We start from the raw sequence: 141,684 nt of genomic DNA on the forward strand, positions 1-141,684 counted from the left end.
CCGTGTTATAGTCCTCCTTCACAAACTCAACCACCACTTTTTGCCAATGAACCTTGCTCTGTTTCATTCAACAGGACTTCTTGTGAACGTCTTTCCACCACTTTTTTTTTTTTTTTGCTTTCAACAGCGGCGACATCACGTTTTGCCATATTCTGGTTTAAAGCCAGATCTTCTCTTTTTGGCCGAGCACTGAACATATTATCATACGCATCCTGGTTCCATGAACAAAACATGATTTTCATGTGCTTGACAGTGTCGTGAACTCCTCCGTGGACACTTCCTCTGTTTTTTCAATCGCACCCCTTCGGATGACCGTGTAGGATTGCGTCGGTTTGTTCGGAACACTGTCTTCACCACTGGCTACAATTATCTCGTGATTAAGATGGCCTTCATCATAATCCACACCCGATATCATCGTTTCTCCATCAAACATAAGAATCTATTGTTGAATGATGTTGCCGTGATCTTTGTTTTTGATTGAACTTTTTGCAGGCTTTGTTACGCTTCTCTTTGTGCTTTCCACTGGCCCTTGAATCAATAAAGCTCTGATACCATGTTGAAGTTTTGCTCTTGTATTATACCAGAAGCCATTGCTTCAAATACAAGCATGGTAGAGAATAAAACAGAGAATGAAAAAGTGGAAAACTTCTCAATTATTCTCAACGATTTGGCCGTACAACATTACACACAATTATATAGAGTGCTACGGTCGTAACCGTTCGTTTAGTAACCGAACAAACGCAACTATCTAACATGCACCCTTTAATATGCATACACATATCTAAGTATATCTTGAACATGTAGCATATGACCGAACTCAATTATCACTAACAATCCTCATCTTTGTCTTTGGACACCTCTGCTGATCCAGTTTTGTATCTCTCTTCATCATCACCTTCGTCTTCTTTGTCTGATGATTCGGATTCATGTGTATCCAAGAGGTAACTTCCGTCATCTTCATCTCCAGATCCCTCAATGTTGTTTCTCTCTGGTTCCTCCGTCAAGATCTGGACACCACATTCAATAATGTCGAAATCTTGGTCGATGCTGCTGAATTCGAGCACTATCTCTCTGCTAGATGGGTTAAAAAATGGTAACGGATAGATGTCCAATATATGAAATACAAACAGATGTTCCATTCGATATTTGTAGACATCGGTAAGGACGAACTTCATGTCAGTGGAGTTTACTGAGTTGCCGACAGTGCAACGACATAGTAGTCCTGAAACTATAGTAGAGTCTCTGGTTTTATGATCAAACTCTGTTGAAATGACAATGTAAACCTTGAACCTGTAGAAAGCTGAATGTGGAATTGTTAACTTATTTCCTCTGGCTCGATGATGGAACTCTGTAGGTACTTTCTTTCCTGGTATGAGAGCCCGGCCGCTAACAAACCCTTCTTGAGTAATCGCTCGTCGTGCTTGTCGACTTAGTTTGAAGCAGTTGCTAAAATCAAGTTCTGCATTTGGAGTGTTTAAAGGTGCACTTACTCTCTCCAATGATTTACAATGGTTTGCCCGTAGCCATTCGAGCGAAATGACGTGAGTTTCTTGCAGTATGTAAGAGCAAGGACACGTAGATTATGAAGACCTTTGATGCAGTCTGCAATACTCTCAATACCACAATGATCTAGGTGTAGCTCTGTTACAGTCGTGGGGAGATGCGTTGAAAAAGTCTTGAGATTGACGCTGCCACTTATATCAAAAGACTTAAGATGGAATAAATCCCTAAGTGATGCGGGACATTCTTTAGCCGCTGTCTCCATTACCGAGAGCTTACCGATGTTGGTAGGAACATCTGGAAAGCTTCTCAAACGAGTGCATCCCATCATCTTGATTTCTTTTAGAAATGCCAAGTTGACGAGAGTTGGAATGATTTCTAGACTTCTGCAATTATTCGTCTCTAAGTAGTATAGTTTACGAAGATTTGAAAGTTGAGGATGGAAGCTCTACCAAAGCAATGCATTCATACAGATCCAGTCTCTCTAGATTTGTAGCATTTGTAAGATCTGGAAGTTTCTTCAAACTATATGACCTAGCCAGATTCATCTTCTTGAGATTTGCAAGCGGCTGAAAGTCAAAAATCAGAACATAATGAGAAACCACATTGTCAGTTCTGTCTTTTCATATGAACACACATAACTAACTAACCTGAGTTCCATCCCATAGCTCCTCGAGTTTGCTAGACGCCATGTCGAGTTCGACGAGATTTGCTGGGCAAAATCTATGAGGAAGAGTCTTTCTCGGGTATGCATCCCAACGTAGTAACCTTAAGCGAGGAAGATAATCCATCTCCTCTGGAATGTGCAGTTGGTTTTATCCGGTAGGCCACGGATCGTAAACATTTAGGAAGAAAAGGTTGTGCATTCTTTCAAAAGCCCGAGTGCTCATTGTTAATTTGTTGACCTTTCCTACGTCAAAAGATATTCCTACAATTGATCCATTCCCCTAAACAAAGAATTTCGACAGCAAAACTTGTTAGTGCTTAATTAAACAGCAGTGAATAAACATGGTAATGCGAAACTGCAGAACGCTTACCTCTCCATTTTCCAAAACATAAAAAATCTCTTGAGTATCTACAAGAATCTGGCGTTTCCAAGGCTCTTGTTTGGAAATGACTTGTCTAGCCATTACTTGAAGCAAACGGTGCACTACCACTATACTTTTAGTTTTAGCTCCATGACGTATGTGTACGAGATGTCTGTTGGCTAGTATTTTCAACCCAAGTCTAACATCCATGTTAGTTTTTGCCAGCATGGATTTCACATAATCAACATGTTTATGATTGAAGAAAACTGCAATATAAAGAAAGAGAGCTTGATCTTTCTCATGCAAACTGTCGTAGCCCACTTTTAATACACTCTCAATTCTTCCATCAAGACAAGTTTGCAATCTTGGTAGTTCATCTATCCAGTCAGCATAGTTCTTTCCCCGCAATGATGACCCCAAAACATGCAGAGCCAATGGAAGGTTACCACAAATATTTGTAACTCCGACCGCGAGATTCCTAAACCCATGAGGTGGAGAGATTTGTCTAAATGCAGATTGACAAAAGATCATTAAAGCTTCTTCACTTGATGGAAAACCCACATGGTATATATCACTGTCAGTGATACCATTTTGCTGCAAAACCTCTTTGTTTTCAGTGGTCACTATGACTCTACTTCCAGGACCAAACCACATGGTATTAGCTAAAGCCTCAAGTTGATCTACACTCTCAACATCATCAAGAATGATAAGAACCTTCTGTTCATGTAGCCTCTCATGTATCACACCTGAATGGGATATCCTAATGCCATTTAAGTTCAAAAGCTCTGAAAGAAGCTTCTCTTGTAAACGCAACCTCATACCATAATCAACAAGGCCAATCTTATAATTCTCACGAAGGTTATCCATAAAACAAGTATGCTGAAACCTGTTAGACAGCATACTATGTAAAGCTCTAGCAATGGTACTCTTACCAATCCCTGCAGGACCAGAGATCCCAACGATCTTAGCTTCATCGTGATCTAAATCAAGCAAAGACACCATTTTACTCAAATGATCATCTAGTCCAACCATGCCATCAAAATCCCTAGACGGTGTCACATAATTGAGTTTATCCGAAACATCACTTGCAATCTTCTCAATCATTTTTGCTTCATTGTTCCTAATAATAAAATTAAAAAAAAAAAAAAACATCACAAAGAGAGCACTCCTCTGTTACTGACACCTAATCAAAAAGAGAATAAATAGATTTATCTTTAATAAACAATTAAACACACTCCAAAACAGAAGTAGTAACAAATATATTATTAAGATTATTATTATATATCAAATACAATTATAACTATACGAACCAGTTTTGGAAGTGTTCTCCAGCGATGTTGCCCACATAGGTCAAAGCTTGGCTCCATTTTTGCCTCTTCTCCTCTGTACTACGAGCACAAGTTCCATCGAAAACACCCCCGAAATCTCCGGTTTGTTTCCGGACATGAGAAGGATCTACTTCGTAGAAGACAGTCATCACTATTTGACCTACCTCTTCTTTGCAGTTCAAGATCTCCAACAGTTCATCCAAACACCAGCTGGACGAGGCGTAGTTCTTCGAGAGCAATACGATCGCGATCCTCGAATCTCTAATCGCTTGTGTGAGAGCTGGGGCGATGATTTGGCTTCTCTCGATCCCATTGTCATCGAACATCGTGATCCCATTGTAAGTGAACTGTTTGCGTAGATGACTGAGAAATGTTTTGCGGACGTCTGGTCCGTGGAAGCTTGTGAAGACCCTGTATCTCCAAGTGCGAGCTGAAGAAGAAGAAGAAGAAGAAGAAGAAGAAGCCATGAGAGAGTCGTTCAGAATCATCAATGATTGTTTTCAGAAATAATTGTTTTCTTTTTCTTTCGTTCTTTAAAGCTGTGAAAGGAATTTTTTTTTTTGACTTCGCTATACTAAAAGCTAAAAAAAACAAAAGAAAAAGATAAAATATTATTACACTTCTACGCCCTACGAAGAAGATTATTACACTTTCTATTGATTCTGTTGGCCTAATTTAAACCAATATATTATTAATATTTTTACGTTATACTAAATTTATAAGATTCTTGGAAAAATAAATACTTACAAATTTTCTCTAATTTTCATAAAATTTTCTACCTAATTTAAACATAAATTTGTCCTATAATTTAATTCGTCATATCTTCGGACACAGACCTTATCCGGGCTGGCTAATAATGACTAAATCTTCCCTCATGACTAATAAGTTTGACAGTAAGAAGATAGAAGAACAGTTCAAATTTTAAAATAAACAAAGAGAGAAACAATAGAGTTTAAATCTGAGAGTTCAGAAATTAAAACAACATAAAAACACTGAATTTCAAATACATCAAAAGAGCTATTATAGTTGATATGCTTCGGCAGAACTTGACTTTAAACTTCTGTAACTTTAATCGCTGGAAATTTGCTTGTAATGAAATTGATCCTTGCATTGTCTGGTTGGTGAACTTTGGTTTTTGAATTTTTAGGCATCTCCAGGTCAACCTTGACTAGAGCTGGTGCATTCTTGACAAAGAACTCTATAATATCAAGCTCATGCCAGTGATTTTTATAGCCGATGATCTTGACTTCATTGAGAAACATGAAAAGGTAGTTGTTGTTCTCAATCTCTTCCTTCAGATGAATCTCCCAAAATTCCAATCGGTCTGCATATTCGAAGTTTTGAATCTGTACATAACAAGAAAACTGTATTAATGAACTTATGAAGCCCATTGGTGTAGAGAGAGAGAGAGAGAGAGAGAGAGAGAGAGAGAGAGAGAGAGAGAGAGAGAGAGAGAGAGAGAGAGAGAGAGAGAGAGAGAGAGAGAGAGAGAGAGAGAGAGAGAGAGAGAGAGAGAGAGAGAGAGAGAGAGAGAGAGAGAGAGAGAGAGAGAGAGAGAGAAAAGAGAGAGAGAGAGAGAGAGAGGTACGTCGATCACAAGCCGTTCCACTTTAGGACAGTCATTGAGGAATTCAGCAATTTCGAAAAGAGTACAAATTGATCGAGCGTTAAAGGAAATCTTGAAATCTGTTAAGTTCTCAAACTTGAAAGTACCCTTTCTTTCCAGTCTTCCTCCTCCTACATGTCTTTTTATGAGAGCCTAAAAATTATATGTGTAAAAGGTTATGAACAAAAGATAATGAAGACATTTATAAGAAAACAATTGTGAAAATTACATTAAGAATAATGCATGTAAGAAAACATCCAACTAATTTAAGAATAAGGGCTGCATGTAACAAAAAACTATCTAAAGGTTTAAGGAATAAGATCATATTTAGTGAAACTTCTCCATCTAGTACTTAAAAATATTTAAATTCAGAATAGAAAATTACCTCAAGAAAGATGTTTGTCGTTGCAAGGACATAAACTTTTGTAAAGTCTTTCATGTTAGAAATCACCATGTCAGAAGGATCATAAATATGTCGATTCCTCTTGTAGTGGATATTTGCCTCTTTTAGTGCATCTGTTGTCGAAAATGTTATATTCGTGACATATCCTTCATACTTGAAGTATTCGAGAGTGGGTGCATGCACAACGATGTCGGTGATATTTGACATAGTAGACAAGACCAACGACTTGAACTTCTTATGATTAAGAGCGGGTATGGTCAATATCCCATAAATGAAACATTCATTTAGTTCAAGTAACTCAAGGTGGATGCAGTTTCTTAAAATTGCATCTACCATCTCTTTCGTCGTCATAGTTCGCGTAAGCGAGAGTTTCTTCAGGAGCTTCAAACCTTCGGGAGAATTGTTTGGTATTTCATCAAATTTACACCATCCTAGATTCAATACTGTTAGTGTCTTAATAGCTGAGAAATCGATCGGGATCTCCACAACTTCCCTAGATTTTGAGAAATCTAACACTATCTCTTGGATATTTTTACCAATACATGTATTGATCCACGAGGTTACCGACTCCTCCCAATCGATACCATTGGGACACAAAACAAATCGTTTTATCTCCATTCCTTCGTGTTTGTTAAAAACATTCTGGATGATATTAATAACCTCTAACTGACTTCGTTCTACAGAAAATATTCCGCTATAATCAAGATCGAGAGACCTTATCTCTGTGTGCCTGAATAGTTTGGACACAACACGAGTTTGTAAAAGTGATTGGATGGGAAGAAACGACAAGGAACGCACCATAAGTTCATCAGGAAGATTTTGAAGGACTTTGAATTGTTTGTTTGAGGATTCTGACATTTTGATTTTTTTTTTTTTTTTTCTGGACTTTGGTAGCAAATCAAATTAGCTCAGGAAGATTATGGAGTTCCAAATGTTTGCTATGGGGCCATATATATAATTTGAAGTTCAACACACTGTAGAGCACACCTGTCGGTTTTATTAATTACTCTAAATAAATATATATTGTTTTTGACTATATTTGACAAAAGTAATTAAATCTTATAACATATGAGCAAAAGTTTTCTAAATTTAATGGATGTGGCCTTGAAAGAAATTATTAAAATTATATAGAAAGTTAGCATTTCCAAGACACATATTTATTGGTAAAAATAAACTTTAGTTATTAACTTTTTTTAATCATTAGTTTCAACTTTTAAAATTTCTGTTTCTTTTCTTTACATTTTTCCAAACTTGATAAAATAGTAGATTTATTTCTCTCTTTTAATTCATTATTGTTTGTGGCTAAATATGACATATTATTTGCATTCCTAACTAATAAAATTATATTTAAAATTTTCTATAATTTAATTTTGTTTTGTGGCCCAATCCATAACAGGTCATACTGTTTACAATTATTTACCACTAAAATTACTTATTTTATAGCAATTTTTTAATGTGTTCATATCATATCTTTTAGAGTTTAACACATTAGAGAGCAACACATGTCAGTTGTTACATACTCTACTTCAGTAAGCTTTTATGATTTAAGATTTTGTTTTCTACATGTACTTGAGTGAAACTTGGAAGAAATTAAAAAAAAAATGTAAAGAAAAGAACATTTCAAAAACATATGTTTATTGGTAAAATGAAGTTTAAGCTTACAAATTTTTTGATCATATCCTCGGACACAGAGATAATTCGGACTGGCTAATGACTATATCTTCCCTCATGACAAATAAGTTTGACGACAAAATGATAAAAAAATATGAATTCAAAATTTTAAAATAAACAAAGATATAATTAACAAGGGAGTTTAAATCGGTATGTGCAATTGTCTTTGTTTGTGACGCCCATCGTTAATCTTTAGGATGAGAAGATTGTACATTCTTTTAAATCCCTCTTGTTTATTTTTAATTTTTTGTTCTCTGCGACGTCCACTGATAAACCTAAAAGCCGATCCATTACCCTAACAAATATTGAAAACTTTAACTTGTTAGTGGCCAGAGAGATGTTCTGCTTAAACCATAACATGGTAAGCAATGCAAAACCCCTTAACTTATTGAGATTACTTACTTTTGCCTTTTCTAGAACATAACAAGTATCATGTGGATCTTCTAGAATCTTGCGTTTAGAAAGTTTTAGTTTGGAAATAACTTCTTGTGCTATTACTTGTAGCAAACAGTGCATTGCTACTCTAATTTTGTGATTGTGGTCGATATCTATAAGTAAATATGAGATATTTATTAGCTAGGTTTTTCAACCCAAATCCAAAACATGTAACGCCAATGCTAGAAAAGTTTGATTTCCTTGATTGCCATGACTACTTATAACTTCATCCGCAAGAGCTATAAACCCAATAGGTGGAAAGGTTTGCCTAATAGCATATACACAAAAGATCTTTAGAGCTTCTTTTTTCTGATGGAAACTCCACTTGTTATATATCACGGATACCATGTTGCTGCAAAATCTTTATGTTTTCTGTTGTAAATATGACCCTACTTCCAAGACCAAAGCAGCTGATATTAGACAAAGCCTCTAGTTGAAGTAGACTCTCCACATCATCATGAATAATAAGAACCCTCTCGTCATGGATCCTTTATTTCATCACACTTAAATTGAATACCCTAATATCATCTTGGTTTAAAATATCTGCACGAAGTTGCTTTTGTAAGCGCACTTCAAACAATACTCGATCGTCAAGACCAATCGTATAGGTTTCTCTAAGATTGTCCACAAAACAAGTACGCTGAAACCTGTTAGAGAGTCGACTATGTACAGCTCTGGCAGAGGTACTCTTACCAATGCAGACCAGATATTCACTCCCACATTTTCTAAATCTAACAAAGACTCCACTTCCCGAAAATGATCTTACCATGCCTTCCAAATCACTACATAGTGTGGCATTAAGTTTATTTAAAACATCTTTTTCAATCTTCTCGATGATTTATGCTTCATTGTCCCTAACAAAAAGAAACACGAAATTCATGAGGAAAAAAATCATAAACAGAACACTTTATGTTCGCTTATGCAGAAACAACTTAACTAGGGCTCCCATCAACAATTAAACACGCACCAAAATATATTTGACCAAACTAAAAAATGAAAGACATTCCAAAACACACAATAATTTTTGATCTAAAGAATTGATATTCATAACTATACTCAGATTCCAATTCATCACAACCATAACATACCATAGCAAAATGTATATCAAATATTCTTTACAACCAATAAAACACAAACCAGTTTAGTTTGGAAGTGCTCTCCGGCTATGTTACCACATTGGTCAAAGCTCGACTCCATTTTCGCCTTTCCTCCTCTGTTTTATGAGCACATGTTGATGTTTCATTGAAAACACTCCCGAATTCTCCTTATGTTTCCGTACATCAGAAGGATGTACTCCGTAGAAGCAGAGCCGGCGTGGAGATAAACTAGGCTACAAGGGAGGGAGAAAAATGGGCCTTATAATTTTTATTTTTGGTATAATTTTCTTCTAAAAATATGAAAAACAATTGATTAAGACCTTAACAAGAATCAAACCTAGGAACTACAAACTCAACATTGACTGTTTAAACCACTAGACCACAAGATATTTCTAGAAAAATCGGCTAAAAAATACCTAATATTATTAGCGGCCGCAAGCATGTGCTTTGCTTGCTTGGCCTTATGGCCGGCTCTGCGTAGAAGACAATCATCACTATTTTCCCTAATACTTCTTTGCACTTTGTAATCTCTAACAGATCATCTAAACACCAACTGGAAGAAGCATAGTTCTTCAAGAGTAATACGATTGCGACCCTTGATTATCTAATCGCTCCTGTGAGAGTTGGGGTGATGGTTTGGCTTCTCTCGATCCCTTGATCATTAAACATCGTAATCTCATTGTTGCTAAACTGTTTGTGTAAATTACTCAATAAGGTTTACGTACATCTGGTCCACTGAGAAACCACCCTTGACGGTCAACATGACAAGGCCATAGCCAGCTACGAGAGATCGCACCTGCAGCTTCCACATGAGGTAGTTGGTGTCTGTCAATTTTGCGGCATTCGTCATGTTGACATGAAGGAGATTTTGGCTGTTGATTGGGACTGCGTCTGTCATTTGTGGTGGATTAGGATTGTCGTTAACTGCAGATGACGGCTAGAGAAAAATATTAAAAATAGAATTTTTGTATTTATGGTAAAATTTTTGTATTTATAGTATCGAAGCTCTGATACCATATATGATGTGAATGTTAATTATATTGATAGAGTGATTACAATTATATATAGTGAGATAAAAGGAAGTTAGCTAGGGATTACTAAAACCCTTAATACTATTGTGATACATTCTCTACAGTTTTATATATAGAAACATTCCATAAGTTGCTTGTTACCCAAGAACGTGGAGAGACAGCTCAAGGATTGCGGGGACAACTACATTGTTTTCCTTTGCAATTTGTAGTCACCGAAGTGTGTGGGACCGAAAACTAAAAAGAACAGGACCAATACTCTCTACAAAGTTCAAGATTCTCTTTTTGTATAGTGCAGTTATTAGACTTGGTTAAGTTTGATTATTCGTTTTTTATATTTTTTTGGACATCAAGCTTAATTATTCGCTATTTGATTACGGTTAAGTTTGATTATAGTGTGCATTTTGTATTGAAGGAACATTTGTTAGCTTATTTCAATCTAACAAATGAATAGTAAATTTTCCCCAAAACTATTTCTCTCGCTCTCAATCCCTCTCATGTTTTTTGGGAGAATTTAATACGGGAAGATCCTGCTAATTGAGCCTTAATTAGTGTAGAATATATTGAAAATTAGTGATGTTGTAGTAGTTTTTATTAGGATTGTCATTTTTTTTTTTTTTATGATTTGACTTTATGTGCACGTGTGAATGATGGTTAGATTCGTGATATGAGCTGATTGATCATTTCCTCATTTAATAACTCCACAATATGCAAAATTAAACCAAATACAATCTCTGATATTATAAGTACTAGGAAAGCGACCCGTGCGTTGCCACACGGGGAGGTGAAATCCTAAATTGAAATTTAACACTTGTAATTTATCTTAAATTCTTTCTTTTCTCAATCAATTTGATCATTTTCACTTCTTGCTATTGCTTTCTGCTGATTAAAAAGTCAAAGATTCGTTTCAATGTTATTATATTTTATGTTGTCACACACAAAAGTGAGCCTTTTTTAGAGTTTGATTTACAATGAACATTACTTTTAACCATATATAAAATTTTACTTATGTTTGTCTCCGACCATATGGTGCTGTATATTGGTATCCTTTCTTAATTCGCTATTATTGTTTTTGATCATTATCAATCAAAATACATATGAGGCTGCTTCTCTCTTGGTTTATTTACTATATCGAGAAAATACTAAATGCCACTTGTCGAAGGAAAGTCGAAGATTGAGATCAGAGTAGATGGCTGGATTGAGTTTCGTTTCCCCTTCACTTTGATACGCGATTTCTCTTTCCATAAATTACTGATTCACAAATCACAATCAATATTCCGATGCTGTAAGCAAGTGGAGTTTGTATACAAATGATTTACTATGAACATTACTTTTAACTATATATAAAATTTCACTTATGCATGTGGATGTTTTTTTCTCTCACTTTTAAATATGTACAAAACCGAGTTTTATATGACGGACCAATCAAACCTAATTAGTTAGTATAGAGTATAACTCACATTCTTCAGCTACAACTTTTAGAGATATATATTTGGCTATAATGCTTTCCACAGTTACATGCATATTGGTCTCACGTTTTCCCTCAAAAGACCCCCTTCTTTCCTCCCTTTTAATGGGTTAATCTTGATTGCCTTATTTCCTACTAACACATTTGATACATGGATTTGTAATATTTGCTTCAAATCACATATTCCTCTTTGGAAAAGAAAAAAAATCAAGACGTAACAGACTAACAATGCATATAGACAAAAACTTGTACACTCATCAGCTATTCAATCAAAGCAATTCAATTAAACTAAAAAAGTTCAGAAAATTAATAAAATATAGAACATAGGATTTTATGTTGGTCTCTCCCAATCCATCCCATTCCACCGTGTCGACTGCTCTCCATCCAGGCTGCATCCCCCTCTATTTGATTTCCCACTTATGTCTATGAATCGGTACCATCATGTTCTTCAATAAACGACAGCGAAAACAAAGTCGATGTGGTGAAACAGGTGATAATAATATCTCACCTTTTGATGTTCTCTTCTTTAGGTTAAACACTAATTTTATAAATTTCTTGCATTTTCTTTTTTTTGGCAGATTCCAGATCACTCTAAAAGTGACTGTTATACATTATGTTTTTTAAAAGTTGTATATACAGATTAGAAAGTCATCAAAGGCTAAATAAGTTACCTTTAGTAGATCTTTTCTTTCTAACTTGACTTGTCATTTGGTCGTGCTTACACTTTATAGAATTTGATTTTGTGTTGTCACAAGCTCTCTATTTCCATGCTCATTTGTAATATTTCAATATATTATCAAAATGTTTGATACCCAGAAAGTATAAGAAATTATAATTCAACTACAATTTTTAAAAACTTTATTTACAAAAAATGCAAACTAACCTGGATCATGAACATCTAATGGAAAAAAAAATTAACATTTATACCATGTTTGTTAGAAAAAATAGGTTAAAATAAGAACATATATAAAATTATAATTATACCATGTTTGTTAAAAAAAATTGGTTTATCCGTAGCTCCAGCATCACTGCATATTATCATGCCTCTCGTATCTTGGTATTGGTTTTTCCAAAAAGTCAAAAAATAAATTCTGCACATTGAGAATCAAAAACATTAGCCATGCAAAAAATATGGCACACGTACTTAATAACATTAGCCATGCAAAAACATAAAAACCGGATAGGCTAAAAATTTTGAAGAGACTAAAAGTTAACAAAACTAAGATTAATGTATGAACTTAATAGTGTCGACTAACAGTAATAATAATCTAACCGAGAAACACTACATGTCATTCGCAGCAAAAATATTAAATTACCTTGAATTAGAGATTGATGCTTGAAAGTTAAAAAAATACTTCAATAATACAATTCTTTAGTACTCAGAATTTTTTTTTTCGAAACTTGTTTATGTAGTCAAGAAAAGAGGTGTAAGACATAGAGGTGTGAAATGTAAAGGTGTAAAAATTAATAGATGTGAAATATGGAGGTACAACAAAGAGGTGTAACATATAGATGTGTGAAATTAAAAGGTGTAAAAATTAATGGATGTGATTTTTGAAACTAGGAGGTACAACAAAGAGATGCAAAGACTAAGGATGTGTGATTTAAAAGGTGTAAAATTTAATGGATGTGATTTTTGAAACCAGGAGGTATAACAAAGAGATGCAAAGACTAAAAGGTGTGATTTAAAAGGTGTAAAAATTAATGGATGTGATTTTTGAAACCAGGAGGTACAACAAAGAGATGCAAAGACTAAGATGTGTGATTTAAAAGGTGTAAAATTAATGGATGTGATTTTTGAAACCAGGAGGTACAACAAAGAGATGCAAAGACTAAGAGGTGTGATTTAAAAGGTGTAAAAAATAATGGATGTGATTTTTGAAACCAGGAGGTACAACAAAGAGATGCAAAGACTAAGAGGTGTGACTTTTGAAAGATGGGGGTGCGACGAAAAGACACGATTAATAATTTTAAACCATTGGATTAAAACTGTAACTAATCTCATCCGTTGGATTAAAAGTTGACACAAAAATGTGGGTTTGCTATTATATATAGATACTAGGTTTTCACCCGCGGTACACTGCGTGACTAAATTATCAATTAATCTAATTTAAATAATAATTTTAATGTATTTAGTTTTTAAATTCTCAATTAATTAAATTTTATCTAATTAATTTATAATTTTGTTTAGAATATTTTTTCTTCTTCTTACGTTTTATACAGTTTAGAACATAATTACATTAAATTTGTTATTAGATAGAATATAAAATTTTAAACACTTAGTTTTGTTTTCTATAATTAAACAGAGGTATATGTCTATATGGTATGTTAGTGTATATTTTTATGTGTATACACTTTTTTTTTTATTTTTTGAATATTAAGAATTTGTTGTAGTATGTGTAATATTTTGTAGTTCATATACTAAATAATTTATAAGTTAGTTTTTCAAACTATGACTACAAATCTATAGTATATGAAATAAACTAATAATTTTAGTGTTGGTTCTATAGTCCAAACTCGTCATGCTAAGCAGATCACGCAACATGTTCAAAGATTTTTAATTCGCAAAAACTCATCATACGAAAACCGTGAAAATAAAATATAGTATGTGAGGCTAAAAGTCACTTTTTCTCAAATCAATTTTTCAAATTTTTAAAGAACAACAATACCTCTTCACTCACCTCCTTATAAAATAAGGAAATAGAATCAGTATACATTTACAATTATGTTTGTTACCTTTTAAAACACTTAATTTCTATAAAAAAATCAAATATAAAGTAAAGTTAATTTGTTTATTAAATTGGTTATTTAATGTCAATAGCATGTCTGTAAATAAGTACTAACTTGAGGATTTATTTTATAAATGTCTCAAAAAATGTATATATAGATTCCACATGAACCAATTCAAAATTTGATGTCCCAAATTCGAGAGTAGCATGAACAAGTTCCTCCTCCACTTTGAAGAAACTTGAAACTATGTATTATGAACAAGTTAATTTGTTTATTAAATTGGGCCTGCGCGCCTGTTGCAAACCGTTTCCCATACTTTGAAGAAACTTGAAACTATGTATTATGAATCTATCATCGGATGTATTTTGGCTGTGTCTTTTGAAACTAGGAACTTTGTTTTTTGAATGTATAATTATGATTATCATCGGATGTATTTTGGCGGCTCTAACTTTTAAGGTTATGAATATATATAATTATGATTATGGTTTTATTTTGAAATAATTAATTTAATTATGCAAATATATTTTTGTAATAATTCTTTTTTTTTTTTTTTGCCTCTGTTTAGTTGTGGCTCTATGTCAACAAGTAACGGGCTTTTTGTATATGTGGCCACGACACAAATAATTAGTGTCTATGTGTGGCACTTAGTCACAAATACTTTGTGGCTGTTTATAGATATTAGCCACGAATACTTTGTGTCTATCTGTGTATATTAACTAGGGACACATAGTAACTAAATTGTGGCTAAATGATACACGACTCATGTCGACACAATTTGTGGCTACTATCTATGAAATCATTTGTGGCTAATCGTGGCCAATAGTAACAATGCCTGTAGTGGTTAATTGTAGCTATGAGAGACACAAATATTAACGTGGCGATTTTGTAGCTGATTTGCCACAAAATTGTTTGTGGTAAATTTGTGGTTAGCTGTCCACGTATAGCCACGAAACACAAATAGCTACAACCCTATAGCCACAAAAATATCTTATGACTTTCCCTTGCTATGGACTGAATAACCACAAAATATAGACTGTAGTTGCAAAATTATTTCTGGCTAAAGACAGATTTTCTTGTAGCGCGTCTTCTTCATCTATCCGCATATGGAACCCATTACTCGGTTCTTCTTCATCTATCCGCATATGAAACCCATAAGTCGGTGGAGGAGTAGCATGAGCTATGGGTGTAGAGGTTATCCTCAGACGCTTCCTTGATACAGATTTGTTGTTACCATGATCACCGATACCCTTATCTTTTTCTTGAGACGCTTCTCCAGATTCATATTTGTAACTCTCGTCATCATCTTCTTTGTCAGATGTTTCACCGAATACAGAATCCGATCTCCCGTTAGCTACACTGTCATTGTCTTCTTTAGCGGACGCTTCACATGATTCAGATTCAAATATCCTGTTAACGACACTATCATTGTCTTCTTCTTCTCCCTTGTCTAAGGCTTCATCGGATTCATTTTTGCTTCCATCGATTACGTCCACGTCCGTCAAGATCTTGACACCACATTCAATAATGTCCAAAACTTGGTTTGCGCTTCTGAATTCGAGCACTATCTTTCTGCTCACTTCGGATGGGTCTATAGATGTCAAGCTAGACTGAAATATCAATAGATGTTTCGTTCGGTACTCAAAGACTTTGGAAAGGTAGAATTTCATGTCAGTGGAGTTCACTGAGTTCCCGATGACTTTGAAATGACACAATAGCTCTAATTCCATAAATTTTACGAATTGATGGTTAGGTGAAATCACGACGCAAACCTTTATTCTGTTGAAAGCAGGATCATGAATTGTTATGGAATTTCCTCTGACTCGGTGATCAAAATCTGCAGGTACTTCTCCTCCGGGTAAAAGAACCCATCTGTAAACAAACGATCCTTTGATAATCGCTTGTCGTGCTTGTCCACCCAGTTTGATGCAATTAGTGAATCTAAGCACTCTCTCCAGTGATTCACAATCTTCTGCGCTTAGCAACTCGAGCGAGCTAGGGAGCTCTGGCAATGCCTCAAGTCCTTTGCAGCCTGTTAAAACAAGGAACAGTAGATTATGAAGACCTTTGATGCAACTTGTAATCCTCTCAATACCACTATTACTCAGGCTTATACGCGATATACTCATGGGGAGATGTGTTGAGATTCTTACTGAGAATCCTAATGTTAAGAGAGGTGAGAACAAATGGGTAGATAAGATTTATGAACTGATGGATTCTGTTGATTTGGTGGGGTTGAGAGAGACTAGGAACTATACGGTTACGGGGGTCGAAATGTTTCAGAAAATTATTGATGAAGCAATGGCTGGTGATAATGTAGGTTTGTTGCTTAGAGGTATACAAAAGGCTGATATACAAAGAGGTATGGTTTTGGCTAAGCTGGGGTCGATTACTCCGCATACTAAGTTTGAAGCGATTGTGTATGTTTTGAAGAAGGAAGAAGGAGGAAGACATTCGCCGTTTTTCGCGGGGTATAGACCTCAGTTTTACATGAGGACGACTGATGTTACTGGTAAAGTGATAAAGATTATGAATGATAAGGATGAGGAGTCGAAGATGGTTATGCCTGGTGATAGGGTTAAGATTGTTGTTGAGCTTATTGTGCATGTTGCTTGTTAACAAGGGATGAGGTTTGCTATTAGAGAAGGAGGTAAGACTGTTGGTGCTGGAGTGATTCAGTCCATTATCGAATGAGAGTTGCGAGCTCTTGCTTCTTGCTTTTTTTGTTTGGTTTGATTCATAAAACTCTTGAAAATTTGATTTGAAATTAAGTAGTGTTATTTTTCTTATTTTTTCGCTATTTTGTATGAAAACTCAGGATAAAAAATGTCATATATTCTCTGGTTTCAATCTGAATTCAAAGCTCACATTTATATGTTTAGACAGTGTTGGTTGTTAAAAATTTTATGTAACTGTCTTCTATAAACAATATTTTTAAAAGTAAAAGATCCAAAATAAGAACCTACCAATAAATGAGAAAATTTTATCTAAGAGATCATGAATTCTTATATTCCAAACAGTACACAATTAATTCATAAAAAATTTATGAACTCCCCTTACTCAAATCCACCGATAAACATGCTCTGAGTTCCTTCCCATAGCTTTTCGAGCTCGCTATATGCCATATTGAGTTCGACAAGATTCTCTAGACAAAGTTTATGAGGAAGACTCTTTCTCGGGTATGCCTCCCAATGTAGTAACCTTAAGCAACGTGGAAGCTTCATCTCCTTTGGAATGTGCAGTTGTATTTTTTCATTATGCATCCCATTGTACACTTTCAGGAATGCAAGATTGCACATTTTTTCAAAAGCTGTCGCACGTATCCTTAATTCACTGATCTTAGATACATCAAATGATACACCTAAAATTGATCCATTGCCCTAATAAATATAAAAAAAAAACAGAGATTATTAATTACCATGGATTTTGCATAACAACAAAGAGTTTAAATACAAAAAAAAAAAAAAAGTTTTGGAAATAAAATACTTACTTTTGCCATTTCTAGAACATAAGATATGTCATTGGCATTGACTAAAATATGACGTTTGGAACGTTCTTGTTTGGAAATGACTTGCCTAGCCATTACTTGTAGCAAATGGTGCATTACCACTATATTACTTTTGCGTTGTATGAGATATCTTTTTGCTAGGATTTTCAACCCAAGACTAACATCCAAGTCAGTTTTTGCAAGCATGGTTATCACATGATCAACATGTGCGTAATTCAAAAAGACTGCAATGAGGAGAAATAGAACTTGGTCTTTCTCATGTAAACTCTCATAGCCCAGTTTTAATACACTCTCAATTCTTCCATCAAGACAGTTTTTCAACCTTGGTAGTTCATCTACCCAATCAGCCTTACTCTTTCCCCGTAATGAAGACCCCAAAACATGTAGACCCAATGGAAGATTACCACAAATTTTAACAACTTCATTGGTAAGCTGCATAAATTCATCCGATGGAGACGTTTGCGTAAAAGTAGACAGACAAAAGATGCATAGAGCTTCGCTTTTTGATGGAAAACCCACTTGGTATATATCATTGATACCATGTTGTTGCAAAATCTCTTTGTTTTCAGTGGTAACGATGACCCTACTTCCAGGACCAAACCAATCGATATTAGCCAAAGCTTCTAGTTGCACTAGACTGCCCACATCATCAAGAATGATAAGAATCCTCTTGTCGTGTAGCCTTTCTTGTATCACACTTAAATGGCATATCTTAATACCATTTAGGTTCAAAACCTTAGAAAGAAGCTGTTCTTGTAAGTGCAACTTCAAACCAATGTCATCAACTCCAATCTTACAGTTTTCCTTAAAGTTGTCCATAAAACAAGTAAGTTGAAACCTGTTAGAGAATCGATTGTGTAAAGCTCTGGCAATTGTACTCTTACCAATGCCTGCAGGACCAGATATTCCAACAATCCTAACTCCAACATAACTAAAATTTAGCAAAGACTCCATTTTCGTCAGATGACCATCTAGTCCAACCATTCCATCAAAATCCCTAGACGGTGTGAAGTGCAGTTTATCTGAAACATCTCTTGCAATCTTCGCAATCATTTTAGCTTCGTTATCCCTAAAAAAACAAAAACAAAAAGAGAAAATTCAATGAAGAATATTCCAAAAGATATTTGACAAAAATAAACAATTAAATACTACACTCCGAAACTGATTTGGCCAAAACAAACAATTATAAACTCTCCAAAGTGGAAGCGATAACGATCATATCATTATGATTAAATACCACGAAACATAATAGGGATATAACCACAACAAATATAGCGAGAACTTGTTCATCTCTAATTTTGTATATATGTTTCTCTTATGGATCAGTGCTGTCTTTGAGAACCTTAAGTGAGGAAATGGTCAAACAATGATATTTCATTTCAAACCATATGTCAATTGGGACTAACCATTGCTCATTGGACAGAAAAAAAGATATAAAATAATCGTCGGATGTACTAATATTAGCGTAAAGAATAGAACTCGCCCAAGTTCAGACAGCATAAATAAGTCTTTGTTGACCCTTAACCTGTCTTTTGGACATTTATATAGTCACCACCTATACGGCAAAACCCAACTACAACTAGTAATATGTAACTCATTAAGTACTCATTGACTTTGTGCTAATATATGAACTCATTTTGTTAACTTTTTGACAAAATCCAACTGCCATCAGCTTATTCATTTGTGTCATCAATAAAACACAAACAGTGAATAATGAGATCATCAAAAAGTATTAAACATGAACGGATGAACCACGACTAATCTTCTCTAATTTAAATATTTCTTAGTAGAAACAATTTACAAATCAATCCATCTAAGTTCTCAAAAAAAAATAAACAAAAATCAAGCCTAGCTAGGCAAAACACCAAATTATTTACGCCTTGAAAATTAAAAAAAATAATAATAATAATAAAAAAAAAAAATAACGATGATCAAACTCAATTTTTCACAACCCATATCATCCCTCAGAAAATCATAAATCACCATTATATTCATCATAAGAAAAATAGCACGAACCAGTTGTGTTCTCCGGCTATGTTGCCCACATAGGTCAAAGCTTCGCTCCATTTTTTTCCATGCTCCTTCGTTTTTCGAGCACAAGTTTTCTCGAAAGCGATCCCAAAATCTCCGGTTTGTTTCCGCACATCAGATGGATCAACTCCATAGAAGACAGTCATCACTATTCGACCTACCTCTTCTTTGCACTTCAAAATCTCCAATAGCTCATCCAAGCACCACCTCGAAGAAGCATATTTCTTCGAGAGCACTACGATCGAGATCCTCGATTCTCGAATTGCTTGTGTGAGAGCAGAGGGGATGTTCTGACTTCTTTCGATCCCATTGTCATCGAACATCGTGATACCATTGTGGTCAAACTGGTTCCGTAAATGGCTGAGAAAAGTTTTACGGACGTCTGGTCCATGGAAGCTCGTGAAGACATTGTAACTCCAAGTGCGAGGAGAAGAAGAAAAACAAGAAATAGCCATAGGAGAGGATTCGAGTGCTTGAAATCACAGATTTAGATAGATGTGTTATGGAGTAGAAAATGGCAAACCGGTGCAGAGTAAACGAAAGGGGAAAACGAGTGAATTCATTAAACAAACATATATGTAAGAGAAAACGAAAAAAAAAAGTCAAAGATTCCCCACAATGTGTTTCCGGAAGTGCGCAAAAACAAAGACTTGAAAATGAGAGAAGAAAGTCTTAAAAGACTTGAATATGAATAACAAACTTATTTACTTGATAGATGTTTTTTTGTTTGTTTGTTTAGGGTCTTTTCATCATTATTAGAAATATTTGATATAATCTTACTATAATGGACAAGTTTCTTTTACATGGCCTATAAAAAAACTAAATTAAAAAACTCCAGTGTACACGGGTCCTAATATAGTTTTGTGACAATGAATCTAATAGGATTTAATCATAAATTAGATTAAAATTAAAAATATTTTAAAAACAGAAATTTCCAAAACAAAATGAATAATTTAAATAAATAAAAAAATTAAGTTTTTAGAAATATATGTGGTACATTGTGATTGTGTTTGAAACTTTACTTTTCAAACTCCTCTAAGTTATTAGTAAATGTGATGATAGAAATAACACAAAATATGTTTTGTTTCCAAATTTAGCACACTATCATTAAAATTTCTAAAATAGCTTCATGTTTGAAATTAATCTTTTAAATTAATTTTTAAACTCTAGATACTAAACTTTACCCCTTCAAAAACTTACCCTAAATGTAAAATAGAAAACTCAAACCTAAAAAAAGTTTTAAAAATTAATTTAAAACATTTTTGAAAATTTGTGGAGTGTGTGTTATAATTGCTATCCATGGTGTGTCACTTGTTTTATTGCTATTCAAGAGATTTTTTTTTTTTTTTTTTTGCAACCACGATAATTTCTCTATATAAAAAAAAGGTTTCTAATGACACACCATGTAGTTAATCCTAATATTGTCACAAAACTATATTAGGACCCGTGTACACTGGATTTTTTTAATTTAGTTTTTTTTATAGCCCATGTAAAACATTTCGCTCGATTTACCTTCATCTTCGTCCCTAGAGCTCCCACTGTTGCTATCGTCGGATTCCTCTGTCAAGATTTGGATACCACATTCAATAACGTTGAAAACATTGTCTCTGGTTTTGAACTGGACCATTATGTCTCTGCTCACTTCAGTGGGATCGATAAATGACAAGCTGGAGTGAAATATAAACAGATGTGTCTTTTGAAATCTTGAGACATGGGATAAGTTGAACGTCATCTCAGCGGAGTTCACTGAGCTGTCGATGACTGTGCAACGATACAATAGTTCTGAAGCTATAAATTCTGTTGCTTGGTGATGATTAGGCGAAATCACAACGCAAACCTTAAATCTGTTGAAAGCAGAATGAAGGAATTAATGTCAAAGAATTTCTTCTGGCTCGATGATCAAACTCCGCAGGTACTTCTCTTCCCGGTAAGAGTGCCCACCCGAGAACAAATGATTCTTGCAGTTGGTGAAATCAAGCTCTGCATCTGGAAATTTTAAATGGCTAGGTACTCTCTCCAGTGCATCACAATCAATTGCCACTAGACGTTTGAGTGAACCGGGGAGCTTTGGCAGTGACATGAGTCTTTTGCAGCCTGATAAATCAAGGACTTGTAGATTATGAAGACCTTTAATGCAATCTGTAATCATCTCAATACCGCTATTACTTAGCTTTATATGTGTTACACTTGCGGGGAGATGTGTGAAGCTCTTGAGATTTCTACTGCTACTTATATCAACATACTCCAAACAAGAATAATGCCTAATTGATGCAGGCATTTCTTCTACTGCTGTGCATGTTATAACTAACTTTGTGATGTTGGTCGGAAAATCAGGAAAACTCCTCAATCGTGAGCAACCCGTTATGCTGATGATCATGGAGATTCATGAGATGCCAAGTTGATGAGAGTTGGAATGACTTGCAGACTTGTGCAGGAATTCAACACTAAGTAATCTAGTTTAGCAAGGTTCGCAATTGAGGACGGAAGCTCTACCAAAGCAGTGCAAAAAGACAGATCCAATCTCTCCAGATTTGTTGCGTTTGAAAGATCTGGGAGTTCCTTCAAACGAGATGACCTTGAGAGATTCATAATCTTGAGATTTGCAAGAGCCTGAATGTAAAAAACAACACATAATGAGAAAGTGAATATATCTCTACATATTATTTCATTCTTTGCTATGATGCTATCTGATTGATTATTGCTGCTATCAAACAGTTGTCTACTTTCCCATCAACAGTACAACACATAAATTACTAACCTGAGTTCCTTCCCATAGCTTCTCGAGTTTACTATGTACCAAAGTGAGTTGGATGAGATTTTCCGGGCAAAATCTTAGCGGAAGAGTCTTTCTTGGGTATGCATACCAATCTAGTAATCGTAGGCCTGGTGGAAATTCCATCTCCTCTGGAATGTGCAATTGTCTTTCTCGGGTAGACTTTCAAGAAGACAAGTTCGTGCATTCTTTTAAAAGCACTCGCGCTTATTATTAATTCCTCGATCTCGGCTACGTTAAATGATATACCTACAATTGATCGAGTGCCCTAACAAATATATATCAACATATAACTTGTTAGTGGCTAGAGAAGGTCTGCTTTAACGACATTGAATAAACATGGCAATGCGAAACCCATCAAATAGAAAACTTACTTACTTCTGCATTTTCTAGAACAGAACAAATCTCATGGGCATCTACTAGAATCTTGCGTTCCCAACTCTAGCCATTACTTGTAGAAAACGCTGCATTACAACTCTAGTTCCATTGTTGTCGTGATCAATATGTATAAGGAGCTCTGCATTACAACCTTATACATATTAGGACCAAACCACGTAATATCAGCCAGAGCCTCTAGTTGAAATGAACTCTCCACATCATCAAGAATGATAAGAACCTTCTGGTGGCGTAGCCGTTCTTTTATCACACTCAAATGGCTAATCCTTATATCGTTTTGGTTCAGAGCCTTAGAAAGAAGCTGCTCCTGTAAGTGCAGCTTCAAAGAATAGTCATCGAGTGCACTATAGTTTCCCTTAAGGTTGTCCATGAAACAAGTATATTGAAACCTGTTAGAGAGTCGTGTTCGACTTTTAGGTTTAGCCTCTTCTTTCCTTAAACTCTCTTATCCATTTCATTATACACCATTACACTTATATATGAGACTTACTTAGGTTTTTACCCTATAGTTTTATGAAAGCAGAATACAAACCCATTAAACAAGTTTATGGACTTACATAACACAAAAGGCCCAATACCAATTTTCTTTGTCTTCTTCTTCAACGCTTCTTCACCTTCTTCTTCGTTCTAACCAACGAACTCTTCTCCATCTTCTTCTCTTCATGCTCTTGATTCTGTTTCACCAATTTTGTGGATTAATCAAAGACTTGATTCCAACACTCCCTCTCAATTCTTTCGATTAATCCCCAAATTTGATGTTAGGGTTTTGACCTCCATATTCCCTTGAGTTTTCGGTTTGATTCCTTTCTCCATTGGACAACATCTCTTCACGATGTCTGCATAGCTTACTGGTACGTTTTCTTTCTCCCTCATCACCTTATTCCTTAATTGATTTCCGTTGATCTCTTGTTTCTCTTTGATTTCATTTACCTGAATCTTCTCTCGGTTGTGCATGTTTGCTTCCACTGGTGGAGCTTGTGTGATACCTCTTTGAATCGTTCTTCTTCCAGCTGGGTTTTGCATTACTCCAAGTTTGAGTCGAAGATCTTCAAATCGCTTTTTCCCAAGTGGTTTGGTAAGAATGTCTGCAGTTTGTTCTTCCCCATTGCAATACCGTAGACTGATTACTCCATCTCTTTCTGCTTCTCGAACAACATGATAACGAATTTGAATGTGTTTTGTTCTCTTGTGTTGAACAGGATTTTTTCCAATTGCTATCGCCGATGTATTGTCGCAATAGATTGGGACACTCTCTATAGCATTGACTTTTAATTCCCCCATTAAACGTTTCAACCAGACTGCATGGTTTGTGGCTGCACTCAGCGCCATATACTCCGCCTCTGCTGTGGATTGGGCAATTGTATCTTGTTTTTGAGTTTGCCATGTGAACATTGCACTCCCAAGTGTGAAACACATTCCTGTGGTACTTCGCATATCTTCTTTGCAGCCAGCCCAATCTGAATCTGAGTAGCCAACTAACTCTATTTGGTTTGTCTCCTGAAAGTTTAATCCGTAGTCTATTGTTCCTTGTATGTACCTTAACACTCTCTTTGCCTCTTGCAAGGTTTTCTCTCTTGGTTGTGATAGACTCCTGGACAGATAAGAGGCAGCAAATGCAAGGTCTGGTCTAGTTGCAGCAAGATACAACAATCCTCCGATCATGCTTCGATAGAGTTTTGGGTTGGTAAGTTCTGCTCCTTCTTCTTGATCCTTTTGATTTGGTACTAGTGGTGTCCCTACACTCTTGCAATGCTTCATCCCAAATTTTTCCAACAGTTGTTGTGCATATTTCTTTTGACTTAGAAATATTCCTCCATCTGTGTAGGTGATCTCAAATCCAAGGAAGTATTTGAGCTTTCCCAAATTAGTCATCTCAAAGGTATTTTTCAGCTTCTCCTTGAATTGATTGATCATATCATCATTGCTACCTGTGATAATAAGGTCATCTACGTATAGACTTATTATCATGATTTCACCTTCACATTCTAGTGTGTACATTGATGCATCACAGTCGCTTCTCTTGCATCCTTGTGACATGAAGTATGAGTCAATCTTGCTGTACCAAGCCCTTGGGGCCTGCTTTAGACCATACAAAGCCTTCTTCAATTTGTAAACCATATTCTCTGCTCCCTCTATCTCAAAGCCAGGTGGTTGCTCTACATACACTTCTTCGGTGATTTCTCCATTTAAGAAAGCTGATTTAACATCCATCTGATGTAAATTCCACTTTCTTTGTGCAGCAAGTGCTATTAGGGCTCTAATTGTATCGTGTCTAGATACAGGGGCAAACGTTTCTCCATAGTCTTCTCCATAGGTTTGAGTAAATCCCCTAGCCACTAATCTTGCTTTCAACTTTTGGATTTTACCAACCTCATCTGTCTTTATCTTGTATATCCATTTGACAGAGATTATTTTCTTATCTGTAGGTCTCTCCACCAAATCCCAAGTATCATTTTTATTGATGCTGCAAATTTCCTCACCCATTGCATCTCTCCAGTTTACATCATTGACAACTTCTTCGAAAAAACTAGGCTCCTGCCAGGATATGTAGCATGCCTCCTCAACTTGGTTAGCTTCATTGTCTTGTTCTTCTTCTTCATGATAAATATCACTTAGCTTTTTGACTCTATGAACTTGTCCCGATGAGCTACCAATTTCTGACACTTCTCCACTCAGTTGAAAGGGTATGGGACTAATTTCCTGTCTCACATCACTTGTAGTTGATTTGTTTGCTGGACTTGTATCATTTCTCCTTTGTACACCAACATATGTCTTAAGAGGTGGGTTTTCAGCACTCGGAGACACCTCAGGTTGTTCCTTAACTTCTTCTTGAGTTTTCCAGTTCCAACTTTTGTTTTCTTCAAAAACAACATCCCTTGATATTTCTATCCTCCTTGTACTCAGGACATACACTCTATACCCTTTACTTACACTACTGTATCCCATGAACACAGCTTTCTCCGATCTATCATCTAACTTTTTTCTCTTTACTGCAGGGATCCACACATGACATATGCATCCAAATACTCTAAGGTGGTTGACAGAAGGTCTATGGCCACTCCAAGTTTCAAGTGGGGTTTTCTGATTCAAAGCCTTAGTGGGTAGTCTGTTTTGAAGGTAAGCTGCTGTAAATATTGCTTCAGCCCAAAATTCATTTGGCATTTCCTTGTCTTTTAACATGCTTCTTGCCATGTTCATCAACGTTCTGTTTCTACGCTCAGCAACCCCATTTTGTTGAGGTGAGTAAGCTACTGTAAATTGCCTTTCAATTCCATTTTCTTCTAGGAATTTTGTAAAGTTTTCTGACTTGAACTCTCCTCCTCTATCTGACCTGATTTTCTTTATCTTCTTGTTCGTTTGTGTTTCAACCAGATTCTTGAACTTCTTGAAAGCGGCAAATGTCTCTGACTTTGACTTCAGGAAATACACCCATAGCATGTGTGAGTAATCATCAGTAAAAGTAAGTATGTATACACTTCCATTACATGATGGTGTCTGCATTGGTCCGCATACATCTGTATGGATTAGTTCTAGAATTCCTTCACTCTTGGTCTCTGATATCTTAGGGAATTCCTCTCTGCACTGTTTTCCTTTTACACATGCCTCACATACATCCTTGATCACTTTGAAACATGGCAATCCTTTAACCATTTGATTTGTTTGGAGATTTTGCAGGTTGTGTAGTCCTGAATGACCCAATCTTTTGTGCCACAGCTCAGACATACTCTCTTCTTTGGCCATTTGCACACTCTCCTCTGCAATTTGCATCCTCAATAAGTAAGCATTCCTTGCCATTTCTACTTCAGCAATCTTATCCCCTTTTTGGTTGTGAATAATGCATTTGTTCCCAACAAACAACACTTGATAACCATTTCTAGTCATCTGGGGCACACTCAACAAGTTTTTGTCTATCTCTGGAACCAAAAACACATCCTTAATAACTCTTGTTCCCTTCTTAGTTACCACTTCAATGTTTCCTTTTCCTGCAGTCATTAATCTAGCGCCATTTCCAATTCTAATGGGAACTCGAACTGACCTATCTATGGTGGTGAAGAGCTTTTCTTCACGAGTCATGTGATTAGTTGCTCCACTGTCAATCAGCCACACTTCATCGCTGCTTGTTTGCTCTACAACATATGCTGCACTAAACAGCCCTGTTTCTTCTTCCCGGTAATTTTGTGGTTTTCTATCTTGATGCTTTTTGCTTCGACAGTCTTTTTCAAAATGCCCGTGTTTCCCGCAGCCAAAACAGCCTCTTCTCGGCCTGAATTGCTTGAATGAAAACTGGGTTTCATATCGACATTTGAGATAACATTTTTCTTCACTGTGGTTATGCTTCTTGCATATACTACAATACTCTCTCTCTTTAATCACCTGATTCATACTTGTGTCCATGTTTCTTTTGCGCAGGAATTTCAAGCTTGAAGATCACCAAGAACCAGAAGCTCTGATACCATGTTCGACTTTTAGGTTTAGCCTCTTCTTTCCTTAAACTCTCTTATCCATTTCATTATACACCATTACACTTATATATGAGACTTACTTAGGTTTTTACCCTATAGTTTTATGAAAGCAGAATACAAACCCATTAAACAAGTTTATGGACTTACATAACACAAAAGGCCCAATACCAATTTTCTTTGTCTTCTTCTTCAACGCTTCTTCACCTTCTTCTTCGTTCTAACCAACGAACTCTTCTCCATCTTCTTCTCTTCATGCTCTTGATTCTGTTTCACCAATTTTGTGGATTAATCAAAGACTTGATTCCAACAAGTCGACTATATAAAGCTTTAGCAATGGTACTTTTACCAATTCCTGCGGGACCAGAGATTCCAACAATCTTCGCTTCATCATGATCAAAATCTAGCAACGACTCAATCTCCCTCAAATGAGTTTTAAGTCCAACCATTCCATCAAAGTCACTACACGGTGTATGGTTTAGTATGCGTGAAAAAACCTCACTTGCAATCTGATCGATCATGTTCGCTTCATTGTCCCTGACAAGAAAGAGAAAGCCAAAAAGGAAATGTTTACGTGTGTTCCCATTGAAGATAATATTCCTCTGTTCCTAATAATATAAAGTTTTATGTCTAAATGTTCGGCTCCTTTGGCTGAGCTATGGGGTGTTTATTATGGTCTTTGCATTGCGTGGGAGAAGAAGGTGTCCAGACTGGAGCTGAAGCTGAGCTATGGGGTGTTTATTATGGCTATGTTACCGACATAGGTCGAAGCTTCGCTCCATTTTTGCCTCTTGTCCTTTGTTTTACTAGCACAAGTTTTTTCGAAAGCGATCCCAAATTCTCCGGTTTGTTTGCGCACATCAGAAGGAACTACTCCGTGGAAGACAGTCATCACTATTTGGTCTAATTCTTTTTTCACACTGCAAAATCTCCAACAGCTCATCCAAACACCAGCTCGATGCAGCATAGTTCTTCGAGAGCAGTACGATCGCGATCCTCGAATACTCTAATCGCTCTTGTGAGAGCGCGGGTGAGGGTTTGGCCTCTCTGGATCCCTTGGTTATCGTCGAACATCGTGATCCCATTGGAATTAAACTGTTTCCGTAAATGACTGAGAAATGTTTTGCGGACATCTGGTCCGTGGAAGCTCGTGAAGACGGTGTGTCCTTGGGTGCGATGTGAAGAAGAAGCCATGAGAAGAGAGGATCTTGATTCGGGAGTGGTTTAAAATCACAGAGAAAATGGCGGAGAAAATGGCACAAGCTGTACTGTTTGTTATTGTTGACTTTGTTCAAGTTTTAACTTTTAAGAGCATCTATCAATTAATTTAAACAAAGTTGCTTAAAAGTTATTTTATTATAAATTTTTGAAAAAGTTGAATTAAGAATGTTTTAAGATAGTGGAAAATTTAATGGTCCATTGATAGTTGCTAAACATCAAAATGAATAAGATATGGAAAAGAAAGAGGAAGAGGAATAAAAAGAGAAAAACAATCTGACACATAGATTGCTTAACAATTTCTAAAAAAGCTTAGATTAGGGAATCTTAATTTTATTATGTATTTTGATTTAATTTTAATTGTGTTAATGTTAAGACATTCTTAAATACCATCAATGGAGATGGTCTAAGAGCACCTCCAATAAGATATGGAGATATTTTCTATAATAATATTTCTCATTTAATTTAATTGTTTAATTTAAATTTTATTTATTAAAATATTTAAGTTAATTAGAAACTGACACATGGAAAAATCCATGAAAAAGGTATCTAAGATCACTAATTTTAGAATTGTCTTCAACATTCATTCTGCTTTTATTTTTATTTTTATTTTTATAATTTCTAATATTTTAATAAGAGGTTCTTATTTAGAATCCCTCGTTGGAGAAGATCTAAGACCATCTCCAATAATTATCTTTGATGGATGTTTAAACACTTGATTTTTAATTAATTTTTAAATTATGTAATTAAAAGTATCTTAGAATATGCAAAAATTGTCTTAAGTGTCTACTCAAAAAAATACATTGTTGTACACTTTTGCATACTCTAAAATCAATTTTAGTTAAATAACATTAAAACTAAATTAGGACCCGTGCCAGAGCACAGGTTGAAATTTCTTTTATTTATATTATAATTTTAGAATATATATAGTTTATATGAATATTTTTAAATTTTTTTTGGATAAAACATTATGCAACAAAATCATATGTTAAATATGATAACTTGAAAAAATACCTATTTTGTAAATTTTATATTGTTAATTTTGTAATTTTATGTATGAGAAATGATTATGTTTGTTGTTTGTTATTATTTTAATTTTTGAACATGTTTGGTGAAAGTGTTTTAATTATGGGTCGTGCTTAGGTAAGATTTTATTTTCAACTGTACAATAAGATCTCGGAAATCATGATTAAGAGGGTGGTATTGGATTCTGATTTATGAAGATTTTTGAAGAGTTCAACAAAATCATTAAAATTAAATAAGTGAAAGATTGTTAAAGATTGCTAGAGATTTTTGTTAATTAGTTTTCTAAAATCTTGTATAGTCCTCCCAACAATCTCTGTATTTTTGTGATACTTTCCATGACTTTATTTTGTAAAGAAACTGTCTAAAATCATGAACCAATAACATAATAATTGAACTCATTAACAATCCTATATTTTTTTATTTTAATTGAATAACACAAAACTTTTAATGACTTTATAAAAGTCTGAATCCTTTTTATCGGATGTCCCTGAAGGGACATAAAAATCTGAATCCAATAACCTAAATTTGTTAAGATTTTAAATGACTTTTTACAAATCACAAACTAAAAATACTAAACTTTAACAGAGTTTAACAAAATTTTGATCTAATAACGGCAAATTCTACATAATATTTAAAATCTTTAAAACTCTATTCAAATCTCAAACCAATAATCACAATTAAGTGTGATAAATTGCCAAGATTTTATTCCTTTTTATGCCTAACAATATATTTTTATGTCTAATAGAATATATTTTGTAACAATACATGGAACATTAAATATTTTATTTTGAAAATTGTATAAATCATTGGAAAATTCTCTTTAAGAGGATTCTTTGGGATATTCTTAACTGTATTCATATAGTCCACAGATTGACCAATTAATTTATAACTTTCGTTATAATCAACCTATATTTAATGTATAACCTATTTTGTAACCAATTTATAAATATTATATAGTCTACAACAAAAGTTTGTGTACTTCCGTTTTATATAGGGAACTAGGGGATAACCCGTGCTACAGCACGGGATTAAAATTTTTTTTTACTAATTTGTTTTTTAAATTTCCTTTTTCTTGTCTGAGTTAGGTATTTCAACTTATTTTCAAAGTTTATATAGTGTTTAAAAATAAATATTTGTGGTTATACACTAATTCAATCTCTTTATATAATCTCATACTTTGCATAATATAGTTGCTTACAAAATCAGACACACATCAATATTGAATAGTAGCTATGTAAGAGGGTATATATTCGACAATATCGGATCGTAGGTTCGTAAGAGATTACGCACAAAGAAATATTGGACTATAGTTTTATTGGTTTGTGTTCTAAGATTCTAAGCAATAATAATAATTTGTGTTTATGAATGTTTAATATCCAAAGTAAACAATAAGAAAAAAAAAAGAATAGTAATAGTAGAAATGACTCATATAGTCATGAAAGTACCATATTCCTTCCTTAACCCATTCAACCATTTCTTGTATTTAACCTGTAGACCAAATTAGAATAAATATAGAGTTAGTAGCATATATATTAGTCAAACGAAATTATAATATACCAAGAATTGAGGGATTAACTACCATTCCATTTCCTAGTGAAGATTTTGGAAAACTTCTTTAAAAACAACATTGGTTGTCTTTGTTTGAAGTTTTCCCTCACTATCTGTTATCAACATCTTCAATCCAGACTTTGATTTAACCCTTGACATTGCTACATATAACTGACCATGTGAGAAAACGGGTCTAGGCAAGTATATACCAACATTTTCAAGAGATTGCCCTTGACTCTTATTGATAGTCATTGCAAAAGCAACTGACACTGGGAACTGTCTTCGATGCATTTTGAAAGGCAATCTAGCATCTGATGGTGATATCAACATCCTAGGTATGAGAACTATCTTACCAACTCGCGTACCAGTTAAAATCCGAGCTTGCAAAACATGGTCCGCCATTTGGGTGATCTGCAGTCTTGTACCATTCATTAAACCACCATGCAGATCAATATTTCTCATTAACATAATTGGACAACCTATTTTCAAACGAAGCCTATGATAAGGTATACCCGAAACCTTAATGGTATTAAGGAAATCTGGTGAGTAAACCTTATTTTTCATTGCACGTTTATCTTGAGGGTCAATTGAATCAGAACTTAGATAAATTTTTTCTTCAGCTGAAAACATAAGAAAAAACAAAACCTAAATTAATGAATCCGATGAATTAAGTGTGAAGGATTACTAACAATAAATAAAGGACGAATAAAGATGAACTAACTGTTTAAACTTGATAACATGACATCATTGATAGAATTAACATCTTCATTCGTAGGGCAAAGAATAGCTCGTTCTTGGAAAAATTTAGGATCCTTTTGAGTGGCAAAGTTCTTTCCGTAAATAGCTTCAATGATTGACTCTAACGGAGAGGAAACCTCTGGAATAAGTAACTCTTGTGGGATATCTATTTCACACACACCATCATTAGGCTCATTAATTTTTCCTTCTCCAACTGCCAGTATCCATTTTGAAAACTCTTCTATCTCGCTGGCCTATTGTTTACCAATGTCTTGAAGCAACCTCATATTCTTTGTCAGTCTTAAAACTTTGCACTGATTCCATAAGTATGAAGAGTTTAATGATGCATTGACAATCGCTTCCCTTCCTGCGCCAACAATAACGGGAAGAATTTGTCTCAAATCACCTCCAAAAAGGACAACTTTTCCTCCAAACAATTTGTTTTCTTTACTCCTCATAATATCTTTCAAGCTTCTGTCTAATGTCTCAAAGCAGTATTTACTCATTATTGGAGCTTCATCCCATATGATTAACTTTGCTTCTTTAACCAACACACCAAGTTCTGAGCTCCGTGACATGTTGCAAGTAGAAGTTTCATTTGGATATAAAGGAAGGGCAAACCTAGAGTGAGCTGTTCTTCCTCCTTCTAGCAGTAGAGATGCAATACCGCTAGATGCCGAATTGAGAATAATATGACCGTTTGATCTTATTGCTGCAGACAATACTTTCCACAAAAATGTTTTCCCTGTTCCTCTAAAAAAAGACACCACCTTTGTCATTGATTACAGCTTCCATTATCTCATCATAAATCTTCTTTTGTTCTTCTATTAGCATCTTTTTCCAACCATCATGTTTTTTTGCTGAATCCTCACGGTTGTAGTTGAGTTCATCCATTATCAACTGATTAGGCAATGTTACATCTTCAAGGGATATGTGTGGCATAAGCTTGTATTTTTTCAATGAACATCCATTTCTTTTCAATAGTTTCTGTAACTCTCTTAGTAGCAATTTCTGTTTTTCCAGGTCTGACAAACAAAAGTCTAGCCAAAACAATATTTACTCATATGGTTAGAGAAATTAAATTAAGCTATCATATATTTAATCAATGATATACAAAAAAATTACTGGTATAAACACAAATAAAAATATACCTAGACGTTGTCTCCTCTGATTTAAAAGACTACAATAGACTGGTTTAAAATTACTGGTTTTCAATAGACTACAATTTAAAAATATACCTCTTCAAATGAACCATTTAGTATTTCAACTGCGGAAACACCCACAATTTTTTATGCCCAACTATCAAACAGGAAAATTTTGGTTTCACCACTATTGTCCCAAACGTGGACATGTAATTTGTACCTAAAGAGGAATAAATCATCTAATAGGTCAACCAACAAATATTCATATTTCAAAATAGATGACAATTAATTAGAAGACTTACTTAGGCTCAATCAACGTGGCCCACTCGCTACAGGTTTCACACCTCCACCTTGGTTTGCTTGGTTTCTTGACATCTTCCAATTTAATTGTCAAGTCCTCTTTATCAACCTTCTTATTACACTTTCGACAGCTAATATAGAACCAACCCCAATCTGTATCGATTGCTGATATAATACATGCGATTCTACATTTTCCTACCTATCAAAATAATATAACATCCTTAAGCTTATACCACATTGATTTTCCAAAACAGATTATGTTAATATATTGTTAGACTATTAATAAATGTAAACTACCTTTGTTTCAGCAAGTACGTCAACGATCATTTGCAAAGGGAAGTCAAGACCACTCTTGGAGCCAGACGGGTTATAAACTCTCTTTCCACCAGAATTGGTAATTGTTAAAGCCAATTGATCTGCAGGAAGACTATAATAAAAAAATAGAAATAGTAAATAATAATGAAACATTTTAAATTTTAAATAATTTCTACGCTCTTTGAATTTACATGTTCTGAAAAGCCTCCATCTCTGGTAACTGAGGATTGATCATCAAGATAGAAGAATTGAAAGCATTCTCAATGTATCGTTTTTCTGAAATCAAATATAAATAGGATACAGTAGTTAAAGGTTTTCTACAATTAATTTTGGTATTAACAAATTAAATGTATAAATATTATCCGTATTGTTACCTTTGAAGCTGTTTTGTTTAACAAAGCATAGGAAACACATAACCATACCATCACTTGTCTCATTGTTAGCACGATCTAAAGCTTCAACGTAGGTTTCCCACAGAGTACATGATAATCGTTTATCCCTATATTAAGAATTTGAACAAACATAGATTATATAAAAAAAGTCTAATGTATAAGCTTTGAAATCTATAACTATAACTAGAGATTTATAATACTACTCAGTGTCTCTTATCTCGAACTTAATTTTCTTCCTGGTAATGTTGTTACGACTTGTGATTTCTTCTATCCCTCCAGAACTGACTACTTGACCAATAACGTCTGTAAATATAGATAATACAACTATTAATAAATTCATCCTTCTAAAGTAGTAACAATATATATGTATTATGAAATTACCTAGCAGCAGATTTTTGTCAAGATTTCCAGCAAGTATACTATCAAACGATGTGAGTGATAGGTAATGATCATCAGATACATTATCAGTAGGAAAAATTGTGGTATCATATCTGGTATTGATCTTATACTTTATAAGAGAAGGACACAAGTAGCCTGTACAAAGATTCAAACCAAAAGTTGATATAACTTTCCAAGTTCCAGGCTCCAATTCAGGTTCAAACTTCTTGATATGATCTTTTCTGACAGAAGCTCCTATTTTGTCACCCTATATAAACCAAAAAAATACTTTTGGAATGAATTGATATTAATCTATTAGCAAAAGAATATTAAATTGATATTTAAAATACATATTGTTTCGTGAAGTGACCTTAGTGCAGTGGCCAAAGGTAAGTCCTTAATGCACAAGGCACCATCACACCAGGGATCGAGTCCCGCTCCCTACGAATGTAGGGATTAGGCTAATGGGCCGGCCTGTTGTGGCCCAATGGTTGACAAAAAAAAATTAATACATATTGTTTCGTCAGCCAGAATTAGTTCGAGTGATTCACCAAGTTTAGCGGTATTCATTCTCCAACTGTGGAGAATTTTAACTTGAATACGCCAAGCATTTTTGTATGGTTTTAGATCTTTCAAAGGAGTGTAAGAAAGGGGTAGAGCCATCATTTTGTGTAATGAAGTAAAAATGTATTCTTTTAGTATAATATTCCAATAGGAAGTTCTCAATATATTTATAGTGAAATTATGTAGATTTAGGTTATCACTTAGAAGTTAAGATTTGATATGTCAAATATACGCAAAATATATTTACTTGCTTGATTCGTTATAACTGGGAAATGAATATTCATTTGAAAAATTGATCGTAAAAGATTAGAGAATAATTATAATCTCGTAAATCAAGGAATTAAGTAAAATCTGGTAACTTGAATATTCGTTTTCTAATATTTTAACTGAATCAGAAAATTTTCCTTTTAAAAGAATATTTGTTATGATCTGTTTCGGTAATTAAGCAATTATCCGAATTTTTGGTAAATAAAATTTATAGTTAGCATTTAAATACCTTAAACGAAAATGAAATCAGAGTATTTGTCTATAACGAATAACTCTGTTTGGGATCTTAAATAACTAATCTTGAATGAAAAATATACTGGATCCGAGAATGATTAATCTGGAGTACAAACAGATCCGCGGTTTTTTTTTCCTTCTGTTGTCGGATATTTTAGGATCCGCGTTCCGACCCATAATTTTTTAAGTGATAGGTCGAGGATATAATGGTAAAAATGAAAAGCCTACCAAAACCAATTCATGGTACATTTTGAGTCTAGGGAGTACTAGTATAGAAGATTAAATTATATAAAAACAAGAATTTATTAGATATACCCTTTTTGATATGGGTACGTCTTCATCATATTCCGGTGAACTATACCTTACAGTGGATACTATCAAGGAGATTTCGGGGCATATCGGACAGGTTACGGATATCGCTTTTGATCCATTGAAACCGTTGAGCAGAGGATACGTAAGGGTTAGGGTTCTGTTTGATATCAAAAAGCCATTGAAGAACAGGAGAGAGTTACAGATTCCATCGGGTGAGGTTGTGGAGAAAGGTATCGAGTATGAAAGGATAAGGAAGAGGTGCTATCAATGTCATCTCTGACTCGTGATAAAATAAGATGTCCTCTGAACCCCTTAAACCGACAATATGTTGCTAAGGGAGGGGTTCACAGTCAAGCGGTGATCCCAAGTCGTCTAGTACCAAGGATTAGTAGAGATGAACCGCTGTTTGGGGTATTAACCGATGATGATGTGGGTATTGATGTGGTGTCAGGGAAACCGAAGATTGCTAAAGAGGTTTTGGATGAGATGAGGCAGTATCTGTCTGTGACTGATCCTAAAGAGAGACAAATTCATATTGAGCGAGTGCGTAAATCTATATGGGACCTTGAGGGGGATCTTGAGGGCCAAAAGACTCTGTTGAGGTTGGAAGAGCCTACCCGAATCACAGCAGACATGGATTAGGGTAAAGGGAAAAGACTATTGAGTTAGGTTAAGAAATGGGAAGCTGCTTCGCAAAGTTGAAGAAATTTCAAAAGAGTTAAAATGCATTATTAGAACCGAAAACATTGAAGAAGAAAAAAAGAAAAGTCAATGTAACATAGCATAGAAAAGTTGTATACCCCCCTTTCTTGGTCACATGTGTTAGGATAAGCATTTTGTCGAGGAGAAAATAGCAAAGTTATATAATCCCCTGATGTTTTTGTTTTTCCTCATTATATTCAACGTTGTTGTTATTGGTATCTTTACAGGCACACCAATGAATAGATCATACAAAATTTAAATAGATTACAAGTAGTTACAGTTTTTCTGTAGCTTTCTAAGTTTGTTTGATCAAATCCTCCAGATAACATAAATGGATCATATTCATATATACCTGTGGTTGGTTCAGCGAGTACCTTGAAGCTGTAATCCACCGGAATAAGATGCTCTCGGTTTAACGGTAAATGTGATCGTCGGAGAAGAAGATGATTCTGACTCCACTTTGAAAGGGACCTCAAACTGTACGGACTGATACAAGCAAACCTCGTCTTCTTTGCAATAGTAAACCTGCAATTGCAATTTTCATAAAATATATTTGTAAGAAGTAAAAGCAAAACAAAAAACAAGCAACATCTGAAGACTTTAAAACAATTAGTTATGTTGGAGCAAACCTTGCAACTGATTTTCACAACAGAAGCCGAAGTTGAAGATTGTCTAAAATGAAACATCGTTGAACCGTCGGGACTGAGGTTTCCTTCCATTGGATCGATTGCTACTTCATTTTCAGGCTCCACATCTACCACAAACTTACTCCGCGCTTCCTGTGCAGAATGAGCAATATGTATACTTGATAAAGATCGAGAGAGACAAATTAGGAAGTGGAAAAAGAGAGAGAGTGCAAAGTGATCTAGACCTTGGAGAAATGGTAGCCATCTGGTAATGAGATTTTGAGATTCAAATCTCCTTCGCGAGATGTAACAGAATCTACTTTGACAATCTTTGTATCAGCTGAGGCACGTTTTCTCAAACGTTTCAAGGATTTTGTTTTTGGCATTGGCGGTTGAACACCTTTTAACTCCATTGTAAGAATCTCTGCTTCTTCTCCTTTGTTTAAATATATGTATCTGATTAGGCTATTGTTTGTATCCGCCACGAACAGCCTCCCTGAAAAAAAAAAAAATATAGGCAACGGAATTTGTACTCAACCCTTCTCTCATTCATAACAGTTAAAAGGACACTTAAATGGACCAGAAAGTTACCATCTTCAGTGAGAGCAAGGCCTGCAGGCTCTGAAAGCTACAACAGATAAAGGAAAAATAATTTTCAAACTAACAAATCAGACTGTCTATTTAATCAATGTATACGATTTTTAGTAACCTAGGTCACACCTGAGCACCCTTGACCTTCCCATCCTTGAAACCAGCTTTTCCCGTTCCAGCGACAGTAACAACACGTTTGGTTACAGGGTCCAGCTTCTTAATCTACAATGAAAGTTCAAAATTAAGATCTTGTAAAAGTTAAGAATGTTTCTACTATTATATTTGTAACAGAGTTATTCAAAACTAAGTTCATGGTAATCCGCAAGATCCATCCAATAAAGGAATTCTCTCTCGAGTTGATCATATAAATCGTGTACCCTCTTTGGTTCATATTCATACTGACAGATGTTTTCTTGGACATTCCAAATGAAGTTACCTTGTGATTATAGCTATCTGTTAGATAAATTTGACCATCCTTTGCGCATAATACACCTAACGGATGTTGTAGGAGAACCTCTGCTCCCACACCGTCATTGTCTCCAAACTGTTGAAGTGTTAAGCAATTAGCCCATGTTAGAAACTAATGTGTAGAGATGGAACATTCTAACTTGTGAAACCACTAGAAATGCCAAGGAAGAGTTAAGCATGGATACTTAAATAGTGCTATAATATCTCTGAATACTAAAATTGTTGGATAAGACGAATCAAGTCATTACCTTGAAAAGATTCTCAGAGAAATACGGATCACCACCAGCGAGCAATCTAGATCCTCCAGTTTGAAGATTAAGGGCACGGATAGAACTGCTCTCACTATCAGCAATATATGCTTCCTTCAAATCTACATTTACATTACACATAGAACTCACTCCTAATTCGTGAAAGAAGTGCTAAGTGTGTAGTTTGTAGCAATTACCAGGGCCTAATGAGATTCCAGAGGGCTGGGCAAATGATGTAGTCTGAGGTCTGCATCAAGATAAAAAAAGATATAGCATACGAAAAGATGACAGACATCAAGTGATATAAGTAATAGATAACTAGTTTTTACATACGTAGAACCATTAAGGTTTCTTTCATATCCGTTTCCACTGAAAACTCGAGTAATACCATCAAGCACATTGTACTCCCAAATCTGGTGCTGACCTGCCATTGCAACGTATACCTTCTCATTCACCGGCTCAAAGCATATGTCCCAAGGAGAATTCAAAAGCTGAAAAAAAATTCAAGTCTACGCATTTCATTTTGTTTAACCTTTCAAAAAAACATTTACTCAGGAATAGTTCAGAGTCCATAAGTTAACAGCTCTAAATAAGTTTAATAAGTAAAGGGTTCCGAGTCAAGTATCTTGCCTGTTTAGTTCCTTTTTTTCCACCTTGGTAGTCTGAGCCTTTAGTTCCATTACCAGCCAGAGTCCGTACTCTCTCGTTGACAAAATCAATCTCCCTACGAAATAATTTAAAACTCCAAAATAAGATGTCGAACCCAAAAGTTTGAGATTCCTTTTTGCATTAGAAGCAACATATAAACGTGCATACATACCTCAAAGCATGATTCTCGGTGTCAGCAACATAAAGAAGATTCTTCTTAGCATTATAAGCGAGTCCCTGAAAAAGTACAATCACATATGTAACAACAAAGCTCATGTGTTTCGAAACCTGTGAGAAACAATTAACACAAAGTGAGACTATCGTATGTACCTGAGGACGATTAAATGCAGCATCTTCGAAGGAACCATCTTGGAAACCTTCTTCTCCAGTGCTACCGATTTGGATGATGAAATTTCCTTCAAGATCAGTTACAATCTGCAAATCACACAGAATACTCATATTAGACAACAAGAAGAGATAACAAGGATTATCTAAAATGGCATGGACATACAATACGGTTATGGTTACTATCTGAGATGAATAGTCTGTTATTAAGAGTATCAATAGCCAACTTCCCGGGATATTTCAATGGAGACGTGGCCAAACGTGGATCGTTGTCTTTCTCCAAACGTGTTGGAAGTGGAGTACTGTCTAATACATTCTTTCCACCATAATACGTCAGAGCTGCTGCCACCAAATCATCAAGATCCTTCAAAGGAAAATACCGAAGAACAGTCAAATTTTCATGGGAAATGCAAATTTGACTATACATATAATTTTCACGTAAAGAACATTTTAAAGAAACAGAGTTTGGTGTTTTCTCTCTTTAGCACTCTTTTAGCAACAACGTGAGATTCTTGTCTTGCTATAAATTTATAGGCATGAGAGCTAAAAATGTTACTTTGCGGCGACCTTCTCCGGCAATCTGTGCAATGACTTTGCCATTTGGAGAAACCACAGCAAATGTAGGCCACGAGTTGATGCCGAGCTCTCTCCACATGTACATGTCACCATCGTTTACAACCTTCAAAGTGAGCGGAATAACTAACTAAGCGAATATACCCATAATTTATCAATAATAGTTATAACATAGCACTGAAAAAGTATCCAAAGAAAGAACATTGAAGGAGAATGCAAACAATAAACACTGGTGGTACACAAAAATGCGAATATGATGTGTAATTATGGCCAGCTAAAATCTTTCCAATAAGGAAATGTGAATCCATCACTACATTTCTTCATAAATCCAGGAATTAGCATAAGTAACCAATTTCACAAATAAATTGGAAACTTTTTAAAGAAATTTATAAGTTTTTAACTTGGAAATTACCGGGTGGCTGATATCATAACGTAGAACTGCATTTCGTATGGCTTCTAAATCCTTCTCATTGTCGAACTTAGCGGAGTGTACACCCACAACGGTGAACTGTAACACAGATAGGAATTCATAGGTTGAAGCTTTTAGTCATCCCTAGTGAAATTTGAATTGCTTGAAGATCCAAATAACATATAAGAGAGCAGCAATAGTAAAGTCTCACAGGCATGTCCTTGTACTTCTTCTCAAGAAAATCTAGATCCGGTAATACGTGCATACAGTTTATGCAGCAGTACGTCCAAAAATCAAGTACAACCACTTTCCCTTTTAAATCCTGCTCACAAAATGACAAAAGCTACTAAGAAGCATATGCAAAGCAATTTATCTCATCTCTACCGATTCATTAAAAAACCTCAACATGTGTTTGATTAAAGAAACAAAAATCTACGTTATCAACTCATAACATAACTTTAAACAATATTTACCCGGCGTAACTGGAGAGGGGCAGTGTTTAGCCAGTCGAGTTTAGACGGGAATTCTGGCACAGTTGTAGCCGTTTGCCTAGAAATAAAACAATAGAAACAGAGCACCCACACAAGTCAGAACAGCAGATCATCCACAATTTTTTGACCCCACTTGTGATAATTTCTAATTTATGTAGTCTATAGTGCTAATATTTGGTACTCTCTTTTAACGATGGAATTACCGAATTATCGAACTCTTGCCCTGCATTGTATGAAATTGAATAATTATCAAATAGTTATACTTACTTGCTCTCTAGATCAGCAATATAATCAACAAACTGTTGCACTCTTCCTTCACCTACAAGGTAAGACAAAAAACCAGGTAGCTTCGTTTACATCCGAATATAGTAAAGATTAAACTATATAGAATGTTCTTTTAGAGAAATTCTATTAGAAAAACTTTCTGGTCCAAGATCTGTTTATTTATATCCATACTTGCATTTAAAACAAAAAATCAGTGTAAATTTCACACTATCAAATATGTATTAGACCTGTGGATTAGTTCATCTTGATGAAATTTGCGACTACTGAAACAGATATGTTGCAAAATGAGGTTGGTTATAAGTTAAAAACATTCTGTCTATTTTTGACCCAAGAGTTCTCCTTTACTACAGTAACGTTTGATATGAAAGAATTTATGTCGATATAACCATTCCAGAAAGCTATGTTTTAGTCATGGAAATTTTGACAATAGGCCAAACCTTGGTTCTGTGTAAAAGAAGGGGTTTTTGCTCCAACCAATGCATTCCACAAAGCTTTCGGAGAAGCATATTGCATTGCCTATACATATAACAGCAATTCCATAAGATCAAACAAAAGCTTTGACAGCAAAAATTATTCTTGAATGTATGCTTTTCAGGTTTACCTTCCAGTTGGTGGCAGCAAAGTAGACACAAGAAAGAGAAATGCCAAGACTTGCGTACCTCAGTATATCTCGTCGAGAGCCCTGAAACCTGTTGGAAAATTGCATCTGCAATCTCAAGTATATGAAATTTTCCACATGCCATACTATTTTTTTCATTCTCAAATGATGAAACCAGTCAATGAGGAAAAATTTCAGGGTTTTTCAAATTCTACAATCCCAACGTTTTCTTGAAGTCCATGAGATACATACAAAGTGTTCCTTGACATTAACATTGCAAATCATAAGTGTCTCTCTCCGTAGATGGCTCGAATTAACTATTTGCATAATATAAAAAGAAACCCTAGACTTAGTTCTCAACACCAAACTACTTGCATCAATAAGATAATTTAGATAAAAGAACCTTTCTTACCCATTATCGCTGGTTTTTTCACTGGTCCTGTTCTCTTCAAGTAATGCTGTGGAATTTCCTGCGTAAGTACTCAAGCATGTAAAAAGAAAAGGTTGAAACTGTATAAGCCACTATGAACTAGATGAAGAAAAATTCATGAATTTGCCGAATTATAACTCTACAGTAGAGAAGAATGTTGTAAGTGGGTAATCTCATTACAAAGAAAGCCCCTTTATTCAAAAGTTAATCAAAAGGATTAAACAAGAGATAAATACAAATGGAAAGAACGATATTTTCCATCGAATTTCTTTGAGACTACATACTGGTAGAATCTGAGCCACCAGTGAGAATGTCATTGATTGAAATGTTTCCAATATTGTCGCGGATCATTGACGGACCAGCGTCTTTAAGACTTGCTTCAGATAAAGAAGTTTTTACAGCTATACATCTGCAAATTTAGGATGAATAAAAACTATCTTACTCCAGAGCTAATAAAGCAAGTAGATGGATTTACCAATGACGAAGCTAGAACTTCTTAGTTCTACATTACTCTAGATTTATTCAAAGCATTTTGAACTCCACAAGTGATGTTTTGCTAAATAGTTAAAATAAAACAATATGAATAACGCAAACGGATGGTATTGACATAAAGCACTAATCTAGAAAATCTACAGACTTTGTCCTGGCATCTTGAAGTTACTAATAATGTATCAAATTAAATTGTCTGTATTCAAAATAAAGAGAGAAAAGCAAAATTTGACATACCTCATGTTGGCAGCTTGGGCAGCTTGGACTCCAGCAAGCGCATCTTCAATAACAACACACTACAAAATTGTACAAAAGAAACTAGCTCTACTGAAAAACAAGTAAATAAGATCTGTAAGTCTAGGAGACGAAGTAAACTCATACACCTTCAGGAATTCGCAAATATACAACTAGTCATTTCGTTGGCACAATAACAAATACTTTGAAATAGAGAGTTCTCTTCCCTAAGGCACGCTTTGTTCATCTATTCCATGAAACTTCCAAGTGACTACAAATATTTTTGGTCTTTATATATGATTTCAAAAAAGGTGTAGGTGTGTGAAGATTTTTCCTCATCACGATATGATATTACAAAAAGTGTTGACTATTACCTCACTTGTTGGCGCACCCAAGATCTTTGCAGCAGCCAAGAAAATATCTGGAGATGGTTTCAAATTCTCAAAGGCGTCTGCTGAAACAATGGCATCAAACCTGAAAGTTAACATCACTGACATGTATTTAGACATGGAACCTCAAGGCGCAGAAACATCTCCAATGACATATTAAAAGAGATTACACAGCAGAATAATAAACAAAAACTCAATAACATATAGAATGGTCTATTACAGTCAAATTTGTGACAGATACCACACTGCAATATGAAATGGATACTAAAGAGATGTTAGATTGCTGTAGTCTTACATGGTCAAAGACAAACCAGCAGCTTTCAGGTTCGCATCAACTTTGATACGGTCAGCGCTAGATGCAACAGCAACTTTAAGGCCTCTATTCTTACACTGTTTCAAAAGTTTCAACACCAAATCATAATCACCAACAGCTCAAAACCATCATTGTTCTACAACATCAGTTTTTCCTCACCTCAGTAACAAGCTCGAGTGCTCCAGGAAACCCAATCCCTGATTCTGGCGTCGCATACTATAATCGGTAGAGAACAAGACATTACATTATCTTTCAAGAACATCAACAAGTTTCTTATCCATCCCTAATCAAGAAGCACAAAAGATCACCTTATCGAGATATATCTCAAAGAACCTCTTTTTCAATGCATCCGTATCAAATCCTTGTACACCTTTGATAGAAGCAACACCTCCTAAAAACTTGGCTTCACCTGCGAATCCCCCAAACCAAAGAAATCAATCAAAACACACACATTAACATCAAAATCACAAATTGATTTGCCGAATCCTTAAAAATAAAAAGCTTTTACCTTTTCCCGTAAAAGGAATGAAATCATCCTCAGTGACTTCAACTCCCATCTCAGCAAAAACATCAACGGCGGCACGTCTAGAAAGCTCCTCACTGTTACAAAGAACGCCGTCCATATCAAACAAAACCGCCGATACTTTACCCCAATCATCCGCCGTTATTGTCGCCGGAGGACTCTCCGCCGCCACACTCACTTTCGTAGACGACGACGGGAGCACCGGTTTGCTTGAATAAACTCCGGTTCTCAATCGGAATCCGGGGAGTGAAGATGCTCTTGGTGTTGATTTTGATCTTACTGGATTCCACGGAGACGATAATCTCCTTGATTGTGAGAAAACTGAAGGCGGAGAAGTTAGTTTCAAAGCCATTTTTTTTTTTTGCTTTGATTTTTTTTTTTTTCTCGAAATCGTTTTGAACTGTGAGAGATTTTTTGTGGTTTTTTTTAGTGGCGGGTGTTAATTTATCCAATCAAATGTCGAAATTACCCTCGTGTGTTTTTATCATAGCATGTACATTTTCGACTTTTCATCTGTTGTTAGTTTTTTTTGGATATGATAAAGTGTGTGTGTTTGAAAAAAAAAAAAAAAAAAAAAAAAAAGATAAAGTGTGTGTTTGTTGTGTGTGACTTGTGATCCATAAATCTAATTGAATGGATGGTCAAAGTGAAATAACTATAACCTTGAATACTAATACAAGAACACCAGAAAATCAGTAAACTGAGCTTTATTAAGAATTTTTTAAACAATTATTTTACAAGCTTGTTTGATCAGTTATGCAACACCACAACAACTGGTTTGCCACTAAATCAATCCTAATCTACCCAATCATACTTGCACAGCAACAACTATACTCACTCTTTCACTCACCGATGAAACCCTTAAAACAATATATTTTCTCTTGCTTAAATCTAAACTCACACTTTTCTCTTTACAAAAGTGTTGATCGAACAAAGATGTGTTTGCTTCTATTTTATAGATTGCAACAATCTTCACCATACTCTTCTTTATCCAGCAAATCCTCCTATGCTTCATGTCCTTCAAGAACCCTCTCTTTATCCAATGGGTCATAGGAGAAACCTCATCATTATGTTGACTTTAACAAATCACTTGCTTGTAGCTTCCAACAAACACCTTTTAGCCTGATACATTTTTCGCCCATGCTCCTATCTCCACCCTCGATGTGCTGCACTGTCTCCAATGTGTTGTGCTGGCATAAACCACTTGACAGTTTTCCGCTTTGTCTGAAGTCTTTCAGGTCCATTCCGCGACAGCTTGTAACTCTTACAGATACTTTGTTTCTTCACAAAGAGGAGGACATATGAACTTGATCGATTGGTCACAATTCTTGTTAATAACGCACACGCACAAGGTTGACGTTGTGGTCTCTCTTTGAGAAGGAAACATACTCGGGAGACATATCCAGAGTCTAAGACGAGGTATACAAAAGTAGAAATCTCTCTGAAAGACGAGATAAAACATATGAAGTGCGTTTGTTAAAAGATCACACTTATGACTTATGTTCCACGTCTAACTTATGATGTCCTAGGGCCAAAAATGTTTGACGTCCGTAACTCTAGTTTTCATGTGGAGATTTTGAGTGAAGTGGGTGAAGGCTATCTTGGAGATCGGTGGAATAGACTTTTCCAATTATGGTTACTTACTGTCACGTTTTTGTTGATGTCCAGATCGGTCACAATTAGAATGTTTAGTTCGGTAAAAAGGAGGTCGAAGTTCTCTTCTATTAATCGGTGCCGGGACACAATAAGACGGGTTACAACACGACTTAGACGAGTTATAAACAATGGACGAATACAATAGACGAGCTGCGGGCTCGTCGATTCTAGTTATGGACGAGTGTGGCTTTGTACTTGCTATCCGTATTCTTCTTCCTTTTTGTGATCCCCTGACTTGGATGCCGTACGCTCATTTTTATAGGGAACTGTGCCGGTTCGTTCTCCAAAAAGACCAAAATACCCCTCCTTAGGAGACTTATTTTGGGTTTTTCTTGGGCCAGGCTTCTTATTGAGGTGAGGATCTACCCCTAACAGTAGTCCCCCCCCTTCATCCCCAGTTCGTAGCCTTTAGACGAAGAACTGTTTGCAGTGTTTTAGGAGGATTCATCTTTTTCAAAGCGGCTCGGCACGAAGGCTTGATCGAACCTGGGTCTTTTTCTTTTGATTGTTGTGATGATGACCTTTAGACAAGACTAGTGGAAGCGAACGGTCGCGCGTGAGATTACTCGACTTTTGATACTTGGGGTCGAATCATCGTGCATGGTGCTTGACGCGCGTGAAATCCGGAAGTTGTACCGTCGCCGAACGCGTGTTGTAATGATTGCGTTTCTAGAATCTTCCTTTTTCTTTTTCTATAAATACCACCCCTCTACTTCTCTTATTTCATCTTATCGAGTTTTGGTGCTTTCATCGTTCAGGTATTCTTCCTTCTCACTATCTCGTCGTTTTTTTTTCGTCTGCTTGTTAGTGTTTCGCACTTTTCGTTATGAATTCCCCCCAATCCATATCTTCTGATCCTTCCGCCGCCAGTCACCTTCGACGAGACACTTCTTCTGAGTCCAACGGTTTGGCCAAGCCTGCTCGCCGTAAGGCACACTCTCGGGTTTCTTCTGATTCGTCGTCGGCGGGTTCTGACTCGGTTCAATTCGCAACGATCTAACATCGCCTTTTTCTGAGGGGGCCGTTTCAAGCTCGTCGGGCCTTCCCTGCAGGATCCCTTCCCTGGTTGACGAGCCATTAACCGACGACAAGTCTTTCCCTGAGATAGATGATTTCCCTCCGCCGATCGAAAATATCTTCTTCCATATGCGCCGATCAACGCTGAAAATTGACTCGGCGGTTGAAGCGGTTCGTATTGGGAAGCTAAGCGTCACGCTGAATATTTTGATCCCATCTCCGGCTCAACGTCCCTGGGATGCTCCTCCTGGTTTCATATGTCTCTCGAAGAAATACTTTACCGAATGTGGGCTTTCTTTCCCTCTTCCTTCCTTCTTGATGACGTACTTTGCTCGACGTAAGGCGGCCATTTCACAGTTTGCCCCAGCAACTTTTCGAAATGCCATGGGCCTCTCAATCATGGCCGAGGCTATGGGAGTCAAGCTTACTTGTGACCACCTGGAGGAGCTGACGAGTCTGAACCCGTCAAATCGGACTAAATCCCCTGGGCTTTATTACTTGGCCTCAGCAAAGAATACAACGCTCGTCGAAGGTGCTAAAGGAAAAACGTATAACTGGAAAGGCTCATATTTCTTTTTAGAAGTTTTTCCGGGGGTTCTTGAGGATCCATCTATTCCTTGGTTTTCTGGGTGGAACCCTTCACCCGGTAGCCGACCGTTCTTGCTTAATTATTTTTGTCCTTTGCTGGCCTTTGGTTTCACTTAACCTTTTTATTATTTTTTTTTTTGTAGTCGTCGTTCCAAGGTGCCTACTTCCATACCCCCCTTCTTTTCAAGCTTAGATTGAAGCGATTAAGCTCTTCTGCCCTTACGTCTGGCCGGGTACTGAGTCAGAGAGAGGTTGTCCGAGAAAAGCACTAGCTCCGTCGAAGAAGAAAGGTAACTTTATGTACTTTTAATCAACTTTCCATTTCATGCTTCGACCTAACGCTGTTTTTGTCTACTATTAGCCGGAACAATGGGCAAACTGAATATGAACGTCCCTGATGCGTCTGCCCGCTATCGCCGGGCTTCAGGATCCTCATCTTTGCCTTGTTTGACTCCTCGATCGGACTCTCGTCTTGCTGCCAATCCTTCCGGCGCTGGGTCATCCCAAAAGGTTCTTACTCAGTCTCATCGGTCGGTCGACGCTCCGTTGAGACAACCTTCAAATCCCCTTCCTCCGAATCTCCACATCGGACCTGCCGAGACACTCCCGAGGAGGAAAGTGGACGAGACTTCGGGTCGTAATACCACGGTTACTAAAAATTCTCAGAAGAGGAAGGAGGGCACAGACCAAGAGCGACCGGATCCCTCAAAGAAACCCTAGACGTCTGACTACAGCTGGAACTTCTCTCATTCTTCTTGATCTCGTCCTTTCCCGGATGATTCTCAATCTTGCGCCGAGCTTTTGTGGTTACTGACGTTGCCCAAGCCGCCTTTGAGGTTTGTCTGTTTTACCGATCCCATACTAAGTTCTCTTGTCTCTCTTTTTTTTTTTACAGCTTATTGCTCGAACTAATCGCTTGGCCTCACGGTATGATCGTCGTGTTCGGGATCTGGAGGACAATCGTTCGGGAGTATCAACTTTTTTTGAGAGGATTGAACGTCTTGAGGCCCAGCTGGGGGAAGCGGTTTGATCTAATCCGAGGCTGAGTGACAAGGTTTCGAAGCTTGAAAACCATCGGCGCAGATTGGTCTCGGAGAGGGATGGTCTCTTGACGAAACTCGAGGTATTGGACGCTTCTTGTAACAGGCTGCAGCTTACTCTTAACTCGGAGACGAAGAGGCTCAGAGATCGGCGCGAGGATTTCGGGTTTTTTTAGAGGATCAACGCCTATCATAAGATAACCGTTCGTGTACAAAAGCTTTTGGCCAAACTCAAGGAGTATGCTGACGCGGCCGAGGCGTCCAGGGAGAAATTCCTTGAGTACAACCAAGCTGTTGGAAACGTCCAGATGCTCGAGACGCTCATCGCCGAGGGTCAAATCTCTTTAGTCGCAGAGGGGGTCAAAGAGAGGATTGTCGCTGTGATGTCTCAGTTAAGGACGAGGTTGAAGGTATTGACCTTCCGGATATTACCGATGCTGACTTCGACGTTACTACGCTCTTTGCTGAGCCTCTTCCCCCGATCCCGACTTGGGTTGCTTCTCCTGTAAGAGGGGATACTGAGGGCCACGACGATGAGGTAGAGGATGATAGGTCTGAAAGTGGATAAATCGAAGCTGATGGAGTCGAAGGACAGATCGACGACCATCCTGCTGATGGAGCCGAGGAGCGGATCGTCGATCGTCCTGCTGATGGACATCCTCCGACCCCTGGCCGCGGGTCTCCAGTTACTGGTCTAATTTCTTAGTCTCTGTTTCAATCTTTGTCGTTTCTGCCGTGTTTTGGGGTCGGTCCCCCCGTATTAACATGTTGTTTGTCGTGTCAGGGGTTGGCTCCCTCGTACTTTTACTTTGCATGTCGTGTTAGGGGTCGGCAACCTTTTGAACCTTTAACGTTTTTCTTTTTGGCATTTAATTGCGCTTTTTCATTGAATGTCTGTGATTTCCAAGGTGTCTCCTATTGGTCATTGCTTCTTTTTGACAATTGTGTCTTTCGCTCTATAAATAATCCTCTTTGTCCAATTCATTTCTTGTGTTTCCTTGGCGAGTTTATTCGTCGTCCTTGTAGGGAGGAGAAATTGCTCTGATGCCAATAACAACAAGGTTGGCGTGGTTGCGAAGAGCGCGGGAGCGACTTGCCGTGAGGTCCGACGAGGTGATTCGTTCGGAACTTGACTACTATCATGCTTGTATCCAGCGGCTGAGGGCTTATTTCATCACCACTCGTCGTTCGTTTGGGCGTTATTTCAATTTCTACCGTGTAGACGGAACTATAGAGTGCCTCCAAATGTTGATTGGCGAAGGGCTCTTTGTCCCAAAGTGGAGGTGGGACCGATTGCTGGATGAGCGCTCCCGTCGTGAGGCGTTATTTGCGGAAGAAGTAATACCTGACCTTGAGCAAGGCGACCTTGAGTTTATCGGTCGAAGGCCGTTTGAAGATCATGCGGAGATTGATATTTGTCGGGCTCGTGTCGACGTGCTGCGACGTTATACTACTCAGCTGGAGAGCACGAGTCACTACTTCTGTGAGAGTAGTCGTGCTGAAGAGATCTGCACGTAACTCGAGGAGATAGTTGCTAGAGGTGCTGACGTTCCTCTAGACGTACTGAAGGATTTGAAGGAGTCGTGCCGTTATTGGGAGACGATGATCAGCGGGTTGGAATTCAACGAACCGTCCAACGCCGATCTGGGAATTTAATGATTGTTCTCTTTTTTTTTGTATGTAGTGCTCGTTCGTCGAGCTTTGCTTTTGTTTGTATTCTCCCCCCCCTTTTTTTTCTTTTGGTGTGTCGTAGTGGGGTCGGCTCCCGTATTGGACTATTGTCGTTGTTTTTATAAAGTTTCGTCTTTTATTACTTTATATCGTCATCCGTTCATGTTATTAGTGGCAACTATGTTTTACTAGGTGCAATTCACGATTATCGGCTTACGACTGTCATGCGAGTTGTGACTCGGTTAACTTCATATAACCAGGTGCGACTTGTGATGGTCGGCTTATCCCTTTTGTGCGAGTTGCGACTCGGCTAACTTCATATAACCAGGTGCGACTCGTGATGGTCAGCTTATCCTTTTTGTGCGAGTTGCGACTCGGCTAATTTCACATAACCAGGTGCAACTCGTGATGGTCGGCTTATCCTTTTTGTGCGAGTTGCGACTCGGCTTTAAATAGTACGTCGGAACGTCGAGTCGTTACTGGGCCAGAGTAACGATTTAAATAGTTTACGAATAGCGACGACTCAATCTTATGAGGAAAGAAAATTTATATTACTGGCAGCTGTGTTCCGTTAAACGGGACTGCCTACGTACCCCCTGATCAGGAGGGATCAAGCCGCTCGTAGTTCACATTACATGGTTGTTCGAATTTTAGAAAGAACGAGCTGAACATAGCCGACACCGGTTCGCCGCTCATTGTCACCGGTTTAGATGCATGGAATTCTAAGACCTTGGCACCGGTTCGCCGCTCATTGTCAAATGCTCGTACACGCCAGGATGGACGACCATGGATACCTGGTATGGACCTTCCCAATTGACTCCCATTTTTCCAGCGTTTTGCTTGGCGGTATTTTCGAAGACCTTTTGGAGGACAAGATCTCCTTCGTCAAAATGTCAATTATGGACTTTCTTGTTGTAGTACTTGGCTGCGGCGAGCTGATAATTATGGATTCGCATAAGTGCCTTATAGTGTTCCTCTTCCAATTCGTCGAGTCTATCCAGGAGCATCTGATTCTTGAGTGCGGTGTCTTGGACGAGCATTGTTCGTCGGAGACTCGTACTGCCGACTTGGGCGGGTGCCATTGCTTCCATTCCGTAAGCTAGGGAGAACGGAGTTTGGTTAGTTGCTTGCCTCGGGGTTGTGCGGTAGGACCAGAGCACTCCGTCAAGCTCGTCGGCCCAGGCACCTTTCTTGGCGTCCAACCTTTTCTTCAAGCCGTCGAGTATAGTTTTGATTGTTGCCTCAGCTTGTCCGTTCCCTTGTGGGTACCTCGCGTTGATTTCCTCAACTTGATTCGCCACCTTGCGCAAAAACTTTCAAATTGTAGGGAGATAAAACTGCGACCCATTGTCAGTAATTATTTCGTACGGGAGGCCGTGGCGACAAATTATATATTTCCAGACGAAGAGTTGGACGTCCCTGGCTTTGATGTTGGCATAAGACTCGGCTTCGACCCACTTGGTGAAATAGTTGGTGAGGTCGAGTATATACAGTTTTTGTCCGGAAGTCAGTAATGGGCCGATGATGTCCATTGCCCAACGCATGAAAGGATAAGGAGCTATGCCGGCTCGCAAGAGTTCGGTCGGCACTTCTCGCATTTGGCGATGAACTCTTCGCAATCGGATATCATCGTTGGCCAGTAATGACCATGATTTTTGATTCGTAGTGCAAGGGCTCGGCCACCCGAGTGGTTACCTCCGGCTCCTTCGTGAGTTTCCATCATGACGCGCTCTGTGTCTTCTCCATGTATACACAGCAAGAGGGCTCCTGACGCGATCCACCAAAGTAAATGGTCTTTCATTAAGGTATAGTGGGCAGCTTTTGTCTTCAGTTGTCGTTTGACCCATTTGTCTGTTGGCACGTCGCCATCGGCGAGAAATGCGCGGATTTCAACTCGCCAGTCCGTCTTGTCGCTTTCTGAAGGAGGTTCGCACTGTCGGCGCGATGTTGCCGTTCGATAGGTGGTTCTAATTCCGTTAGGTTGGTGAAGAGCGAGGCATGTCTCGGCGTGCGTTTCTCCTATGCTCGGTGATAGACAGGTTTCACCCAGGGTATCAATCCCCTATGCAGGTGTAGTACAAAGGGTTATCAATCGAAATGGTTGTCTATTGCTAGCAGGAAGGATATGATCAGTACAATACAAGTCAAGCCAAGCAGATACGGTTTTGGTTCTAACAATCCTAAAATAAACAAAAGAAAAGAATATAAACAAGAAACCACACGACCTAAGTACTCGATGCAAGCAATTGAGTACAGGATCGAGTGAGGTGATCGAGTATGCAAGTGAGATATGAACAGCTGGAGGTATTACTCGATGCAGGTTATCATGTACCTGATCGGGTAGGTTGTCGAGTAAGTGAAGAAAATGCAAATGATGGAAATACGAAAGTTCCTAAGGATGGGGGTAATCGAATCCTAAGTATCCTAGACCAGTACGGATGCCTTACATGCCTCAAGCAATTATTTCCTAGACAATGAACCTCTAAAACCTTGTCACCACACTTTCGCACTAGCAACAATCAACCTTGACCACATTACCACACTGTCGCACTAGCAATATGAACAAGCAGGCATTAAGAACGATTCTTTATTGTCAGTAGACTTAAACTCATCTAATTTTTACTCAGAGTTAAGTAAACATCTAGCATTGGCTAAATCAAGCATTTTATCTACTCCTTTCGGCCTGTAGCATTTGTAAACGCCCTAGATCTAATCTCAACCTTTCGGTTTGTTGACAGCATTAAGAACACCAACCTAGAAGGAAATCTATCAATCATTTACAATCAACTAAAGCATCCTAACCGATCAAGAACACAAAATCATCTATCCCATCCCTAGAAACTTTACTACACTACTCGGACATAGAAACGAATAACAAAGCAATCAAAATGAATGAAAATGACATTGTATAAAAAGAAAGAGTAGAGTAGAAGGAGTACAAGATAGAAATCTAAGAAAACTACAAAATAAAAATGCAAAACGAAAAGAAAATGTTTGAGTCGCTCAGTTCTCTCACAGAAGCTCTCGCTCTCTGGTTTGAGGGTCTGCGGTGTGCTCGTTAGCGATCTAGGGAAAGAGGGGGTTTATATATGGAAACCGCCTAGCTTCCCAGACCTGCCCGATGGTCTACTCGATGGGGTACACGAGGGTGAAGTCGGGTTACTCCTCGGGTGGATCTTCAGGTTGCTCTTCATGCTCTTGGATCCTCTTCGATCGTGTTGGGGTTCAGACTTGTTCTTGTAGTTCGATGGCTCCTTCAGGTACATGCTCGAGTTTTCCTAGTTTTCCCCCATTTTTGGCTCTTTAGCACCTGTTTTCATCCAAAATATGCAAATGCAGAAATGCAACACCCTAAATGCTCTAAAAGTGAATTCCTACAGTTAATGGCCTAAAAATGCTAAGTTAGAGGTATGAACAATGCAAAATATGGACAAAAAAGGATGCTAAAAACATATAAAAAGGAGAGTTATCACTCGGCGTGTCGATGCTTTCGACTGGGATAATTCGTCGAAGGTCCGGGTCTGACGCTGAGGCGAGTGCTACTAAAGCATCGGCTGGGGCATTATCCCCTCTGGGGATTTTGATGAGCTCGAACTCGTCAAAGCGCTTGGACAAGATCCTAACGACGTCGAGGTAGGCGGCCATAGGTTCGCTTTTTGTATTGTATTCGCCGCTGAACTGGTTGGCGACAAGTTGGGAATCGTAGAAAGCTCGAATCCGCTTGATTTGCATCCCGTTGGTGAGCCTAAGCCCGGCGATTAGTGTCTCGTACTCGGCGGCATTTTTAGTTGCCTGGAATCGTAGACGGAAAGATTGCTCCAAAATTTCCCCGGTTGGGGAAGTTAGTCGAATTCCTACTCCAGATCCGAGATTGGAGGATGCACCGTCCACGTGTCGGGTCCATCGGTCGTCCAATGGATCGGTGGGTGTTGGCTCGGCTTCGTTCAACGGTAATTCAATTAAAAAAATGGCCAGTACTTATGACTTGGCGGCTGGACGAGTACGATACTCAATGTCATACTCGCTGAGCTCGATTGCCCACTTCGTTAGTCAACCGGACTAGTTCGGACTGTGCAGTATAGATCGTATGGGCTGGTTAGACAGGACGGCAATGGTGTGCGACTGAAAATAGGGTCAGAGCTTTCTTGCATATGTGACGACTGTCAGGGCAACTTTTTCGACTGTTGGGTAGCGGGTTTCCGCATCATCAAGGGATTTGCTTACATAATAGATGGGTCGTTGCTCTCCTCGATCGTCTTTAACGAGTACTCCGCTGACTGTCGACTCGGAGACCGCGATGTAAAGAAATAGGTTTTCACCGAGCTTCGGGTTAGCTAAGATCAGGGAGTCGATAAGTAGCTTTTCAATTCATTGAACGCGCTGTGACAGGCTTCGTTCCACTCGAACTTTCCTTTAGTTTTGAGGAGTTGGTAGAATGGTAGGCATTTGTCGGTCGATCTGGATATAAAGCGATTCAGGGCAGCAATTCGTCTGGTTAACCGTTGTACTTCTCTAGCGTTCCTTGGCAACGGTAAGTCAATGGTCGCCTTGATTTGCTTTGGGTTTGCTTCAATACCTCGCCTAGTTACCAAGTATCCGAGAAACTCCCCTGATTTGACTACGAATGTGCATTTGGCCGGATTTAGCTTCATTCCATACTTGTTCAGAGTATCAAAGCACTGTCGCAGATGAGTGATATGGTCGCTTGCGCGCTGCGACTTGACGAGCATATCGTCTATGTAAACTTCCATAGTCCTGCCGAGTTGCTCGGCGAACATCTTGTTGACGAGTCGTTGATACGTTGCTCCCGCATTTTTTAAGCCGAAGGGCATGACCTTGTAACAATAGGTCCCCCTGTCTGTGATGAACGATGTATTTTCCTGGTCGTCCTTATGCATTAAGATTTGATTGTACCCTGAGAAGGCGTCCATAAAGGTTAACAGCTCGTTGCCTGCGGTTGCCTCGACGAGTTGATCAATCCTTGGTAATGGGAAACTATCCTTTGGGCAGGCCTTATTAAGATCGGTGAAATCCACACAGACTCGCCATTTTCCGTTTTTCTTCTTGACGACTACCGGGTTGGCTTACCACTCGGGGTACTTTACTTCTACGATTGATCCGGCACCGAGGAGCTTTTCAACTTCGTCGTTTACTGCTTGCGATATTTCGGGGCCTAGCTCGCGTCGTTTCTGTTTGACTGGCTTATGCGTTGGATCGACATTGAGTTGGTGAGTCGCAACATTTGGATCAATTCCTTTTATGTCAGTCACAGTCCGTGAAAACGTCGAGATGTTGGTTTTAAAGAAAAGAATTAACTCGTCGCGCATGGCTGGACTTATCTCCGTTCTGATATTCACGCATTGTTTCTTATCAGTCTCGTCGAGACTTACTTCTTCTATTGCAGTGACACCCTGCTGGATTGGACTCGGTTTCCCGTCCGTTGGCGATGTGCTATCGTCGCCGACCCATTGCTTTGATTGCTATAACTTCTTTCCGGTATGGATCTTGTGCTCGATCAGGAAGCAGGCCCTTGCGCTCTACTGGTTTCCGCGTAGCGTATATACACCTTTTGGGGTCGGGAATTTGACGCACTGATGGTATGTCGATGGGACTGCGTTCATCTTATGAAGCCATGGGGTTCCAAGGATGACGTTATAGATCGTCGGTTTGTCGATAACTGCGAATCTGAAATACCTAGCCATCCCTCCCACGAAAATTGGCAGATTGATAGTGCCGACTGACATGATGTGATCCCCGTCGAAGCCGGTTAGAGAGTGGCATTCTGGCTTGATTTCGCTTTCACCGACCTCCATTTGTACCAAGATGTTCCTGAAAATCACATTTACCGAGCTTCCAGTGTCGACTAGGATTCTTGTCACTTCGCTTTCGCCGATCAGATTTTCGACGACCAATGGGTCGTTGTGCGGCAGATCCAAGCCTTCAAGGTCGCTATTATCAAATGATATTGGCATACTGTCAGAATCGATCCTTGACGGCCACGATTTCTTCATTTCAGTTTTCTTGGTGTAGTCCCTTATTGACCTGACTGAGTCGTTGCAACCTGCTAGTCCGCCCATAATCATGGTTATTCGTCTTATCGTTGGGGGGCACTGATCGAGCTTGTGATCTGTGTGCGGTCGCTTTTCATGATTAATATCGTTATGAACTTCCATCTCGTCTTCACTTTGGTCGGCGAGTGTCTTAGAATCCTTGACGAATTTACGAGCGATGTTTTCGGTGCGCTTGGCATTGTTTCGTCCAGTTCGGGCTGTTTTGCTTCTGCCAGGCTCGACAACTATTGCTCCTTTCTTGTATCGTTTCATCAAGACCGTCTGGAGGTAACGACATTCTTCGGTTGTGTGGGTGGTACTCTGGTGATAATCACAGTACGGGTTGCGCTACTTTCACCTCCTTCCTTCCGGATGTACTTATTTTTGCTGATCGCAAAGGTTTGACGAGTTCAGTCTTGATTTCTGGTGAAATGTTGTCGTGGTTCGACGTGTTCGATTTTTGGAGCTACAGCTACTGGTTGTTTGGCTATAGCACTTTTCTCTGCGGAAAGCTTCTTAGCGTTGACAACTTTCTCTTCTTCAAGTTTGATGTGCTTCGCAGCTCGGCACAGAGCGTCGGCTATAGTTTCCACTTGTGTCAAAGAGAATTCCTCCTTGAACCGAGACTCGTACCAAAGCGCATTCTTGAGCGCAACAATAGCAGCAGCATCCGGAATTGAGACATTAACGACGATTTCTTTGAAACGTCCGATAAAGGACCGAAGCGATTCGTTTCGCTGCTGAGTTAGAGCGTACAAGTTGGCATGGGAATTCTTGTTATCCATTAGAACAGAGAATTGTTTCAAGAATTCAGTTATCAGCTCTTTGATACTGTCAATCGAACCAGATGGAAGTCGCGAAAACCAACTCAAGGCAGTTCCTGTTAGATGCTCGGCGAAAACTTGACAGGCTCCAGCGTCATATTCTGCCGGGCTGAACTGGGCCGAGGGCCACACCGAAGGTAAGTAAGAAATCTCGTGGGTCGAGCATACCGTCGTAATAACCCAGCCTTGGCTTGACTGCTCGTTTTACTGCTGTTGTAGCGAGTCTTCGAGAGAATGGAGTTTGTTGCGTCGCTTCGAGCATAAGTTCTACCTCGGGTGCTTTGCTTGTTGCTTTGTGGAATATTGTCTCCATTTCTTGCATCTTCTCTCTGATTTCTCTCATCTCGACATCCTTTGCCCCGTTGTTCTGGTCGTTAATGCGCGGGATAGGGTTACGCTCCAGTTCACTGGTTTGCGCATGCGATCCTCGCATTGCTCTTGCCGAGAGAAAATTCATCAGGTTTTGCCGGATGCTGTGAAGATGATTGATCTCGTCTTGAGAGCTGACTTGAGCTGCGGTGAGTGCGTCCAACCGGGTGTTCGTTCGTTCTTCTTGTTGGTCAAGACGCGTTAAAATCCCGCGGAACAGTTCGTCAATACTGAAGACGGGCTGGCTATTGAGCAAAGTGAGTTGTGCAGGGACCTGCGTTGGCTGTGCGGTCGTCGGGCTTGTTAAGTTGGACGCGATGACGAACGTTTCCGGGCTTTCTACTGTCACCCTTCCTTGGAGCGTCCGGTGTTGGGAGGACTATCTGCTCCGCTTGATCCATCGCTGGAGTGGTCGTTCCCCCCAACGAACCAGCTTCCTTGCTTCCTTCTTTGTCGACTGTTGTCATCTCGTCTAGTCGTCGTAGGTCCGTTCTTCAAACTTGTCAGAGAAATTCGACTTGGTTCCCCTTCCTGGCGCGCCAAATTGTTGATGTCCAGATCGGTCACAATTAGAATGTTTAGTTTGGTAAAAAGGAGATCGAAATTCTCTTCTATTAATCGGTGCCGGGACACAAAAAGACGGATTACAACACGACTTAAACGAGTTATAAACAATGGACGAATACAGTAGACGAGCTGCGGGCTCGTCGATTCTAGTTATGGACGAGTGTGGCTTTGTACTTGCTATCCGTATTCTTCTTCCTTTTTGCGATCCCCTGACTTGGATGCCGTACGCTCATATTTATAGGGAACTGTGTTGGTTCGTCCTCCAAAAAGTTCTTGGGCCAGGCTTCTTGTTGGAGTGAGGATCTACCCTAACAGTTTTGACAATTACTTATTTATGGACCGATTTTTACAAATTGGTAATTGATTTTTGTTTTTGTTTCTCTCTATATTTAAAGAATCTACGTCAAAGTTCAAACTAAGGCGGGTGGATTCAACTTGACATTTTAAGTGATTTGTATAAAATTTACAAATCCTATGTTATTCAATCATAGATTTTAAAAAATCTATTAAAATCTTCTGTTATTGAATTGTTGATTTAAAAATTTACTTTAAAATTCATAGTTATTGAACTGATGATTTAAAAATTTACTTTAAAATCCATTGTTATTCAATATAGACTGTGGATTTGGATTTTAATAATTTTTAGGGATTCTGGAGGATTTGAGGGGATTTGTTTAGCTAAAAATACAGAAATCCAAATCTCATGGTTTTAGCTGAGATTTGAAATTTTTTTACAGTAAATCATATCAACTCACCTAAAATCATCAAAATCATTTAAAATCTCATAAAATATATTTAAAATCTATTAATTAATGATTAATATCTATTTTAATCTATTAATTATAAATGTATTCATAAATCATTTATATCTATTTTAATCTATTAATAATATGAATACATCTATTAATCATCGTCGTTAATGCTAACTTGTTAAACTGAAACTTATTAAATAATTGCAAATAGATTAATGTTTTAAGCATAACTATTTATGGCATTATCTATACTATTAAAAGTGAAGCATTATTTACAAGGCAAAATGAATACTGAAATATATGACATAAAATAACCCTGAATAAATTAAAGAGCATACAATACAAGAGGGACATTAAAGTAAATTTGATAATAAAAATGCATGGATCCTATATGCCCTGGATTAATTCTGTTCGGATCATGTATTAACTGTTCAGAACTGTTTTTCATACTCCCGTATCCAAACAGAATCGAAACAAGCATCTGCAATAAAATTCAAAAAATGTAAGTAGTTTTACGTAAACAATTTAAGGAAAAAATAATTTTGATATTTATGTATATGTTTAATTTGGGCAATTAATTTCGGAATTGTATATATGTAAACTTATTTAATTTGATTTTATATTTTGAGATATATCCGGAAACAAGAAATTATGATGTTACCTAATATACAAAATCATCTAAATGTTTATAGAAATAATTTAAATCGGTATCTATTAAAATCGAGCAATTAAATACAAAATTGTATATATGTATAAAAATATAATTTGGTTATATATTGTGAGATATCTGTAAACAATATTTATGATTTTATATTATGATTTCAAACATATGTATTACATATATACAATATGTTTAAATCTTGGATACTGAATTAAGATCTACATATGTTTAAAACTACTTATAACTTATCATTTTATCAATACATAAATGTGCAGATCCGAAAACATGTTACAACTAAAGTAAAACAACAGTATTTTAAATATGTTTTTTTTTCTTCAGCTTATCTAGCATAAGCATGTACAAAACAAGAGATAAAAGAATGTTAACTGACACGGCATGTATGTGTGATTCTATTAACTGAATGTTTTAAAGAAATTATTTTTCTTCATCAAATACTTTATTTTGTTTTGAATCAAACTATTACGTGTTTGTGTGCTAAATATGTAGGAACATGATTTTGAGGAAATGAGAAAAGAATAATGGGACGGAAACGGGATGGAAGGAGGAATAAGATGAGATTAAAAATTTTCAAAAATCAAAATCCAGGATCATGTTAGAATTAAAATAAATTAATGCTTCCAATATATTATGTAACATATTTTTCAATTTATCTAACACAAAAATGTCAAAAAATTATTCAAAAGAAAAAGAAAAAACATTAAACTATGTTCTATAATAGATAAAAAAAAAATCAACCATAGTTATGAGACATATACAAGACATGATGGATTTTATGTCCTAAATTAGACATACTATCTTTCTGTTACTATTTTTTAATATAATTGTTTTTACTGATAACAAAAACAAATTTGATCATTTTTTTGTCTAAACCGAATTAAAAATAAATCAAATACTAAACTGATACAAAAAAGTTTGGATTATGAATGTTAATAACATTTATTAAAAATATGTTTACAAACATAATCCGCATGTACGTAATAAATTATAAATGGGTTAGTAAATTTAGTTTTTAAAATCAACCCCGCACGTATGTGTGGGTCCGAATCTAGTTAAACATTAAAAGCCTTACAAGCACTCTCTCATTACCACTTATCTACAGGATATTAGAAATCTTAGTAGATCTTTTGTTGAGATTTCTTTTGCTAAAATACCTCGTAGTCTAAATGTAACTGCTGATAAACTAGCTAAGCAAGCAAGAACAAGTAAGATAAAGTATGTAATATCATGGATGTAGATTATTGAATCTAATGAAATGTTTGTTGCCGACAAAAAAAAAAACAATAAAAGCCTTACGGAATATTCTAAAGCAGTGAATAAGATAGATTGTTTTATTTGTGCAGAATCAATACAATAAAACTAGAAGAATATGTTGCTCTCCTCATCTGACAGAGAAAGAAGTCAGAGGTATCGTTTTGTGTTTCCTTCTAAAATCCTAAGATGAATCGATTTTGATTTTCATCTTGTTTAATTTCTTTTTTTATCTTCTTTTCGGTAAAACAGGTGTTTGTGGTGTTCTATGTTTTCCTAACAATTTTTTAAAACAAAAAATACTTATCTCCACGGTGTTGATAAAAACATTAAATATCAAACGCTAAAATTGATTAAATAAAACAAAACAACTAAAAATAATAATGGTCTTTCAATACATCCTAACTAGGTACTAACCCACGGAAAATCATGGGTTGAATTTTTCTTTGATGAAAATTTGTAGTAATTTCTTTTGTTATTATGTTATTTATTAATTTTTTAAATTAAGCTATTAAACGGAAGTGATATAGATTTTATTCGATTAAATTTTTGATAAAAATTTTAATCTGTACTGGTAGAAAATGTTGATAAAATTTATAATTGTAGATTTTATTCGATTAGATTTTTAAATCTTAGCTGCTAAATTTTTAATAATTTTTCTTTTCAAGTACGAATTAGTTTAGATTCGAATAGATTTTATTTACTTTTTTAGATTTAATTTAATTTGATCTGTCAACAATTTTTTTGTTTATTAATAATTAATAAAGATTATTTAATTAATTAAGTTTTTCTAATAGCAAGTGAATGTAACTTTTTACATATTTTAGGATTAGTTTCATATTTGTACTTCCCAATTAATATAGTAGGATACAAAAAAAAAATGATTTTAATCTACATTTTCATTACAATAATAAAACTAGCAACACATAATAACAAAAACCTAAAAACAAAAATATTACTGATGAACATTGTCAAAAACTATATTAATAATGATTTTTTAATTACAAATCCATAGAAAATTATCTAACAATAATAAAAATAAAAACAAAATATAAAACAATCATGGGGCCTAGCGCGAGGGAGGGAAAGCGAGAAAGACACAAGTGGATTTGTGTTCAATAATTGCATGATCAAAGGAAGTGGTAGGACATACTTGGGAAGAGCTTACCGAGCCTACTCTAGAGTTATCTTCTATGAAACCTACATGTCAAGTATCATTGTACGTCAAGGATGGGATCCTATGAATTATGAACCCGACGAGTATGTAATCTTCTTCTCTTTTTTCTTTTAATGTATGCATTTTAAGTAGACATGTTCTAACGATAAATCTGAATTACATAAAAATAAACCAGGGATAAATTTACATTTGCGGAGATAGACTGCACGGGGAAAGGAGCGAATAAAATGGGAAGAGTTAAATGGGAGAAGAATATCACTGCTGAAGATGTTGAATCTCTTATACAACCCAAAAATTTCATTAATAGAGATGGTTGGATTGCTACTCTTCCTTCTTCTCTCGTCAATTTTGTTTATACCAACCTCAATTGTTTTTTTTTTTTTTTTTGTCAACAACCAACTTCAATTGTTTAAGCGATCTATAATTTGTATTTTTCTCGACTGCATTTATTTATTATTATTATTATTATTATTGAATGTAACATTTTATTCAACCAAAAAAAACCATCATTTGATCGAGTTTTTGAATTGTAAGAAAATAAGACAAAAGACGTAAGTTTTAAGCGAAGACACTTTATAGTAACCAAACCAAATGTGCAATCCTTCTTCAAACTTGGATTACCCCTGTGTTTTTGAGTAAACTTAGTCGGATTTGATTACATATACGAACTAGCCGATCTATGAATTTAGCAATCTGGTATAATAGCACTCCCGTACCCATTGAACACTTAAATCTAACTGCTTTCAAAGTCAACGGGTTGATTTTTTCATGTTTACTTACTTGACCATCTTTGATTTGACACCTTCGATTTCTTCTACTTCCTAGATTAAATTAGAATATAAGATTGAAAAGAGATCGCTATAGGAATGTGACTCCAGAAAAGTGAAGTTAAAAGTATTAGATCTTCTTAAACTCATTTCACCTAGAAAAACATGATGTTAGATCCTTTCATAAACATTTTCTACAGCTTGAGGGGAGTCTAATAATTGTTTTTGGTCAGAAAACTACTTAATTAGGAAACAAATCATATTTTCTCGAACTGGAAGTCATAGTGGTTCATGGTTAATTCCGACAATTCTCAAGCATGTCCTTCATTTTAATCAGAAGATCTAGACCATATATAATAGTAACAAAAAAACAAAAAAAAAATAGTGGATCCTTAACCATACTTAAAATTAGGTAAGGAAATGTACAAACTTAATCAGCATGTTATAACATACTTAATCATAATGTTATAAATTAACAATCGTATTTATTGCCTATTTTACACATTTCTTATAAAAACCAATTTCTGCACAAAATCTCGTCAATATTGTATTTACTTAGCATTAACTTGTAGTTTTTTGTTAATGAATCACTTTCTAATTTTTATGAATTATTGCTGCTATGTAATTTGACAAATTTATTTTTAAAGATTAGTGTATATACTAAATTAATGGGTATATACTTGCTTTTTGATTAAGAAAACTTTAATCAGTGGATATTTAACCATACTTGGAATGAGGTAAGAAAATGGTATATATAAGTAGTTAAAATATCATTGTAATGCCAATGAAAAAAATAATATAATCTTCAAACAATTATCCATATAAACGTCCAAAAAATCAACCAAGTTGATATTGTAGGTGTTGAAAAGGGTTAAAAACGTTTTGCTTAAGCAATGAAATCTCTTAAAAGTATATTGGCTCTCTCATTTTTGTATTTTACGGCTTCGTCATTACTTGTCTCTTCTTATGGTTTAGACCCGAAGAATTTTAACAAAGATATAAAGACAGTGGTGGTTAGTCATAATGGTAAAGGTCATTTCAGAACCATCCAAGAAGCCGTAGACTCCGTTCCTTCTGGTAACAAACAGTGGATTAGGATTTATCTTAAACATGGAACCTACAAGTAAGCTCTCTTACCTCCACTATCTTCATGCAATTCACTTCTCTTTATTTCTCTTAGGTGGGTTGACCGATTTATGTGTGTTGATAAAGCGAGAAGGTAGTGATTCCGAAGGAGAAACAAAAGATAATAATGCAAGGAAACAACGCAGCAAAAGTGGTAATTCAATATAATGATGCAGGACAATCCAATTCGAGTGGTCCTTTCATAGTACACGCCGAATACTTCGTCGCTATCAAGATTACATTCAAGGTTAGAGTCCTATGCATGTACGCTGGTATGAGCGTTTATGGCATAGTTAAAACATTGAGTTTTTTTTTTTTTTTTTTTTTCCATTTCACCTAGATTTAGATGTCTTAAGCATATGGATTTATTAGTTACAACATTTATTAAATTTTAAAATAGTGTTTCCAAGTTCCAACCATAGAAGTACAATTCATGTATTAAAAATATACTTAAAATTGGAATTCATTATTATCCATCTAGAAATAACCATTTGAAAAAAATAACCATTTTTTAAAAATAATCGTTATTTATGTTTCATAATAATGTCATTTAAGTTCTTTTTCACACATAAAATAATTGAATTTTCATTTTACTCCTAATTATTAGTTTACTATAATATTTCTAATACATTATAGTGGTAGGAAAAATATTAGAATTTTATCCACAATTCAAAAATTTATATTAAAAAAATAAAAATGGCATATTCTGAAATAAAATTAGTTTTTAAACAACACTTGGTACGAAATGGAAAAAAATAACATTTTAGTCATTTAATAAATAAAAAAGTTATCTTAAGTGCTTTCACTATTTACTATTTAGATAGTTGTATCTATTAGAATATGAATTTCCAGTTCAAAACCAATTGATAATGAGTGAAGAAACCAATTTTACTCAATTTTCAATGTGGGATATTGTATATTAAGAGCATTTACAACGGGAGTACTCTTTCCATTACTCAGAAAAAAAATATATATATATACATTTTTTATTGTGTAACCAATAGAAAGCTGACAAATGTAGAATCAAACTGAGCAATGTTGCTTCTCCGAGAATTTTGAGAACGGTTCTCTTTCTTTCTCTCTCCCTATTATATTATTTCATTAATTTTTAATAAAAAATCTTGGGAAGCAACTGGGTGAGCAATGCCTGTTGTACATGACCTAAGAGCCTCATTTCAATATTGATATGACATATGTCAATCTGCTTTGGTCTTTGATGATAAGATAAATCAAATGATTCGGATTAGTTTCCAAACATATGGATACCATATGAAGTATGAACAATAAATATTGTATTGTGAAACTGACATCTTGGTTGTGCAGAATACGAATATCAAAATAACACCAATAATACCATATCTAGCGATAAAGGTAGCTCCAGCAATTATACTAACCGCGGACAAGGCGTGGTTCTATGGCTGCAGCTTCATCAGTGTCCAAGACACAGTCGCCGATTTTCTAGGCCGCCATTACTTTAAAAATTGCTACATCGAAGGAGCCATTGATTTCATATGGGGACAAGGCCAATCTATATACCAAGTAATGTAATCTCATATATCTCTTTTTCATATATACATGAATGCAATTTAGATATCTAATGAATTTGTGTGTGGATGTAGAACTGTGTGATATACGTTAGAGGAATAACAAAGGACATAGTGAAGAAAGATGGAATGTTACCAGGATGTATAACTGCGCAAGGGAGGGAAAGTGAGAAAGACACAAGTGGATTCGTGTTCAATAATTGTAAGATTCAAGGAGATGGTGAGGCGTATTTAGGAAGAGCTTGGCGAGCCTACTCTAGAGTTATCTTCTATGGAACCGACATGTCCAATGTTGTCGTACCTCGAGGATGGGATGCTTGGGATTTTAAACAAGGAGTGTACGTAATGTATTTTTTTTTTTTTTTGCTCTTTTGTTTCTAATATATGCTCTTGTTACATATTTTTAACAGTAATTTCGACTTACCAAAAACACACACAAATCAGGGATAAATTTACATATGCGGAGGTAAACTGCACTGGGGAAGGAGCGGATAAGAAAGGAAGAGTTGGATGGGAGAAGAATCTTTCTGTTAAAGATGTTGTATCTCTTATAGATTTCAAAACTTTCATTGATGAAGATGGTTGGATGGCTACTCTTCCTTCTTTTCTCGGCTCTTTTATATAGATGATCCACAATTTGTAATTTTTTTGTTTTAATATGTAGTAAGAATGAATAATACATATTCATATTCGTATGAAAAATTTTATATGGTTCAAAAGTTACTTTGTGTTTCGCAATATTTTCATACGTGGAGTTAACTACGAGTAAGGTGTCCTGCGAACACAACAAACATATCGTGCATGTGTTTGCTATCATCGCTCGAGTATTCTGTGGAGAGCCTATGGAAATGGAACTGGCAAGGTATGTAGAGAACTCGGTAATCCTCAAGAAGCTTCTTTCTTCGTTTGAGATGTTGCATGCTAAAAGAAAATTCTGTCGATGTAAGAGATCTCCTTGCATTGCCGAGGTTATCTAGCAAGTGTCAAATCATAGTTTCTTGACTGTTTAAAAGAATTCAATGTTTGTCCAATGTTCAGAGACTTTAGAGTTTTTCATTTTTGTTTTTGTTTTTTTTTAGATTGCTAAGATGTTCCGGGCCTAGGAAGCCTTGGCAATGACGCAAGCCTTTTGCATTTTGTACGAATAAGGTATTGTAGATTATGAAGATCTTTAATGCAATCTGTAATCCTCTCAATACCACTGTTACTTAGAGGTCTACACTTCTTACACTCGTGGGAAGATGTGTTGAGAATGTCTTGAAATATCCACTGCCGCGCGCATGTTATCCAATTTGAAGTAGTTGGCAAAATTGAAAACTGCATTTGGAGTGTCTAAGGGACCACTTAATCTCTCCAGTAATTCGCAACTGCTTGCTAATAGAAATTTAAGATTGTGCATTCTTTGAAAAGCCCTTGCGCTTATCATTAATTTATTTTGTTCTCTGCTATATCAAATGATACATACACCTACGGTTGATCCATTACCCTAACAAATATTCCAAAGTAGAACTTGTTAGTTGCTAGATGATCTGCTTAAACAACAACGTATAATCATGCATGGTAATGCAAAACCCATCAGATAGAAAACTTACAGTTGCATTTTCTGGAACATCACAAAAGTTCCAGGGCATCTACTAGAAGAAGATTGCAACGTGGAGAAATATATAGCTTGGTCTTCCTCATGTAAACTCTCATAGCCCACTTTCAACACACTCTCAATTCTTCCATCAAGAGGGTTTCTCCACCTTGATAGTTCATCTATCCAGTCAGCCTCGGTCTTTAATTTCCCCGCAATGTTGACCCGAAAACATGCAGACCCAATTGAAGATTGCCACAAATTCTAACAACTTCACACGCAAGATTCATAAATCTTTTTTATTCACCAAAAAAGAAAAATAATAATACTGTAACCAATCAAACACAAACCATTTTAGGGAGTGTTCTCCAGCAATGTTGCCCTGCCCACATAGGTCAAAGCTTGGCTCCATTCTCTCCTCTGCTCCTCTGTTTTACGAGCACAAGTCTCACTGAAAGCAATTCCAAAATCTCCGGTTTGGTCCCGCGCACACCTCAGAAGGATCTACTCCATAGAAGACAGTCATCACTGTTTGTTCCTTGCACACTCCAAAATCTCCAACAGCTCATCCAAACACCAACTGGAAGAAGGCATAGTTGGCTTTTCTGAGAGCTGGGGCGATGATGATTTGGCTTCTCTCCATCCCTTGATCATCGAACACCGTAATTCCATTGTTTGTACATTGCCGAGAAATGCCTGGTGAGAGCTTGAGTCCTTCAAGATGACAAGATTCACAAAGACGTGTTTGGATAAGCCTTATGGAGAGGAAAATGGCAAAGCAGTTCAGTGTTCACTTACTAAGCCAGTGAGAGAGAGAGAAATGAGAAATTTCTTTGCTATTTCTTTCTATAATCAATTAATCACAGTGTAATTTATTTTTGGCTTTAGGCATTGGCGACAATAACCGTGGACCAAGAAGTCGGCAGCTGAGGATAATGACTTCACTGTGGCTAACCGTTTACTTACTTGGTTAACTGGAATTCAAGAAACGATAGTTAGAAATAAATTTGTTCCCCCTGGATATAAACATTTTATCTATGTTTTATAGACATTTAATTCTTATTTAACAACAAACATTCGATTCTTACTTCTATAGTGCTTTCTTATTAGTATTTACAACAAACGGTTTATACGAGTATGATTCACAATATATATATATCCATCATTTAGCCTTTGATCGCTTTGTAGCATCGGAGGCTGCACAATGGTAGATTTGACTCTGAATCTCTGTATTTGTATGGGTTTGTACATTCTGGACCAGCACATCTCTCCCGCGGTGGAGGATAACTGATTCATTAGCAAGGTCAACCATGTTAAATTTCGTTTAATCGGTATTGCTTAAATCTCAATGAGGTAATGAGTCATTGCATCAAATTCATAGCTGTACTTGTAATCATACCTGTGAGGTGTAGAGTTGAATATAGTTGGCAATCCAAGTTCTTCTGGGAAGGTTACGATGGTTCCTGAAGGACCCATCACCCACTTTACTGTGTCTGATCTACGGGCAATCGTGTCTGCAGCCTTCTCCTGCATTACAATAGATTGCAAAACAATCATAAGGTTAGTAGAAAAGATCTCATATGAGATGGTCGAAAGTACAATTGCAGTTTATACCTTGGCCTTCTCTTCTTGACGTTTTTTTATCTTATCTTCCTTCTTCTTTCTGCTAGAGTCTTGACCCAGAATCTTCCTGATTGCCTCAGCCTACCGATGTGAAAAAGTATTATTTAAGCTTGCTTGATTTAACCATTCAACTGAAAAAGTAAAAGAGGACCAAACCTCTGACTCTCTAGCTGCCTTTTCCACTTGCATTTTACGTCTCCGAGCAGCCTCAGCTTTCTTTATTTGCTGATCAACCTCTAATCCATTTTCTTTTCGCTCTGTAAGCAAACAAAACAAGAAAACAGGTTTAAGTCCGAGAACAATTTGATAATAACCTCGACTGGAACATAGATAGATTGAGCAAACAGTATAGGTCTCTCAACTAATGTGACAACCAGAGTAGTCAGGCCCTGCGATTGTGTCAACTATCTAATGCAAGCGCCAGAGCAAGTACGCCATTAAAAATTCATAGGGATTGCCTTTAAAAAGAGCAAGTTAGATGTTCATCAAGCTTACTTCTAGGTGGAGCCGGAGGTAAGCCACAAGGAAACTCAATGAGGTTTCCACTATATCCAGAACGTCGACGAGTAGTCACAGTCATTTCTGTCTTAACTTCACTTTGGCCTTCTTCAGCTGCTCTTCTTCTAGTTCTCGAGCTCTTATTTCCTGGCTCAACATCTGATACAACCTCTTCTTCCTCATCGTCATCGTCCTTGACATCAAATGCTTTTCCCGTTTTATCCTTCTTACTTGACTTCTCTGATGTTCCTACACCACGTGGGAGTTGTACATTTTGTTTCATTACCTTGGAAAGCTTTTTATGTTTTCTGCTCCTATCTTCATCGTCATCAACATCTTCTTCCGCAGCCACAAGTTTAGCCATTTTCATCCTTTTGAGAAACTGAATTTCCTCGTCATCATCATCAAGACTATCGAGTTCCTCAGCCAAAACACGTCTCTTAGAAATCCGGTTGCTTTTACGGATCGGATTCGTTTTTGTTTTCCTATCTTGGGTATCATTACATGAATCTGATTTGCTTGCGGTGTCCACCGGTGTCTCTCTTAGTTTAGTGGATCGCTCGTTTGAAATTTCCTGTGAATAAAGGAGCAAAAACAACAACCAAACTGTTGGAGACAAATTTCATCAGAAAGACAGAACATCTCAGGCAGCATTTGAGAAAGGATTTAGTACCTGGTTAGTCTGACTAATTGCCAAGGTATCATCTGGTGCATGAGAAGACTTTGTCGAACACAACCCAATGTTAGAAGCACCATCAGAAGCAGATACTACATTTATAGTTTTTGATGAACCACCGAGTTTGAGCTTAACCTTCTTGATGATATTCTCATCAAAACCCGCTCGATGTTCTGTTGTGTCAATTGAGTGTTTCCTTTTACAAGGGACAAGAAATCCTTCAGTGGATGCAGTGCTGTGAGCTCCACCTTGCCTCACTAGGTTACTTCCTTGGAATGAACCATTCGTTGAACCTTCATCTGACTCCACTGCTTCTATCTCTTCTATCTTATTCTCATTCTACCAACACAAAGCCAAAATCTTACACATCAGTTAACACAACTAACTCATATATTAGTACACAATGATCCCAAGTGTCATTGATTTAGACATATAGATGAAGGCAGAAACTTTTACGGCCGCAGAGTAAAAGTGACTGCTCTACATAAATACTAAAGAAGTATGAATACTATACCTACCACGAAAACTATTCCCACACAAGTAAAAGAGGTAATATTGTACAATAAGAATTATGTTTACATTGCAAAGATTTATATGTTGGTGGTTTCTTACATTGTCAGGGATTGGTGTGGATGGCAACGATGAAGCATCCTGTAACTGTCGTTCATTCCAAGGCCGACGCAACGTGGTGCTTCTCTTCTTCTTTGTTGCACTGCTAGTATTACTGAACCCTATACCTTCCATAATTGTTTTTGCTTGACTCAAAAATCAAAGCTCCACATACTTGAAGACGTCCCTAAAGATATATTACTCATCAGCATCAGATCATGAAATCAGAACATCCACAAAAACAAAGACCTTATAGCTTAGAAATACACAGCTAAAATACAGATTCCCATTTTTTTTATCAACTTAAGCAAGCCTGTAGAGGAAACACAATAATCAACAAGAATCAAAGCAAAAGGAAGAGACTTTTAGAATCCAATTCACAATTCGTTTTCAGGGTCATAGTTTAGAGTCTGAGGTAATTCAAGGATCTTGATTTAGATTCACAACAAAGACAAAAAGGTAAGTACTCAAATTAAGAGGTCGATTAAACAAAATTTACCTGATTCAGATTCAAAGGATCGAATTTTGAGCAAAGGTACGCTGGAATTAGGGTTTATGGTTTATTGGAGTTGACGAAGAAGAAGATGAACTTCACCGTCTTCACTCTTTCTGTGAAGAAGAAGCCAGAGAAACAAAGGGCGTAGGTTAGACTAATCTACGCCTACTTGGTTAACGTTAGCATTTAATAACTGAGTTTATTATTGCTAAACAGGTATACTATATCTATCTACTGGGCCTTGTGTTTCATTTCTTTTGTATAAATCGGCCTATTAAGAAAATGCAGGCTCGACAGACGGAGGGGTGCGTGAAACCATGATTCCGGAGAATTTGATAGGATTTAGGAAATTTGGAATTTTGATAGATTTTAGAAGAATTGATATGGTTTTCTGTAAAATTCTTTCAAATCCAACCTAAAACCATGAGATTTGGATTCTGTATTTTTGACTAAACAAATCTTCTCAAATCCTTCAAAATCCATAAAAATTATTAAAATCTGAATCTACAAACTGTATTAAATAATAGTGGATTTTAAAATACATTTTTAAATTATCAATTTAATAACAGTTGATTTTAATGGATTTTTTAGAATTCATGATTGAATAACATATAATTTATAAAGTTTATACAAATCAAGTAAAATGTCAAGTTGAATATATCCCCTAATGTGTGTGTCTCTGGTTTTTATTTTCCAATGGAGAAATATGTTTGTTTTGATTTTTCATGGTCCAATAATACTTATGTTGAAGCTCTAAAATCTAAATTGATGTTGCGGACAAAACGAATGAACAATTAATGGATTGAACCTCTCTATTTCTAGGATAAACAACAAACCATCACGAACTAAGTTTATTTCTTATGTAAAATTGGTTTATAGTTGGTTCACAACAGATTTTATTTAACTTTTTTCCGTCTACATAATTTATGAATCTATATATATATAATTAACTTTGCTCGCTTCTCCTTCCTCCACATCAGCATTCACCTAATCATTTTTTTTTGCATAAAAAATACTATTTTTAATAATAATTAATTACTTATAATTAATAATAATAAAAAATAAATAAAAAACGAATTAACTAAACTTAATTAAATTTTAAAATAGTATAAACAATAATATAATTTTTTTAGTAAATAATAAAAATAATAACTATCTAAAAATGAATTAAGTAAAATAAATGAAAATTTTAAAATAGTAAAAATAATACTATAAATTTGTTTTAGTAATAATGTTATTATTAAAATTATAACCAAAAAATGATTATATTCCAAAATTTTGAATGGTTTAATGAGTTTTAGAATGTAAGTAAGATTTTAATGCATGGTGGATTAAAAAAACAAGTTATGTAATTGGTATTTATAAAAATCTAAACATGAAAATAAAATTGAAGTGAAACATTAGTTTCTAAGAAACATATACCATAAAGAATGATTATTAAATTTTACTTATAAGAAAGAAAATATTAACTACTTAACTTAACTTAACTTAAAAGTTTTGATCTAAAACAAAGACATTGTAAAGGCACAATTTTTTTTTGGAAAATTATGAAAAATAATTTTGAAAAAATAATTTATCTAAAAAAAATAAAATCAATGGTCAGAAAATATAGAAAAAATGATATGTAAACCATTACAAAAAGGTGGCATGTGATTTGTGTAGCATATCTCATAAGGTATATTATCAACCGGAGCTAGAATTTTATAACATGATATAAAACATATATATATATATATATATTATCAAATGCTTTTAACCCAAAATATTGGTAAAAACAACCTATTTAAAGTACACTGTTTTTTTTTTGAGAAGACGAAACTGGGGTTGCATCACAAAATTAACATCTGCAAATAACATATGAGATTTTAGAAAAATATGTAACTTGGATTAGTGAATAGATATTCATTGTGGGGTTTAAACGTTTCATCATTTAACCATTCTTGACTTAGTCGGAAATTATACTATGGCAAATGATGCATTTGGACAACCTCATTGTAGCTACATAGCACTAAAACTGTTCATGAAACTTTGTATATTCACATTTAATGTAGGATATCGATATGTTTAAATGGTCTCTATAATTAGGTCAACGATCTACATTGACGTTAGAACTTTTAAATTATGTTTACATGGTATATGAATATGGAATGAACTTTTTTAAAGATAAAAAGTCAGAAGATTGTCGACAATATTATTGCGACACCAGACAATATATATTATATATATTAGTAAAATAAGTACGACATTTATATAGATTTATTTTTTAATCTTCAAATTATATTCATATTCAATGATTCTTATTGATAAAGATTTTAACTAAAATCACACGTAAAATCGTAAATAAATATAACAAAAAAAATATTATCTTCAAAAATATATATATCGTATATCAGTGAGTAAAGTAAGTTTAGTATTTATATAGACTTATACTCAAAAGTTGGAATGATTATATTTGAGCTCAACAATTTTTATTGATAAGAAATATTTTAAATTAAAATCCTGCGTGTACGCGGATACAAATTCTAGTAGTAATATAAAATATAAATGGAACGAAACATGGTTATATTTGGGAACTAATGACGATTGACGAGTGCAAAATAATTATCAAATGAAAATCAAGTTTTCTATTAAATGTGTAGCTTCCAGTTTTTATTGAATTATGTCCGCTCAAATATGATGTAAAATTAAATCACATTCACTTTCATTCAATATAATATGTTAGTACAAACTCCACAACAAGATACAAATGGTTAGTATTTTGTTTTTTTGTTTGTTTAATTCTCATCGTAGTAGTAAGGCAGAATTTGCGTTCTCACAGTTAAAGGAATGGTGACATTGTTGTGCTCAAAGTCACTCCAAGTCAAGCTTCCAAACACTACAAGAAAACATGGAATTGCTGACTGTAATTTGCGACTTAAAACACAATCGCTAAATTTAGCGACTGAATTGCGATAATTTTGCTATTCAATAGCTACACAAATAAAACAGTCGCCAAATAGACGCTAATTTGATACTAATTTATAATGTCGTATTGTAGTCGCTAATTTGCGACTAATTTGGCGACCTGTTTTTTAGTCCCCAATAGTTGCGACTAAGCAGCTACTATTTAGCGACCGATTTAATAAATTTGGACCTTAAACCAAATTTGGTCCGTAAGAAAACGGCCCAAACCCAAATTGATCTCATCTTCATCCCGAGAAAACCCTAATCCCTCATTTCTCTTCTTCCCCGAGAAAACCATAGATCTCAATTGCTCTCAATCGAGAACCGTAAATCTTCATCCCGTTCTTGTTTCTCTTTTGTTGTTGATGGCCGGCAAATCGAAGACCTGCGAATCTTCCCAGCCAGTATGCCTTCACGCCGACGAACCAGAGAGACCCAGACACTGATTCTCAGGGAATTCCTGTCCCAATCCTCCAGCCTCCAGCGAGACCGATGCCTAATTACGGAGACTATCCACCTCCGACAAACCTGTTCTAGAACTCGAGCAGCTTTCCAGGAGCATCCCCTTCCGGCGAAGCTCTAATCAGGCGTCCTTTTCCTCAACCTCCCGCCTCTACGACGGATCCACCAGAATTCTCGAGTCCACTTCGACAGTCTCCTCAACCTTCAGTCACGAATTATCCTCGACAGTCTCCTCAGGTTTGGACTCTACCTCGACAGTCTCCTCACATCTCAAAGCATCATCCACCGTCTTCTCAACCTCGAGCTGGCTCTGGATCGCACCACAGTTCTCAAGCGCAGAACTCGCATCATGAAGAAGAAGACCAAGCTGATTCTGAGGATGACGGTTTAAGGGACTCACATCTCCCAGCTGATGTACTCGCTTCTTTACATGCCATGCTCGTCCATCCAGGCCGTGAGTTGTACACCACTGTCCTCTCTCCCACATTAGAGCGTGGAACTACTTGGTAAGGATTGTTTGTGTAGATTAGATTGATTAGAGTGATTAGAATGATTAGAATTGAAAGGATTGTTTTATTGTTTTATTGTTTTGTTTCATTGGATTAGAAGGTTTGTTTAGAAGGTTTGTTGTTGTTGATTTGTTGTTGATTAGATTAGTAGGTTTGTTGTTGATTAGATTAGTAGGTTTGTTGTTGATTATAATTTAACTTTCAATTTGTTTGTGTTTTAAGGTTTGGTAAGGACAACAGTAAGATTACCCGAAAGATTACAAAAGTGTTTACAAACAAGTTTGATGGGTCATATTACAGTTGGGGTTGTGTTCCTACTGCAAGAAGAGAAAACTACTTCTTGGAATTCGCGGTAAACTTCTACTCCTTTCAATTTGATTTCTGTATTTATAGTTTTTTTTTTTTTTTTTTGGTTTTTTTTTATCACTAACACTAGTCTTCTTTTGTAGAAAACACACACCTGGGATCCCTCACTAACCGGTGTCGTTCAAGAAAAGTTCTATACCATTTGTCAAAACCGTATGAAAGACATGTTTCCAAGGCAGCAGCTCAGCGAGATCAAGCAAAACCGAGTTGGATTGAGAAAACTCTTTGGAAAGAAATGTGTGACTATTGGAACACAGAATTAGCCATGGCAAAGAGTGCAACCACTTCAGTAGCTCGAATGTCTGACCGTAATGGTCTTGGCCCTCACAAGCATGTATCAGGGCCGAAGTCTTACTTACAAATCGAACAAGAGATGGTGAGTTATCCTTTTCATTGTTTAATAAGTTACATCAGATGGTTCATTATCTAACCTTTTCATTGTCTAACTTTTCAGGAAGTGGAATTGGGAAGACCGCCAACTATTCCTGAAGTTTTCGTTAGGACTCATACCAAAAAAGATAGGATTTTTGTAGATAAGAAGGCGCAAGCAGTTCATGAGGCATATAATAAAAAAAGGGAAGCTAAGTTGGCTGCTCTGGACAATGACGACCAAGCTGATGGTACATCACGTCGATCGGAGCTATCTCACGAGGAGGATGATGAGCTCTTTCTTCAGGTAATGTTGCTTCTTTCTAATATGCTATTAAGTTTTTTATTGGTAAGTAATGATGTTAACTTTTTCTCTGTTTTGTTATGCACTCTACTTTCATAAGCGATAGAGGAACATACTTTGGGGTTGGAATCCTAGGGAGTTTCATCAACGGCAAGCGGAAGTTCCCTGGAAGCTCTTCTACTTTCACAAGCCTGCAACAACAGCTTGAAGAAGCTAACCGCAAAATAGAGCAACAAGCAGCTATACAAGCAGAGCGTGAAGCTGAGGCTTCCCGGGTTGCAACTGAGCAACAAGCAGAGATCAAACGCTTGGTGAGCTTCCTCAAGACTAACCCAAACTATGTTGCCTTCCTCGAGTCTGAAACGAATAACCCCGACCCTGATGATGTTCAAAGTAAGGTGGTTCCTTCACTATCCCTCCTTCCCTCATGACCTTAACATTTGTAATGGTTGTACTTAAACATTTGGAATTTGTGTTTGGATGTTTTTTTTCAGAACTTATGTATGTTGAGACTTCTTTGTTTAATTTCATGTTTGTTAAGTTTTAGTTATAGTTTTCATAATCTGTTTTGGTATTACAAAATCAAATAATTCAATTTGACCGGATTTACAAGAAAAAAACCTGATAAATCGATAATTAAACAGTCGTAAAACAGTCACGAAAACGTACACGGATTAGTAACCAAAATAGTCGCAAATGAGTAACCAAATCAGTCACTAAAGTGTTGCAACTCAGTCGCCATTTTAGCCACTGTTTCGCGAGGGAACAACGACCAAAACTATCAGTCGCCAATTCATAACTGTTTAGCGACTGATTATTTTAGCGATGCTCTGTTTAGTGACTACGGTTTTCAGTCGCCAAACAGTCGTTACTAGGTATGTTGCGACTGTTTAGTGACTGTTTTTGTAGTCGGCGATTCCATGTTTTCTTGTAGTAAAAGTAGTAACCTGTGTTGATTTTGTGTGTGGTCGAAACTGACTTTAAACAAAACCCTTTTGATTATAGAGTTGAACACTAGTGTTTCCGGGGTCACAATCACTTGGATGCCTAAGGGTGGATCAACTGCTATTTTATAGACAGATTTGAATGGTCCCAACGGTAGTGAGGGTTCTGGTGAGAGTCACTTCGTCTTTGAGGTGTGGGATTGTGATGGAAGGTCAGAAGAAGACTTCTCCTGCAATGAATAAAAAAGTGTAATATTGGGTTACTTGTTTTCCAAGGAAGCTAATTAGGGGAAAAAATAAAAAGGTAATGGCACAGTTGTGATCCTCTCAAGAAGTACATAGAACTCGGAATCTAGACCGTAAACAATCAACCGACACAAGCCGAATTGAATTGGGCGGGTCAATCAATCTTGAGCCCGACCACTTAATACCACATAACCGTACCATTACCCTTAAGGCCTCCACTCGGATTACAAGCTCACGTTACCAAACTCGGTGACAGATGATGCCTCTTGTGTGTATATATGTAGTTGTGTCGTCTTTTGCTTCTTTCGATGTGGGACATATATAAATTTTCATTAACCAAATTAATTTCCCCATTCATATTAATTAATATATTATATATATATGGAACATGGTTATATTTGGGAACTAGTGACGATTGACGAATACAAAATAATTATCAGTTGAAAATCAAGTTTTATATTAACGTACTTGAACCAAAGAAAATGTGTAGCTTCCAGTTTTTATTGTATTTTGTCCGCTCAAATCTGATGTAAAATAAAATCCCATTCTATATTTAGGTTAGTACAAACTCCACAATAAGATACAAATGGTTAGTATTTTGTTTTTTGTTTGTTTAATTCTCATCGTAGTAGTAAGGCAGAATTTGCGTTCGGGCAGACAAAGGAATGGTTACATTATGCAGAGAGTCACTCCAAGTCAAGCTTCCAGAGTAGTAACCTGTTTTGATTTTGTGTGTTGTCGAGACTCTTACTTTGAAAGAAGCTCGTTTGGTTGTAGAGTTGAACACTAGCTGTTGAGGGTGGATCCACACCTCAAACAAGAGGCCTGGCCCAGGAAAAAGCCCATGATAAATCTCCAAAGGAAGGGAGGATATTATGGTCTTTTATATGGACGAACCGACACGATTCCCTATAAATACAGGCGTACGGCCCGCATTTCAGGGGATCGTGAAAAATGCAGCAGAATTCGTACAGCAAGAACCAGAGCTCAGCTCGTCCAAGAAAAAGTCAACGTTTTCAAGCCTATAGCTCGGAGAGTTGACGAGCTATCAGCCCGTCGATTACTTTGTTTGTAACTCGTTTACATTGTGTTGTAGCCCGTCCTTTAGTGCCTCGGCACCGATATAATAAAGAGAACTTCGACCCTCCCTTGACCGAACTAAACATTCTAATTGTGACCAAAAGGGACATCAACAATTTGGCGCGCCAGGAAGGGGGAAAACAAGTCAAAGTTTTCTGAAAAATTGAAGAACGGACCTACACCAACTAAACGAGATGACGATAGTTGACAAGGAAAGAAGCAAAGACGCAAGCTCGTCGGGGGGAACAATCACCCCGGCGACGGATCAAGCAGAGCAGATAGTCCTTCCCACGCCAGATGCTCCAAGAAAAGTTGTGACGGTAGAAAGCCCATAAACGTTCGTCATAGCTACAAATTTGACGACCCCAGCGACCGCAGAGGCACCACAGGCGCCGACACAACTCTCTCTGCTCAACAACCAGCCCGTCTCTAGCATAGACGAGCTGTTCCGAGGAATCTTAACGCGCCTCGACCAGCAGGAAGAGCGAACAAACAACCGTTTGGATGCGCTCACTGCGGCGCAGCTCAATTCGCAAGATGAAATCAATCATCTCCACAACGCTCGGCTCACCTCAATGAACTTCACCTCAGCAAGGACAACGCCAGGGCCGTATGTGCAGACCGGCGGATTAGAGCGTAATCCCGTCCAGCGCCTTGCCGAGCAGACCGGCGGATTAGAGCGTAACCCCGTCCAGCGCCTTGCCGAGCAGGGTACCGAAGTGGCAGATCGAACGAAGGATGCCGAGCTAATAGCAATAAAACAACAAATGAAAGAAATGGCCGCAATGATCCAGAAAGCGACGGATAAGGCACCCGAAGTCGGACTCATGCTCGAGGCAACACAGCGAACTCCATTCTCTCGACGACTCGCTACAACAGCGGTCAAACGAGCGGTCAAGCCAAGGTTGGGCCATTACGATGGAACGGTCGACCCACGAGACTTCTTGCTCACCTTCGGCGTGGCCCTCGGCCCATTGCAGTTCAGCTCGGCAGAATACGATGCAGGAGCTTGTCAAGTTTTCGCCGAACATTTGACGGGAACCGCCTTGAGTTGGTTCTCGAGGCTACCACCAGGATCAATCGACAGCATCAGGGAGCTGATAACTGAGTTTCTGAAGCAGTTCTCTGTTTTAATTGAGGACAAGAATTCCCACGCCGACTTATATGCCTAACTCAGCACAAGGGGGAATCGCTTCGGTCCTTTATTGGACGATTCAAGGAGATTTATGTCAACATCTCAATCCCCGATGCGGCCGCAATCGTTGCGCTCCGAAACGCACTATGGTATGAATCTCGATTCAAGGAGGAATTATCTTTGACACATGTCGAGACCGTAGCCGAGGCATTACTCCGAGCTGCAAAACACATTGGGCTCGAAGAAGAGAAAGCTATCAACGCCAAGAAGCATTCCTCGGAGGCAAGTGCAATAACCAGACAGCCTATAGCCGCAGCTCCAAAAGTCGATTATGTCGAGCCACGGCAGCACTTCACCAAGAACCAAGATCGAACTCGCCGAACCTTTGCGATCGGCGAAAACAAGTATATCCGGAAAGAAGGAGCTGAAAATAGCGCAACCTCGTATTGCGACTACCATCAGAGTAATACCCACTCGACAGACGAATGTCATTACCTCCAGAGGATTCTGATGGAACGATACAAGAAAGGCGCAATAGTCGTCGAGCCGGACAGAAGCAAGACAGCCCGACCTGGACGAAATGATGCCAAGCGCGCTGAAAATATCGCTCGAAAGTTCGTCAAAGATTCAAAGATATTAGCCGACCAAAGTGAAGACGAGATGGAAATTCCAAACCTACTAGCTGAACGACGAGAAGACAGCGGTCACGAAAAACGACCGCATACAGACCGCAAGCCTGATCAACGTCCCCCGACTATAAGACGAATCAACATGATAATGGGTGGACTAGCCGGATGTAACGATTCGGTCAGAGCAATCAGAGATTATACTAAGAAAGCCGAAATGACGAAGTCTTGGCCGTCGCGGTTCGAGGCTGAAAGTATGCCAATCACCTTTGACGGAAAAGACCTGGAAGGTTTGGATTTACCGCACAACGACCTGTTGGTCGTCGAGCTCTTGATCGGTGAAAGCGAGGTGACGAGAATATTGATCGACACTGGAAGCTCGGTCAACGTCATCTTCAGAGACGTCTTGGCGAAAATGGAAATCGGCGAGCGGGACATTATGCCAGAGTGTCACTCTTTGACGGGTTTCGACGGGGATCACCTTATGTCCGTCGGCACAATTACTTTGCCGATCTTCGTTGCGGGGATAGCCAGGTATTTCCGTTTCGCGGTTATCGACAAGCCGACAATCTACAACGTCATCCTCGGCACCCCGTGGATCCACAAGATGAAAGCCGTCCCATCAACGTACCATCAGTGCGTTAAATTCCCAACTTCAAAAGGGGTGTACACGTTGCGCGGCAACCAGCAAACCGCACGAGCCTGTTTTCTGATCGAGCATAAGCTTCGCACCGGAAAGAAATTATAGCAATCAAAGCCGCGAGTCGGCGACAACAGCACGTCGCCGACAGACGGAAAGCCGACTGCCGTCCAACAAGGCGTTGCCGCGGTCGAGGAGGTGAGCTTAGACGAGAACGACAAGAAACGATGCGTGAATATCGGCACAGAAATAACGTCCGCCATGCGAGACGAGTTAATACTTTTCCTCAAAACCAACATCTCAACGTTCGCATGGAGCGTGACTGATATGAAAGGAATCGACCCAAGCGTCACGACCCACGAGCTCAATGCCGACCCAACCGCATAAGCCGGTCAAACAGAAACGGCGCAAGTTAGGCCCTGAACGGTCGCAAGCAGTAAACGATGAAGTCGACAAACTCCTCGGTGCCGGGTCAATCGTGGAAGTAAAATATCCAGAGTGGCTAGCCAATCCGGTAGTCGTCAAAAAGAAGAATGGAAAGTGGCTAGTTTGCGTTGATTTTACCGATCTTAACAAGGCCTGCCCAAAGGATAGTTTCCCATTGCCAAGAATCGATCAGCTCGTCGAAGCAACTGCGGGCAACGAGCTGTTAACCTTTATGGACGCATTCTCCGGTTACAACCAGATTCTGATGCACAAGGACGACCAGGAAAAAACATCATTCATCACGGACAGAGGGACATACTGCTACAAGGTCATGCCTTTTGGTCTGAAAAACGCGGGAGCGACGTATCAACGGCTAGTCAACAAGATGTTTGCCGAGCAGCTCGGCCGGACTATGGAGGTCTATATTGACGATATGCTCGTCAAATCACAGCACGCCAAGGATCATATTACTCACCTACGACAATGCTTCGACACCCTCAACAAGTATGGGATGAAGCTAAACCCGGCCAAATGCACATTTGCAGTGAAATCCGGCGAATTCCTTGGGTACCTGGTAACCAGACGCGGCATCGAGGCGAACCCGAAGCAAATTAAGGCGATCATCGATCTACCACAACCAAAGAACGCCAGAGAAGTACAGCGATTAACTGGACGAATCGCTGCTCTAAACCGTTTTATATCCAGATCGACCGACAAGTGTCTACCATTTTACCAGCTTCTCAAAACAAAGGGCAAGTTCGAGTGGACCGACGCCTGTCACAGCGCGTTCAACGAGCTAAAAAATTATTTATCGACCCCACCAATCTTAGCAAAGCCGGAGCTCGGCGAAATCTTATTTCTCTATATCGCGGTCTCGGAGTCGGCCGTCAGTGGTGTACTCGTTAAAGACGACCAAGGAGAGCAACGACCCATCTTTTATATAAGCAAATCACTTGACGACGCGGAAACTCGCTACCCAACAGTTGAAAAGGTCGCCCTGGCAGTAGTCACGTCGGCAAGAAAGCTCCGACCGTATTTCCAGTCACATACTGTCGCTGTCCTGTCCAACCAACCTTTACGATCTATATTGCACAGCCCGAACCAATCGGGTCGACTAACGAAGTGGGCGATTGAACTTAGTGAGTACGACATCGAGTATTGAACTCGGCCGGCTGCAAAGTCCCAAGTACTCGCCGATTTCTTGATTGAGCTGCCGTTTGGGGAGGCCGAACCAACACCTGTCGACCCGTCAGATGACCGATGGACCTTGCATGTGGACAGAGCGTCCTCTCATCTTGGATCGGGCATAGGGATTCGACTAACTTCGCCGACCGGAGAAATTTTGGAGCAGTCCTTCCGCCTTCGATTCCAAGCAACCAACAACGTCGCTGAGTACGAAGCACTCATCGCCGGTCTTAAGCTCGCTAACGGAATGCAGATTAAGCGGATACGGGCTTTTTGCGATTCCCAGCTTGTCGCCAACCAGTTCAGCGGCGAGTACGACACCAAGAGCGAACCTATGGCCGCCTACCTGAGTGTCGTTAAGATTTTGTCAAAGCGCTTTGACGAATTCGAACTCGTCAAAATTCCCAGAGGAGACAATGCTCCGGCCGACGCTTTGGCAGCACTCGCCTCAACATCGGATCTCGATCTTCGGCGAATCATCCCGGTAGAAAGCATAGATACGCCGAGCATAAGTGAAAATTACGCCGAGACGTGCCTCGCACTCCACCAACCCAATGAAATAAGGACGATTTATCGAACGATGAGGTCAGGCCGAGGGTGCAAACCCGCATCTGGCAGCGACGCGACGGATTGGCGGGTCGAAATCCGAGCATACCTAGCCGATGGTGACGTGCCAACAGATAAATGGGCTAGATGAAGATTAAAAGCCAAGGCCGCCCACTACACTTTGATGAAAGACCATTTGCTCCGGTGGACGGCGGCAGGAGCCTTGTTGCTTTGCATACACGGCGACGACACCGAGCGTGTCATGATGGAAATGCACGAGGGAGCTGGACGAAATCACTCAGGTGGCCGAGCCCTAGCACTACGAATCAGGAAGCATGGCCATTACTGGCCTACGATGATATCTGATTGTGAAAAGTTCGTCGCCAAGTGTGAAAAATGCCAGCGACACGCCCCCATTATTCATCAGCCGACCGAACTGCTACGAGCTGGAGTAGCCCCTTACCCTTTCATGCGCTGGGCAATGGACATCATCGGCCCATTACCAACTTCCAGACAAAAGCGATATATACTCGTCCTAACCGATTATTTCACTAAATGGGTCGAGGCCGAATCCTACGCAAATATCAAAGCAAGGGACGTCCAACTCTTCGTCTGGAAATACGTAATCTGTCGCCACGGCCTCCCATACGAGATAATCACCGACAACGGCTCACAGTTCATCTCCCTGCAGTTCGAATGGCGAATCAAACTAAGCAAGTCGACGCCGAGGTATCCACAAGGGAACGGCCAGGCAGAAGCTACCAACAAAACCATACTCGATGGTCTTAAGAAAAGACTAGACGCCAAGAAGGGTGCTTGGGCCGACGAGCTTGATGGAGTACTTTGGTCCTACCGGACGCCCCAAGGACGTCCACTAACCAAACCCCATTCTCCTTAGCTTACGGAATGGAAGCAATGGCACCGGCAGAGGTCGGCAGTTCGAGCCTCCGGCGGACAATGCTCGTTCAGAACACCGCGCTCAACAGTCAGATGCTCTTGGATAGGCTCGACGAGTTGGAAGAAGAACGAGACAAAGCACTCCTACGAATCCAGAACTATCAACTCGCCGCAGCTAAGTACTATAACAAAAAGGTCCATAATCGGCATTTTGACGAAGGTGATCTCGTCCTTCGCAAGGTCTTTGAGAATACCGCCGAACCGGATGCCGGGAAAATGGGAGCTAATTGGGAAGGTCCATATATAGTGTCTAAGGTCGTCCATCCCGGCGTGTACGAACTCTTAACCATGGGCGGCAAACCAGTGCCGAGGTCTTGGAATTCAATGCATCTCAAGCGTTACTACTACTGAAAATCACCAAGCGAGCTCGGCTATGTGTAGCTCGTCCTTTCTATAAGTATGAATAAGCATGTAAATGTGAACTACGATCGGCTTGATCCCTCCTGATCGGGGGGTACGTAGGCAGTCCCATTCTACGGGACCCAGCCGCCAGTAATATAAAATTTCTTTTTCAAAAAATATATCTCGACATTTGCGAATCATTTTAGTTATTACCCTGGCCCGGTAATGACCCGACGTTCCGACGTATTATTCTAAGCCGAGTCGCACTCGCACAAAAAGGGTAAGCCGACTATTAACGGTCGCCCCCGGTTATTTTAAGCCGAGTCTAACTCGCACTAAAAGGGTAAGCCGACCATCACGAGTCGCACTTTTTCAAAGAAAAAAGAAGAGTGAAAGTAGAATTCTCGAAAGTAACATGAAATTTTAACTTGTTAAAAAAAAAGAGAGGCGAAACAGTCTGATACGGGTGCCGACCCCATTACGGCACAAACCAAAAAAAAAAAAAAAAAAAAAAAAAAAAAAAAAAAAAAAAAGAAAAAACAACAACAAACCAAAGACAAGTCATTCAATTCCTAGATCGGCGTTGGAAGGCACGTTAAATTCCAACCCGCCAATTGTCGTCTGCCAATAGCGGCACGACTCTTTCACATCCTTCAGCAGGTCCATCGGAATAGCCACACCTCGTCCAACCATGTCCTCGAGGTACGTACAGACCCCATCGACACGACTACTTTCGCTAAAGTAGTGACTTGTGCTCTCCAACTGCCTCACATAACGGCGAAGCACGTCGATACGATCGCGACAAGCTTCGATCTCCTCCCGCTCCTCGAACGGCCTCCGACCAAGGGTGTCAAGGTCGCCCTGCTCAAGTGTGGGAACTACCACTTCCGCACATAGATCTTCGCGCTGGGTACGCTCTTCCACCAACCGATCCCATCGCCACTTTGGGAAGAAGAGCCCTTCGTCGATCAGCGGTTCAAGATATTCCACAACCCCGTCAATACGACAGAAGTCGTAGTAACGCTCGAACGAACGACGGGTGGCAATGATGTAAGCCCTTAGCCGTTGAATGCGAGCGTTGTAATAGGCGAGTTCCGATTGAATCACCTCGTCAGACCTAACGCCGAGCTGTTCCCGCGCCCTGCGTAACCACGCTGACCTAGTTGTCACCGGCATCAGAGCAACTTTCTTCTTCCTACAAAAAAAAAAACAACAAGCACAACAAACTCGCCAAGACAGGAGTGAAGGAAAACACAGACTATTTATAGAACGGGGGCACAAGTCCCAACAGCCACTAGTTTCCAAACGGCAGAAGCATTTAATGAGCCCAATAAACAACGTTTCGAAGAATAAGGCATTAAATGAGACCCCTCATTTAATGCCCCCAAAAGTACGAATAAAGTTTTAAGGGAGCCGACCCCCATACACGGCGCATAAAGTACGAGGGAGCCGACCCCAAAACACGGCAAAAGAAAGATAGTACGAGGGAGCCGACCCCTCAACACGGCAAGTGCGAACATGGAGCACTTATGACGCCGGATCAGCAGTCGGAGACTCGCAACCAGGAGTCAAAGGACGGGGGAGCTCTTCCGTAGGACGATCGACGGTCTGCTCTTCGATCCCACCCGCAGGACGATCGTCACCCTTTGCATGTTCGCCTACGTTCCCTTCAGGACCCCCGCTGCCAAACTCGCCTTCTTCCCTAACGTCGTCACCGCTTTCAGCATCGCCGCTAAGGGGGGAAGCGATCCACTCTGGAACCGGAGGAAGTGGCTCAGAATAGATCCTGGACACGTCAAAGTCAGCCTCGGTGATATCCGGGAGATCGAGATCATCAACTTCACCCTTCAGTTGAGTCATCACGGCGACGACTTTGTCCTTCAACCCCTCCTCAAGCACAGCGATTTGACCCTCGTCGACGAGCGTTTCGAGCATTTGGACATTCCCGACGGCTTGGTTGTACTCGAGAAATTTCTCCATCGACGCTTTGAATGCCTCGGCGTACCTCTTATGTTTGGCCAGCAATTTCTGAACGCGCACGGCCATTTCGTTAAAGGCTTTAATTCTCTCGTGGTAGCCGAAATCCTCCCGCCGGTCTCTGAGCCTCTTCGTCTCCGAGTTGAGAGTAAGGTGCATCCTGTTGTAGGCCGCATCCGACGCCTCAAGCTTTGCCTTCAGGTCGTCCCGCTCCGAGATCCACTTGCGCCGTTGACTCTCAAACTTTGACGCTTCGTCACTAAGCCTTTGGTTGGACCGAACAGCCTCCCCTAGTTGGGCCTCGAGGCGTTCAATCTTCTCTGCGTAGGACGACGCTCCTGACCGGTCGTCCTCCTGATCGCGAACGCGGCGCTCGTAGCGCGAGGTTAAGCGATTGATTCGGGCGACAAGCTAAAAATAAAAAAAGGATAAGAACAGATGAAAAGACAAAAACAGGTTCAAAAACGAGTCGACGAACAGAGCAAACAAAAACACACCTCAAAGGAGGCTTGCGCCACATCAGCAACTGCATGCGCTTCCTTCATCTGATCAACCGAAGGCAAACGACCAGGCCCAAAATGGATCCTCCAGAAAAGTTCAGAGCAAGCTGAAGAGTCGTTCGGGAAAGGACGAGCTTCGGACGTGTGCGAGAAATCCCAGCCAAAATCCAACGTCCTTTGCTTTTTTGACGGGTCAGGTCGTTCCAGGCTAGCGTCGTCTTTTCTTTTCGGAGGACCCTTTACACCCTCCGTATCACGACCAGACCCCTCCGAGCGACGAACTAAAGGAAGGGACTGGGATTGATGTCTAGGAGGTGCGTCAGACGACTGATGTGATCGAGAGGAGACCTTCCCGGCCGAACCAGCACCGGAGGACGAGTGATCACGTCGACCATCCAACTGGGAAGTTGGACGGGGAACGGAAGACGAGTCCGACGCTCGGCGATAACGAGCAGACGCGTTGGGAACACTCATATTCATTTTACCCATCGTCTCGGCTAAAAAAAAAAAAAAAAAAAAAAAAAAGAAAAAAAAGAGAAACTAATCAAAACAACAGAATTAATCTACAATTCGAAGAAAAACAAGAGTTGGATCGATCACATAAGGATTACCTGTTCTTCTTCGAAGACCCGGTGGTTTCCTTGGACGATCTTTTTCGGTACCCGGCCACACGTAAGGGCAATGGAGCTTAATTGCGTCTATCTCGGCTTGCAAAGAAGAAGGGTACGGAAGCAGACACCTCGGAATAACAACTAAAAAAAAAAAAGAAAGGGGGGTTAAGTAAAGCCAAAAGATACAAGTGAAGATAACTAAGCAAGAAGGATCGGCTACCGGGTGAAGGGTTCCACCCAGAAAACCAAGGGATCGACGGATCCTCCAAAACCCCCGCGGCAACTTCCAAAAAGAAGTACGAGCCTTTCCAGTTATACGTTTTGCCCTTGGCACCCTCGACGAGCGATGTCTTCTTTGCCGAAGCTACGTAATAAAGACCGGGCGTCTTCTCCCGACTCGACGGATTCAGACATGTCAGCTCTTCAAAGTGATCACAAGTAAGCGTGACCCTTGCAGCCTCGGCCATGATCGAAAGACCGACAGCATTTCGAAAAGTTGACGGGGCAAATTGGGAAATAGCCGCCTTTCGACGAGCGAAATACGTCATCAAAAAGGATGGGAGAGGGAAGGTGAGCCCGCACTCGGTGAAATATTTCTCCGAGAGACAAATAAAACCGGGAGGTGCATCCCAGTGACGTTGAAAAGATCCCGGAATCAAAATCTTTGGCCTAGTGCTTAGTATCTGGGCACTAACCGCGTCAGTCGTCACGTCAATTTTTAACTTCCCGATGCGAACTGCATCAATCGCCGCGTCAATTTTTATCGATGACGGTGGCATGTGGTTGAAACGACTGACGGTCGGCAAAGGAACGTCGTCCATATTAAGAGACGATGGGTCGTCGTTTAGGGGCTCGTCTATCAGGGACGGAACCCTACAAGGGAGCCCCGACGAGCTTGGAGCCGCCGACCCAGGAATAAGACGACGCTTCAGCTCCTCGAATTGAGCCGCGTCCGAATCCGTTGAAGACGAGTCAGAAGAAATTGGAGAACGAGTACGACGACGGACAGATCTCGCGGAGTCGCCGGATTCAGAAGTTGTAGCTCGTCGAAGGTGACTCGCGGCGGAAGAGTTAGACGACGAGGATCGAGGAGAATCCATAACGAAAGCGCGACACTAAAAGCAAAATAACGACGAGATAGGAAGAAGGGAGAATACCTGGACGATGACAGCACCAAAGCGCGAGAAGAAGATAATGAGGCAAGGGGAGAAGTGATATTTATAGGGGAAGAAGGAAGGATCTGGAAGCGTCATCATTGCCACACGCGCTCGGTGACGATACGACTTCCGAATTTCACGCGCGTCAAGCACCGCACACAACGATTCGACCCTGGGCATCGGAAACCGTTTTCTCACGCGCGACTCTTCGTTTGTCCAATCAGATAAGCGTCCTTTCATCTTTTCACAATTATTCTTCGCCTAAAGACTACGAACTAAAGGTGGAGGGGGGGACTACTGTTGAGGGTGGATCCACACCTCAAACAAGAGGCCTGGCCCAGGAAAAAGCCCATGATAAATCTCCAAAGGAAGGGAGGGTATTATGGTCTTTTATATGGACGAACCGACACGATTCCCTATAAATACAGGCGTACGGCCCGCATTTCAGGGGATCGTGAAAAAGGCAGCAGAATTCGTACAGCAAGAACCAGAGCTCAGCTCGTCCAAGAAAAAGTCAACGTTTTCAAGCCTATAGCTCGGAGAGTTGACGAGCTATCAGCCCGTCGATTACTTTGTTTGCAACTCGTTTACATTGTGTTGTAGCCCGTCCTTTAGTGCCTCGGCACCGATATAATAAAGAGAACTTCGACCCTCCCTTGACCGAACTAAACATTCTAATTGTGACCAAAAGGGACATCAACACTAGCGTCTCCGGGGTCACAGTAACTCAAGCCTTGGTCTCGGTCCTTTATTTCTAGCTAAAGATTTTTCTGATTTCTCAAGAAAGATGATTGTTGAAGAGAGCATTGTGAAGCTATGTTTTGGATTGGAACACCAGAACAGCATGGAACATACCAAGTAAAGCTCTAAAATTATCCAAAGAAGCGACATTGAGCAAGAATCATACCCAAGGGGGAGGCTTAGTTGTTTTGTTGTTGAGATTAATCATCCATCTCATTTTCTCTGTTTGATTTGTTTTTGCTTACATACATTGCAATAAACTATACTTTAGTTGACTTAGCCACACACAGACACATCCCCTATATATTAAGAGAGAATCACTCTCACAAAAAAATTGAGATGTCGCGCTCACAGAGCTTTTGTACATTTTTTTAATAAATACACTTATTTTTTATTATTATTTACATAAATATGTCACTGAAATATTATAATTTATAAGCCAGTATTTTTTTCTATTAGTTTTTAAAAATGAAAAAATTTAATCAACTATTAAATCCGAAAATTTATTTAATTATTATTTTCATAACCCATTTACTTATCTCCTATATATTAATAGAGAATCATTCTCACAAAAAAACTGAGGTGTCGCGCTCACAGAGCTCCTGTACCTTTTTTAATAAATGCCCTTACTTCTTATTGTTATTTACATAAATATGCCACTAAAATATTACTCCTTCCGTTTTAAAATACTTGTCATTCTAGGCCTAATTTTTGTTTCATTTTAGTTGTCGTTTTCGCTTTCCAATATCATTTTTAGTATAAAATTATCTCAATTGCCCCTTATTAAATAAATAAAAAATTAAATCTTTTAGAATTCTAATAGTCAAACAAGTGTATAATAGAATATTTCTATGTTTTCTTAATACGTGTGAAAACTTCTAGAATGACAAGTAATAAAAAAGGAGGGAGTATGATTTATGAGCCAATATTTTTTTCTATTAGTTTTTAAGAATGAAAATATTTAATCAACTATTAAATCCGAAAATGTATTTAATAATCATTTTCATGACCCATTTACTTATTAAAAGTAAATACATTTCACAAACATGAAAAAAAATTATTCATTTATCTATCACTTTTATCATTTTCTCATTGCATTTTTAAACTTAAATTAGTTTAAATTAAATGAATTAGTTTAAAGATATTGCATTATCTATTTAATGGTATAGTGATATTTATTTTTAAAGATAAATGAATTATTATTTGAAACATAAAATATGTGAATTTGATTTTTAGAAACACAACAAGACATCAAAACTTTCTACATCACCTTAAAAATTTTTTCCAAGTTTAAATATTTTAAGGGTGAAACGTATTTTACAGAAAATAAACGCAAATTTGAATAAAAGAAAAAAATTTACTTACAGATTTTGTTTTATACAAGTGAATCTTAAATTTCAAATAATAATTTTACTCATAATATTTTATTTAAACCGATTTATCCTTCACACAGTGTGGGTTAGTACATATCTATATTAACATTTTTTAAGTACATTTTGTGTTATGTCCTTTTAGTTTTGCTTATTTAAATTTTTATTTACAACATTAATCCTTCAAAAATTTCCAAAATAACATTGCACATAAACTCAATTACTAAAACTTCTTAAATTGATCAATATTTGTTACGTTTATTACCATAAAATTTTAACAACATCTATACATTTCGCGTTTTCCAAAAACAACTCTAACTATTAAAGTTTTAACCCATAAAATCTCCAAAACTATCTTTAGAGATGCTATAATCTCTCAAATTTAAATGATACAACCGATTTTCAAAGTATTTCTCTGTATCATATATTTGTATAACTATTTAAAGCGTACCAATACAAAATAACAGTTATTTTAAGAGCTCACCGATCAAATGTTTAAACGTGTTAGAATTAAAATTAGTCCGATCTATGATTAGTTAAATAGAAATATTAATATCATTTGATACTTCTAATTGTTTAGTTTCACTCAATAAACAACAATAATTTTTTTTAATAAATTATATATGTTTTACGGGTTAAATATAGGACGACCAAAAGTTTAATCACATAACTTTAATACTCAACAAAAACTGAAAAAAAAAATAACATTGTTATATATATATATATATATATATAACACCAAAATATCTAATAATATAATTGAAATAATAAATTATAAATTATAAAAAAAATTGTCATAAATTATAAAAATTTAATATGAATATATATATATATATATATATATATATATATATTTTCCCTGCGGTGTACCGCGGGTTAAAACCTAGTGATAAATAAAAAGCAGTTCGCTATAAAGATGGATTTCTCCGCTCCAATTATTGTACCGATTCCTTACTGAAAATGCTTATACTGATCATCAAATTCCAATGGACATTATATCACAAAATGATTTTATATAATTCACCAAATCTGAAATTATTCATAAATGTTTTGAAAAAACAAACAAACGACAAATTGTTAACATATGATCCATTATAATGATAAATGATCATGATCTCCATTATAGTGTATTACTCCTTCTTCTTATCATTTGAGAAGGGCGATTAAGATGAAAAAACCTACAGATCCATAGTTATCAATTCTTTCAAAAATATTATGATTTCACACAACAAGTGTGGTTCTTCGATTGTCTCCAGTTCTCTGGTTTCAATAGGCATGTTGTTTTCTTTAATGTATTGTATCAGCTTCTTCGTCAACACCTAAATTTACATAAATTTTCTAAAATTAATTTTAGAAAATATTTAAATACATTTTCTAAAATTAATTTAGTAATAGTGAAAATTAATTTTAGAAAATATTTTAAATTCTAATACATACAACACCTAAATTTACAAAAATTCTAATTATTTAGATTAATAATTATTAGAATTTTAATCTAAATAATTATTAAATTTTTAATGTAACTATAAAATTTCACCCAAGGATTTTTTTCTTTCTAAACCCGTAAATCATACTTAAAATGAAATTTAGGAAAGGACATTCAACTTCTTCTTATAGTTAGTTTCATATGAGTCTTAGTTAAGCTATTTGACTAGCGGAGAATAAGTTGAAGGATGGAGCCATTTATTTTGAAATGATCCGATCCGTTTTATATAATAAAATAATATAATTTATTAATTTAGTTAAAATTTATTAATCTTCTATTGTAACCTACCCTCTCATTATTTTATGAATCAAAATTTTTTTATCTTTTCCCTACTACAAAGCTAGCTTTAAAGGAAACCAATAATTTTTTTACTAAATCTGGAAGAATAAAATTATATAATAATAAAACATGTATTGTAATACTAAAACAATTTTGATTGATAAAATAATGAGAGGGTAGGTTACAATAGAAGATTAATAAATTTTATGAAATTGTGTGAAAGATATGAATACAAAATGAGAAAGAGTATTACAATGCTATCTTTTTTTTTTAAATCAATATTAATTTAGTTAAATTGGAAAAGGAAAAAAAAAATATATAATAAACACATGTTATCTTTTTTTTCTGTCAACAATTTCTCAAAGTAAAAGGGTGAGCTAACAAAACCGGAGAAAACGTCCTGGTTCCCCATGGGAACTATGATATCGTACCAGATAGAGCATGATCTTTATCCTCGTCTCAGATGTCTTTGCCGAAATTATTCTCCACCTATATATCCCCAAAGATGTAATTTAAGTTTGTATCTCCATGAGATAGAAGTTACCATCTATTTCACCATTGCGATAGGTTGAACCAAGTGACGAAGTTTACAAACCAAATTAAACCTAATTTCAACCCGATTAAAACCCGATTAAAACCCGATTAGAACCTGATTAGAAAACTAAACCCCTAAACCGAGAAATCCCTAAAATCACAATTCACCCTTTCTCCCCTTTCTCTCTCGCGACAAACCCTAGAAAAAGCGATTTCTTTAAAATCACAATTCACCATCGATTTCTCAAATTGAATCGATGGATTTGATAATCCGAGCTGGTTTCGGGCAACAAGATGGTATTCGGCAAAGAGATGGTGTTGGGCAAGGAGATTACGATGAAGAAGGAGAGGATCAAGATGAATTTCATATCGAGAAGCTTGCTCAGGATTTTACTGATGCTGAAGAGTCAATTCGTCACGACACGTACCCAGAAAGTGAAGACGAGGAAGATGGTCGTAGACCTCGTGGTGCGGGTCCAGAGAGAGTGTTTATGGATAACGGACGTGGTGATGGAACGTTGTGGAAAGGGCAATCCTTCTACAATGGGGTCGCATTCAAGAAGAATGTCTTGGACTATGCACTACATACCGGTTACAATTTGAAGCAGTACAGGTATAACAATGATAAAATCGGGTTTAGATGTATTGGGGATAAGGGAAATTGTGAGTGGAAAGTGTTCGCTGCATTTCTTCCAAATGCATCGTTGTGGAGGATTACCAAATACATTGATAAGCATTGTTGTACTCCCAATGGTGAGTGTGACATGTTTAAGACCCAATTTATAGCTAGAATTTTTCTCGATAAGATTAGGGAGGAACCGGATCATTACAAGCCATTGAGGATTGAACAAATTATCATGGAAAGGTGGAAGATATCAGTTACTAGGCCACAATGTCGAGCTGCTCGGAGAAATGCTTTGGCATGGATAGATAGAGAGTATGAAGTCCAGTTTACATGTGTGACAACCCGTCCCGTTGACCCAACTAGCCTCACTGCTAGCCGCCCCAACGGACCCCAAGCTGGCCCTGCAGGGCATCGATCCTAATCCCTCACTGGGCAAATAGAACTATTCATCCAAATCCACAGTAGGTTATTGGTGCGCCAGGCGTTCCTCGAACCCTGGTCCCCACCTTTTAACAACCTTCCCACAGGACAAGCTGTCACCAATTGATCTACTGTGGATTTGGATGAATAATTCCATTTGCCCAGTGAGGGGTTAGGATCGATGCCCTGCAGGGCCAGCTTGGGGTCCGTTGGGGCGGCTAGCAGTGAGGCTGGTGGGGTCCACGGGACGGGTTGTCACATAAAAATCAGCTTAATTGGTGGCAACTTGTCCTGTGGGAAGGTTGTTAAAGGGTGGGGACCAGGGTTCGAGGGACGCCTGGCGCACCAATAACCTACTGTGGATTTGGATGAATAGTTCCATTTGCCCGGTGAGGGGTTAGGATCGATGCCCTGCAGGGCCAGCTTGGGGTCCGTTTGGGCGGCTAGCAGTGAGGCTAGTGGGCTAGCAGTGAGGCTAGTGGGCTAGTAGTGAGGCTAGTGGGGTCCACGGGACGGGTTGTTACAACACGACTGCGAGATTACGCAGCTGAGATCTTGGATGCAAATCCAGGGTCTATTGTTGAGGTAGATACAATCAAGAATGATGCTGGTCAAGATGTGTTCAGTCGGTTTTATGTTTGTTTTGATGTCTTTAGAAGAACTTGGAAACAGACTTGCCGGCCAATAATAGGAGTTGATGGAGCCTTCTTAAAGTCGAAGATCAAGGGACAGTTGCTTGCTGCCTTAGGCAGAGATGCAGACAATGGCATCTATCCAATAGCCTGGTGTGTTGTTCAAGTTGAGAACAAAGAAAACTAGTTATGGTTTGTGAAGAGATTGAAGACTGACTTGGAGCTAAACGAGGGTGATGGTTACATTTTAGTGTCTGATCGACAAAAGGTATACTTGTAATTTCTTATATTGGTTGATAGATGTCAATGTTATGGTTTTTAATATGTTTGGTCCTGTTTTAGGGGTTGATAAAAGCCGTGGAGTTGAAGTTACCAAAAATAGAGCATAGAATGTGTGTTAGACACATCTATAGGAACTTGAAGAAGAATCATCCTTCCAAGAAGCAAATGAAGCCACTCCTCTGGCATATGGCTTGGAGCTATAATGCAAAACAGTTTGGGGAGAGATTGGAACGCATACATGCTTATGACATTGGTGTGTATGATGATGTTATGAAGTCCAAACCAAAGATTTGGACTTGTGCCTTCTATAAGATGGGGGGTTATTGTGAAGATGTTGACAACAACTTCACAGAATCTTTCAACAAGACCATCGACAAAGCAAGGGAGAAACCATTTATTGCAATGTTGGAGACAGTTAGAAGACTGGCTATGGTTCGGATTGCCAAACGTTCAGCTCTTTCTCATTCTCACAAAGGTAATTAATTGTTTTAATTCAAAATTTAATACAATTTTCTACATATGTAATGCAATGTTATTGGTTTTTGATGTTTCAGGTTTATGTACTCCATATGTGTCAAAGTTTCTTGCTAAAGAGCATGAGAAAGCTTCGGAATGCCAGGTTAATCCTTCTACTAACGGTGCTTTAAAGTCACACTGGATGGAGACAAACACATAGTTAGTTTGGAAAATATGACTTGTACCTGCAAAAAAATTCAAATATGTGGGATTTCATGTGAGCATGCGTATGGAGTGATTCTGAAGAGGATATTAAGTGTTGATGACTATGTGTGCCAGTGGTTTCGAACTGCTATGTGGAGGCTTAACTACACAGATGGCATTACTCCACAAAGGGGTGCTCGTCATTGGCCTTCGACTTTAGGTGAGGATGTTTATGTTCCACCTGAGCCACCACAACCTGGGAGAAAGAAGATAACTAAGGCAGAAAAGAAGAGGAAGCCAGGTGTAAATGAGTCTCCTGTCAAGAAGAAACCAAAGCAGAAAAAAAGGATAATGCACTGTGGAATTTGTTTTTCTGATCAGCATAACCGTAGGTTCCACCAGAAGAAAAATCAAACACAGGTTATTAATCGGTTTGTTCTCATTTTATTTGTTATAATCGGTTTCTTGTTCTCATTTTTTGGGGATTGCAGTTTTTCAGGCTTCTCAAGGTGGTGGAGGAGAAGTTGTTCAAGGTGGTGGACATTCTCAAGATGTTGGTGGACTATCTCAATATGGTGGAGGAGAAGTTGTTCAGGGTGGTGGAGGACTATCTCAAGGTGGTGGAGGACTTTCACAAGCCTGAATATTGAAGATTATGGTAGTAGGGGTCTGTTTTTCTGGTCTAAGAAACTAGTTGGATCTGTATTTCGATCGAATAGACTAGTAGGGTTATGTTTTTAGTCTGTGATCATGTTGAGAACATGATTTCAAAACCTTATCATTCTGCTTGTTTTCAGAACATGTGTTCATCACGTTCTGCCTTTTATGAAATGTAGAATGTTTATCTTATTAAATGCAATCGCAACACCAACAAGAGTTCACACTCAACACCAACACAAACACAAACAAGAGCATAAAGCAGAGCATACAACCGAACAATAGATTACAACCGAACAATAGTTTACAATAGCTCATCATACAACCTTAAACATAGCAAACATGATCATAAAACCGAAAACACATACAATTATAATATGTTTCATCCTACATTGCAATTCAGCTTTTGCTCTCAACAAAACTTCTTCAACCCTCTCACATAGCTATTTTTTTAACTCCATTTGCATCTTCTCAAATTTCATCTTCTGCTCTTCCAATGTCTCTATTGTAAGCTCTTTCATCTCTTCTTTTATTCTCTCAATTTGAACACCCAATGTTGCTACCTCGTCCAACAATGCCTCATCGACCCACTTAAAGGTGTGGTTATCGTTCACAAGCTACATTATATCATAGAAAACAATGAGAATTGATGAGAATTGATGAGAGTCGATGTCAATGTCAAACAAAGCATAACGTAGTACATTCTTTGCTGTTGCTTCTCAACATCGAAAGTATCTCCGGGAAGGATTAGGCTTGGATTTGGAATTCTTTGCCATGATTTGTTCCCCACACCAACATCTCTTAGGCAAGCCAACGACGAATCCTCTTTGTCGGACATTTGCTGAACCACTCGAAGCTCAAGAAACATTGCTCATGGTTGCAGAGATCGATTTTAGAAATTTATGCTTTTAGGGTTTGAGGATTTGGGGATGTTAATGGAGTTATGGATGTATCATCTCGGGTCGGGTTATTAACATCAGTCGGGTTTTATTTTTGGTTTTGTTTTTGGTATGAACCGTTTCCTATCGGTTCACTCTTTAAACCGATAACATCCCCATATATGGATATATAGGTTGAGAATAATTTCGGCAAAGACATCTGAAACTAGGATTATGATATCATAGTTCTCATGGGGAACCAAGACGTTTTTCCAACATTATTTACATACAATACTACAAGATGCAGTAAAACACGAATATTTCGTACTAATTTATCCGCTTTGAAATTGGTACTACGAAGAATTATAAAGAAATCAAAATAAGAGAGCTCCTTCTTGCTCTTCTCTACTTCATCTAAATGGGTCGGAAAAAGCTAATCATTCTGCTGGTGTACACACTATATTCACCAAAATCGAAACAGTTTATGAGGAAAGTAATATTAGTCCGCATGTGTTATTCGTTTTTTTCACTAAAAAGTCATTTTATTACAACTCAAAAAATGTAATCCAGATCAACGACAACCAATAACTGAAGAGTTAACGGGAAACCAACACTAGAAATTGAAAGAAATGACTTCCTAGACTTGGCAAGTCGAGACCTCAAATGAGGGTTATTGAAACCATCAATATTGAATATTGTCGCTGTCGGGATGTTGAAGTCGAAATAAAATTTGACGAATAAACGTTAGGAAGGAGCCAAAAACAAACTAAGATATCCCCCATGCTTCAAAAGATAAGCTCATAAAATATGAAAACAACGTCAAACAAAGAGTTCTAAAGTTTAACTATCCAAAGATATCCAGAACTTTATATAAATCCTCATTGATCTGAACTCTGGAATGTCATGAAGAAACCAACTACAGTACAAGCGTTTAACAACATCACATAAATTTTAAAAGCTTACTCCAAAGAACTCCAAACAATGTGATTACTTCCCGCTTCTTACCAGGAGCCTTCAGCACTAGCGGTTGGGTTGTGGAACGATGAGTATTCCCAGAATGTCTTCAATGAGTATGGCTGAGAAACCGTCACGCCTTCTTCTGTGATCTTTGCTATCTGCACATTTTTTATGTTACCATTATTACATTCCAGATGAAGAACTTCAACCAAACTAATTTGAGATTATTCTTGTTCATGAGATAAGATAACGGCCCAAAAAAACTTGTTATTAAAGACAAACCTGAAGCTTGTTAATAGCAGATCTGTCACGGTAAAGAAGCACACGCATACATTTCTCAAGGAGCTTGACACCATCTTCAAAGCTCAGGTCCGCATGCCACTCATCACGAAGAATTGGCCTCGCGAGATGGTTTCCAAAGCCAGTGGCAACATGATCATCCTCAAAACTAACACCAATCATTGAAACCTAGAGAGAATCAAATAAATCCAAATCATTAGCTACATTCATAAGAAGATTATATATGTGAATGAAAAGTCTGACGCATACCATTCCAAGGTAACTTTTCCCGTTTTTGACGCCTCCAAGGACGAGAGTGTTCCACAGAGGGTTAAACTTGTTCCGACGGTTATACATCACACGGGTCAGATAGTTGTGAATCTCTTTTGGTCCCAAAGAATTACCATCATCCCACATGTTATCGTTCAGGCTGTGTAAAAACTAGGGGTCGTGAGGCATAACAAGAAAGAAAGATTAAAAAAAAAGAGAAACATTGAAACAAACAGATTCTTACGTGAGCTCATCAAGATAACGGAGAATCTCCTGAAAGTCACTGATTTCTCCACTGGCACCAAGAAGAGAATGCTTACCAATAGCCTTCATCCTCTCAATGTTCTTGTATCTTAAGGTGGATCCATATGAACCTACAGATTCGCAAAAATTTGAAGGTGAGTTGAAGCTACAATATCATCATTACTCTCTGATGAAAAATTTCCAGGAAACCAAGTTCACACATTAGAACTTAAGAAACAATCTAAGCTATTAAAGAGATCAGGAAAACACATAGCATCACTAACCGCACAGACATCTGATAGTTCTTTTACATATAGTGAATTGGTGTTAAATGACAAAACAAACTATTTCACTTGATATAGCTAGGCAGTAGTTGATAGTTATAATGTTGATTCTCAGTTGCATTTCTTGACCTAACTAATAATGGAAAGCTCAGAGGAAACCGAACAGAAAACAAAAGGAACTACAAATTGTCATAACTTATCAACTCTATTCAAACTTGTGCACTAAAATAAATGAAACAATCCTCAATTCATAGTCCACCCTGAATCTTAAGATAACAGGGAGAAGAAGCAGGAACAGCCGATGAACAATAACATTGTATATTGGAAAGAATATGTAGGTAGGCAAACAAACGGATTAAAAAAGAGAACGGTCACAAGAAAGCAGACCCATAAACATTGCATGTCTATGTTTCTAGCCACAAATACATATTCTTATCAGGAAGCTGCTAATAGACAGAAGACAGAACAAAACTATTTCTGCGTAATAGTGTTTGACCAGAATTATCTTACTCATCTCATACCCACTAAAAAAGATTCAAACAACCAAGTTGACCAGAAATTGTATCTCAGTTTCATCATCAGGTCTAAAAATCTCAAACAGATTGATAAATAAAAGTAACAGTTGAAGAACTGCAACAAAAGATACTAACCATACTACAAATGCGGCATAAAAGACACAAAATAAATAAAACTAAAAGGAACCATGTGCATGAAGCTATCACTCTAAACAACCTGATTGCTTAACAGATCATGAATGTATACAAAAGAGCATACATGGGACTACCTACTCTGAAAAAAAAATTAATGTCAATATACGCTTCTGAACATTATTCATAAGTCATGCTGATCACTACTTATCTAGAACACTTGATATATATGTATATCTACTACCCTGCTGTGATCACTCACCTAAAAAGAAAAAAAATTATATAAACAAGCATCAATAGAAGAAAAGGAAACGCTGCAAGCAATCAAGCTCATATCAGATGTAAATACAACTATCCTGGCTCTAGTTCTTCGGGTTTTAAGTATATATCCAGATATATACATTGCAAGCAAAGTAAAGACTACAGCCAATTACTTCACCAAATACGCAATGACTGAAGGAAGTATAAGTGCTCATACAGTGAAATGCAGCAATTAAAGAGCTGAAACTTGGAAAAAGAAACAGACCTCCCATATCAGAAGCCATCAAAACCCCATCTTTGTACTTGATTGCAACAATTGAAGTTCCCGTAACATATGGGTACCTAACCAAAATTTTACAACATAAACCCTAAAAATCCAAAATCGAATCCTAAAATCGAAAACCCTACATAAGCGTAAGAGAAAGAGAATTTTGTACAGCGTTCTTTGTGATTCAGCTTCTGCGATCTTCACAGCATCTCCGTTCTCAATCGGAATAGTAAACTACTCAGAAGAAGAAACCAAAATCAAAATCACGAAAAAATAAATCAAACCCAGAAGAATCAGAAGCATACACAGTGAATAAGAACATTAAAGTTTACAGATTGATCTGAATACTTACAGTCATCTTATCGAAAATTTCGTAGTAAGCTTCTGAGATTTTTAGGTTCTTCTTCTTCTTCTTCTTCAAGATCTGATGTTTTCGTTTTTGTTTACCTCACTAAAAAGACTTCTGCGATTTCCTTTTGCTCAAGAAACAAACTGAACCGGTTCTAACCCGGTGTTTACTGGTTAAACCTGGTTATTGATCTATAAATATCAATTTTATCGGGTTAAACCGGTTCTTGACCTGACTCGATCTCACACATATATCAAGTTTATCGGTTTAAACCGGTTCTTGACTCGCTGATTTCACAATTAGATCGGTTTAACCCGGTTATGGACCTTACTCAGTCTTAGGCCCTGATTGGTGAAAACTTTTAAGACTTTAAAACCATTTAAAAGTTGTAAAAACATTTTATTTGTCAATCAGACTTTTAAAACTTTATTATTTTTTTAAGTTTCAACAACCACTTTAATTTTTATCTTCTTTATTTCCTTTACTTTTTTAAAGCCTCAAGATGACGCTTTAAAATCAATAAATTTTAAAAGCATTCTTTTTCCTCTCCCCATTATATTTAAAAACTATATATATTTTTTACATATTATTTTTTTACAAATTAAATATTTTTATTTTTTTCTCTTTCTTTTAAGATCCATTTTAATAATAATTTTTATTTATTCATCATCATCATTAATAATGATGTAAAAGAGTTTATGAAACTCATCAGAATAAACATTCAAAACAATACATTGATTAGTGTTTAATGGATTTTTTGACTGGTCATATATATAACTACTCAATACAAAAAATATTCAAAACAATTAAAAATCAATCACCAAAAAAAGAAAAGCAGAATTTTCAAATAAAATCACATATTTTATTGACATATATATATATATATATATTTTTAAAATATCATTATATAACTTTATTTTTGTTATTAAATTGTTATGAATTATATTCTGACATAATTTATATTTATTATTAATAAATAAAAAAAATAACAGCTACAGCTTCAAAAGTTGTTGGTAAACAATCAGATTTTAAAAATAAAAGTTTTTATAGTCAAAGCATCTACAGCCAAATTCTCTACAGCTACAGCCACAAGTAACAGCCGTTACCAATTAGGGCCGCCTTAGTTTCACACAAATATCAATTTTATCGGTTTAACCGGTTAGTGACCTGACTCAATCACAAATATCAATATTATTGGTTACCCCGGTAGACCTGACCCGAACCCACTCTAAAATCAAATTTATCGGTTTACAGATATGAGTTGACCGGACCCGAATTAATTCGGGTTTATACATGACACGACCCGACCCGACTCGAATAAACTCAACTATCAATAAGCCCAAGTCCAGTAATATTCAAACTTTTAACTCTCTCTCAGTTTTTCTTCACCTTCTAGAATCGTCTTTACTCTCATTCTCGTCGACTGTTTTCTCGCCGGAGAATATCTCTCAGTATGGCTAGGTTACCGAACAAACACGGCCGAGATCAAACTCAGGTAACCAATTTTAACTCATTTCATCTTCGTTTCATGAATCGCCTCTAGCTAAGGTCTCTGTTTACTGAGGATTGAGAAGGAACAAAAAAAAAAAAAAAAAGGAAACGATTCGCGCTTCTTAGCTCCACTTCGTTATCTAGATTATTAATAGAACGAACTGTAGTAAAAAATTTTATGTTTATAGATTATGAATGAAGTAGATTTGGATTCGATTTTTTTTTTTTTTTTTTTTTGGTTATACAGGATTTCCAGGGATTTTTGAATGACTTGCAGGATTGGGAACTTTCATTGAAGGAGAAAGACAAGAAGATGAAGCAGAAACCTTCTAATTCGTTGAATCCGGTTCTTTCTTTACTTCTTTTGAATGTGTATACCTTGGAAAAAAAATCAGAAGTTACTCTCATTTTGTAAGTTTGATTGCATCCTTATAAGGTTTTATTGCTTTGAAATTTCAGAATAGTGAGATATTTAGACCAGGTGGTTCAGGGCAGTATGACTTTGTTAAGAATCATGATTCAGTTCGTGATTTGTCGAGTAGTTTTATCGGAGAAAGTCCATTGGATGCTAATTCAGAGAAGGAGCAGGTACTTACTTTTCTTCAAGCTATGCTTTTATCATGTGAGATCCTCTTGGTGATGTATACTTAATGGATCTTACTCTTAAAAATACAGGGGAATGAATTTTTCAAGCAGAAGAAGTTTAATGAGGCCATTGATTGTTACTCTCGGAGCATTGCTTTATCACCTAATGCTGTGGCTTATGCAAATCGCGCAATGGCTTTCCTTAAAATCAGAAGGTTATGTCATTGCCTTTTCTATTGGTTTTATTCATTTATGACTGTGAGGCATTTTTTGTCTTGTCTTCCATCATCTGATAATCTCTAAGCTACATTTCTGATCTTTGTAAAATGTTTCTTGCAATAGATATCGAGAGGCTGAGGTAGACTGCACAGAAGCCTTAAATCTGGATGATCGATATATAAAAGCTTACTCACGCCGAGCAACAGCTAGAAAAGAACTCGGAATGATTAAAGAAGCCAAAGAAGGTATCACCCAGACCCATATATTCATTCATTCTGTTCTCTTGAGATACATACAATTTCTTTATTTTATGTATGGTGATTAAAATTAATCGTAGATGCCGAGTTTGCTTTAAGATTGGAGCCTGAAAGCGAGGAACTTAAGAAGCAATATGCCAACATCAAATCTTTGCTCGAGAAAGTAATACTTTCATAAATTGTTTTATGTATCTTTGCCAGATAAATTTTTCTGTGCTTCACAAAAGATTAACTTTTTGAATTCGGAGCAGGAAATCATTGAGAAAGCCAGTGGAGCAATGCAAAGCACTGCACAAGACTTACTCAAAAAATCAGGTTTGGATAAGAAAACAAAAATGTCAAATGCAGAAATGACTTTGAAGCCGGTGACCCTAGGGGCCAAAACGAACAGGGATATGGTTCAGCCTGTTCCAGGTAGCAAGGAAAGTTCGGGAAAGAAGCTCATTGAAAATGTACAACCTGAGGTATATTCCAAAGTTTATTTTGTTTTATATATCTCAAGTTCAAAAATGCACATCTAGAAAAGGTCGTGTAGAATTTGTTTTACTAGTAAAGTTTGCCTGGTATTATTATCACATTGAATCTTTTATCTCTAATTAGCCCAGATGGAATTTCGAGAGCTTGTCTCATGGTACTTGTCATCCAAACTTTTATTTTTGTGGCATCTCAGGAGAAAAGAAAAGAAGGTACGAAGAAAATTGCAGCTATCACGGAAAATGTAGACAGCAAAAAAGTGACGCCTAGAAGCCCAAGTTATGAAAAGGAGGCGAAGTCTTCTGACAGAAATGGTACTCAGCCTTCTGCACTGGTAAGTATTGGTGATCTGAGTCTTGTTATAAAAAGGTTGACGTGATACAACAAAATCCAGTCTGATGCTACAAAACTTGTCCCTACTCTAATTTTACAGGAAAACAAGGTTTCCAAAAAGCTGGAACTAAAGCCATCAGTACATGAGCTTGCTGCTCATGCAGCGTCACTTGCAATGGCTGAAGTTTCTAAAAACATTAAAGCCCCAAAATCTGCTTACGAATTTGAGAACTCTTGGCGGAGTTTTTCTGGCGACCGTGCACTACAAACCCAATTGTTGAAGGTTTGTTAGCACATTCCTCTTTCTTATTGGATGGAGTTAAGTACCACCTGCCAAAACTTATTTATCTAATTCCTGAATAACAGTGCCACTCATCATGTTTGTAAATGTATTAGGTCATGTCTCCGAGCTCTTTACCTCAGATTTTCAAGAATGCCTTGACTTCTCCGGTGCTAGTTGACATAATAAAATGTGTAGCCTCATTTTTCGCGTGAGTAAGCTGAACATTTGTATTTTGGGCTCACCAGAAACTCTGTTATAAAATTGGTGCTTATAGTTTTTTGCATGTTGCAGTGAAGACATGGTTTTGGCTGTCAAATACGTTGAGAACCTAACAAAGGTTCCTAGATTCAACATGCTCGTCATGTGCCTTACCTCAACCGAGAAAAACGGTACTCCCTTTATCTACTTCGTGTCATGTCAACGATGTTTAATATGATCAGAGCATATACATGTTGTGTAAAATGAACGTACAGCATAATAATATCTGATTTCTTTTGGAACAGAGCTTCTGAAGATATGGGAGGATGTTTTCTGCGATAAAGCAACTCCAATGGAGTATGCAGAGATCTTAGACAAACTGAGGTCAAGATACTGCCTCAAACAGTAACCTAGGGAGATGGGTCTTTTTAGCAGCGTACATGGTGAAGATTTTGCACACCCAGAAAGCATTTTTTAACCAGTTTTTTGTTTGCGGTCCAAAAAGATACCGGTTCTGGTTTTGTTAATATATTTACCGGTGAAACGGAGAATATTAAAACCGGGATCTTGTCAGGGTCGTGCCTATAGTGTAACAAAAAAGGCATTAGCCTCAGGCCCCCACATTATATATAAAATTTTGGTCTAATGATTCAAAAATATTTTCATTTATGTTTTCCACTTGAGTTCAAAACCAAATTCTTAATCTTATGTTAACAAAAAGTTTTTCTTTGTTTTCTCAAATGTGTTTCCACGAAGTCTTCTTGTTATTATAATTTATTTTTTCATGTTTATAGTGGTGTAAAAGTTGATTTTGATTTTGTTTATAACATATATAAAAGACTGATTCTTGTTTATTTTTTCTGTTATATGAATATTGGTTAATATTTATGTTTTCTGAATTTGTAAAAATAATTCAGAAAATGCTTCTATATGAATATGATTTTTAAGAAAAAAAAAATTAAGATATTTTAGACATATAATTGTTGTTTTAGACCTCTTTCTTATATATATATATATATATATATATATATATATATAATTATATGTTAATTATCATTAAAAAAATTATTACACTTTTAAACTTGCCTTAAGCCCCTAGAAAGGCTGGCACGGCACTGGATCTTGTTCAGGTTTAAACCTGAAAAAAATGTCAATTATATGAACTCTTCGAAGCTATTCCCAGTTTTGAGTTTTCATTTCACCGATGTGTGTTTGCATGTTGCGACAATTGGAACTTAGAATAGAAACAATGCTCTTCTATTTTCATAGACTGCATGAGAAGCACAAGAATCATGTTCTGAAGAATTAGATTTTTTCTACTTTAGGATATAATTTTTACAAAGTCTGCTCTTTGAACAGAACCAAAAGTAAGAATTTCAACCAATCGTATCGTTATCGTAATAATGGGACACTTTATTATGTTTCATCTTTGTTTTATTCCGACAAGAATAATCGGTTCGGTCTAACAGAATCTGATTGACCACCCTTTGCAAATTGCAATAGACATCACAGAATCCACAACCAAAAAAGAAGTGGTCATAGTCAATTTCAAATCAGATGCTAAGAAACAGAACAAAAAAAGAAGATAAAGACAAGAACAAGACTGTAGCAAAAACAGCCAACATTTTTCGTAATTTTAAAAAGACACATCATAAGATAGATCAAGAAAACTTTAATCAAGCAGCAATTTTTTATGTAAGTTGTTCTTCGCCTGCGAACTCCTCGATAATGTTCTTCTTCTTGTTCATAATCACGTGGATCTTGGAACAGTTGCACGCGAGATCAGAAGCTTGATCTATGTGATCATGAACATCACCATTAATACCATCTCCACCGAGCTTCCTTGAGATAACAATGGAGTTGATAACTTCATCAGTCGGGTGATAAACAGATAAAACTTGGAAACCTTGGAGATCACAAGGCTCAACGATAGGATAGAGAAATGCTCTAGGTCCATGAGCGCTTCTCAACATGAGCACAGCACCAGGAGACATGTGTTTCTCAAGATGCTCGATCACTTTAATTTTCTCCTTTTTATCCATCCCGACAAGAGCAGCCAAGAACACAACGTCGAAGCCCTTCAAGCTCTCGGTCAAATCCATTACGTCAACGGTATGAAAGAACATACGTTGAGAGAGATCGGTATCAGACGAAACCAAACGAGCTGCAACCGAGTTCGCTGATGCATCGATGTCGAAGTTGTGAAAGATCGAGTCTTTGAGATGGAAAGAGGCAAGAACAACGGAAGTAAGAGGGAGAGGACCGGAGCCAATGAAAGCTACAGTCTTTGGAACAGATCCGTTAAGGTTCTGATCGAGGAGATCGAACTCGAGCTTGCTTAGTTTGAGATAGTTGTTGTAGTAAGGAAATAGATTCAAATGGTGAAGTGGGTTGTCTTCAAAAGAAGTTAAGATTGAAGAGAAGTGATGCTCCAAGTAACCTTCAGCTTCTCCACAAATTTTGATGAGGTTTGATCTCATCACTTGGATGCTTTCGGACATCTTGGTGACGTCGATGTTAGGGTTTGGTGGTATGCATGTGGACACGAGCTGCTTGAAGAGAGTGTAGACATCTTCACAAGGCTTCAGGGTCTCGAGCTTCGAGATCTTTTCGTACAGATCGCAGATCGTGTTCACTAGCTGGTCGTCTTGGCAGTAACCCATGTCGACACTATGTGGTTTGCGAGAAAAAGAAAATGAAAAAGTGAGCTTTTTTTTTTTTTTTTTTTTTTGTGTGTGTTAGTTGTGGTTCTCAGGTGGAAGAATGAAGTTTTTCGAGAGATGGTTATTTATTAGCAGATTTATGGGCTCCATATCATAAAATAATAAATTTACTTTCAGCTTGCTTTGAATAACACCCCCCATGATAAAATTAATAAAGTACTCTCGCCATTTCTAATTAGTTTTAGTAAAAGTTGTTTAAAAAAATAGAAAAATTATGTTGTTATGCATTTTTTGTTACTTAACGATGATACGTTTTCAATTTAAAAAACAAAAATGAATATTGTATAGAAAATTTTTATCACAAAAATGATACATTTATAATTAAATTTTAGTTCTTTTTTTTATATGTATGAAAAACCTTCAAACTATCATTAAAACTTGGATTATTTAAAAAAATTTAAAACTATCATTAGTTCATGATAGAGTTATTTAATTCGAATTTAATATGCATGAACTGACGACATGTCTTTGGACATTATTACATAATTATTACGTAAATAGTTTATTTATTATTTGATACAATTTGAAATTTTATTTTCTTTCTTTTCTTTTTTGCTAGATTGTAAATATTTTCATTCGTAATGTAAACAGTTAAGGTGACAGTCAAAAGATTAGAAACATATACACATGATTCCATGGCAAAAACAAAAAGCAAAAAACACGAAAGCATAAGACAGTAATTAAACCAAGTTTTCGGACCATCTGGTCAACCAAGCAATTAATGAAACTGCTGGAGCAAGAATGAAATGATGACGTGCTGTTGTCTTTCTCGAATGAGTTGTAAAAAGAGAAGAGAAATTGCAAATTGTAAAACACCTTGTTACGAGTTACGACACACAATTAGCTCTAGAAGCCTTTCACATGAGGTCCGAGACCGAGCCGTCATTCCAAATCACCGATCACATGTACTCTCCATGCGTTAAGTGATCAATTCTTCATTTATTCATGAGCTTTTCCTAAAAAGGAATTTCACACGCTAAATAAATGCATGGTGTAAATTCCCTCTACCAAGTTCAATTCTCGAAGTCAGCAGCGTAAAGTAAAATAAGACCATCCACAACCATTAGCCCTACTAGCTCCTCTATAGCATAAAATCTTAAATTTAACAAACTTAAATAATTTAATTACGAGTTAATATCTATATACATAAAGTTAACTTTTCTCACTTCTCCTTCCTCCACATCAGCATCCACCTAATCAATTTTTTTTTGCATAAAAGAAATACTATTTTTAATATTCATTCATTGCATATTTATTACTTATAATTAATAATAGTAAAACATAAATAAAAAACGAATTAACTAAAATTAAATAAATTTTAAAATAGTATAAAAATAATATAATTTAAGTAAATAAAAAAACAATAACTATCTAAAAATGAATTAAGTAAAATAAATGAAAATTTTAATATAGTAAAAATAATACTATAAATTTGTTTTAGTAATAATGTTATTATTAAAATTATAACCAAAAATGGTTATATTTCAAAATTTAGAATGGGTTAATGAGTTTTAGAATGTAAGTAAGATTTTAATGCATGGTGGAGTAAAAAACAAGTTATGTGATTGTTATAAAAATATAAAAATAAAAATAAAATTAAAGTGAAACATTAGTTTCTAAGAAACATATACCATAAAGATTTCTTATTAAATTTTACTTATAAGAAAGAAAAGATTACTTACTTAACTTAAAAGTTTTGATCTAAAACAAAGATATTGTAAAGGCCATACTTTTTTTTGGAAAAACGATGAAAAAGAATTTTGAAAAAATAATATATCTAAAAAAACAAAATCAATGGTCAGGAATATAGAAAAAATGATATGTAAGCCATTACAAAAAGTGGCATGTGATTTGTGTAGCATATCTCATAAAGTATATTATCAACTGGAGTTACAATTTTATAACATGATATAAAACATATATAACAAATATACCATATATATATATATATATATTATCAAATGCTTATAACCCAAAACATAGGCAAAAACAACATATTCAAAGTACACTATGTTTTTTTTGAGAAGACGAAGCTGGGGTTGCATCACAAAATTAACATCTGCAAATAACATATGAGATTTTAGAAAAATATATAACTTGGATTAATGAATATATATTCATTGTGGGGTTTAAACGTTTCATCATTTAAGCATTCTTGACTTAGTCAGAAATTCTATTATGGCAGATGATGCATTTAGACAACCTTATTGTAGCGACATAACACTGAAACTGTTCATGAAACTTAGTATATTCGCATTTAATGTAGGATATCGATATGCTTAAATGGTCTCTATAATTAGGTCAACGATCGACATTGACGTTAGAACTTTTAAAATTATGTTTTCATGGGATATGAATATGGAATAAACTCTTTTAAAGATAAAAGGTCAGAAGATTGTTGACAATATTATTGCGACACTAGACAATATATGTTATATATAGATTAGTAAAATAAGTACGGCATTTATATAGATTTCTCTTTTAATCTTCAAATTATATTCATATTCAATGATTCTTATTGATAAAAATTTTAACTAAAATCCCACGTAAAATCGCAAATTGATATAACAATGAAATATTATCTTCAAAAATATATATGTTGTATGTCACTGAGTAAAGTAAATATTTGAAAATTGGAATGATTATATTTGAACTCAAAAATTTCTATTGATAAGAAATATTTGAAATTAAAATCCTGTGCATGCGCGGGTACAATTTCTAGTATAACTATATAATGGTTTGAACAAACAATAAATATAGGTGACTATTCAAAACAGCTTTTTTCCATTCATTGGATAATTAGAGTTTCTAAAGATGATTTGAGAAAATTTGTTATTGATAATTTTGGATTGTTAGTGAGCGCTGAGCCACATTTTACGTACACTGGCTAAAAAAATGCTTCTATTAAGAAATGTAGTATAGTAGCTCTCCGAGGTGCATGTTGTAGTCTTGTGAATATTATGTGATTCTTTGGAATTCGGATTCATACCAATTTTTACAAAAAAAAAAAAAAAAAAAAAAAATCATACCAATGTATGGTACGAAAAAACATGTTTACTGTTTGGGACAGATAAATTTGATTTTTTTTTTCAGATGTTTGAGAGTTTACCTAACATAGTTCAACGTTGAGGAACATATCCGATTCTGGTTCTAACTATTAACTTATAAACTACTACATTTTAACTACGATGAACAAATTTAATAGTCCGATAGATCTCATGTCAACACACTATCGTGCTTTAAAACCAAGAAAAAACAAAGACTAAGGGTTTGACCGCATAAACCTTTTAGCGTAATTTTTCATTTCTTTTTTTTTTTTAAATGTATTTAGCTCTTGTTGAGAATCAAGAGTGAACAAGTAATATACAGTAATATTTAAGCCATGTTGCTCTACTTTAAAGAGAGAAAAATGTTTCAAGTGGCGTGAATATTCTTTATGCTTTTTCTTTTTTAACTATTCATTTTCACATTTTACATTTTTCTGTTACTCTTATTTTCCACGTACTAGTCAAACCGTATTTCTTCATCTGATTTTCAAAAAAGAAAATTTTTATTTTGGATTCTGTATGGTTAAACCCTAAAAGCATCTCTAACCCATTTCTCAAATTTTTTCTTCGAAACAAAATAACTCCATTTTGAAAGGCAAAACCAAAACCGATAAGTATCTCTAAACTATTTCTTCATTTTTTTTTCAAAATAGAATCACTCCAATTAATGTTATATTTATTTTCAACTCTACTCCAAATTAAAAATAGAAAACTCTATTTTGGAGATAAAAATTAAAATGGGTTGGAGCAAATCTGACTTCAAAAGTTTATTTTCCTAACTTATATATTTTGACATGATGTAGTGTTTTCCACATTCAAAATGTACAAACGATTTTCTACAATAGTGCATGTAGATTTTTCTTTCTAATCAAGGGCTTATTTGCAAAATTACTTTGTTATAGCTAGCTAACTTGTAAATGAGTGGAATTTTCAAGTATCATAAATACATAAATAAATTCTGATTCCTTTAATTTATTATTTATATGGTATGATATGAAATTGTATAAATCAATTATCTGCTCACCAGGATTTCTCCAATGATATTCTGCGGTTCCCAAGAATTGTAGGTAGGAATGATTGGAGAGTTGTAGCTTTATTATATGCATTATAAAAGATTTTAGTGGCTACATAATTGACCATACATTATCACTACTTTACGTATCTATTTGCATATTCATTTCTTGTCACAAACTATTAGTCAGAAACTCAGAATGATTAGTTATAGACAAACATGCAAAACCATATTTAATTGCATTTGAGTGCGTCGAAATTGATTTGTCATATATTATTCTCCTTACAACCGATGATATTTGTATTAAATTAGGACTTTACTCTGGTTTTCAAATTAAAATCAATTAGCAATGAGTGGAGAGATCTTTATTCTTTATATATTACTTGACAATTTTTCAATTACCGATGTCCCTAACATTCTCTCTCACGCTCAGCCATGACCATCTGAAGCATATGAATAATTGGGAACAATATCTACGGAGTGACCCAACAATCGGGTGGCTATGATGTATATATGATGTACTTCAGTAATTTAAAGACAGATATTTGAGCTAATTACATGGACTCAACTAAATGAGAGATTAAAGGGATCAATAGCATTTCTACCAAAAAAAAAAAGGGATCAATAGCATATAAAATTTCCGAGTTTATGGAACTCTAAAATGAACAGAGCAACCGGTCAATTAATAATTGGTAAACAGTATATCATTTTGATTGTAACCAATACATAAAAACAGAAAATGTATTAAATGTATTGAAAATGGTAACATCATTTGTGTCTTACCTTTTTTAAAATATATTTTATTACATGTTTCTACTAAATTTGATTTTCCAATGTGTGTTACTAATAATTAGGTTCAGAGTTAACCATAGAAGAGAAAATACCAAAAAGATGAATGACAATGGCAAAAAATAGGCGAGAATCAAAATCACATATGTAATTATAAGTTAATTAAAGGAATATATTAAGCTGTTGAAGTATAATTAGGCATGGAAGTAAATGATATTTTACTATTACTTATAAGAGTTACTAATCTAATTTATGATGAACTATTATGTAATTTCATATATTCTTATCATCTTGTATATGTTTGATAACGAGGCTTTTTTTTTTGTGTGTGTTTTAATTTGTTAGATAAGTTTTACTTTATTTAACCCAATATAAGTTTTAGGCTCATGAGAGGTGACCAAGTTGAGACTATGCTCTATGCGACAGGACAGGATGTTGCCATCCTCACTGTTGTGCACATTCGACGGATCCAATTTAAAGTTTTTCCATAACTTTCGTATAATTTACTAAATAATCATTCTTTAATTATGTCAACTACTAAATAATCATTAAAAAAATATGTTATAGTCCTGCAAAGTTCTGCCAACAGTATGTACGTATCATGTATGTATGCACTTTAGAAATTGTTTAATATTCTTTTAACAACAAAAAATGTATATTTATATTCTTGATTTTTCAGAATCGGAAGACCATAAAAAAAACAATTTTTTGTTCTACTTTAACTGTTTACCATTTGAAAATTCGCACTTCATTATATTTATTGTAGAGGAATCGAGAATATCCACATATATGTCAAGTGTATATATTGTATTTATGTCATAGACGTAGTCTCCAAATCTCATTTCTGTATATATGTTGTATTCTATCAATCTTAATAATACATAACATTCTCTATTCCTTATATGGTATCAGAGCATATCGCTCCTTGCCTAAATTTTTCTCTTCTTCTTTCTTTCCTCACCACCGGAAATGTCTTCTTCCGCCACAAACACTCAACCTCCAGAGGTCGCTGCAACCACTGAAACAGTGCCTCTCCACACCTCTTCTCTTCTCAACATCAATATGGCCAACATAACCAAGCTTACCACCACCAACTACCTAATGTGGAGCCGCCAGGTCCACGCCCTTCTTGATGGCTATGATCTGGTCCCCTTCCTCGACTCTGCCACTCCCAAACCAGATCCCACAATCACCACGGCTGGAGTTACGTCTCCGAATCCCGCCTTCACCATATGGAAACGTCAAGACAAGCTGATCTACAGCGGTCTCCTCGGCGCCATCTCCATCTATGTTCAACCACTTCTCTCTCGCGCCTCCACAACTGTTGAGGTCTGGGCTACGTTGGCTACTACCTACGCTAACCCAAGCCGAAGCCATGTCAAACAACTCAAACACCACCTGGAGAACTGGAAGAAAGGTACTCGCACCATTGACGAGTATTTTCAGGGCCTTACTATCACGTTTGACAAGCTTGCTCATCTGGATAAACCCGAAGGCCATGAAGATCAGATTGACTTCATTCTTGGTGGTCTCCCCGAAGAATACAAACCCATCGTTGATCAGACTGAAGCTCGTGACACTCCACCATCACTTCCTGAACTCCACGAGAAACTCCTCAATCATGAAGCCAAACTTCTTGCTGCTGCTTCCAAAGCCTCACCGTCGTTTCCTATCTCTGCGAACTACACCAAAAACCGCAACAAGTCTTTCTCCAAATCATCCTCTCCTCGCTCTCAGCAACCTGGTTCTACCTGGTCACCCGGTGGCTCTACTCGCTCTCCCAAACCATATCTTGGGAAATGTCAGATCTGTGGCATCCAAGGACACTCTGCTCGTTGCTGTCCACAGTTTCAGTCCAGCCAATCTCAACGTCCTCTCCTACCAACACCACCAAATGCTTGGGTGCCTCGTGCTAATATTGCTCATGCCTCCAGCTCCAACCCTTGGATCATGGACTCTGGTGCGACTCACCACATTACTTCTGATCTAGCCAACCTCTCCCTTCACCAACCATACACTGGTGGTGAGGAGGTTCTCATTGGTGACGGAACCGGTCTCTCCATTGCCAATACGGGTTTCACCTCTCTTCCCTCATTAAACCGTCCTCTCTCCCTTACTAATGTTCTCCATGTTCCAGATATTCACAAAAATTTGATATCTGTTTATCGGCTGTGCAACGATAATAACGTTTCTGTGGATTTTTCTCCGGCTTCCTTTCAGGTGAAGGATCTCAGCTCGGGGGTCCGGTTACTCCAAGGACGGACTAAAGAGGAGCTCTACGAGTGGCCGATCTACACAGGCAATCCGGCGACATATTTTGCAACCCCGACAGTTAAAACCTCGCTCTCCGATTGGCACTCACGACTAGGGCATCCCTCCTCTTCAATACTCAAATCTATTTTATCTAAATTCTCTTTACCTATTTCGGATTCTCTTTCAACTCCATTGTCTTGCATCGATTGTCTTTCAAATAAAAGTCATAAGCTTGCTTTTTCACAATCCTCAATCTCTTCCTTTCGCCCTTTACAATTTCTTTTTACAGATCTTTGGACTTCCCCAGTTATGTCTGTTGACTCTTACAAACACTATCTGATTATTGTAGACCATTTCACCCACTATACTTGGTTCTATCCCTTAAAACTCAAGTTTCATGTCAAAGAAACCTTCATTCGCTTCAAAGCCTTAACAGAGAATCGGTTTCAAACAAAGATCAGCACACTGTTTTCTGACAATGGTGGGGAGTTCATTGCGCTTCGTGATTTTCTCTCCCACGCCGGCATCTCACATCTCACAACTCCTCCGCACACGCCTGAACATAATGGTCTTGCGGAACGCCGTATCGGCATATTGTTGAAACCGGTCTCTCTCTTCTACACAAAGCTCAAATTCCCAATTCCTACTGGTCCTATGCATTCGCAACAGCCGTGTATCTCATAAATCGCCTACCCACCCCTGTTCTTAAACTCTCCTCTCCTTATCGTCTCCTCTTTGGTGTTGATCCCAATTACTCCAAGCTCAAAATCTTTGGCTGTCTGTGCTTTCCATGGCTTCGACCATACCGCTCCCACAAACTCGAAACACGTTCCACCCCTTGTATCTTCCTCGGTTACTCACTCACCCAAAGTGCCTTCCTTTGTCTCGAAAAATCCACCAATCGTCTGTACGTCTCTCGTCATGTGCAATTCGTCGAAACTAGCTTTCCCTTCGCCTCCAACTCTTCCATCCCTGCCGTTTCTGAGCCACTCGAGCACTGGGTTCCGCCTGTTTCTGTCGTTCCGGTATCGCCTCCACCACTCGTAGCCTCCTAGCCCCCGGTCTTAGCTCCTTCACCGATGGATTCCGCTGATCACTCCGCTACGTTACCGTCGTCTCCTGCGCCACCACCGCCTCCGTCACCAGCATCGATACCTTCCCACTCAACCGCGGACTCCGATTCACCTGCTCCATCAAATGCTTCTTCGTCAAACAACGACGAAGCCCGCAACAGCTCGAGCAAGTCCATGTCTCCAGTTCGGTCCAATTCATCCGGCCCAGGCCCATTACCGGAAGACTCCAATTCTGTCGGCCCGTCTACATCTGAAACATCATCCCAAAGCCCACAATCGACTTCCTCGTCTTCATCAACCTCCGATGCACAGATGCTTCCGCCTCCGCCAGAAATCTAGCACTCCATGACCACTCGAGCGAAACGAGGTATTGTGAAACCTAATTCAAAGTATGCCTTAGCTATTTTTGCTTGCGAAGTCGAACCTCGCACTGTCAAACAGACTCTCGCTGATGACAAATGGAGAGCCGCAATGTCCGATGAGTTTAATTCTCAGATTCGTTACTTCACATGGTCCCTTGAGCCTCCAGCTCCTCACCAAAACGTTGTCGACACCAAATGGATTTTCAAACTGAAGTACTTACTGGATGGTTCGATACATCGACACAAGGCAAGGCTTGTCGCTAAGGGTTACAATCAGAAAAAGGGTCTTGACTACTCCGAAACCTTTAGTCCTGTAATCAAAGCAACTACGATTCGTGTCGTCCTCCAAACCGCGATCAACTATGATTGGCCGATCAAACAGCTCGACGTCAACAATGCGTTCCTTCAAGGTACTCTAAACGAAGAAGTCTACGTTTCTCAGCCGGAAGGTTTTGTTGATGCAACCCGACCGCATCACGTTTGTCGCTTACACAAGGCATTATACGGACTCAAACAGGCCCCTCGGGCCTGGTATGAGGAACTGAAAAACTTTCTCACCGCAGCAGGTTTCGTTAACTCCCTTGCTGATGCGTCGCTGTTCATCCTTCATCGTGGAAATAGCTTTGTCTATCTCCTAGTTTACGTTGATGACATTCTTGTCACCAGCAACAACAATGATCTTCTGCAGCAGACACTTCATTCGTTAGCCACTTGCTTCAGTATTAAAGACCCGGAAGACCTTCACTATTTTCTTGGTCTTGAAGCTCGCCGTACACCGCATGGTCTTCATCTAACCCAACGGCGTTACATCCTTGATCTCCTCACACGCACGAACATGATTCATGCTAAACCGGTGAAGATCCGATGGCCACTTCTCCCCGCCTCACTTTACACAATGGAACCACTCTCTCGGACCCGTCAGAGTATCGGTCCGTTGTAGGCAGCTTACAATACTTAGCCTTCACTAGGCCGGATATATCTTATACCGTTAACCGCCTGTCCCACTTCATGCATCAACCTACCTCGGACCACTGGCAGGCTGTCAAGCGCTTACTCCGGTATCTCGCGGGCACTATGGATCACGGTCTCTTCTTCCACCGTCGTAACATTCCCACCGTTCGTGCCTTCTCCGATTCTGATTGGGCTGGTGATCGCGACGACTACATCTCCACGCATGCTCACATCATCTATATTGGACACAATCCTGTTTCGTGGTCCTCCAAGAAGCAAAAAGGTGTCACCAAGTCTTCCACCGAGGCTGAGTACCGTTCTGTTGCAAATACATCAGCCGAGGTACGTTGGATTTGTTCTTTACTTCGGGAACTCGGGTTCCGGCTCACGTCACCACCCGTTATCTACTGCGACAATGTGGTAGCCACCTATCTCTGTGCAAATCCGGTATTTCACTCTCGCATGAAGCATCTTGCTCTCGATTATCACTTCATTCGCAATCAAATCACTGCCGGTGAACTACGCGTGGCTCATGTCTCTACAAAGGATCAGCTCGCTGACGCCTTAACCAAACCTCTAGCTCGTGCACCATTCTCAAACTTCTCCTCCAAGATTGGCTTGTCCAAAGCCCCGCCATCTTGAGAGGGGATGTAGAGGAATCGAGAATATCCATATATATGTCAAGTGTATATATTGTATTTATGTCATAGACGTAGTCTCCAAGTCTCATCTCTGTATATATGTTGTACTCTATCAATCTTAATAATACATAACATTCTCTATTCCTTATATTTATAAAGGTTTATGCCAATATTCTTATGGATGAAATTTTTATGGTTATACTTTTGAATAAAAAAATGTTCCTTAGGGACAGTGTTGTAATATGTTTACCAATATTCAATGGTTGATCGATGGAACTAATTAACAGAAAAAAAAAAAAGACAATTTACAAGGAGAACAGAAAAAGTAATACTGTATTAGACAATATTTATGTCATGTCGTGTCGTTACACGGGTGGTTCTATATATCTTTGCTGATCACTTATCACTTCGGATGTAAAGGCGCCTCGTATCTTATCTTATTCGAGTGAGACATATCACATTATCACTTCGTTTTCGTTATGTTCCCAAATTCACATGTACATAATGTAGAAGATTATGTGTGCTAAATACTCCAATTCAACTTAAATACTAACAGTTTCTCTTCAAAAGGGAGATCAATACAAGTTATTAAGTCAAAAGAAAAGAGTTAAACTGTTTAAGTATGTAACCTCTATTACATACTGTCCTGTGATCTTGTAATAAAACATTTATGTGTTGGACCTGTTGGTACATACGTATTCTACTATTCTTTGATTTAGGGCAATTCTCTTCGATATTTGTTTTTGTTAATCAGAGGTAATTAATCCAAGGGTTTAACATCCGACTAATCTATTCAAGGTAAATGTAAGTGTACCGTGTATTGTGTAACTGTCGAGTAGGCCTAAAGCATGACACCATTTCGACATGCTAAGTAGAATGATTTAGTAAATTCGTGCTCGAGAAGAATTGATCTCTATTCTAGACAAAAGGATAACTCCTCCTCAAATGGAAATTACTAGACTAGCACCATTTGGTTAATTCTCATTAATATTACTAAAATTATTATTATTTTAAAAAAAATAGTATTATCAGTTTTATTTTTTTAAAATACCACTAATTTTTTTTACAAATATACCACAAAACTAAAGCTAAAATTTAACCATTCAAAACTAAATCCTAAATTCTAAAAAACTAAACCCTAAAAACTAAGTCCTAAACCTGAAATACTAAACAAACCCCCAAATTTTTGAATTATTAACTCTTAAAAGATCATTTTAATTTTGTAGTATATTTGGACTAAAAACTTTGTAGTAATATTCTTGAAAGAAAAAAACCCTAATGATGATACTTCTGAAATGAAAACTTAATTAATTAATGATATTCTACATTATTTTTCAGTTTAAGATGAATTTAAACCAATAGATATGGCCATATGGGCATAATCATCAATTATGTAGTAAAGATAACACCTGCATAAACATTAAATTTGCATTGTTAACTTATTTCCACACAGGTGCAGTAACCTTTGCTTGGCACGACCAAGCCACGCGTTACCCATGGCCTCACACGGGTTCATTGAAGGATGAAGCATGTTCATCAATGGCACGTGTATTCTATTATTGGCCCTTTTGAATCAGGGTGTGACCTAGTTAAAAAGTCAATAAGCAGCTTTGGTCTTTCTTAATTAATATATGTTTAATGGAAAATGACGAAACAAAAATGACAAAGTGGCTAACTTTTAGCATCAACCGGATTGACGCGACTACTCGACATTGAAAAATCTATTTCACCTTTTTTTCTTAAGTATTTTTCTGATATAATCAAATATTATTGACCCCTCAATATCAACTGAAACAAAATGTCAAATGCCCCAAAGTCACAATGAAAACATATACAAATCCAAATAGTGTTTGTCTTTCGCCTTTTCGCATTTTCTTAAGTCTATTTCTAAAGAGATGAACTTCAGCTATGCCCTCAACCACTCTAATTGGTAGTTAAAAAGTAGTGGTTTTCTTTGGACGAACATATCGTGGTATAGTAGTGATGACTAACCAACTTCGAACCTCCATAAGTTTTTGAATTTTGAACACAGTTTCATTTTACTATATTACGATAGATACATTTAAAATTGATCCAATCAACTTATACCATGATAGTTTTCACGTCAGGTCTAATATTTTTATGTTTTAATAATGAATGGTACTAGGATTTCACCCGCGGTACACTGCGGGACTAATTTAGAAATTATTGTATTTTAAATAATAATTTTTAATTTATTTAGTTTTCAAATTTTCAATTAATTAACTTCTTGTCTAATTAATTTTGAATTTTGTTTAGAATTTTTTTTCTTCTTCAAACATTTTATAAAGTTTATAACCTAATTACTTAAATTTGTTATTAGATAGAATATAAAATTCTAGATTTGTTTTGTTCTCTAGAATTAAACAAAGGTATATGCCTATATAGTATGTTAGTGTATATTTTTATGTGTATTTTTTTTTGGAATATTAAGAATATGTTATAGTAAGTGTAATATTTTGTAGTTCATATACTAAATAATTTATAAGTTAATTTTCAAAACTATGATTATAAATCTATAGTATATATGAGATAAACTAATAGTTTTAGTGTTGATTTTATATTCCAAACCCGCCATGCTAGGCGGGTCAGGCAACATATTCAAAAAATTTTAATCCGCAAAAACTCATCATATGAAACCCGTGAAAGTAAAAATTATTTTTAAATACATAATACAAAATAAAAGTAAATCTGTGAGCAAGCAATATCTTTTATATTTTATTATTATTCTTTGAATAAGATATCAAATTGAATGGTAAATATGTTTGTTACCTTTTAAAATCATACCATTAGTTTTTTTGAATGATATATTTTATATTTGATTTTCAACATTTATTTTAGGGGGAAATCAATGCGTTGAGATCAAAAATCTCGGCCACAGATCCTCCTCCAATATCGAAAATCAATTCGTTTCTTGGTTAGACCGATTGTTTAGGAAATTTGTGTATGCAGAAAATATTGTGTTGTAAAATTGGAAACTTAATATTAATTAAATCAATTATAAAATTAATATTTAATGTTAAAGGGAGTGGTTCCAAATTTTTTGGAAATTTATTTAGGATGGGAAATCTTGTTTTCAAAAATAGAAACTTAATATTAATTAATTAAATAAAAAACAAATTAATAATTAACCAATGGCAATTTTGTAAATAGGTGGCAACTTCAGGATTTATTTGCTAAATGTACTTGAAAAATGTATATATAGATATAGTTTCACGTTTTACATTTAATTAGATTTTTAATATCTATGATAAAAAGGGAGTTTTGCCAATTATGTTATCAAATAAACTTTTATTTTTAGGAAATGCCATTTCGAAAACCTCATATCAGGAAAAAGTCATACTGCCTCTTTGTGGCATGGTTAAAAGGCAAAAATGACATTTTGTGGTGTTGGCGGGATAATGAAAAAGTGTAATGGACCTGACACATTTCAGCTTGAATGATTGTGTTACTGATGGGTAGTAGTAGTAAGATTGCATTCATTGTTGACAAAAGATTGGTTATTATAGGAAAGGTATTGGTAGATGCTGATAAGAAGTGGTGAGCTAGGGAGTTGTAGTCACATGTCTGGCTCATTCGTCATTTACAATGGAGGAAAAGAAGAACGACTACTGAAGTCGATCGAAGCCTGAGAGAAAGAAATTCGGAAGTTATAGTGTTATATAATACGTGGACAAGTTTGATTGTCAAAAAAAAATAATACGTGGACAAATTACTGCTGAGGCCTGCGGTGGACAAGCGTCAAGCAATAGCGAAAACTATTTTGATAGGGAAACATTTTGTGTAAAAGCTGATGTGTGGTAGCAAGAAATCTCAGACAATTTTTTGCAATTTGCCCTCATTAATTAATATTATTTATAATTCATGCTATTGGATATTTCATTCAACAATAAAATTTAAAAAATATATTATTTTCTGAATTAAATAATGTCCAGCTCTTTTCCTACCATACTTTTATAAATATTTCAAAATTAACATAGAAAATCTAATATCTAATTTAATTAATAAAAATACTCATATCTTTACATTAAAATATCAAATATACATTTTTAAAAATACAAAAATTTAATTACATTTTTTTTGAATGTATATTATACTTTTAGTATTTAATATATAACTATATTTTAGTGTTTTAATATTAATATATAAAAATTATGTAATAAAAATTGTTATGGAAAATATTTAAAAAAAATGGAGAAATGATTAATTAGATAACAAATTTTTGTTTGTTTTTTTATAAAGATGTATAATATATTGTTACGTCAGCATAATTTTCATTTTTGTATTGCCTCTTTGTTGTTAATTGGGAATAATTATATATTGTTAAATACTCTAAAATTTTATTAATTTTCATTTATGTAAATAATAATGTGAAACATAAAATATATTAATTTGATTTTTAAAAACACAAAAGTCATATTGCCATAAATTTTTACATTTTATCAAAACTTTTTCCACCACATTTAAATATTTCACGGGTAAAACATATTTTTACATAAAATAAATGTAACTTTAAAAAAGAAAATCTTTAGTTACATATTTTGTTTTATACAAACAATTTTTTTTTTGTCAACCATTGGGCCACAACTAGCCTGCCCATTAGCCAAATTCCTATATTCGTAGGAGCTGGGACCCGATCCCGGGTGTGATGGTGCCTTTTATAAATGGACTTAACTCCTGCCACTGCACTAAGTTCACTTCACTATACAAACAAATTTTTTAGATCCTAAATAATAATTTTACTCATAATAATTGTATTTGAGTCGATTTATTCCACACATAGTGCGGGTTGTTACCTAATAGATATTTATTGCATTTGTGTATTTAATACCACCAGGAATGCTCGAATAATGTTGAGATCTTGGTGAAGAAGTGCAAAAAATGATGTTGGTTCTATTGAAATTTATTGCCAGATATTTGTGGACAACAAGTAAAAGAAACGTGAGAGATGATAATTTATTATCTCAAATGATAATATATTTATGAAATTTCATTTAATTTTAAAAATAAAGATAAAAAACAGAAGCGTGAGAGATGCAATTAAAAAGAACACAGAAGCGTGAGAGATGCAAAAAAATTTAAGATTCTTAATGAGTTCAATTATTATGTTATTGGTTCATGATTTTAAATACTTTCTTTACAAAATAAAGTCATGGAAAGTATCATAAAAATACAGGGATTGTTTGGAGGACTTTACAAGATTTTAGAAAACTAATCAACAAAACTCTTAAGCAATCTTTAACAATCTTTCACTTATTCATTTTCAATGATTTTGTTGAACTCTTCAAAAATCTTCATATATCTCAAACCAATACCACCCCCTTAGTATTTTATATGCTTATTATGATTTCAAAAAATTTGATACGATGTATCGTAAAATCTTTTCAAATCTCACATACAACCATTAGATTTGAAATTTAGATTTTTGTAGTTTTAACTAAATAAATCCTCTCAAATTTTTAAATATTCAAAAATGTTTTTAATAAGATTTAAAAATATATTTAGTTCAATAACACTGGATTTCATTAGATTTTCTAAAATATATAATCGAATAACATAACATTTATAAATTTTACACAATCATTTAAAATGTTTAGAATCAATATACCTCCTTTAAAAATCAGTAGCCATCACACAAATGAAAAACCATTTAGAAAGATGGAATTTGGATTTTGTAGAGAAAACCTTATTATGTTTAACAAATATGTTTATTTCACCCAACTTTGGGCTTAGCCCACCCGACCTATTTGCCGGCGCTACCCGTTGTAAGAAAAAATGATCCATGTTTGTTTGCATGTCACTCTGTATTGTTCATTTGTTTGTCGTTGCAACCGTTCTCATTATTTTTTTAATTTTTTGTTTTGAAAATTTGTATTTCAAATAATTACTTTTATATTTATTTTTATTTTATTCATTTGAATTTATTACATTAAATTTTATTATAATTAATTAATTAGATTGTTATTTAATTATATTCAAATTTATTAATATAATTTAATTTATGTAGGTTTAGTTTGATTTTTAATAACTTTATTTGATTTTGATCATATTTTATTTTATTTGATTTAGATAATTTTTTTTTTTAAATATGTTTTTATGGCTATATTATTTGTTTGACAATCGCTGGATCCAGCGAATATGTCACCACGGACCGCAATTTTTTTGTTGTTGTAACTGATCGCTAGATCCAGCAACATACAAATGAACAACTTTTGGTTGCCGTAACAAATAGAGCCTTCATTTGAAGTTTGAACATTCAAAAAATCCCAACATAAAAATAAAAACTAATTTTTTTTGTTTGGACAAAAAATGTAAACTAATTTAAAACAACCAATTTGTACAATAAACCAAATGAAACTTAAATAATTTGGACATCCATAACAAATTGATCTTGTGGAAACTTTTTTAGTCTATACAACTATGTCAAATGTATCGGAAAGAAATATTCCAAAATCTTGCTTTCCAATTCCTTTAGAGCTCATAACTTGAAGTTTCATTTTCATATGTAGACTGGTCCTCAGAAGTTTCATATGTAGACTGGTCCTCAGTATTTTCGTATGTAGTAGACTGGTCCTCGGAATGTTCAGATGTTGACTGGTCCTCAGAATTTTCAGATGTAGACTGGTCCGTAAAAGTTTCATATGTAGACTGGTCCTCAGATGTTTCATATGTGGACTGGTCCTCATAACTTTCTCCAGATTGATAAATCTCAAAGAAGAAGTTTACCCCATTCACAACATCATAAACCATCAGTCCAACTCGTCCGCCAACCCAATTCCCCAAAGTACTTCCCACAAGATAACCAAATCTACCAAATCTCTGCTCACCCACATAACCTCCTGAGTAAGCACCAACCATAGTTCCACAACCACGCAAGAACCCTTCAGTTAAAGTCCCTCCAAAGTAAAGCGCTTCAAAGAAATCCCACCCGGCTGCTACTATTGGTCCTATGATCCGTTTTGCTTGCCTGGTGGCCACTTTAGCCGCTTTTTCACCTGCTCTCTGCACCTCTTTGGCTGCTTCATTTGGAGGCATGCCACTTACCAGTGCCTCATGCAAGGCTTTCTCAATAGCGATGTTCCTAGCTTTCTCGACGTGAATAGATCTTATATTGTAGAAATAAAGCTTTACACCTTCTTTAACTGCACAGGCTAGAGTTCCTGAACTCATATCAAAGCAGTTCAAGAATGTAAACTCTCCACTCTTTGATGCAGCTTCTTGTCCAACAAGTTCCCGACATTTTTCAGCTGTTTACGATATGCAACAAAGACATAAAAAAAGATAATCAGACATCCAATGCTTATCCTATAATCCTATTTAAACAACGAACCCACAACCAACAAAGTTTAGTCTTAACTCAAAACCAAACTGTTGTAAAAAAAAACATAATGTGAGAAACATGGAATCTCACAAACCACAAAAAAAAATAAAAATAAACAAGAACAGAAAACTGAAATGGCTGTTTACAAAACATGTTAACTAATCTGAGAAATCGTCTGGAGCTTGTTATGAGTCATATAGCTGAAATGAGTGACCATTATATGCTACAAATCGAAACTTTTGTGATCATATGACCAGCATGGGTGAGCAACACAGAGGTTCCAAAGAGTAAGTAAAAGGGAAAATTTGAATTCTGAACAAAAAAAACAATAGTTCCGACCGCATTACTATGTTCATCAATCAAGTTAACGGAAACAACAAAAACATTATAAGATATGAATTGTTGAAATGTCAAATTATAATCTTAATTCTAGTAATTGATCCCATCGTAGGTCCAAGTCTTCCATAACGTTATTAATCAGATGGTGAATTAGACTTCATGTTTCAACCAATCAGATCAAAGAAAGAGTATTATTAGAACCAAATCGAGATCTCAGAACAAGTTCCTGAAAAGGCGATACCTTTACAACTACCCTAAACTAGAAATCCAAAACCCATGATTGACTTTTATACGAAATTATCCAAAAACACACCAAAACGCGAAATTGATGGTCAAAGAAGAAACAAGATCGAAACTTTTGCGGAAACAAATCTAAAGTACCTGTCATACTGAGAGCGATTAATCCGATAGCAAAGAGAAGAAACTGAATCCTTCTTCTTCGGAAGTCCATGGCTTTGAGAACCCAATAGATTAAAAAATCCCCAAATTCTTAACCCTATATAACACCAATTTTACAAATTAATGCTTTAAGAAACACGAAACATTTGATTTGAGTGTGACGAAAAGGTTTCAGGAAACCACAAGTCAGAGGGAAAGAATCAAAGAATATTCAAAGACTCACAGGGTCATGTAGATCATATGACGGTTCAATTCTGGTTTAGTGTGAAATTAATTTGGTTTAATGGTTTAATTTGATGAATCATGAATGAGACTTACTAAACAAAATATATTTTAGTTGTATAAATAAAAGTAATTGTGTTAGCGCGTCGCGTTCGCACAGTTCCGCACTTAGTTACCTATGTTAATGATTTACCTTTGCATTGGCTTGTTTGAGTCAATTTTTTATGTTGTTGTCAAAAAAAAAAAAAGTAATTGTGATGATAAATCTGTAAATAAATGGACATAATTTGAATTGTGATTTTACAAAAAAGTTCTTTTTTTTTTTTTTGGATCAAACAAGGCTTTTTCATTCATCAGACCAAGTAATTAGGATTACAAAGTTTGAGAGATTTCAAAGCTAAAGCTGAAAAGTAGACATAAACAATAAACTGAAAGATAGATAAGTCGATAGTCATGGCCAAGAGGTGTTGGAGATTCCAGCAAAGCATCAAACCGCAAGCGAGCTCAAGGGGCTTCGACGCCACATTCACAAACAAGATGGAAAAGTGGTTGATAGTCCTTATCACATTGACATTGGGACGTTGAAAGGGTGTCCATAGCCGAGAGACACAATGGTTTGTTTGGCTCATTGGCAAGGAGGAGGGCGGTAGAGGGATTGAAGTTGGGAATGGCTTTCTTGAGGAAGTTTCGATAACCACACTTCTATGAGATATGGTCATAGTGCCGATATTCTTCAGACTTTGCCAGAGGAGATCATACATCCTAGCTTTTTTGAATTGTTCTTGATAACATTCAGACCATAAGGATGATATGCAGGGAAAAGTAGGAAGGCTTCGGTAATCTCCTCTCCTTGGAGAGAAGACCATAATGCCGATCCTCCTGGGACTTCCAGTCTCAAAGCAACTAAAACAGGGTAGCAAATGGGATACTCGAGAGCACAGCTGAGACATAAAGAGAAGATATGAAAGGAACCGGTAACCTTCTCTCAACAGGGCAGAGGTCATAATGCCGGTCCTCATCAATCTATGGCGTTCAAAGGTAGAGACCCTAAGCGTTTCTAAAGGCAGGGTTCTCAAGTAAGCTTTGCAACAATAGAGCAGCAATGGGTGACTAAGTTCGAATTGCAGTCTTCGGACAATTGAAGCAATAGATCGACCTAAAGTTATGCTACGGGAAAGCAAAGGGAGACTTGGGACAGACCTGGAATTGTGAAGTACAAAGATTGGGTCTCGGGGGCTTGTCGAGGTCCTGTCCAGCTCCGTCGTCAACACAGAGCTCCTGTCCAACTGCGACCAAACAACCGGCTTGGCGAGGGGACCTAGGTCCGAGGAGCAGAGAGATGATAAAATTGACTTCAAAGGGCGCATGTGACAGGGAAGAAAGACAAGGGGAGGGAGGCGAATTGGGGTCTCAGATTTTGCATTTCGGGGCTGGTAACTCGTGAGAATCACCTCATTGGGAGAAACCACCGGAAGAGACAAAGGGAGATGGGTGGGATGAAGCTGAAGCATGGCCGGATTTATTGAGCGACTTGGTGGACCTCCGGATCGTTCACCGTCGAAACAGACAAAGAGTGGGCTTAGGTAGAAGAGGAGAGCAGGAGGACAACGGATCTGTTTCCCGGCGACGCCGAACTGATGCGACGCCGCCGAGGGATGAAGTCTTGGGGGTCGTGCCAGAGAGAGCGGCTAGGGCGAACTTGGATACAGTTAACCTTAAAGATACAAAAAAGTTCATATGATTTGGAATTTGGATAGTATTTGTCTTTTTATTTGCTAAAATTTGAGAATGTATTTTTTGGCACTATTTTTTCAAAGTTACATTTTCTTTTCAAAATCACATGTTATTGATGTATGTGCACCTAAAAATCTTAAAAGATTATTAAGTCTAACCATGCAATTAAATTCTTTGCATAATCATGTTAACAAAATTAAATCATTTACCCATGTAGAGGGAAAGAATATTCAGAAACTCTATCAAAGTCATGTTGATCATATGATGGTTCAATTTTGGTTCAGTCTGAGATTAATTTGGTTTAATGGTTTAATTTGATGAATCATGAATGACTAAACTAATATATTTAGTTTTATAAATAAGTAATTATGGTGATAAATCTGAAAAGTAAGAACATAATTTTAAATGTGATTTGACAAAAATGTTTATATGGTTTGGGATATGGATAATAGTTGACACTTTTTTTCTTTCAAAATCACATGTTATTAAGTTATGTTTATCATAATGATTGATAACCATTCCTTAAAACAATCATCTTATGGGGATTTATTGAATAATAAATTTGGTTTTTGGATTTGGATAGAATATAAAGGCTCTATTGGGAGAGACTTTTAAGGCTTTAAAATTAATTTAAAGTCTTAAAAGCCAAAATTTTACCAATCATCCTTTTATTGCTTTATTTTTTTTAAGTCTTAAAAGTCTAATAACTGCCCATTTTTTTAGTTTGTACGTACAAATTTTTAAAGTCACAAATGTGAGACTTTTTTGGCTGTAAACAAATAAATAATAATAAAACTGTAATTATTTTTCTCTTTCTTATTATCCATGATGATTAAAACATTCATTTTCAATCTATATATAATTTATCACAAATATAATATAATTCATTAAAAATAGATTTTTTTTATTTCTGTTATTTTGAGATCCACTTTTCATAATTATTTTTGCATCAACAACCATTATAACACATAATCAACTATGTCATATCTTTATATTTTTTAATTTGTTGAAAATATTTATCTATTCATTTTTATGAGTTTTTGTATTTTTTAAATAAAATTCATTATGTTGTCACATAAATTTATTCTTAGCATAATTTATATTTATGAAAAATATACAATAAAAATAACAGCCATTAAAGTTTTAATAGTTAAAGTTTCTACAGCAAAAGTTTCTACAGCAAAGTCTTTACAGTCAAAGCATCTACAGCCACAAATAACAGCCGTTACCAATCAGGGCCAAAGTTTTAAATGACGTTGATAAACTACAGATTGAACAATGATGAATTTTGAGTCACTTATATATTTAGCAACATAAGATTTTGGAAAACAATATGATGTTCATATATTTCATCATGTTTTACTTTAGTTTATTTACACATTTTGCATGATTTACTAGCTAGTTTGGTCATCATTGAGTAGTTTAAGGATCGTTTGTGCATTGGAGTAGAATTGCATTGCATTTGCATGGTTTCTACCATAAACAGGTGATTTGGACCCCAAGAAGCATGAAAATATGCTAAGGAGGAATAGAGCTAGCAAGAGAAGCAGACAAAGGAGCTAGAGCAGAAGAGAACCAAGATCGACTTTCAACTGGGGCTAGAATGGTGTTATGGAATAATGGGGCTGTGGGGACTTGTAGTTTCTGCAACTCTGCTCTGGAAACTCGGGACCATCTTTTCTTTTCCTGCGCTTTTGTCTCGGCTGTTTGGTCTGCACTGGCGAAAGGTTTGTTCAATGCTAGCTACACAATGGATTGGGTTTCGTTAATAGCTCATATCTCTCAGTCTCACCTGTCCCGGGTTGAGGGTTTTCTTCTTCGATATGTTTTCCAAGTGGTGGTGTATACGATTTGGAGAGAGCGAAATGGGAGAAGACATGGAGATGCACCGAAGTCTGCTGATCTTTTGATAAGTTGGGTGGAGCGACAAATCTGAGACTAGCTTTTAGCCATTGATCGCTTGGGGGATCGACGATATGATGAGGGTTTCCAACTTTGGTTTCAGTCTCGTATTTGATTTTCAGCTAATGTTGTCTTCTAGTTTTTAGTTCAGTTTTTAAGCTCAGAATAAACGATGCACTAGTTGTAACACTGTAATTTTTTCTTTTGAGTATAATTTAACATTAAATTAAAAAAAAAAAAACCAAGATCCGGAAGTCGACGCGACCACCACACTCGACCGTGTGAGGAGAGGGACTCGACTGGTGGAAGAAGCGCAAGAAGAGGTCACTGGACCATGCACTCAACCGAGCACATGGTCAAGCTGACCGAGCCGCCTCTCTATTTTGTCTTCTAGCCATTTTAGGGCTTCCCTACCCTCCTATATAAATCTAATGTATTATATGGCCGCCCAACAAGCCACTTTAGAGAGAAAACTATCTGGAAAACCTAGTTTTTACCCTTTTGGGAATACTGTATTTACGTTTTGCTTAGATCCTTAGCCATTTTTTGTATTTTCTCTAGATTTTTGATACTTGTTGGTTTCATAACTTTCAAAGTATTAAGAATTTGATTTGCTTTCTTCTTCAATATTGTAGATCTTTGTCTTATCATTCTAATCATGCAAGTTTCATTAATTTCTGAGTTTATAATTTTGTTCATCATGTTTAGTCAATCTGAGTATTGTGTTAGGATCTGAGGGATGGATTAGGCTGGATAAGGGTTATGGTTGTTTAGATTGATCAAGCTTGATTGTTTAAATATATCTTCTAGATTAGATGTGTTCTATGCTGTTCTTATATCTGAGAGGGTAAGGATAGATCTTAAGCTTCTTATCATCATACCAATGTTTAAGTTGTTAGATAACGCTAATGCTAGAGATTATCATGCTTAACCTAAGAGATTGGTTGTTTAAGGTGATTTTTGACATGTAATGATCTGGATCTTTAATGCATGTTTCTATATGTCTTAGCCCATGTTTTAAAAATCGCTAGGCGTTAGTCGGGCGGTGAGGCTGGGCCTAGCGATTAATCAGAAAATCGGAAAATCGGATTTAAATCGGGGATTAATCGGAGACTAGTTTTAGTGATTTTATCTATATATATAATAAAATTGTAACAGGTTCGTGAGATTCAAACTTAGTCTAGTGGTTGTGTGCGTATCAAAAGTCACTCTGACCCGAGTTCGATGACCAGAAACTCAATTTCGTGTTTTTTTGTCAAATTTCTTAGTAAGGAGCAAAATAGTAATTTTAATATCATCTTCTCTGCACGACTTCAACCTATCTGCAACCCTAATCTACGCCGCCAGTCATTTTAGTACCTTGTTTTTGACTGAATTTACATCGAATTCAACTGATTTCGATAAACAAATGGTAGATCTGAGATGTAATATACTATTCTAGGCCAAAAAATACAAATTTTATAAGTTTTTTTCGTTTCCCGATTTTTAGTCCGATTTCAGTAATATCGCGGCGGAGGTTCGCCGCCGAGCGTTTAACTGGCGCCTAAGCGGCCTCCGCGGCCGCGTTTTTAAACAGGGGTCTTAGCTAGTGAGAACTAGGTCTAGGAGTATCTTAACTTGATTGCTATTGTCATGAGAATGGATTAGTAAGTTTATGAGATCATTGTCTAGAGAGAGCTCATAGTTGATTGAGGTTTGTTGATCAGTTTAGGTAATCATAGCTTGAGTCCAGCCCATGAATCCATCCCTAGGAACCTTCTTTGTTTATTGATTTCTCTGTTTGATTACTGTTATTCGCTTCCTGTTTGATTTGCTTGCAATTGGTTCTGTTTTGATTGTTGATTTTGGTTATGTTCTTCATATCAAGTCACTCGACCTGTCACTCAATCGAGAATACGATCGAGTGCTTGCTCGAGCTCCTTCCAGAGTTCTTATTTTGTTCTGCATCTTTCTTGTTTCATTCTTGTTTCATTCCTGTTTCATTCCTGTTTAATCCTGTTGCATTCATTTCATAAGCATTGTTAGTTCTTGTTCATGTTTAGAATCATTTCTGTTTTGTTTATACTGTTTACTTGCATTTTGCCTCTTATCTTAGTAGTTTTACATTTTGCCTCTTATCTTAGTAGTTTTACATTTTGCATTTCATATTTGTCATTAGGATGTTAGTTCAAAACCATTATCATATCTGGCTCGACTTAAATTAGTGTTCATATCCCGATTGCTTGCATCACACTCATTATGGATTGACATCTCTTATATTACAACAACATAAGAGTAATTGAAACCTCTTGCATTCCATCCATCATAACTATCATCATCTCACACCACAAAAGGATATGTTTCAATTTGGTGCCGTTGCCATTTGAGTGTTTGTTTGTGACATTTAGGATTTACACAAGTTTATGATTAAGTTCTATTGTTCATTTGATCACTATTGATTAAGATCCTTCATCTGCTTGGTTGTTTTGAATCTCAGGTACCAACTCGATCCAGCACTCGACCATCTGCACGATCGAGCACCAGATCGAGCTACCAACCCAGATTCAGTCAGTCGTCCAGTTTCAGTCGGTTAAGTCTTCAACTCGAGCCTCTGCTCGACCGAGTGTCAGTTCGAGCTAGTGATCGAGTCAGCAGAAAACCAGAATCCTCCAAGAACAGAATCTTCAGAAGTACCTTGATCATATAAACCGCCTACCAAGAGACTTGAGGCAGCAGAAAACCAGAATCCTCCAAGAACAGGAAGATCAATTGCTAATGGAGCAACAAAACAATCAGGATCACAGGCCAAGACCTATTGGTGCAGGAGATGCTCCAAATACACACAACCAGAGAGCTGGCATAGTTCGTCCTGCAGTTACCAACAACAATTATAAGATTAAAAGTGGGCTGATCACCATGATTCAGGCAAACAAATTCCATGGTTTGCCTATGGAAGACCCTTTAGATCATCTTGATGAGTTTGATAGGCTTTGTGGCCTCACCAAGATCAATGGTATAAGTGAAGATGGCTTGAAGCTCAGACTGTTTCCTTTCTCACTTGGAGACAAAACTCATCTATGGGAGAAGACACTTCCAACTGGTGCTATCACTACATGGGATGCTTGTAAGAAGACCTTTCTAGCTAAATTCTTCTCTAATGCTAGAACTGCAAGGTTGAGGAATGATATTTCTGGTTTTGCACAAAGAATAATGAAACTTTTTGTGAGGCATGGGAGAGATGCAAAGGCTACCAAACACAATGTCCACATCATGGGTTTAGTAATGAGTCTCTACTTAGCACACTATATAGAGGAGTCTTGCCAAAGATAAGAATGCTATTGGATACAGCCTCTAATGGAATATCAACAAGCATGTAGAAGAAGGTTGGAAGTTAGTGGAGAATTTAGCACAATCTGATGGGAACTACAATGAGGATTATGATAAAACAGTGAGATTTGTTGCCCCTGATCAAGATGAGAAGTATAAGAAGGATTTGAAGGTTGTTCATGAGAAGTTGGACAAGATTCTACTCAGCCAACAAAAGAACATCCATTTTCTTGGTGAAAAAGAGACTCAAAGATGGGGAGAATGAATTTGCTGAGATTTGCTATATGCAGAATCAAAGAGGTTTCAAAGGTTATAATCAGTTCAAGAACAACAACCTAGCCTATAGAAACAAAAATGTAGCTAATCCTCAAGATCAAGTCTACCCTCCTCAACTGTCCCAACAACACAACAATTATGTACCCAAGCAGCAACAACAAGGTTACCAGGCTCCAATGTGTCCCCCACCAGGGTTTCAGATCAACAAAGCCCGGGAACCAGATTTGAGAACTTTGATGCAACAGTTGCTACTTGGCCAAGCAAATGGGCAGATTGAGAATGCAAAGAAGTTTGCTGAGTTACACCAGAAGATGGATGATTCTTATAATGACCTGAATATCAAGTTTGAGAATCTGAACTCTAAAGTCAAGTACATGGAGAGTAACATTGCCTCTACATTAGCTTCTAAGCCAAACCAGCTGCCTGGTAAAACTATTCAAAATCCAAGGGAGTTTACAGCTAAAGCTATTTATTTCTATGAGGAAGCTGTCACTAAGGACAGTGAGGTTCAAGATGGGGAGGATATATCACAAGTTGAAGCTCAGAGTGAATTTTTTACCCAGCAAACTGAAGCAGAAAAACCACTCGACCAGGTGCTCGACCACACACACGATCGAGCACTCGATCGAGTGACTGATCGAGTTGTTCCCGCAGAAGTTGTTAAGCCTGTCAGATACATTCTCCTGCTTACAAACCTCCTCTGCCATTCCCAGGACGTTTCAAGGAACAAAAGTTGAAGGAACTCGAGGAAAAAATTGAAAAGAAGGAAGTGATGGCTTTACAACAAGAGGAAGTCATTGAAAGGAAAGAAGAAGAGAGAGGACCTGCTTTGGAACATTTTGCTCCATATCCTCTCTACAAGGACATGCTACTTGACATATCCAAGCAGAAAGTTCAGAATCAAGACATGAGAGATCAAGAGGAAATTCGGACAACTGTTATCCCAACAAAACTTGAAGATCCAGATCCATTTAATCTGCCTTGCTCCATCAGCTACTTACACTTCAACAAATGCTTGTGTGATATGGGGGCATCTGTTAGTGTCATGCCTTACTCTATAGCAGAAAAGCTTGGACACACTGAGTTCAAGCAAAACAACCTTTATGTAAGTTTAGCTGATGGTTCACATAAGGATGTGGTTGGTAAATTGGAGAGCCTCCCAGTTAAGATAGGCAAGGCCAGAATTCCTACTGATTTCATCATTATAAAGATGGATAAGGAGTTAGAAGATCCAATCTTGCTTGGGAGACCATTTCTTGCCACAACAGGAGCTGTCATTGATGTTAAGGAAGGGCTGATAAGGTTGAACATAGCTAAAGGTTTGACCATGAACTTTGATATCAAAAATCCATCTAACCAGCCAACCATTGGAGGTCAACCATTTAAGATTGAAGATAAGGCTGATTACGGGGTTTTGAGAAAAGAAGAGACTTCATAAGCTAAGGTTTCATCTCATGAGGAATCAGTTCAACATCTCAAGGATTCAGTTCAAGTGTTAGATGGTTTGGTGAAGGATCTTCAAGTGCAACTCAACAAGAGGTCTTTGAAGAAGGCAAGACCAAGACTCAAGCTTAAGAAGAAACAAAGTTCAAGTGTTAAGGGTGAAGTGATCAAGAATCAGCTTCAAGGTGATCAAGTTGAACCAGGGGGAGGATCTCATCACCTCCTTGGTCTCCAAACCAAGCCTGAAAAGACACCAAAAGTCAAGTTTAGAGACTTTAAACAAGCTCACGAGGGAGGAAGTTCCTAAGGTATCCTTGTACATAAGTTTAAATTTCCTTGTAGTTTTGATATTTTTCTTTTATGTTTGTGTTGGGCAGACCTTTTAAGAGAGCATAAATGGGTTTAAGAAGAATTGGACTTGTAAGAAATGGGTTTTAAGGGCCACTCGACCAGCCCACAAGAGGGACTCGATCGAGTACCACCAAAGCCCAAGCCCAATCGGTTCCATTTTCTCTTGCACGATCGAGTGGACGGAGAGATGAGTTCGAATTTTGAATTTTGGTCAAGCACTCGACCACATGGGGTTGAGTGGTGGGGTCGAGTGGCAGCAAAAGTGAGTCAAAGATTCTCAATTCAAATTTGAATGGTATGGACGCTCCACTCTTGTCTCTTTGTCCCCTTAGCCTCTTTATATAGAGGTAAACTTGATTCTAAGCTCCTCACACTCTCTCATTTGCTTAAACACTCAATATCTAGCTAGAAAATCTCTCTCAAGTTTCATTTTCTTGCTCAAGCTTATTTCTTTTGGTTTTTGGGTTACTAACCTATTAACTTTGAGCTTTGAGTCTATTCCTTTCAGTTTTCTTTTGAAATGTCTTCCAAATCCAAGGAAACACCACAACAAACTGCTATCTGCGAAGCTGAAGGCAAGAAAGCTGCTGATCGCTTCTTGGATCGTCGTGATGCACTACTTGCTTCAAAAAGAGAAGTTGGTGAAAGCACTCGATCACCCACTCGAGCAGGCAAGCGACCGAGTGCCAAATCGAGTAGGCGGCCGAGTGGCGTGTCAAAGAAGAAACATCAGCCTGTTGAAGAAGATCCAGAGAGAACTGAGAGTGATGAGGAGATGGAGGTTACTCTTGAAGAGCATATTAGGAGGAACAAGGCAAGTGGGAAGAGGCCAAAAGCTGAAGTGCAATAAGAAGAGAGTGAAAGTGAAGAAGAAGAAGAAGAATCTGGTGCTTTAACACCAAACCAACTCTATGAAGCCTTCATGAAGATGAGCTTACAAGGAACAAGATATCCACTCAAGGAGACCATGGAGAGGCTTGGTATTGCTGAAGATGTTGAGTTTCTCTTTGAGAAGCAATCTAAGCAGATTCATGGGGATTCACATGGAAGGGTATAGAGAAGAAAACTGTGAGTTCTTAGCCACCATCCAAATGCATTTCTTCACAAGGATGGATCAAGAGAAAGGGGCTGGTTACATTGTTTTCACCATCAAAGGGAAAAAGTATGAGCTGTCATTCAAGGAGCTAGCTACACTCTATGGGTTTGAAGTTGGAAGTGAGGAGAACATGGTCATACCTAAGGAAGAACTCTATGCAGTTTGGGAAACCATTGAAGATAACAAACTCTATTCTTCTTCCAAGACCAAGAGCTCAAAGATTAGGAGTCCAACCCTAAGGTACTTCCACAAGGCCTTAGCAAACACATTCTTTGCTAGGAAGGAGACTGGAAACTTGAATGAGGGAGAGCTTAGGATGATTGATGTAGCACTATATGGCATCATCACATCAGCAAGAGATGAGACCAGTATCCTTGGGAGTAGTGTAGCAACAGATTTTGCCATGGTCCTCATTGACCAATTGAATTACTATAGAAGTTGGGTGAGCAAGCTACACAAGAGGGGCTCAACTGGAGTTCTAATCATTGGAGGCATCATCACTCCAATCCTTATAGCTGCCAATGTACCACTTCAAGGTGAGAAGACCAAGCCAAGGTGGATTGACATCCAATACCTCACTTCTACTCTCATTCTAGCTAAGGAAATGCACTATGGGAGGCATCTTCTCAACTTTGAGCATCCAACAGTTGGGAGGACTCAACTTGTTCTACCTAGTCAAGCACTTACCACCATAAGAGAAGGGCTTAACAGTGACTTTTGGCCAGCTGCTGAGTTTTTGTTTGATGGTACAGCCCAAGTAAGAGAAGACCAAGCTAGAGATGTGGAGATGGCTGATGGGGAAGAGCAGTTCTATTTGAAGATTATGAGCCAAGTCCAAGAGATAGTAGAGGAGTTAGAGAGACTATCAAGAGGGTGACACTTCTCCAAAAGTGGAACAAGTGGCATGGTAAGACTGTTGAAAAATTGAAGAAGAAGATGGGGAAGATGACTAAGTCCATCAAGAGTTTGAAGAAAGAAATTGCTGAATTGAAGAGTGGAAATTCATCCCAGCACCAACTGAGCATTTGAGGAGGAGTAGCTCAACTAGAGCACTATCTAGGACTGGAAATCCGGTTGAACCAGCAAGAGCTTTATCTAATGAGCCAACTCAAAGGAGAAGAGGTCCAATTCGCGCAGACCAGCAGTTTCCGAGGCACTCGACCAGTGCACTCAAGCAACCACTCGACCGAGCACCTCCAATGCACTCGGCCGAGTACCTGCCTAGACCTCTTTATGGTTTTCCAACTCCATCAGGCTATCCAGGCTATCCCTATGGCCAAGTTTACCCTCCCTTCCCACCTCAGTACTTCATGGATCCAGCCCTCATGCATCAATACTTTAGGCAGCAAGGACATAAATTCTACCCACCACCACCCACTCGACCGAGCACTCGACCGAGTCCCAATCGAGGGCTATAGTCGAGTTCCCTGCTTCTCCTTCAGCAAGCCAACTACAAGCTCCAGGCTCTAACTACACATATGACAACATGAGTGAGGCTGTAGATAGCTTCTTCCACAACCCATAAGGTACCAACATCACCTATTCCATTATAAATACCATTGCATTTCTTGTTTTGTTTTATTTTGAGTCTTGAATCCTCTTTCAAATTTCTCTTACACAGTGAACTGTGTAATTTAAGTTTGGGGGAGGGTTTGAGATAGTATTTGATGTTGTGTTTTGTTTTCTTATTTCAATTTTTTAGCATAATCATGTTTGTATTTGCATTTCATCTAAGTCATAGAAAACCAAAAAAATTTGAAAATTTTTGCAAAAAAAATCTTTATATAAAAAAAAAAGAGTGTTCATGTAGTTTGCATTGCATATTAGGAACTTGTTAGCATGTTTCATTTAGGACTGTTTCATATTTTGCATTAGGGATCTATGATGAGTTTTGCCTTGTTAGCTTGTTCAAATTCACTAAACTAGGATCAATACCCAAGTTAATAGTACTTTGATGCTAGTTGAGTAGCTAGAAACATAAGATTGAGCCAAGCCTTGAATTCCTATATTGCATTCTTGTCTAAATTGAAGCATGTTGTGATTTGATGCCATTTCCTACTTATAAGAACCTAATATTGACTTTTAATTAGAAAGAATTACTCAAATGTTATCTAAAAGTTGGTTTATTACTCAAATCTATAAATCTTTTGAAAATTACTAGAATGTTTAGTGCCCTGGGTGTACTTACAATTTACCCCTTGGGTTTTGTTTTTCGAATTGGAGTAAAAAATTAAAAAAAATATACACATCAGCAAATTAAAATACACATCAGATATGATTTAACACGTCATTAAGCAGTTTTTTTAGATCCACAGTTTTGTTTTCTCTCGTTTATATCAAAGAGAGGGAAAGTGAATAGTTTTAACTATTCACAGACCGCGAAAAAAAAAATTATCGAAACTCTCGTCTCTCGTCGCTGGCGATACTGTCATTGTCCACTCTCTTGCCGTCAATCTCCCGCCATCATCTCTCGCCGTCATCTCTCGCCGTCTTTCTTCGTCGTCGCACTCTCTTTCTTCAATTCGCTCTCTCTCTCTCTCTCCGTCTTCTTCGTCTTCTTCGTCTTCGTCTATCCGGTATGTGTCGACTGTTTAATTTCGAGTTTTCCGGCTGAATGTGGGTTTTTTCGATGATTTACGGCTGATTGTCACCGTTGTTAATGGTGGCTGATTTGTTAGATTTATTCGATTCGATGGCTGATTTACTTTTTGTTTTATGTTGCGGCTCAGTTATTTTAGTGTTTAGGCTGATTTGTTAGATTTATTCGATTCGATGGCTGATTTACTGTTTGTTTTATTTTGCGGCTGAGTTACGGCTGAGTTGTGACTGAGATATTTTGTGCTTTAGATTTGAGTTATGTTATGCTTTGTGTATGAGTTTGTTTTATGTTATGGCTGAGTTTGTTTTATGTTATGGCTGATTTATGTTATGATTTACTTATGAACTATGAACTATGAACTATAACAGATGTCGATGGTGATTATTACTGAAGAACAAGCAAGGGATTACCCCAAAAGACTATACGTTAAAATAGAGTCTAGAGATATAAACACCAATTTCAGGATGAGAGAATTCACTCAGATTAGAGAATCAATAGGACTGGATGCGTGGGAAAAAACGAAGGATGTACCTATTGGAATAATCTTTAAGCTAGTTGATAGCCAATTCGTCTGGTCTGGTAAGGTTGTTCATTTTCTACTATGTAACCAGTTAAGGGTAAATAAGAAGGAGCTTTGGTTTTTGGTCGGCGGTCAACCTATCAGGTTTGGGTTGAATGAATTTCATTATCTGACGGGGTTAAACATAGACTCAATGCCTACTGAACGGTTTGAACTTGAAGAGGAACACAAAGATTTCTTCAAACTTTTGAAAGTGCCTGGTGGGGCAGGTCCAACGCTACTTGAACTCAGGGAAGCATTAAAAGTGTGCCGAGGATGGGTTAACCTTGATCATCGTAAATGGTTGGGGCTGTTGCTTCTTCAACACATTGGACTTTATGGTTTGCATCATAACTCTAGAATTCCATATGAAAGTGCTAAAAGAGTTTTTGATGATGAAGCAATGAAGACGTATCCGTGGGGTCGGTCAGCATTTGAAGCTCTTGTTGATTCCATAAAGATGTTGAACCCTACGGGAAAGTCGTACACCCTTAGTGGGTTTATACCCGTGTTACAGGCTTGGGCGTATGAGTCCATCAAAAAATTTGGAGAACGGTTTGGGAATGCATCAGCTAATGATGGTGGCATACCGATGCTTCAATGGGGTGGAAACCGTACATGTTCTACGATGGTATCGGTAATTGATGAAGAGATCAAAGTGCTTCGTGAGGTAATTTTTATATCTGGTTGAGTGATTGTTTAGTAATGGATGTGTTATGATTTAGTTATGGCTGAGTTATTGTTTAGTAACGGCTGAGTTATGTTTTAGTAATGGCTGATTTATGTTTTAGTGTTGGCTGAGTTATGTTTCACTGATGGGTCTCATATTCTCTTATGTTATAGCTGTGTGTGACTAAAATGGTTATGAAGGATGATGTACGCGAGCTACTTCATACGTGGCCAGATCAAAAAGACGACCCAGCAGTTGATCGCCTTATCCAAGACATACATGAGGATAAGTTTGTTAAAGGTTTTTGGGATGTTAAAGCAGCTGTTGATTCTGACTCTCCTCCTGCAAAGAAGCAGAAAGTTGATTCTGACTCTCCTCCCGCAAAGAAGCAGAAAGTCAAGAAAGTGGTAGTTTCCAACAGTCAGGGTGGTGGATCTGGTGAAGGAGCTGAACAGAAGGTGCTAGTTTCCAACAGTCAGGGTGGTGGACTGGTTGGAACTCTCATTGAGTTGGTGTCTAATTTAACATCAAAGTTTGACACCTTGGAAAAAAACATTGGAGATAGAATAGAAGAGAGGATGAATGAAAGGTTTGAAACCAGGTTTGTATCTATTGAGAGTGATCTCAAGCAGATGAGAGAGCACGTGCTTTCCTTGGGTGTTGGGCAAACTGGCCAAAACAATGTTGAAGACCTTTGGGATGAACTGTTGTCACAAAACACTTATAAAAATTATAAAAATTTCAAAATAAAGAACTTTCGGGATGAACTATCGCTTTACGGCTGAGTTATAATATTTACGGAATAACGAAAGGTCATGTGATGGCTGAGTTATATTGAGTGATGGCTGAGTTATCACTAGAAACAATCTGAAAGAAACAATATGATATATATGACTTTACGGCTGAGTTATAATATTTACGGGAAAACGAAAAGTCTCGTCAATTCATGTGACAGCTGAGTTATAGTGATTTATAAATCTGTAATGGCTGAGATATCGTAATACCGGCTAAATTATAAATCCGTAATGTAGGATTTTTATAGACTTATAGTGATTTTTACACGTTCTATTATTTGGTTAACTTATAGTTTCCCGCCTATTATTAGGTTAACTTATGGTTTCCCGGCAGTGGAATCAATGGGGGTTGCGTTCCAAGTTTTAGTATAAATAGGGAAAGGGTTGGAAATGTTCAGAGCATTCCAAACTAGAACGAAACTAGCAAAGATGCCAGAGACTACCCGATCTGCATGGTTGAAACGGGCCCGAGAAATGACAGCCGCTGGAACTAGCAGTTTCGATCCGAATGCATCAGATAATGCCCCCCCCCTCAAGAGTCTCCGTCTCGATCCTGTTACTTTAATCCTTTGCAAAAGGAACTCTGGATGTACCGAGCTCACCGCAAGAGACTTGGCGCTTATATTAAAGCATTTCGTCTTAAATTCGAGCAAGTCTTTCGGCTCTGCAGATTGGAAGGGACTATCCGAGTCCTGAATGAGCTCATCGCCGAAGGTTTTTTTCTGGCGAAGTGGCGCATGACTCGTCTACTTGCTGAGCATGCCTCTTGCGTAGAAGAGGTCTCCCGTATGGTGGTGCGCAACTTACCCAAAGGTGATTATGAACCTTTGGGAGATTTTAACTTCCCGCACAACACGGAAGACTGGGCCTACCGAGCTTGCCTGGAGAGGCTGAGGCGGTACATCAACCACTTGGAGTCAACGGACCATTTCTTCTGTGAAAGCCATGACGTAGAAGGTCCATGTGCCTTCTTGGAGGAGATGGTGTCCAAGGGCTCCGAAGTGCCGATGGAAAGGCTTGAATCCTTAAGGCGGGATTGTCAGATCTGGCGATCTGAACTGAGCAAGCTGGTGGTGGAAGAACCGTTAGAGTCCGATCTATCCAGTCCGCTCATATCCTGAGACTTCAGGACCGTCCAGAATGCTAGAGACGATAGCCTTCCCATGGGAACTAGTTCGCTAATATGATGCTTGTCGCTTTTTTTTTATTTTTATATTTATTTTTTTTATTTTCTTTTATTTTTGGCGAATTGCAGAACTGAATGTAATCAATTCGAATTTAATGGAAAACGAAAGCTGAGTTATAGTGAGTTATGGCTCTGTGTAGTGAGACTTGATGGTTGAGTTATAATATTTACGGGAAAACGAAAGGCCATGTGACGGCTGATTTATATTGATTTATGGCTGAGTTATCACAAGTAACAATTTAAAAGTAAATGAGTGATATATATGACTTGACGACTGAGTTATAATATTTACGGGAAAACGAAAGGTCATGTGACGGTTGAGTTATGGTTTAGTTATCACAAGAAACAATTTGAAAGTAAATGAGTGATATATATGACTTGACGGCTGAGTTATAATATATACGGGAAAACGAAAGGTTATGTGACGGCTGAGTAATGGCTGAGTTTTCACAAGAAACAATTTGAAAGTAAATGAGTGATATATATGACTTGATGGCTGAGTTATAATATTTACGGGAAAA

The 141,684-nt window shown here is 37.2% G+C and overlaps 13 protein-coding genes, 2 long non-coding RNA genes, 1 other non-coding gene and 3 pseudogenes across 29 annotated transcripts in view; 7 read left to right on the top strand and 12 right to left on the bottom strand.

The window, feature by feature from the left end:
• The window catches only part of LOC104787413 (disease resistance protein ADR2-like), a 5,794-nt pseudogene extending 1,415 nt beyond the window's left edge, over positions 1-4,379 (bottom strand). Inside the window, exons 1-4 of the transcript XR_015557487.1 lie at positions 3,839-4,379; positions 2,538-3,648; positions 2,151-2,447; positions 813-2,069 (exon numbers count right to left, since the gene is read on the bottom strand). The product of XR_015557487.1 is annotated as a disease resistance protein ADR2-like (transcript). The remainder of the gene's footprint in view (positions 1-812; positions 2,070-2,150; positions 2,448-2,537; positions 3,649-3,838) is intronic.
• Positions 4,380-4,758: 379 nt separating this feature from the next.
• Positions 4,759-6,790, bottom strand: LOC104787412 (FBD-associated F-box protein At1g61320-like). Its single transcript, XM_010512991.3, has 3 exons — positions 5,848-6,790; positions 5,445-5,615; positions 4,759-5,202 (listed from the first exon to the last, which is right to left on the bottom strand). Exons 1-3 carry the CDS (start codon positions 6,721-6,723, stop codon positions 4,909-4,911), a joined length of 1,341 nt encoding a protein of 446 aa, XP_010511293.2. The 5' UTR covers positions 6,724-6,790; the 3' UTR covers positions 4,759-4,908.
• Positions 6,791-9,771: 2,981 nt separating this feature from the next.
• Positions 9,772-20,438, bottom strand: LOC104787411 (disease resistance protein ADR2-like). The gene is made up of 7 exons (XM_010512990.2): positions 19,816-20,438; positions 17,782-18,868; positions 17,349-17,671; positions 16,538-16,596; positions 15,784-16,452; positions 15,329-15,666; positions 9,772-10,005 (listed from the first exon to the last, which is right to left on the bottom strand). Exons 1-7 carry the CDS (start codon positions 20,283-20,285, stop codon positions 9,772-9,774), a joined length of 3,180 nt encoding a protein of 1,059 aa, XP_010511292.2. The 5' UTR covers positions 20,286-20,438.
• An 860-nt stretch (positions 20,439-21,298) lies between these two features.
• Positions 21,299-28,716, bottom strand: LOC109132894 (disease resistance protein ADR2-like; annotated as a pseudogene).
• Positions 25,928-26,501, top strand: LOC109133110 (uncharacterized). The gene is made up of 3 exons (XR_002038157.2): positions 25,928-26,116; positions 26,221-26,238; positions 26,372-26,501. It is a non-coding gene; the product is annotated as an uncharacterized LOC109133110 (long non-coding RNA).
• An 8,036-nt stretch (positions 28,717-36,752) lies between the features above and the next one.
• On the bottom strand, positions 36,753-44,709 carry LOC104787410 (protein SUPPRESSOR OF QUENCHING 1, chloroplastic). Of its 8 annotated transcripts, none has more exons than XR_015557486.1 (28): positions 44,241-44,678; positions 44,041-44,141; positions 43,892-43,948; positions 43,715-43,809; positions 43,405-43,504; positions 43,034-43,092; positions 42,592-42,716; positions 42,290-42,347; positions 41,881-41,968; positions 41,717-41,795; positions 41,262-41,313; positions 40,977-41,052; positions 40,715-40,825; positions 40,507-40,602; positions 40,078-40,200; positions 39,688-39,885; positions 39,507-39,611; positions 39,349-39,413; positions 39,159-39,252; positions 38,862-38,952; positions 38,726-38,775; positions 38,529-38,650; positions 38,249-38,356; positions 37,942-38,034; positions 37,813-37,849; positions 37,467-37,717; positions 37,225-37,374; positions 36,753-37,120 (listed from the first exon to the last, which is right to left on the bottom strand). XR_015557486.1 is itself a non-coding variant. In XM_019246000.2 (28 exons), exons 1-28 carry the CDS (start codon positions 44,605-44,607, stop codon positions 36,959-36,961), a joined length of 3,180 nt encoding a protein of 1,059 aa, XP_019101545.2. In that variant the 5' UTR covers positions 44,608-44,709; the 3' UTR covers positions 36,753-36,958. The 8 variants fall into 8 exon arrangements, 7 of the variants coding, with proteins under 7 accessions (XP_019101545.2, XP_087306854.1, XP_087306853.1 ...); XM_019246000.2 differs by having other exon boundaries at positions 38,862-39,019; positions 44,241-44,709; XM_087450728.1 differs by having other exon boundaries at positions 38,862-39,019; positions 41,881-41,985; positions 44,241-44,673.
• Positions 44,710-51,120: 6,411 nt separating this feature from the next.
• LOC104789482 (uncharacterized) lies at positions 51,121-55,554 on the bottom strand. Its single transcript, XM_087512537.1, has 5 exons — positions 55,316-55,554; positions 54,736-55,222; positions 53,723-54,019; positions 51,792-52,289; positions 51,121-51,528 (listed from the first exon to the last, which is right to left on the bottom strand). The coding sequence occupies exons 1-5, from the start codon at positions 55,552-55,554 to the stop codon at positions 51,121-51,123; spliced, it is 1,929 nt and encodes a 642-aa protein (XP_087368663.1).
• A 7,892-nt stretch (positions 55,555-63,446) lies between these two features.
• LOC104787409 (putative pectinesterase 10) lies at positions 63,447-66,034 on the top strand. The gene is made up of 5 exons (XM_010512987.2): positions 63,447-63,786; positions 63,876-64,035; positions 65,112-65,327; positions 65,408-65,670; positions 65,777-66,034. The coding sequence occupies exons 1-5, from the start codon at positions 63,557-63,559 to the stop codon at positions 65,955-65,957; spliced, it is 1,050 nt and encodes a 349-aa protein (XP_010511289.2). The 5' UTR covers positions 63,447-63,556; the 3' UTR covers positions 65,958-66,034.
• A 1,869-nt stretch (positions 66,035-67,903) lies between these two features.
• On the bottom strand, positions 67,904-71,726 carry LOC104787408 (uncharacterized). The gene is made up of 8 exons (XM_010512986.3): positions 70,814-71,726; positions 70,318-70,501; positions 69,703-70,044; positions 69,027-69,603; positions 68,688-68,788; positions 68,523-68,612; positions 68,308-68,435; positions 67,904-68,195 (listed from the first exon to the last, which is right to left on the bottom strand). The coding sequence occupies exons 2-8, from the start codon at positions 70,447-70,449 to the stop codon at positions 68,075-68,077; spliced, it is 1,491 nt and encodes a 496-aa protein (XP_010511288.1). The 5' UTR covers positions 70,450-70,501; positions 70,814-71,726; the 3' UTR covers positions 67,904-68,074.
• A 3,662-nt stretch (positions 71,727-75,388) lies between these two features.
• LOC147944317 (uncharacterized) lies at positions 75,389-76,194 on the top strand. The gene is made up of 3 exons (XM_087512539.1): positions 75,389-75,466; positions 75,545-75,766; positions 75,850-76,194. The coding sequence occupies exons 1-3, from the start codon at positions 75,389-75,391 to the stop codon at positions 76,192-76,194; spliced, it is 645 nt and encodes a 214-aa protein (XP_087368665.1).
• Positions 76,195-78,227: 2,033 nt separating this feature from the next.
• LOC147944318 (uncharacterized) lies at positions 78,228-80,542 on the top strand. Its single transcript, XM_087512540.1, has 3 exons — positions 78,228-78,353; positions 78,456-79,160; positions 79,211-80,542. Exons 1-3 carry the CDS (start codon positions 78,228-78,230, stop codon positions 80,540-80,542), a joined length of 2,163 nt encoding a protein of 720 aa, XP_087368666.1.
• A 2,955-nt stretch (positions 80,543-83,497) lies between these two features.
• On the top strand, positions 83,498-83,899 carry LOC147944319 (uncharacterized). Its single transcript, XM_087512541.1, has one exon. It carries the CDS (start codon positions 83,498-83,500, stop codon positions 83,897-83,899), a length of 402 nt encoding a protein of 133 aa, XP_087368667.1.
• Positions 83,900-86,707: 2,808 nt separating this feature from the next.
• On the bottom strand, positions 86,708-87,254 carry LOC104787407 (uncharacterized). Its single transcript, XR_015557488.1, has 3 exons — positions 87,199-87,254; positions 86,979-87,119; positions 86,708-86,864 (listed from the first exon to the last, which is right to left on the bottom strand). It is a non-coding gene; the product is annotated as an uncharacterized LOC104787407 (long non-coding RNA).
• A 6,691-nt stretch (positions 87,255-93,945) lies between these two features.
• LOC147944320 (uncharacterized) lies at positions 93,946-95,874 on the top strand. 2 transcript variants are annotated; one of them, XR_015598133.1, is made up of 4 exons: positions 93,946-94,490; positions 94,565-94,979; positions 95,059-95,584; positions 95,656-95,739. XR_015598133.1 is itself a non-coding variant. In XM_087512812.1 (4 exons), exons 3-4 carry the CDS (start codon positions 95,195-95,197, stop codon positions 95,812-95,814), a joined length of 549 nt encoding a protein of 182 aa, XP_087368938.1. In that variant the 5' UTR covers positions 93,946-94,490; positions 94,565-94,979; positions 95,059-95,194; the 3' UTR covers positions 95,815-95,874. The 2 variants fall into 2 exon arrangements, 1 of the variants encoding a protein (XP_087368938.1); XM_087512812.1 differs by having other exon boundaries at positions 95,656-95,874.
• Positions 95,875-97,480: 1,606 nt separating this feature from the next.
• LOC104787406 (proteasome subunit beta type-4) lies at positions 97,481-100,512 on the bottom strand. Its single transcript, XM_010512983.3, has 7 exons — positions 100,261-100,512; positions 100,078-100,142; positions 99,906-99,982; positions 98,450-98,579; positions 98,206-98,365; positions 97,939-98,124; positions 97,481-97,814 (listed from the first exon to the last, which is right to left on the bottom strand). The coding sequence occupies exons 1-7, from the start codon at positions 100,264-100,266 to the stop codon at positions 97,701-97,703; spliced, it is 738 nt and encodes a 245-aa protein (XP_010511285.1). The 5' UTR covers positions 100,267-100,512; the 3' UTR covers positions 97,481-97,700.
• A 747-nt stretch (positions 100,513-101,259) lies between these two features.
• LOC104787404 (uncharacterized) lies at positions 101,260-104,766 on the top strand. 4 transcript variants are annotated; one of them, XM_087450733.1, is made up of 13 exons: positions 101,260-101,415; positions 101,512-101,752; positions 101,996-102,094; positions 102,208-102,336; positions 102,424-102,548; positions 102,676-102,797; positions 102,890-102,972; positions 103,061-103,273; positions 103,480-103,617; positions 103,717-103,899; positions 104,013-104,107; positions 104,191-104,288; positions 104,403-104,766. In XM_087450733.1, the coding sequence occupies exons 2-13, from the start codon at positions 101,711-101,713 to the stop codon at positions 104,504-104,506; spliced, it is 1,431 nt and encodes a 476-aa protein (XP_087306859.1). In that variant the 5' UTR covers positions 101,260-101,415; positions 101,512-101,710; the 3' UTR covers positions 104,507-104,766. The 4 variants fall into 4 exon arrangements, 2 of the variants coding, with proteins under 2 accessions (XP_087306859.1, XP_010511284.1); XR_015557489.1 differs by lacking the exon at positions 101,260-101,415 and having other exon boundaries at positions 101,603-101,752; positions 103,717-103,934; XR_015557490.1 differs by lacking the exon at positions 101,260-101,415 and having other exon boundaries at positions 101,612-101,752; positions 102,026-102,094; positions 103,717-103,934.
• A 723-nt stretch (positions 104,767-105,489) lies between these two features.
• Positions 105,490-106,942, bottom strand: LOC104789480 (putative nicotianamine synthase 4 pseudogene; annotated as a pseudogene). Its single transcript, XR_015557491.1, has one exon. The product of XR_015557491.1 is annotated as a putative nicotianamine synthase 4 pseudogene (transcript).
• Positions 106,943-123,077: 16,135 nt separating this feature from the next.
• LOC104787402 (uncharacterized) lies at positions 123,078-125,281 on the bottom strand. The gene is made up of 2 exons (XM_010512979.3): positions 125,008-125,281; positions 123,078-124,213 (listed from the first exon to the last, which is right to left on the bottom strand). The coding sequence occupies exons 1-2, from the start codon at positions 125,075-125,077 to the stop codon at positions 123,438-123,440; spliced, it is 846 nt and encodes a 281-aa protein (XP_010511281.1). The 5' UTR covers positions 125,078-125,281; the 3' UTR covers positions 123,078-123,437.
• Positions 125,282-132,033: 6,752 nt separating this feature from the next.
• On the bottom strand, positions 132,034-132,139 carry LOC147944321 (small nucleolar RNA R71). Its single transcript, XR_015558717.1, has one exon. It is a non-coding gene; the product is annotated as a small nucleolar RNA R71 (small nucleolar RNA).
• Between the last annotated feature and the right edge of the window lie 9,545 nt (positions 132,140-141,684).

The sequence above is a fragment of the Camelina sativa genome, chromosome 5, assembly GCF_030686135.1.
Source record: "Camelina sativa cultivar CO46 ecotype springtype chromosome 5, ASM3068613v1".
Lineage (NCBI taxonomy): Eukaryota > Viridiplantae > Streptophyta > Magnoliopsida > Brassicales > Brassicaceae > Camelina > Camelina sativa.

Coding starts and splice junctions, on each gene's coding strand:
- LOC104787409 (XM_010512987.2), top strand. CDS start 63,557: ATGAAATCTCTTAAAAGTATATTGGCTCTCTCATTTTTGTATTTTACG. Junction 63,787..63,875: donor CTTAAACATGGAACCTACAA/GTAAGCTCTCTT, acceptor GTGTTGATAAAG/CGAGAAGGTAGTGATTCCGA. Junction 65,328..65,407: donor AAGGCCAATCTATATACCAA/GTAATGTAATCT, acceptor GTGTGGATGTAG/AACTGTGTGATATACGTTAG.
- LOC104789482 (XM_087512537.1), bottom strand. CDS start 55,554: ATGCGCGACGAGTTAATTCTTTTCTTTAAAACCAACATCTCGACGTTT. Junction 55,223..55,315: donor GAAGTAAAGTACCCCGAGTG/GTAAGCCAACCC, acceptor CCCAAAGGATAG/TTTCCCATTACCAAGGATTG. Junction 51,529..51,791: donor GACCGAACTCTTGCGAGCCG/GCATAGCTCCTT, acceptor TTTTTGCGCAAG/GTGGCGAATCAAGTTGAGGA.
- LOC104787402 (XM_010512979.3), bottom strand. CDS start 125,077: ATGGACTTCCGAAGAAGAAGGATTCAGTTTCTTCTCTTTGCTATCGGA. Junction 124,214..125,007: donor AATCGCTCTCAGTATGACAG/GTACTTTAGATT, acceptor TATCGTAAACAG/CTGAAAAATGTCGGGAACTT.
- LOC147944317 (XM_087512539.1), top strand. CDS start 75,389: ATGTCTGACCGTAATGGTCTTGGCCCTCACAAGCATGTATCAGGGCCG. Junction 75,467..75,544: donor TACAAATCGAACAAGAGATG/GTGAGTTATCCT, acceptor CTAACTTTTCAG/GAAGTGGAATTGGGAAGACC. Junction 75,767..75,849: donor ATGATGAGCTCTTTCTTCAG/GTAATGTTGCTT, acceptor TTTGTTATGCAC/TCTACTTTCATAAGCGATAG.
- LOC104787410 (XM_019246000.2), bottom strand. CDS start 44,607: ATGGCTTTGAAACTAACTTCTCCGCCTTCAGTTTTCTCACAATCAAGG. Junction 42,348..42,591: donor TGGTGGCTCAGATTCTACCA/GTATGTAGTCTC, acceptor GTACTTACGCAG/GAAATTCCACAGCATTACTT. Junction 40,603..40,714: donor AGAAGTACAAGGACATGCCT/GTGAGACTTTAC, acceptor TCTGTGTTACAG/TTCACCGTTGTGGGTGTACA.
- LOC147944318 (XM_087512540.1), top strand. CDS start 78,228: ATGACGATAGTTGACAAGGAAAGAAGCAAAGACGCAAGCTCGTCGGGG. Junction 78,354..78,455: donor CTCCAAGAAAAGTTGTGACG/GTAGAAAGCCCA, acceptor CTCAACAACCAG/CCCGTCTCTAGCATAGACGA. Junction 79,161..79,210: donor AGTTTCTGAAGCAGTTCTCT/GTTTTAATTGAG, acceptor TGCCTAACTCAG/CACAAGGGGGAATCGCTTCG.
- LOC104787404 (XM_087450733.1), top strand. CDS start 101,711: ATGGCTAGGTTACCGAACAAACACGGCCGAGATCAAACTCAG. Junction 102,337..102,423: donor CTAATTCAGAGAAGGAGCAG/GTACTTACTTTT, acceptor TTAAAAATACAG/GGGAATGAATTTTTCAAGCA. Junction 103,900..104,012: donor TACAAACCCAATTGTTGAAG/GTTTGTTAGCAC, acceptor TAAATGTATTAG/GTCATGTCTCCGAGCTCTTT.
- LOC104787412 (XM_010512991.3), bottom strand. CDS start 6,723: ATGTCAGAATCCTCAAACAAACAATTCAAAGTCCTTCAAAATCTTCCT. Junction 5,616..5,847: donor CGACAAACATCTTTCTTGAG/GTAATTTTCTAT, acceptor TATAATTTTTAG/GCTCTCATAAAAAGACATGT. Junction 5,203..5,444: donor TGGAACGGCTTGTGATCGAC/GTACCTCTCTCT, acceptor TGTTATGTACAG/ATTCAAAACTTCGAATATGC.
- LOC104787406 (XM_010512983.3), bottom strand. Junction 99,983..100,077: donor GCTGAATCACAAAGAACGCT/GTACAAAATTCT, acceptor AATTTTGGTTAG/GTACCCATATGTTACGGGAA. Junction 98,125..98,205: donor GGAAAAGTTACCTTGGAATG/GTATGCGTCAGA, acceptor GATTCTCTCTAG/GTTTCAATGATTGGTGTTAG.
- LOC147944319 (XM_087512541.1), top strand. CDS start 83,498: ATGGAAGCAATGGCACCGGCAGAGGTCGGCAGTTCGAGCCTCCGGCGG.
- LOC104787411 (XM_010512990.2), bottom strand. CDS start 20,285: ATGGCTATTTCTTGTTTTTCTTCTTCTCCTCGCACTTGGAGTTACAAT. Junction 18,869..19,815: donor ATAGCCGGAGAACACAACTG/GTTCGTGCTATT, acceptor TTGTTTTTTTAG/GGATAACGAAGCTAAAATGA. Junction 16,597..17,348: donor TTTATCGGTGGATTTGAGTA/AGGGGAGTTCAT, acceptor CATTATCACCAG/CCATTGCTTCATCAATAATT.
- LOC104787408 (XM_010512986.3), bottom strand. CDS start 70,449: ATGGAAGGTATAGGGTTCAGTAATACTAGCAGTGCAACAAAGAAGAAG. Junction 70,045..70,317: donor CCACACCAATCCCTGACAAT/GTAAGAAACCAC, acceptor TTGTGTTGGTAG/AATGAGAATAAGATAGAAGA. Junction 68,613..68,687: donor AGGCAGCTAGAGAGTCAGAG/GTTTGGTCCTCT, acceptor TCACATCGGTAG/GCTGAGGCAATCAGGAAGAT.
- LOC147944320 (XM_087512812.1), top strand. CDS start 95,195: ATGACTTGTACCTGCAAAAAAATTCAAATATGTGGGATTTCATGTGAG. Junction 95,585..95,655: donor AGAAGAAAAATCAAACACAG/GTTATTAATCGG, acceptor TGGGGATTGCAG/TTTTTCAGGCTTCTCAAGGT.